Below are 138,211 nucleotides of genomic sequence, written 5' to 3'. Positions count from 1 at the left end.
TTGACTTTTCCATCACTGAAATGATTTTCCCCCAACAGAGGACTACAAAGCTGCTGAGGGGCCTGGAGCAGCTCTGTGGGGAGCTAAGGCTGAGAGCCCCGGGGCTGAGAGCCTGGAGAAGAGCAGCCCCGGAGGGGAGCTGAGCAATGCTCAGCAAGAGCTAAAGGACCTGTGAGAGCAAGAGGCTGGGGCCAGTCTCTTGCAGTGGTGCCCAGGGACAGGGCAAGGGACAATGGGCACAAACTGGAACCCAGGAGGTTCCACCTGAACAGGAGAAACTTCTTTCCACACTACTGCATTTTATGGTTATCTGCTGGACTGATTACTTGGTCTGGTTCACTGGCAGCAGAAAGCTGGACAGCAAGAGCTGTTCTGCAGTACCTGTGCCTAAATATACTTGGGGGCTGTTAAGCCCTGCACGAAGGCCAAACCTGCTCAAGAGATTCCTTGTTCCCTAATGCCTAAGCTGAGAAAACTCCATTTTTTCAAGCACTTAACACTTTGGTTACCCTCAAAGCAGAGCATGCCAGGCCAGGAGAATTTTTGGCTTCTTTTTGATGTCCAAATATCAGATCCTGAGATTTTACTATTTCCCTTTTGCAAAGCCCCAGCCTGGTCTGCTGCCTGTGGAAAGGTGGAAGTTGCCATGGCAATGTGGATCTCCATGGCAATGCACCGCACAGCAAGACATCCCGGTGCCAGCCTGGACACGGAGCGCAACGCAGAGCCCGGGGGATCACTGGGAAATAAGAGGAGCTCTTGTGTTTGTAAACACATCACAGCACTAATTGGGCTCACTCTTAAAGACAGGGTAGGAAGAAGGCACAGTTAAAAAAGCAACTGGAAAACATAGCAAGGAAAGAGCCAAGGGGAAGAAGAAAAGCAGCTGCTGTCTGAGACCCCTTCCAAAGCTAAGCTTGCACTACCTGAGCATGTTTAAAGTACAGTTCCAGCTTGAGGAGTGGATAGCTCTTAATTAACCTTCTCCACATTCCCTCGTGGGGCCTTGCAATGAAGAACCTTTCCCTGCATTGCTGAGAGCAATCACTCCTCACCAGCAGTCACTCTGCAAGCCTTGCCCCGTTCTGGTCTCCATCTCCAGTGGGCTTTGGGTTTTTCTCCCAGTAGAACACTGCCTGCCAGTGACTCATCTTCTTTGTCTTCCTTGGACTCTTCTTCCCTCCTGTAGCTTTTCTCCTCCTCCACAGCAGTCTGGGAAATATCCTCCCAGCTTCTCATTTACATCTGTAGTGCTTTCACCCTACCCCCGATATCCTTTGGCCCACTCTTGCCCCTGCTCCAGCACAGCTGCTTCCCTCCCTTGAAGGTACAGATGTATTTCATCCCCTCAATCAATTAATAATTAAAAAACCTGGCCACACTTGTTTCTGCAGCTAATGCCTCCCCTCCACCTCCTTTCTAAATTCACACAGATTAGTTCATTGTCCCTGCCCTCCCACAGCACTGTCTGCAGGCAGAGGAACTGCTGCTGCTGTCCTCCTCTCTCCTGTACATCCTGTCCCTGGAGAGTCTCTCTCCGAAGCACAGCCCCAGCTCTGCTGACAGCTTGCAGAGCTGCCTCTGCCTTCTGCCTCTTCCCTTAATGAAAACGACACAGGCTCTGAAGATTAAATCACTTTTGGGGAGGGGATTCTCAAAACTGTTAATTCACTTGGAAGCAGATCAGCAGATATTTCCCTGCCCATCACCCATTCCCGTGGATAAATTACTGACACTTATTTAAATAAACGACTGCTAAGTACTTAATATGCAACCTAAAGCCACCTGTGACATGATTCATGACTTATTAATCACCAAGCCCTAGAAATATGGACCAATTATTTTTGCAAAGAGTATTTTGAATATATATTTTTTGTCAAGTCTAAGCCTCCAGACTGCAGAGAATGAAAAAACCCCAAAGCCCCTGAGGATCTCCTATCTATCATCCGCAGATCTGAATAAATCTAAGCTCTTCCCAGTACTATTCCTCTTTCTAGGCAAAGGTGACATTTATTTGCTTAAGTATCCTTTCAGTTACCGGGTACCTGGCCAGTGTTTGAGCACAAATATAAATAAAAGGATATGGAGCACTGCTGGAGAGCATCGATAAATCTGCCACTGCCTTACAACCCGGAGCCACGCAGCAGGAAATTGGGCGCTTTTGTTCCCCCCACCCATGGCAAAGTCTGTTGGAATAAAGCAAGCAGAAACCAAAGGGACTGAGGGAAGTTACCAAACTGAGAAAGAAGGTTTTGTTACGCCAACGGCTTCCCTGGTCACACAAACTCCAGCGGCTTCAGAAGAGAGAGCAAAGCAGCCGCTCCATCAGAGGGAGATGTCCCTCCCCGCCGCCGCGGAGGCTCGGCGTGTGCAGGGCTGTCATTAACGGCAGTGACACTGCCATTTAGCTTCCCAAGCAGGGAAATTACCCAAATTCCTCTTGCTGCTTTCGCTGCACTCCTCAGCCATTCATCTAAGTTTCTCTGCTGAAGGAGTCCCTGCGCCAGCAGAGGTTGACGAGCGTTTGCTCATCGTGAGCTTTGAAGATCTGGGCGGTGGATGGTCGGAAGCTGCGATGACTGCAGCAAGGGCCCCCAGCAGTGCCAGTTGTGGCTTGGTTTTGTAACATGGGCAACCATCCCCTGGGAACTGAGCTTGGTCAAAGCCCCTAAAGGTCAACTAAAAATAATCAGCTCCAAGCACTTGATCAAAGTCTACTCCTTGCATTCAGGCTTAGTTACACTGGCAATGAGCTGCCGAGGCAGGAAGAATTTAAACCTCACTTGGCTACTTCACAAACAGAACAAGGGCAAACACATCTCATTGTGCAGGGACAGAGGCATGCCCAGAATAACCAACCAGCCCTAGGAGCTCCCAGCAAACAGCACTGAGACAGCTGCTCTCCCTACAATGCTCGACTAGCTCCAGCGCTGCCCTGGCACTGTGACCGGCTCCTCAGCCACATCTTCCTCTGACTTATTTTCACTGCTAAGGTAAAGAGAATTTTTTATTATTACTGTGTGAATAATTGACCCAGAAGAGGAGAAGAACTGCACTGCTAAAAGCAAGCAGGCAAAGTGTCCCCACAGACCACTCACAAATGCTCTGTTAGATTTGTGACCCTTCCAGCTGAAGCCCATATGTGGGATTCCTGCCTGCCTTGCATGGATTTTCAGCTGAAACAGGTCCCTAGACACCTGAAACTGCCTCAAAGCAGCTTGTAGGGAGGTGAGTGGTGGTCCCTGCTCTCGAGTAACAAGAGATAGGACAAGAGGAAATGGCCTCAAGTTGCACCAAAGGAGGCTTAGGCTGGATATTAGGAAACATTTCTTTACTGCAAGAGTGCTCAGGGATTGGCACAGGCTGCCCAGGGAGGTGGTGGAGTCCCCATCCCTGGAAGGGTTCAAGGAACCTGTGGCCATGGCACTTGGGGCCATGGTTTGGTGGCCATGGTGGGGTTGGGTTGAAGCCCCAGAGGGCTTTTCCAACATAAAAAATGCTATGATTCTATGAAATGGGATAAACCCCCTGTGCACACATTTGAAACTGTCAGCATTACCTGCACCTTATTGCAACCCCCCCAGATAAAGAGCCCAGGGTGGGCAGCCCAGCTGGTGTTTCACAGCAGCCACAGGCACAAGGAACTACTCAGCTGAAGGGAGCTATGGGAAAAGCAGCATCCAAAATGCATTCAAATGGAGTCAGCATAAAGTGTGACACTGTTGCTCTGTGGCACCTCTTGGCATGCTGATGGCAGACAGACCGATGGAGAATATTGCCTTACAGTTGGAGGGCCCTCCAAAAGCAAACAGGAATTTGTTGCAGATCAACATTTCCACAGCACCAGAACCTGCTGCAGCCTCTGCTCTTCCCCTCACAAGCTGTTTTATCTACAGAGCAGCACATCAATATCTGTGTCTCAGTCCCTGGCTCCAGGGGGGTGTTTATTGTTTCAGCATCAATCAACTTTCTGCTCAAAACAGTTAAAGCAGCTCCTGCCTCCTTATTTCTGTTTTCTCAACCCCCCTGCTGTCCCTGCAAGAGCTTCCCCATAGCATCCCTCTGCTTTGTGAGCTGATCACAGCCTTCTCCAGGAAAGCAGCAGCTGATTAATCCCAGCCAGGCCTACATTCCCTTCCTCTACAGAGCTCTCTTATGACCTCTATCAACCTCAAGGGTGAGGGCTAAGGAACTTTTTCCTGTAGGCAAGTTATTGCAAAATCAGCTCCTGCTGCTTTCTTTGATCACCAGTCAGGTATCAGATTGCACAAATCACTGAGCTCATCCAGCTCTCACCTGTTACAATGCAATAAACCAACATGGACATGAGGAACAATTTCTTCCCTGAAAGGATTGTCAAGCCCTGGAGCAGCCTGCTCAGGGAAGCAGTGGAGTCCCCAGCTCTGGTGTAGATGTGGTGCTGAGGGACGTGGTTTGGTGGTGACCAGGCAGTGCTGGGATAACATTCGGACTTAGAAGCATAAGATCACGGAGTGGTAGGGGTTGGAAGGGACTTCTGGAGATCATCCAGCCCAACCTCCCTGCTAAAGCAGGGCATCAGATCAGGTTGCAAAAGAATGTCCAGGTGGGGCCTGAAAGTCTCCAGAAAAGGAGACTCCATGACCTCCCTGGGCAGCCTGCTGCAGGGCTCCAGCACCCTCACACTGAAGAAGTTTCACTTCTTTCTGGGTGCTTCCCATTTGATTTCTCTCCCCTCCAGTGGCACACCTTGCTCACAGGGCTCCAATGAGACCACAGTTTCACAACTCTCCCTTCCCTTCCCTTCCCTTCCCTTCCCTTCCCTTCCCTTCCCTTCCCTTCCCTTCCCTTCCCTTCCCTTCCCTTCCCTTCCCTTCCCTTCCCTTCCCTTCCCTTCCCTTCCCTTCCCTTCCCTTCCCTTCCCTTCCCTTCCCTTCCCTTCCCTTCCCTTCCCTTCCCTTCCCTTCCCTTCCCTTCCCTTCCCTTCCCTTCCACTGCACAGCTTTCAGCACAAGTTGTAGCTGTGCCAAAAGGCTGGGAAATGATAAAGACTGGGAGACAAAAATCAATCTTTCCCATCTACAGGACTCAGTCCTCTGATGGTTTTTGAAGCCCCCTGCCTGCGATCGTGAATTTAGAGCTCAAGCATCGAGAGCTGAGAGATGCCAATAATAAAGCATCAGGAGCAAATGGGTGAAACTGAAACGGTGCCATTAGACTTTATGATGCCCCAGGGGCTTTGTGACTCAGATGGATTCTGACCAAGTGTCACAGCTTTACAGGACATGTCAAATATTTATTACACTTTGTCACTCAGCTTCTGCCAGGTGTCACTTAGGCACTTGTGTGGATAACACTTTTACTGCCACTTGCTTGGCTTCGTTTCCATGAGGCATCCAGCTCAGCCTCCTGCATGTGGCAGAGAATCTCCAAGACCAATTAGAAAGGATTTCTTTTTTTCCCTTCCTCACTCCTGATGAACCTTTCAGCTTCAGAAGTCTTTCCACACTTCCAATTGCTACCTCTTAAGGCTTGCCCTTTGTCCTGCTGCTACAAGTCCTTGGAAACAGTCCCTGCCCAGCTCTCCTGGAGCCCCTTCAGGTGCTGGAAGGCTGCTCTAAGGTCTCCCTGGAGCCTTCTCTTCTCCAGGCTCAACAGCCCCAACTCTCCCAGCCTGTGCCCACAGGGGAGGTACTGTGGCCTCTGATCACCTTCACGGCATCCTCTGGACCTGCTCCATCAGGTCCATGTCCTTCCTATGTTGAGCACCCCAGAAGTTCCCCACAAGGGAAGAGCACTTCGAGTACCTGGTGAAAGGAAGAGGCTGCAGCAGTCCATATCAGTGGGAATCTGGCAGTTGCTAATTGCCTCCCTGTTCAATGTGCGGCGAGCAGCAGCGCCAGCTGAAGCAGTGCTTGTTCTGATCATCAACTCAGAACAAAGAGGCGACAGGCACTGGTGAAATTTACATTTTTATATCAAAGATGACATTTGATAGTGCCAATCCAAATGCCTTGGAATCTGTCTTTTCAGCACTAATGACTCTTACAGTAATAAACACCTTGTGCTGTGACCCTTGCCAGGCTCATTGTGAAGTCGAGGGGCCGTTTATCGCTGTGTATATTCCCATTCTATTAAAGTTATTGCCTAAAATAACCATATTCCTTCAGTTGCCTGCCTGGATTGATCCAAGTGTTCTCATTTTATACCTTTGTGGTGGAGAGGCTGCAGTGCATGCAAGTTTAGTATGCTGTATAACTCCCCAGGAAAAGAGATCTTGGAACATCTGCAGACACACGACATGGAGCTTATTAATAACCCTCCTGTAGCTAAAGGCTACAGACAAAATTAGAGACCCAACCACCAAGCATTTTGAACATCCATAAGGATGCTAAATAACCATTCCTGGATATTATGGGTTTTGCTAAATTAGTTTATCTGCATCACTGAGCAGTGGCATCAGTATGAGAATAAAGAAACTCTGCACATGCTGTGGAGTCTTCTTCTCTGAGACTTTCAAGACCTGTCTGGATGTGTTCCTGGGTGACTTGCCCTGGGTGACCCTGCTCTGGCAGGGGGGTTGGACTGGATGATCTCCAGAGGTCCCTTCCAGCCCCTAACATTCTGTGATTCTTTACAAACCCTATCTGGAATCTCACCAAGGTGACAAGGTTTGATTTAACGGTAGGAGCAGGTGAGCAAACAGATGGAAGGCAACAGCAGGTCAAGGACAGAGGAGCAGAGCAGGGATGGACATCAGGGCTAATGAAACATCAAGAGAAACTTGTTGAAAATGGAACAAGAACGAGCCTTAAGTCAAGGAACTCAAGAACATGTCAAAACCATCACCCTCAGCCGTGAGATAGACGATGGCAGCAGAAGGCAGGCGAGGCAGCGCTGCTGTGACTGAGCCTTGATTAGTGCCGCCAGGAAAAACAAGAAATTCCACACTGGAGAGCAGCAGAACTTTTACACTGACCTTGATAACTCACACTGAAGCTATCAGCACATCCCATGACAGCAGCCTGATGAGCAGAAGAGGCTGGTGTGAGGAAGCCAGGGCAGCTGGGTGCTGATACACACTTGGAGAAAAGAGTGCTCCTCCCCAGCTCTGTTCCCCACACCCTTCCCTAGCTTTGCTGCCCTTCTCTGCACACACTCCAGCCCCTCAATGGCCTTCTTGGAGTGAGGGCCCAGAACTGACCCCAGTATTTGAGGTGCTGTCTCACCAGGTGAGTGCTTCACCAGAAGCTGAGCTCTCAGCTTCTGTGGCCCTAGGCATAAGTTTATCCTCATAACTCAAGAGCAGTCCTGGGAAACTCAGCAGAGAAACTCCTGGTGGGCAAGTGCAGGGGCACTCCAGACCCCCTTGGGTTTAGGTCCAGTGGTTGGTGTGCCTGAACACACCCAGGATCTTTGGAAGCACTGTGTCTGCCTAGGGAGTAGAGCAGGACAGCACCCCATGGTCTGTTTCTGTTACAGCAGGGAAGAAATCCAGCAGCCAGGGTGCCATCATCTTGTGTTTCAATATCACACTGTCACAGCTCACATCCTCCTGAGCTGAAAACAAATACTCCTGGGCAGGAATCAATAACATCAAGTGCAAACAGCCAGCAAGGCTGATCAACACCTGTACTTCATATGCTCACTGCCTTATTCATTTAGCATTTCTTCATAAAGCCTTTCTTGCAGAGGGGGAAAAAAATCAAATGGGAAAGTATCCCCCAGGGGAGGTGGAGTTTTCCCCCTCTTGCTTATGCAATACCCAGCACTGCTTGCACTGTAAAAGGCAGCATTTGTCAGTGTTACTTTTATTGACACCAATTAGTCCTTTATTACATTCCCTGAGATTCATTATGTGCAGTAATTAATATACCAGGCTACCACTCAAACCCAGCATCTGCTTCTGGAGGAAATGAACTAAAAATGAAGAAAAAAAAGAAAAGGAAAAGGAAAAGGAAAAGGAAAAGGAAAAGGAAAAGGAAAAGGAAAAGGAAAAGGAAAAGGAAAAGGAAAAGGAAAAGGAAAAGGAAAAGGAAAAGGAAAAGGAAAAGGAAAAGGAAAAGGAAAAGGAAAAAGGAAAAAGATCATCCAGTCCAACCATCAGCCCAGCACCACCATGGCTACTAAACCATGGCCCCAGGTGCCATGGCCACAGGTTTCTTGGGCACCTCCAGGGATGGGGACTCCACCACCTCCCTGGGCAGCCTGTGCCAGTCCCTGACCACCCTTGCAGCAAAGACATTTTCCCTCACCTCCAGTCTAACCCTGCCCTGGTGCAACTTGAGACCACAGTTTTGGTGCAGCTTTGACTGGCACAAAGCAAGGGCTGCCACCTGGGTTTTCCTCTGTCCCCCAGCAGACAGCCAGGAGGTCCATTCCAGTGCTCCAGGGCTGCAGGGCCAGGGGCTGTGTGCACAATGAAAGAGGAATGGCTCAGACTGAGCTGAGCTGTGCGTGGTGCTCCTCAGAGCAAAGGGAAGGATGCAAGTCAGAGCACTCCCAAAATGGTTCCTGCTTCTGCTCCTCACACAGCTGCTGCAGCTTTCACAGCAACAGCAGGCTCCTGGCAGCTTGTTTGCTTTGGATGTTTTGCTCTTTCTGGACCAAGCAAGCTGGAAGCAGGGAGCTGCTAAATGTGCTGCTTTGCAGAGCACTGCGTGGGGCTGAGCGCAGCAGCGTGGGGGCGCAGCGGCAGCTCCCTGGCTGCAGCAGCGGCTGGGCTCTGCAAAACAATCTGAGAGAGGAGAGAGGAGGCTGAGAGAGTTGGGGTTGTTCAGCCTGGAGAAGAGAAGGCTCTGAGGACACCTTCTTGTGGCCTTTCAGTGCTCAAAGAGGCTGATTAGAAAGCTGGGGCCAGACTTGAGCAGGGCTGCTGGTGTCCCCTCACACATCAGAAAAAGATGGATGTCAGGCAAATGATTTCTGCTCTGTGTGTCTGTATGCCAGCCCCTGCCTTGCAGGGATCATCAAAAGCAGGAATCTATACCAGCTGAGCTGCCAAAACCTGCACTGGCACCACGTCCAGGAGCCAAACTGTGTGGCTGAAGCCCTGAGATAACATTCAGGAAGGAACTGCTCTGCTGGTTCCAAATGGGATTTGTTTTGAGGGTGTACAGGCAAGGTGAGGATTGGTGAGCGCTGCTTTGATGTTCAGACCATTTGAAGAGAAAACAGAAAACAAGGAGTACAAAGGAAAGCAGCAAGTGAGGTGAGATCAACAAGCAGATGAAGGGGGCTGGGGGCAGAGAGGAAACAATGAAGGAGAACATTATTTGCATTACAGCAGCAGCCCTAAACCTCCAAGGGGAGCAGTAAAGCCCTTGCAAGGCACTGGACAAGTGCACAACCAGCACTCTTTGCCCCCAGAACGAGCAGAGCTCATTCACAAGCTACAATGGAACCGGCCCTGGGCTTTGTGTGACTCTCCTTCTGCCAGCCAGGCCAACCAGCCCCCAGAGCCCTGCTCCACAGCAGCTGGAGAGCAGCCACCCTGCGCAGATGGTGCCTCACCGTGCAAGCACAGCAACAGGTAGCTTCAGCTCAGGCGTGCTGCTGCCTGATATTAAAGTGAGAAGCTCCCCAGTGTGTGGTAATGAAATCAGAACAGGCATAATGACTCTGGGTGAGGAGTTGCAAGTGCCAGCCTCCCTCTCCAAGGGCTGCTCTTTGAGTTCATGTTGCACAGAAATCAAAGTTGGGACAAGGCAGCAGCAAACATCTGTATCACTGGCAACCTGCTTCTCCAAGACATGGGTTTCCTCTTTGCCAACAAGCTGTTCTTACACAAGCCTGCACTTAAAATCCTCCCCCCAGTGCCAATGGGATGCTGTCAGATTGGAGCTTGAAGGCAAATGAAAAAATAATTAATAACTAGGCCTAACTAAACTGAGAGGAGACCTCAGAGCTCTCACAGCTCCTGAAAGGAGGCTGGAGCCAGGTGGGGGTTGCTCTCCCCACAATTTCAGGCCATTTCCTCTTGTCCTTCTGCTAGTTTCTTGGCAGAAGAGACCAACAACCACCTGGCCCCAACCTCCTGTCAGGGAGCTGTGGAGAGCAATGAGTTCTGCCTCAGCCTCCTCTTCCCCAGGCTGAACACCCTCAGCTCCCTCAGCTGTTCCTCCCCAGCCCTGTTCCCCTGACCCTTCCACAGCTTCACTGTCCTTCTCTAGACCTGCTCCAGCTCCTCAATGTCCTTCTAGGGGTGAGGAGCCCAAAACTAAACAGTTTCCTCTCATCTTGTCATGGGTTAGCATCAAATTTGATAGAGTCAGGTCCTGGTTGGACTCGATGCTCCTGGAGGTCTTTCCCAAGCTGTTTCTCTGACAGCAATTTCTGTTGTGTTTTGGGTGCCACCAAAACCTTGCTACATGCAAACTTCTGGGAGCAATTGCTTCCTGTGCTGTAGCTTATCTGAGCAGCCATGGAGTTTATCTGCACTGGCATTGTAGATATAGATGAGGCCATTTGAAAATTACACTGCACTATTTATGGGCTGCTTGGGGTGAATAAAGCTCTCTGCGTTATTGCTTTCAGCAACGCCTGTATAAAACATGCTTTAATGGAAGACCATCACTCAAAGCCTCTACAGACCTCTGGGGGTTATTTTATAGCTGTAGATACAGTAGGGAAGAGATAATGAAAGCTGGGAGAAACCTGTAGCATCCTAGGTGACTTTCCCACCAGAGCAGGGGCACAGAGATGGACCAGCAGCAACCTTTTCAGTACAGATTATTCAAGGAAATGCTCTTTAATGAATGAATATTAACACAGCAGAGACTAACAGACTGTGCAGGGCTTTGGGAATTGAACACCACTTTATTCCAGATTTAAATTCAGCAATTGCCAGTGCAGCCATGGAAAATTGAAATTTAACTTGCTAACACCATCTGTGTGAGGGGTGCTTGTAACCAAGGCCTGACAGAAAGCCAAGGCTCAGAAGCAACAAGAATGTGCAGGTCTCATTTTCCGTCTGAAGGAAAGGAGAGCACTCAAGGGAGTGACACAAAGAAGTAAAGACAGAAATGGCTACAGAATGGAGACCAAGGTTCAGTTTGGGGCCCCTCACTCCAAGAAGGATATTGAGGGGCTGCAGTGAGTCCACAGAGAAGGGCAAGCAAGCTGGGGAAGGGTCTGGAGGACAGGGCTGGGGAGGAGCAGATGAGGGAGCTGGGTTCCTACAAGAAAGCTGGAGAGGGACTATTGACAGTGGCCTGCAGCACTGGGACAAGAGGCAATGGTTTTAACTGTATCAGGGCAGGTTTAGACTGGACACTAGGAGGAAGTTCATAACTAGGAGGGCAGTGAGATACTGGACCAGGTTGCACAGGGAGGTGGTGAAGGCCTCATCCCTGAAGACCTTCAAGGTTAGGAGCAACTTGATCTAGTTGGGGATGTCTCAGCTTACTACAGGGGGCTTGGACCTTTAGAGGTCCCTCCCAACCCAGTGCATTCTGTGACTCAGACAGCAGCCATCAGGAGCAAGAGCAATGAAATTGTCCTTCCTGGACCCTTCCCAAGTCCAAACAGAAAGGACAGAGCCATAAGGGTTCAATTATATGCAGACTTCAAACTGCACCAAGGAAAAGGAAACCCACTGTGATTCATTGAAATCCTTCTGCTCCTTTCTTACCGAGCCTGAAGTGAGCCCAGCTTGCTAAGGCTGGAGATTCACCGTCTTTAATAAACACCAAGCACATTATTAAGTTTGCTAACTGCTGTTGCATAGAAACCACTGGATGCTATTTCTGCTGAGGCACTATGGAAGCAATAGGAACTATTTTTTCTGGGGTTCTGACTAGCCAGGACAGGACTAATCAGGTTTGCAGTTCAGGTGCTTGGTCAATACCAGGCTGCCCTGATTCAGTCATTTTAAATCCAGCAGGGATCAGAGCCTTTCTCTGCACTCCTGCACCAGAGAATTACACTCACTTCTCTGTCTCATATTTTCCTTTCTTCATTCTTTCAAAGCATTGTCTGAGTCTCTCTTCTCCAGAAGCACCTCTGTGGAATGACTTGTCCTGCTGTCTTTCTTCCTGGGCACATCAGGTCACATCCGGCTGTATTAAACACACAGCACTGGAAGGGGCTGGGCAAGGCACCTTGTGTCCCATCCTGACAACAAGTGTGTGACACACATTAGTCATAGGCTGGTGAAGCATTGTACTAACTGCCTCCTCCATTCCAGTCAAGATAACAAAAAGCACCCGGCACCTTGCAGGACAAAGCCTTAATGCAGAAGATAACAACTGCACCCCGGGTGGCCGCTGCAGTCAGCTGAAAAGAATGGTTTGACCTGGACATCTAAATCAACTTGTCACACTGGATGGTGCTGGAAATAGGGCTGTGCATTTGGGCAGCTTCTGTTCATCACAGCCCAGACGCCTGTGACCTGAGTGTTTCTCGTCAGAGAAATGAAAGACAAAGCAGTCCAGCATCAGAAAAACAAGTTCAAGAGGGCAGGGAAATGATGCAGCTCAGCCTTCACACTAAAGTGGTTGTGTCTTCTGAGGACAGTGTTAAACCGGCAGAGGCAGCTTTGGTAAGTGGTCAGCCTCAGATGCCTTGTATGGAGCGGAGGATCTCTAGCTACCAGAAGCAGCTCCAAGGAGCCCATCAGGGTAAGATGCCAATGTCACAAACCTCTGCATCCCCACTGAATTCAGTCTGCAATTAAAGCCAAGCTTGAGCAAACAGTGAGGGGGAAAGCAAATACCCAGCAGCCACATTGGTCACAGCAGAGGCACTTGGCTGCTAAAGCTCTGCTCTCCTAACTGCTCCTGCAAAAGGCATCTCAGCCCCCCCAGCAGCAGTGTCTGCATTGCTACCCTGCTCTCATTCCAAACCTGAACACTCCCTCTGTCACATATTAATGCATTCCCATCTCCAGCCTCTCCATGTTGCAAGGAGCTATTAGCATACACTGCAAATGGAGAGGGGAGGCAAAGAAAATATTTCAATAATGTATCTGCTACATAAAAATATTTGGCAAAGCTGGAAATTGTTTTGAGGCCACCTGTGATTTAGCTCTGTTCCTGCAACAGGAGATTGCTCTTCTCCCATCAAGCAAATGGAGAACACCACACAATCACAGGGTGGTTTTATTCCAGCCTAGCAAGACTCATCCCTCACTGCCACGGCACTTTATTTGTTTTTGCTTCCTCCAAACTTCTTCAAAACACAATAGATTTGGATGGAAAGGGCTAAGCATTGTAAACCACACACAGATAAACCATTCCTTAACCACTTCTCCTGCTCCAGGAGATACAACAGGACAAATGTTAACAAAGCAATATCGCTGCAGCAAGCAGGAGATAAAATGCCAGAGTCTAACACACAACTCTGCCTCCTCCTCTCCTCTTTCAGAAAGCCAGGCTGGAATCAGTCCTGCTCACACCAGGCAGAGCTGTCTCACTGTTTCTCTGGGCTCCCCCTCTGTCTCTATCCTGGACTCTCCTCTTTTGGTTTTTACACTGCCCATAAGCTCTTCAAGGCTAGAAGTTTTCTGCCTGTTTTTCTGTATCTTCTGGGACTAGCCCAGAAACAGAGCAAGTGGCTGGAACCCTTTCTATCTGCCATCCAAATCCAACCATCTGTGCTCTTAGAGGTCTCACAATTCTATGACCTCTAAGATTATCAAGTGCATAATAATAGCACCACCACCACCACCACCAAGCATGGAGCATGCCCTGGTAATGACTGGGAGGCTGCACACAGCCTGCCTGCTCTCTCTGGAGATGTTACACACAACAAAAGCAGAGGCTTTGGAAGGGGCACAGAGGGAGCAGATTTCCTTCTAGGCATCATGTTGTGTTACTGAGGTAAGCCTGGTTGTTAGCATCTTATTTCCTACAGGGTAAGCTTAATTAAAATATAAAATGTCAAAAGCCAGTATGAAATATGCTCTCCCCGTGGGCACTTGGAGTGAATTAAGCATATCAGCAACTGAAGAGCAGGCTGCAATCCTCCATTGGAAGGGAAGATTAAAACTCTTGAGGAGAAAGCAAGCCCTAGCTAGAGGAGGGCTGCTGAGCCTTGTGTTTGACTGCACTCCACAGCCCCTCCTGCTGCATGCAGGATGGAGCAAGCTCCTTCCCTGTGCTTGGAGCACTGTGTACCTGAGTGCAGTAACAGCTGTGAGTGGGACTGTTGCACCCCTGTTAGCAGGTTGGCCTCGAATCCAGCTAAGGATTCTTGTTTGGGAGGTAAAAATATCACTGATTATTGACACTGAAAAGGAAATGGACCTGATGATCAGGTTGGTCTTGACCTTAGAAGTCTTTTCCAACTTTAACCATTCAATGATTTGCCCAGGGAGGTGTTGGAGTCCCCACCCCTGGAGCTGTTCCAAAGATGTATGGCCATGGCCCCAAGTGCCATGGTTGTGTTGGATTGATGGTTGGACTCAACCTTAATGATCCTATGGCTCTCTGACTTTAATGGATTCATTTAACACATTGTTTCTGTAAGCTCTTGATCCTCCTTTTATTTATAACATTATAGACTGGGGGGCTGCCATCAAATCAATCCAGGGACATGGCTGCTGATGGGGAGACAACCAAGCCCTCTGCAATGTCCCATTTCTCCTTCCAAAGCCCTGCAGGGAACAAGCAAGAGGCCCAAACGAGCTGGGCAAATGTGTTGTGCAGGGCATGGCAGTGCTGAAGTGTTCAGTGAAGAGCCTTGCACCGACACCCTGGGCCATGGCTGCCACTTCCAAACAACACATCATTAACATCTGAATACAGCACACAGGGGAAGAGCAAAACGCTGCTCTGCACCTGCACAAACACGGCCACCAGGGCTCTGCTCAGATGTCTTTGCAGCCTGAAAACAGCCAGGGAAATGCTGCTGCAGTTGTGCTTTGGAGAGAGGCAGGCAAAGGACAGACTCCCAAACCTGTCCTGCGCCCACCTGGCACTGCCGAGGGAACTTAAAACACAGAGCAGGTCGGGATGCAGAGGTGGCTCTCAAGAGGGCTTCCAGCCAAGTTTGTTCTCAGATTTTGTAAGATTAACGTCTAAGGGAAGAGCCTTGTGCAGACACAGTCCACTTGGGCTCTCTGCACTGTCATTTGTTCCAGGGTTGCCATGATGCAGCAGCACCTGAGGTCCCAGCACTGCCAACCTGATTGGAATTCAGATTTGGAAGATCCTACCAGCAAGCCACTGGCACTGCTGCAGAGAAGAACTGGCACTGGGGGGGGGGAGGGAGGGGAGGGGGATCAAATGACTGTTTGGTACTGTCTAATTCCATGGGAAAATACATAAAGATGGATCCATCAGACATTCATTTTATTAATCAGCCTATTTTTAGTAGATAAAGCAGTCAGGAAAACAGCAGGAGTTTAATAAAGTACACATTAGTAGAACAATTATGGAGTAGTTGCAGCAGGCTGTTCCCTCAGACAGCAAGCAGTAGGAAACGCTGTTCACTCGGAACACAAAATAGCAGTGCAGTATTTAAGTGAATAATAAATTTCATGCTAAGTTAGCCTCCAGCTTCTGTTCTGCAAAGCAGGTTTTGAAAAAGCTGAGGGATGTCTGATGCATTTCCATTCCCCATCCACCTTTTCAACAGCAGTTACCACGCAAGGATCTCACAATCAGCAACGGGTTTATAATCCTCCTCCTGTCTAAGTATTAATGGCCACACTTGGCAGGCAGGGAGAGAGTTTAGATATGAATTAGTCAAGTGAAGCCAGTCAGGACCTGAGGCTGTGTGTCCAGAGCTCCTCACCTTGGATATGAGCAGCTCCTACTGTACACACTCAGGCTTCAGTGCCTCAGATGAAGGCATTGCAAAAGAATTTCAAAACAAAACAAAACTACATCAAACATTTCTTCAGTTGCAGAGCAGATCATTACACACACAGCTGAAAGTCCATTGCAATGCTGTTATTGTTGTTGTTCTTATTGTTATTATTCCCTCGCTGGTGATAAGAGCTGTGCCTTGTACAGTCAGAGTGAAGTGGGGTTGGTCTCTTCCACCTTGTATCAGGTGACAGAAGGGGAGGAAATGGCCTCAAGCTGTGCCAGGGGAGGGTTAGGTTGGACATGAGGAACGATTTCTGTCCTGCAAGAGTGGTCAGAGATTGGCCCAGGCTGCCCAGAGAGGTGGTGGAGTCCCCATGCCTGGAGGTGTTCAAGGAACATGTGGCCATGGCACCAGGGGCCATGGTTTAGTGGGCTGAAGGTTGGGCTGGATGATCTTAGAGGGCTCTTCCCACCTTAGCAATTCTGTGATTCTCTAACAAATATTCTTTCCTCAGCATCAGCTGGAGCTGGCTCAGTCCCTGTGATCTCAAGTGCTAACAGATGCCTCAGATGACTGCAAGAGACACAACAAAAAGGAGCTGCTCTGGCTGTGACATTTCCCTTTATTTCCTGTTGTCTGTACATTTTGGTAACTGCTCCCTGTAATCATTAAGGCTCATAAAAAAACCAAAATATAAGAAATTTTATACAGTAACATGCTGGCTACTGGGTTTTGTTTCCAAATAATTGATGGGGCCTGTATTTCCCCACTGCAGTTTTAGTCCATTGCAGTAATAAAGTTGTCACACACACTCTGTGATAGACCACTTTGCATTGCTGTAAATGCCTGGCTTTGGTATTAGAAGAGTTTGCAACTTCATGTCATCTTCATAAATGTGATCAATGGCAATAATAAACCTGTGAGACAGCTTAGTTTTTATTCCCCTGCAAGCCCAAGAGTTATCTTGCCTTTGGTGGCAGCTCTACTTCCATCTTTTCCTCCTAGTTTTTCACTATTTATTGAACTTGCCACCAGAACAATCCCACCCCAGTGTTTGCAGGAGCTCTCTGAGGTGGAGAAGATCTAGTTGAGGATGCCTCTGTTTGCCTTTGGAGGTCCCTTCCAACCCAGACCATTCTATGGTTCTGTGACTCTATGAGATGACAACTGGCACATGCCCCCCATGCTGGCAGGGACACCTCCCAGCAGCCCAGCTGGCTCAAGGCCTCATCCAGCCTGGCCTGGAACACCTCCACAACCTGTTCCAGAGTCTCAGCACCCTCAGTGTAAAGGGTGGATGGCTGTGTCTGATAACCCACAGGTGCCCTGCCATAGAATCACAGAATCGTTAAGGTTGGAGAAGCCTTCTAGGCTCATCCAGTCCAACCACCAGCCCAACACCTCCATGGCCGCTCAGCCACAGCCCCAGGTGCCTCAGCCACATCTTCCTTGAATGCTGGCAAACCAGACAGACTTGCACTCACCCACTAAACCTTTTCTTCCCAAACCTATGGAAATTAAATGATTAGCAGCTGTGGATCCCAAGAAATCCCTCAGCTCTGGAGAGGTGACCAAATTACCTCAGGAACAAAAGCAAAGGGCTTGGCAGAAGAAGTTCCATGTAAAAACTCAGGGGAAAAAGAGTAAAAAGCAGCTGTGGCAAAAGGGAGAGAGGTGCAGTGACAGTGTGATGGGTGAGGAAAAACCCCTTGCGGTGATCACTTGGATAATAAGAAGTTTCTGAGTGCTGGGCAGCACCAACAGTAACATTAATTTAAGTGAGAGCAGAATGCAGGCTGCTGGCAGTGGCTGGGATGACAGCTCTGCAGACTGTGGCTGTCAGTGCACTGACACCGTGAGGTACAGATCATGGCAGAGCTCCTGCAGCTGAGGGAGAGCTGCTCCGAGCTCCTGGGCTGAAATTAGACCCCCGAGGAGAGAAAAAATCAAACCCACAAGGCTCACCTGGAGAAAGGCAACTGCTGCTGGGTTTAAAAGGCAGTAATTGGGTTCATGCTGCCTAAACATGCATCAATCCTAACTCCAGGGCTGCATGAGGAGGAGAAGACAGACTACAAGGTGAGGGAATTTAATTAAGCTTCCATGCCTGGTCCCACACTTAGTTTTATCTATCTCCCGAGGGGAGACCTCATTGCTCTCTGCAGCTCCCTGAAAGGAGGTTGCAGTGAGGAGGGGGTTGGTCCTTCCCCCCCCCCCCCCCCAGTCTCAGGTGATAGAAGGAGAGGAAAGGCCTGAAATTGTGCTAGGGGAAGCTTAGGTTGGAGAGGAGGAAAATTTTCTTCGCTGCAAGAGTGGTCAGGGATTGGCACAGGCTGCCCAGGGAGGTGGTGGAGTCCCCATCCCTGGAGGTGTTCAGGAAACCTGTGGCTGTGGCACTTGAGGCCGTGGTTTGGTGACTGTGGTGGTGGTGGGTTGCAAGGGTTAAAGGGCAAAGTAACCCCAGAAGTGCCAAAGGATGAGGGGCAGGAGGGTTACCAAGGTGCATGCAGATGCTGCTGCAGCCTGCACTGCCGGTGCTCAATATCAGCCAGCATCTGTTAGATCTCTATCCACCTGCCAGGGCATCTCACTTCATTCACACTGAAACCCTGCTCACATCAGAGGGAGGAGGGGGGGAGGGAGGGATACGTGGCCAGCAGTACACAGCAGGATGCATTTCTGTGAGATGCTTGGAGGATCCTGCCCAGCTGTAGGTCTGTGTCTGACATCCCAGAGCACAGCAAGAGCTGTTGGTACAACCTGAGCCCCCAGATCTGACGCTCAAGCCTTCCCCCAGTGACCTTCATCCTTAGCTCTGTTTGAACATCCCCTGCACTGGGAGATCAGGCTGGGAACTCATTGATTTTTAAAAGGTACAGCAAAGCCCAGAAATCATTTTTCTGCTCTGTTCAATTCTTCCTTTGGCTGCTTGTTTGCGCTGCTCTGCATATCTAATGAGCTGTCCTCTGCTTAACCCCAGACCTGCACAGTTAGTAATTACTGCAGGTGTCACACTCTGGCTGGGCTGGAAATTTCTTTTCCTGATCACTGTGTGCAAGTTCACCAAGGCAAAAGGGCATTTTGACAGCAGCAAGCCTTGAAATCCAATTTTACTGGCAGGCTGATGCCACAAAAGTTCAGTGTGGAGAAGAGATTGTGTGGGGATAAGGCTGCAGCAAGCAGCTCTACAACCACTGGCTTTTACATTCATAAAAATTACTCTACAAGAAAAAAAAAACCAGCAAAAACCTAACAAATGGACTTTATTTAGTTTTCTTTCATTGAACTCAATAATTGAATTATATCCCTGCTGCAGAAATCAAAGAAATCTTCCTCTTCCCTTTAGGTAGCGCAGCACAAAAGCTCTTCCCCAGCTACCTAATTCTGCCAGCTGGCATTGGAAGAGCAGCAACCAAAGGAAAGAAGTCATTTTTCAGTTGGAGTATTCAAACAAGTCCCTAAACAAACAAACAAAAAAAGCTATTTAGAGGTTAGTTGAAAAATGTTAACTCTGTGCCTGAAGAAAGAAAAGTACAGTAAAAAATAATAATAAATACAAACTCTTGAGCTGTTTGCCACAAGCTTTGCACTCTGAAAAAGGTACAAACCTACTCCATGCAACATGAAGATGCCTCAAGTAGTAACCAGATTATATGAGCTTGTCACAGGGAGTGTGAAAAGTCTGCACTGGAGGTAATTTGGCCAGGTTAGATTGAAATGAATTGGTTATAATCTCCCCAGATGAGGCTTCACCAAGGCAGAGGGGAAGAGGCAGCTCCCTGGACCTGCCCATGGGAATAGGTGGCATTAAAAACTCCACAATGTGCAGGCACAGCACAACTCTCTGAGCAGCAAAACCTCAGTGCCAGAGGAGCCTCAACCTTCCTCCCCCTCCTGTCCATGATTCAGCTATGAAAATGCTGTTGTGCATTATTGCCCTTGGGAAGGTGATGGGTTGAGAAGGCTAAAAGGGATGGAAGCTCTCCAGATCCACCTGGCAGTGCTGGATTGATGCTTGGACTCGGTGATCTTAGAGGTCTCTTCCAACCTTAATGATTCTCTAGAGCTGTCAAAGTACTGCTCCAGCAGTCCCAGAATGAGTGATCTCTGTTGGAACATCCTTGTCTCTTCAAGACTGTTCATGACACTCTGTCAGGTTTGCTTCTGTAGGGAAAGTTTTCATACCATAACCAAGTAATTTTCCTGTTGCTGTGGTAACTGCAGCACCAGTTAAAAAAGGTAGCTGCAGACTAGATCTGATCACTGTGTAAAACTCACAGCCAACTCTTCTTTAGTCTCTAAACAAGGAAAGAATGGTGCTAGAAATATAAATTAATTCAAATTCAACAGCTAGCAGTTGGAAACCCAAAATTAAAGCCCAGCCTTTCAACTCGCTGTCCAGCATCAACTGCCTGCCTTCCACGTGGCTTTTATTACCAGAAGCACAGAATGGGTTGGGCTGGAAGGGACCTTAAAGATCATCCAGTTCCACCCCCTGCCATGGACACCTCTGACTAGCCCAGGCTGCCCAAGGCATTATATTGCCAGCTGCTGTTTGTGGGGTTTAGATCATCGCTTATTTCATGATGCCTCTCTGGACCTCTGCACCTACTCAAGGTGTAGCCTCCCCAGTGCTGAGTCAAGGAGCACACTCTCCTCCCTGGTCCCGCTGCTGTACAGTAATGACAGGAGCTAATTGCACAGCTGCTGAGCTAACGCAGCAGTCTCTGGCAATAAGACCTCAGAAAGGTCACTGTCTCCCTCATTATCTCTTCCTTTCCTTTTCTTTCTGTGCTCTCTCCTTTCTCATCCAGAGAAAAAGCTTCTGAATGCTAATGCCATGGTGCTTGGCACCCTCTTCACCAGCCATGTCAGTGTAATTAGTGAGGATGGTAGAACAAACAGCATCTCGAACAGGTCGGGTGAACCCATTCTGACACCAAAGGAAGAGGAGACACAGCAGAGCAACAGCGAGGACCTTAGCACCTTGCCAGGACTGGTAAATAGCAAAACATAACAGCTGGAAGCAATGTGATGAAACAAGAAATGCAACCTGCCTGTCGCTGGCAATGTCTTGTTCTGTGGAGTCCCCTCCTGGGAAGGATGCTGGAAACCAGAGGAACTGGAGCTTTGAAGCTCTCCATAGGCAGAGCCAGACCTTGCCCTTAGGCGCAGTGGAGCACTGAGTAGTTATGAAAGCATTTGTGGCTCACTTTCTCTTTTCATTTTGTCTTGCTGACTGTCAGCAAGATTGGCATTGAAATATTTTCCTTCTGGTCTGATTGCTCCCAGACTTTACCCATTGCCTACAAACCCTTCCCAGGGCCTCAGGTAACCAGAACAGAAATGTTCATTTATCTCTTCCTGCTCTCACACACCTGCACGTCCCCGTGCTGCAGAAAGGGCTGCAGAAAGGATGTAGCCTTCGATGTTGGACACCTCTCTTCATTTTTTGCATCTCCAGTGAAGCAGTTGTGCTCCCCAAGCCACACCTGACACCCCCCACCACCTCCGTGATGAATGCCGAGCTGCTGAGGTTACAGCCCTGGAGGCAAAACACGAGGTGGTTCCAAGAGAGCAGCCGAGCGCCAGCGCTGCTTACGAGGGCTGAGTCCTGCCGACAGCCTCCCTCCCTGGTCAGCACAGGCACCTACCAGAGCTGCCACTGCTGCACTTCGGGCTTAGGAAGACAGAAGCACAGAACGGTAGGGGTTGGAAGGGACCTCTGTAGATGACCTAGTCACAGCCCCCTGCTAACGCGGTGTCACCCAGAGCAGGTTGCACAGGGATGTTTCTAAGGAGGTTTTGAAGGCCTCCAGAGCAGGAGACTCCACAGCCTCTCTGGGCAGCCTGCCCCAGGCCTCCAGCACCCTCCCAGCAAGGAGTTTTGCCTTTAAGTTCAAGGGGAACCTCCTGAACCACCTTCTAGAGTCTCTGGGTTATCTGATGAGGATGTAGGATGAAGTCGAGCTTATAGCAGCCAGCTCCTGATGAGTTTCATCACTGCCACATTGCAGACTTTAAAAAGCCTTTTAAAAGTCTTTTTAAAATATCTTTTTTCCTCTTTTTCTTTTTATTTTTTTGGTGGAATTAGCAGGAATTTGAGTCTGGGAGTGACTCACAGAAAGCACCTTGCTAATTCCCCTCCCGATTCAGAGTAGCCCTGGGTCAATTTATCGGCTTCCATTTATTGAAGGATATTAAAGTGCACTGAACAAACAGCCTTCATGGGGATTTAACACAGCTCAGTAACTCCAGTTTAGGAGCTGATGCAGATTACTTTCCTTGTGTTCTTTTGTACAGATGAAGATTCTTAAGCGTGGGGGTGGGGGTTTGGGTGTGCATTAAAGGGGTAGTTTACCACCCTAGGAAACAATACCCTCTGCAAACTGCCGGCAGTTAATCTGTCCTTTATTTGTCAGGCAGTCTGGTGAGGCTGAAATATATTCTGCAGAGGATAACTTATTCAACAGAGCTTAATCCTCCCATCTATCACCAGGTGACTTTAGACTTGCAGAAATGTTGCCATTATTTGTCCAGCTTTTACGGTGCTGGGAATGTTCCACTTGGGCTCTTAAGCCTCTTTTCCTCTCTGCTGCTGGAAACTGCCTCTGCTGCTTAAAATATTTTGTGCCAAGTGAGGGGTTTTTTTTCCTAAAGATTTAGCCACTGTTTGCTTCAAAGCACCACCAGCCTGCCTCCTGGATCTGTGGCAGATTTCCTGTGGAGGGTGCAAGAGCATTTGCTCACCTGGAAAGTAACTTTGCTGAACTGGGGAGTTTGGTTCAGAGCAGGAAGCAGAGAAGATGCTTTGCAAATGAAGGTTAAGGGAATGAGAGTTAATCCATGGCTGAGAGAATCGTGGCAGCACAGAATGCACTGGGTGGGAAGGGACCTTCAAAGCTCACCCAGTCCAACCCCCCTGCAGTCAGCAGGGATGTTCCCAGCTAGAGCAGCTGCTCAAAGCCTCACCAAGCCTGACCTTGAATGTCTCCAGGGATGGGGCCTCCGCCACCTCCATGGGCAACTTGTTCCAGTGTTCCAGCACCCTTAAAGAACTTCTTCCTAATGCCCAGCCTAAATCTACCCTGCTCCAGTTTCAAACCATTGCCCCTTGTCTTATTGCTACAAGCCCTTGGAAACAGTTCCTGCTCAGCTGTCCTGTAGCCCTTTCAAGTACTGGAAGGCTGCTCTGAAGTCTCCCTGGAGCCTTCTCTTCTCCAGGCTGAGCTCCAGCTCTCTCAGCTTGCTCTTGTAGGACAGGTGCTCGAGACCTTAGATCATTTTTGTGGCCCTCCTCTGGCCCCCCTCCCTCAGGTCCATGTCCACCTTGTGTCAAGGGCTCCACATGTATTGTTAGAATGAATTCCACACTGCTAGAATAAATGATACCAATAGCAGCAGCATGTTTGTAACTGAAATGAGAAGACAGAAGAGACATCACCCTGCTGCTGCTCCCCAGTCCCATCAGCTGGACCAATTTGCATCTCTTTTCCATCCAGGAAATTCTCTGCATGAAACTAATAGATTCCTTCTGAGCTGAAAGCAAGTATGGAGGGGAGTTGGCTCTTCATCATTTCCTGGTGTCGTTCCGAGGCTCTGCCCAGTACCTCTAATGTGATTCAGTGGAAGGATAAAAGGACACTTACAAATGGAGAGACACACAGTCTTGGTTTTTCCTCTCCACTTCTCTCTTTCATTAAGCTTGGGTAATAGCTCAGGTGAGAGGTGGCTTCTTCCCTAGAGAATTCAAGAATAAAAATGATGCTATCTATCTGTAGAGGTCCACTTTGAAATATTTCATCTGTTAAGTTATTTCCAGCTCCTGGTAATAGAGATCTTTGCTCTCTGAACCAAGAAAGCTTGAGAGCAAGCCAGTAAAGCTTCTGTAGGAGGCAGCTGCTGCCACCTCTTATTGTGTCTCCTTTTGATGGAGTTGCTGTGTGGGGCAAGCAGGCGTCAGAGAAAGGCAGTTCTGATGCACCTGGGAGATACTCAGCTGAGTTTAATGGAGTCACATCAAACTGAGAGGGGAATTGGGCCCACCCAGCTCTTCCCTTAATAATTTCAGTTCAGGCCTCCACATTGACTTTACTGGGAGTTAAGACTCTCTGGTACTGCACGTGGTTTGGAACTGTGTTGAGGTTAATAACATGAACCTACAAGAATGGAAGTTTCCCTGGGGGGGACACCTGGCCACTGTCTGATCTTCTGTCTTGATGGGTAAATGCTCAAAGACTCTTTGCACATCAGACTTCTGATGGCATCTGGCTGCTCCTACACACACACTCCCCCCACCCCCCCTGTGATTCTGTGCAGGGAGAGTCTGTGAAGGCAGACACAAGTTCTTATGCTTGCCAGTGCTTTGGGAACTGAAGTCAGCTTAGGTGCTGCTTCTGTTGTGGGGAAATTAAAGGGCTTTTAACTTAGTGTGAAATGCATTGGAGAGAAAGCAGAGACACCTTCAGAGCTGTGGTCCAGGATCCCAAGGAATGGATGAATTTATGCTGCCGAATCCCTCTTCCAGGAGAGCGCTTCAGGAAGCAAACAGCACCACAGAGCTTTTGTGTTGGTTTGGTGTTTGTTTGGGGGGGATTTTTCCTCAGAAAAGGGGAATTTTGCCTAAGCTGAGATGATTCAGGCTGCTGGATGAGTGCCCTGGATTTTGCAGGGCCATGCAGTATCTTTTGCCATTGTGGAGAAAGCTTCCATGAATTAGAAACCTGCTGCTTCTGTGTTTTAAATTGCTAGGATTAAAGGCTAAGAGTGATTCCTTTGCCTCCTTATCTGGATGTTTTCTATTTGAGTTCACTTCTAATCAGAGCCTGTTCCACCCAGCCCTCCTGCAATAGGAGAAATCACACAGCTGAAGGTCTAATGGCAGCCCTGATGCTCTGCAGAGGCAGCTTGCCAAGGAAGCATCAGTGGGAAAGCAAAGGTAATGGGCAGCAGGAGCAAAGTCACCATTAGTGCCTAGGCTGGCAGAGGGAGGGCTGTTTGGTGTTGTCTTGATGAATGCCACCACTACCAGGACATGATAAAACCCCTACAAAAACAGGCTGTGGGAGACCCTGCCTAATCTCCAGCCTCAGACAACTCTGCTGTGACAAATGGAGGCCTGAGCCTTGATAAGGTTTTAATAAAAATGCAAATAGAGAAATCCTGCACTAGGAACACACAGGTGCTGAGCAGGAGCTGCATGCAGGTTCTTAGGAGTGAAATAACCCACTTGTTCTGGCTGTGGTGGTGATGATGAAGAAGATGCTCTGTTGTGGGGATTTTTATTCCAAATACTGTGCAAAGGTGGTCACAGGGGAACTGCAGTTGGAACTTGAAGGCTGCTCTAGTCCAGAGAAGGAGCAAGTGAAACAAACTGTGCTCAGCACTGCTGAGGCCACACCTCGAGCACTGGGTTTGCTGCCCTCACTCCAGGAAGGACACTGAGGAGCTGCAACAGCCCCAGAGAAGGGAAACAAAGCTGATGAAGGCTTTGGAGAACAGGGCTGGGGAGGCGCAGCTGAGGGACCTGGGGCTGTTCAGACTGGAGAAGAGGAGGGGGAGGGGAGAGCTCATTGCTCTCTACAGCTCCCTGAGAGGAGGCTGCAGTGAGGTGGGGGTTGGGCTCCTTTCCCAGGGACCAAATGATAGGACAAGAGGAAATAATTTCTGTTGGAAAAGGCCTCCAAGATCACTGAATCCAATCAGCAACCCAGCACCACCATGGCTCCAAGTGCCATGGCCACAGGTTTCTTGAACACCTCTAGGGATGGGGACTCCAGCACCTCCCTGGGCAGCCTGTGGCAGTCCCTGACTGCTCTAGCAGGAGAATTTTTCCCCTAATATCTAACCTAAACCTCCCCTGGCACAATTTGAGGCTATTTCCTCTCATCCTGAAGTCATTCTGCCAAGCTGTCAATGGATTAGTGCTTGTGTGACCCAGATGAGAATTTGGCAGGCAGAGAAGTCATTTATTTTGATCAGATGAGGACAACATTTCTGCAGTGATATCAGTTTCTGTGCATGTAATTAATAGGTGATCCCTGCCCTGAATAACTTAGTCCTGCTATTGATGAGGGTGCAGCATCCCATTTCCAGAGCCACAATGCAAGATCTGAGCCCTGTATTAATAGGAAAAATAAACACCTGCTGCTATTGTTTATTTCTCTTTGCCAAGTGTTAGGAAACAGAGCTGGGGAAGAGCCTGCTAAGCTGATCTGAAGTTGTAAATGATCAAGGAGAGTGGTGTAATCAAGGGTCTGGAAGCCAGTCTGCATATTAAACAAAATGAAAGCTTAGGAAGCCAAAGCAGCTACATCAATAAATCATTAAACACTTAAGAGTATTTTGTAGGTGCAAAAAAGCCCATTGTGCAATGCCCTGTGGAGATCATTTTTATTATCCTGCTTTGTGTGATGAAAAGGAATCTTTTTCACTTCACAATACATCCCAAAATAGTGCAGTTCAAAAGGCTGATAATTAGCACAGAGCATATGGAGGAAGGGAAGGCTTCTGTGAGTAAGAAGCCCAAGCCAGTTTTCAAATAGCAGAATTTCACCTGCAGGAGAGGAACACTGAAGAAGTTGAATCAATTTGATGATGCTGAGCTGGGAGTGAGCTGTGTGACACCTTGCTGCTCAAGATGGATTTCTAATTGAGTATGCAGCTCCCAACAGCATCTGTCACCAGGCTTTTTATTTGTACTCACATCAGCAGCTGGGACAGGCCAGGCTGCAGGCTGCAACCTGCTCTGGAATGCCCCGGGATGGTCTCTTTGCATATTCTCTTTAGTTATTAGAAACGATAAGGAGCTGTTAGATGTTTATCTGCCTTTGATTATTAAATCTCTTCCATCACCTTCCCCTGCTTAAGGTTATCCTGATGGTATCAACCCCAAGAACTACAGGATGAAGCAGTTGGTTGCAGTCTCCTGACTCTTCACTCAAGTCATAATGAAAAAAGTCCTTTTGCCTTTGATGTTTGAGGCTTTAGAACCCACCGTGGCCAATCTGCCCTTGCACAGAGACAAAAGCAAACATCTTTGCTTTTGGTTCTCCTTTTCCCAACCCCCTTCTCTGCTGGAGAAGGATCATTGGGTGTGGTTTAGCCCCGGATAAGGGCTAAACAGAGGCAGATGCCCAGCAGGAGGTTACTGGCCAAGCCCATCCTGCCTGAAAGCAGGCACAGGGCTTAGGAAATCCCTTCGCTCTTGCAGCGTCTCGAGGTAGGCACCCAAAGCCACTAAACCTTCCTTAAAACCCATCTGACTTTTATGATATGATACAATCAATCTTTATTGACCTGGGGCTTGAAATGAAAACTGCTGCCAGCATTCACCACACTTTGGAACGAGCAGGGAGGCACTTCAGAGGAGCTGCAGCTATCACACTTTAATATCTGCAATCTTGCTTTGAGACTATTTTAATAAAATTTGAAAATGAATGTTATATTGTTGAGAGGTGAGCAGGGGAAGGAGAGGAGGAGCAAAACCCCCAGTGCCACACCAATCAGCTCTCGGGGGGAGCCCAGGAATGAGTGTGCCCTGCAGTTGCTGCTGTGCAAAGCTAGCACTGCATGTGCACACACAAACAGCTGCCTCCAGTGTCCTCTGAAGCTCGACCCAATTATTGTCTGCTTCTGTGCTCCTGATCTCAGGAGATCTCCAGATAGAGTGAATCACAGAATGGTAGAGGTTGGAAGGGACCTCTGGAGATATCCAACACCCCAGCCAGAGCAGGGTCACCTAGGGCAGGCTGCACGGGATGGTGTCCAGGCAGGCTTGGAATGGCTCCAGAGACAGAGACTCCATCACCTCTCCAGGCAGCCTGCTCCAGGGCTCCATCACCCCTCAGTTAAAGAAGTTCCTCCTCATGTTTAGATGGAACTTCTTGTACTCAGGTTTGTGCCTGTTCTCCCTTGCCCTGCCACTGGGCACCGCTGAACAAAGCCTGGCCCCATCCCCCTGGCACTGAGCAGATTTTGCCCTCAGTCTTCTCCAGGCTAAAAAGCCCCAAGTCCCTCAGCCTTTCTTCCAAGGGAGCTGTTCAGTCCCCTCAGCATCGCCTCAGCTGACGCTTCCCCACGTCTCCATTTCCATATGCTAACTTGATGAAGACTTTTGGGGTTAGGGTTTGGTTTTTTCCTTAGCTTGGCCTGAAAACAAGGATTGCTAACTGTGTGCTTTGGCTTTGTTTTTTATACACTAACAACCAAGATTTTACTCCTGATGTTGACAGAAGAGATTGAGTTATTTTCCTTCGGAATGGATTTTGTTGACAGGATGGATTTAGGCTGTTGACAAAACACATTCTGTGAGCAGGGTGGCCGAAAGCTTTGATGGAATATGTTTTATTGGCAGGATGGATTGAGATTGTGGTGACAAAATGCAAACAGCCTAATCCATTCCCTTGATAAACCACATTTATCTAACTATCAAATCCATCCAGCTGACAAACCCAGTTTTGTCTGAAACTGAAAAGCATCTTTCTGAGAGGAAGAAATAAATTTCCACCCAGCTGTGGGAAGCAGCTCAGCTTATGGAGAAGCTGTGCTAAGAGCTCCTCTTGTGTGCTGTGGAAGAGAGATGTGGACCTTCACAACAACAGGATTAGGCATGGCAGTGGAGACAACAGCAGATGGAAGGATCTCCTGTTTCCAGAGCGCAGCTCAGCCCTGCACTGTGCTGACGCTGCATGGATGCTTTGCAAGTCCTCTACTTTTCATAGCAGCCTAATGGATTTTCAAGGGGGATCAGAAAGCTGTGGTCCAAGCTGAGCCTGGAAATCAAAATTAATCTCTTAATACTCCAAATCCCAGTGTCAATCAATAGCTGTGTGGGCTTCTGGTAGCTACAACCCAGGTGAAGCAGCCGGATGTCGCCAGGGATGTCGATGTGTTGGTGGTCTGCTGCCCTCTGTGCAGAGGCAGTGAAGACTTCAGCTCATCCCTTGCTAACATTTCCATCTACCTGTGAGGACTAACTCTTCCTTTCTCTTTGGTTAACACAGTTTAGCTCCAAGTTTGTCCAGGCTCTATTTCCATCTCAATTTCTTTCTCCTTGAAAGACTTTTTCTTCAGGTTCAGCCTAATCTGTTGAAAGCTGACAGACAGCAAACAAATGACAGCAAAATTCAGAGCTGCCTCTTCAGGCCTTCATGTTTCAGATGTTCCCTTTCAACTTCACGGTCTTAGGGGCAGGCATTGCCCTCCCTTACAGAGCTGCAATCTGTTTCTGAGGCACAGCAAGGGGCTGTCCTGTCTTTCCTTGGTGCAGCATTGTGACCATATTGACATTTAAAGCAATCAGAAATGTGCTTTCCCACTCCATCAACGGAGTCATGCTCCTTGGGCGTGAGAGGACGTGAGAATCAATACATTAATACCACAAAGCAAACATGGTGACATTTGAAGTTGTTTAGTGCACAGTTTCTATTTCAAGATACTCCGTTTGATCAGGCGTGTGAGAGATCCAGGAATTAGCATTCCTCCCCCAGGCCTCAGCTCGTCTAAGGAAGCCTGAAACCCTGCAATTTCTACTGGCACCTTCTTTCTTCCCATCCACTGAGAGCAATTCTTCCTCCCCTCTGCAGGGCGATCAACAGCAAATAACTTATTGTTTGTGCTGGGCAGAAGTTTCTGGTCCCTGGGTTAGCTCTTGAAACCCAGCTGTGTGCAGGGCAGTGGTGAATGGCTTACAGCTCTCCTGGCACCCCAGCTGCACTTGGGCACTGTGGGGTTGGGGCAAAGAGCTTCGGGGCTGCTGCCAGATTAAAAGCATTTTCCATCATTTGTGCTCCAATGTAAAGCACAAAACCAATCTAAACCTGCTTGTCTCTAATTCAAACCATTGTCCCTTGTCCTATCACTGCAGGCCTTGGCAAAGAGTCCCCCTTCTTGGAGGCCCCTTCAGGTACTGGAAAGCTGCTCTAAGGTCTCCCTGGAGCCTCCTCCAGGCTGAACAACCCCAGCCCCCTCAGCCTGCTCTGGTAGCAGAGGTGTTCCAGCCCCACAATCATCTTTGTTGCCTCCTCTTGACCCACTCCATCAGGTCCAGGTCCTTCCTGTGTTCACAGAATCACAGAACATTTCTGGTTGGAGGAGCCCTCCACAATCATCCAGTTTACACTAAATGTTCACTGACAGATATTAAGCCCACACTGGTAGGTAACTTCATCACCAGTCAGGTCTCCAGCAGGCTGTAATACAAATTGCAGTTGGCATTTAATGGAACTGCAAAGCAGAAATAGCTCCGAGACGCCAGTCGGTATTTTAAGCGACATCATCAATTCACTGCCACCCAGTTATGAGTCAATTAATAGCACTAAACATCTTCAATGTATTAGCAGAGATGTCATCCTGGGCTTAAAACTCAGGATAATTAAAATAGCAACGAGGGTTTAAATGTCCACTCCTCTTAACATTCACCTCATCCTCCTGAGTCATTGCAAAAGGTCCTTTGCCAGCACACAACCACCTCACTGAACTGAAACTGCAGCAGCGATTCAAAATGCTCTTTGCAAGTATTGCTCCAGCACCTTTCACCCCAGGTCAGCACACAACACGACAGCCAAAGTCAGCAATGGCCCAAAAGCAGCTGAATTAACCCCAGATCTGCTTTAGATACTGTGACAGTGCGTGGCAGGATCTGGACTTGAAGCAATGCCCTGGACAAATGGGCAGCAAGGTAGCTGTTCAGTGTCTCAGCTGCTCTGCCTGGCAGGGATGGATGCCAGCCTGGAGCCACACCCTGGGTCACACAATCACAAAGGTTGGAAAAGCCCTCCAAGGCCAGTGACTCCAACTAGCAACCTCACACCACCATGGCCACCTTTGGAAAGCAGGTTCTAAGGCATCTCCAGGGATGGGGATTTGACCACCTCCCTGGGCAGCCTGTGCCAGTCTTTGAGAACCCTTTCAGTGAAGAATTTTCTTCTAATGTCCAACCTAAACCCCCCCCTGGTGCAATTGAGGTCATTTCCTCTCGTCCTCTCACTTGACTAATTCCTTCTCACTGCATCAGCTGGCCAGAGAAGCAGGCAGAAAACAACCAGAGAGACTCCAAACCACAATTCCTGCCTGTTTGCTGCTTTTAGTCATCCTGTTACAGGTCACTCTCCCTGCAGCAGTTGTTTGTCATGGGCATGAGCACAGAGGCATTGCAGGGAGCCAACAAATGCTGTCAGCCAGATGGAATCACATTTATGACCCAGCAGTAAAGATCTGTTGCAGAATGAAGGAGATCTATGGGTTCAGTTCTGTAAGACACCAAGTGACTAATGCGAGCTGACTGCTTGCACACCAGCAGCTAACCACACTCTTGAGCACCGGAGGAGCCAGGCAGGCTCAGGATGTTCTTCCTTTCCCCACAATGAGAATCACTGTGAGGCTTAGACACCAAACTGATCTTCATTAACAACCACCACAGGGACAGCACAAACCTAATCTGGGGGGGGTGATATTTTCTCAGACAGTCTCTAACAAATCTGCTTTCACAGCCTCACCTCAGAGCTGCCAAACTGATGCTAATGCTGGAGGCTTCAGCACTGGGCATTCAGATTAGCTTTTAATTCTTCATGGGAAAGCTTGAGGAGAGTCAGTTTGGAGGGAGCTATTCTTCAGGCTGCAATGCTGAGAATCATTTCTGGGGATTAGTGTGAGGAAAATGCAGTAACCTCTGAGTCTCCAGAAGAAGGGTTAGGAAACCAGCACTGTGTGACACCACCAGCAGCCCTTCAGCTCCCCTTGCCTTCACTGGTGGTGATAACATCATCCAGTGCGTAAGAGGAGGCTCTTGAAAAGGTCCCAGTCCCTATTCTCACTCTGTTTCTGAGCTGCTCTCCCTTTCTCATTTATCTGTTAAGAATGAAACTGTTGCAGGACAGCATAGCCTGCTTCTGGAAAAGAGGTTCTGGACAGTGAGTGAGCGTGGGGAGATGCTGGAACAGGCTGCCCAGGGAGCTTGTGAATGCCTCCTCTGTGGAGGTGCTCAAGGCCAGGTTGGATGAGGTCTTGAGCGCAGCCTGGGCTGGTGTGAGGGCACTTGGGGTACTGTCCGTCCAAACAGCTCCTTCAGCCACCTCGCACACCCCGGCAGGCAAAGCAGATGTTGGCAGGCTCAAAGCAAAGATGGGTAACAAGGCGCAGAAGGTGTTTACACAACGTGAAGCAGGTCAGCAGCTGGAGAAGAAACAGAAGGGCAGCTCCCAGCACAGCAAGGTACCAAATCTCTGCACTATTCTGAGATGTTCTCCACAAAACAAGGTACTGAGTCCAGAGGGATATGTTAAAAAGTTTACTACTGCAATTATCACTTTCAGAGGATGCTAAGCACCCTGTAGCTCAATTAAAAATAAATAGGTCAGCTGGATTGAATGAAAAGGCACTAATTAAGGCATTTTTCTTTTTAATTTTGCCCACAAGACAGAAGTACTCAGGTAGTGCTTCCACTGAAGCCACCTGACTTCCAGAATGCTGGATTAATTAATTCTGAATCACTATTTGATCTTCCGGGATGGAGCTTCCCTTTCTTCCCCCTGCTTCCAAGGAACGATTAGGCAGTGCCACTAATGAGAAACACTCAGTTAATAGTTTTTAAACACATCATTAAGCTCATTTCTCACACACATTAATATTTCTGATTTATTCTGAATTCAAATACCAGCTTTCCTCCTTCAAGCAATGAAAACTTTGCTCTCCATTCCTTATGTCATCAGCTGATGGAGGACTGGGGGAATCACACTGCTGAGCCTTGCTTCTCTTTCTCAAGGCTTGCCCAGCTTCCTTGCCCTTCTCTGGACATGGTCCAGCTCCTCGAGGTCCTTCTTGGAGTCAGGGGCCCAAAACTGACCCAGGACTCAAGGTGTGACCTTACCAATGCTGAGTAGAAGGGGACAGTCACCTCCCTAGACCTGCTGGCCACACTGTTCCAGACACAGGCCAGGATGTTGTTGGCTTTCTTGTCCAGGGTGAGCCAGTCTCCCACTGAAGGTCCTGGGCTTTGGAATCACAGAATTGTTTTGGTTGCAGAAGACCTCAAAGCTCACCGAGTGCAGCTGGAGGTGGATGCTGTATCAGTTGCTTTGCACAGTTAATTGCCTTCGCTTTAGATTTTGTTTGACTGGATCTGGAATTTATTTGGTGATGGATTGCATTGAGAAATGCAAGGAGGCATTTAATAGCCATCCCCTTCGATTGTGCAGTCAGACAGAAACACTGCTCTGTACCAGGGCAGTGCAGTAATGGAGTCAGGCAACAGGGCAGAGGCACGGCTCTGTGTGTGACAGCAGCCAATATCTCTGAGCTGCCTCCTGCTTCTCCTATTTATTTACCTTAAAACAAAGAACCAGAGCCCAAGCAGATGTGTATGGGTCAGGCAAAGGCTGCTGAGAACAGGCAATGAAAAAATGCAGCAGCTGGTTAGGCAAGGCAGGGAGAAAAATGAGCTGCCAGCACGCTGCAGCTGAAGGTGGCTTTTGCTGTGGGCCAGCACAAAGCAGGTGGAGCACAAGAGCTGCTCAGGGAGGAGTTAGCAGAAGTCTGATCTAACTGCACTCATCTGACAAAATACCTGCCAGTTATGGCCAGTTTACACAGCTGCATGGTGCCACTTTGGAGGCACACTTAAACCAGGGGAGCCTGCCACTGAACATCCAAAGAGGTGGAACATGTTCAGTGCAAGTTCCAGTCCTCCACTGCACAAAGTGCAGGCTCCAGTGACTGCTGATCATACCCAGAGCCTCACCACCCTCCTACTGAAGAACTTCTTCCTCAGCTCCAGTCTAACTCTGCTCTCCCTCAGCTTCATTCCCCCTTGTCCTGGCTCTAGACACCCTCAGGAAAAGTCTCTCTGCAGCCTTCCTGCAGGATCCCTTCAGCTATTGGCAGGCAGCTCTAAGGTCCCCCTGGAGTCTTCTCCTCTCCAGGCTAAACACCCCTAGCTCCCTCAGCCTCTCCTCAATATCAGTAAGTCTTGTGCCATGTTTTCTCTCCTCTGCTGCAATAGGTAGGTGAAACTATTAGTATAAACCCCTTTCTAGCATCACCTGAGGCTGGCTGTGATTCCAGCGTGCTGATTCCTGTCTGGTTTTGAGCAGCCTTAACTCTCTGAGAGATGTGAGAGAGAAAAGGGACATCACGTTTGGGTGCTGGACTTGGTGAGATCCAGAGGAAGGATTTACACTTTGATAGAGACTGACTGGTTGAGAACCAGTTGATCTTTGAGTTCTTTGCCAAGCTTTGTCCTTTTCAAAGGAAACTGCCCTGTCTCTTCTCTCCTCCCCCCAGCTATTTAAAACCCTTTCAGGCACGGAAGATCACCTTCCACACGCACATCCAGCTCGTACCTGTGACGTCTTGGTCTCCCAGCAGCAAAATTTCTTTGCAAGATGAAGCCCAGGCAGGGTGGATTGGGGTTTTTTTAATGCAGATCTAATTTATTGGTGAACAATAAGGGCTATAAAAGCAGACACTTCAAGGTTAACGTGCTGCTCAAGTATCCACCAGTCAAGCCGAGTGAATAATCCATAACTAATTGCTTATCTAATTGCATGTCTCTGAACAGGAGGCAATTGTAATATTCCTGAAGGCTTTGGGTTCCCCCCTCCCTTTTAAGTGAGCTATAAAACTTCTCTCTCTCTTCTTGAACATGTGCACTCTGTTGCCTCGCTAGATCAAGTGATATGATTCCTGTTCCCCAATTAGATTGCTTCTGTAGCCATTAATTAGTGGGAGCAGCTCATGAAAATCCAATCCTGTGAAGAAGCTGCTCAGGCCAGCTTTAGAGACTGGATTGATTTGCTTCATGGTTTGGGGGTTTTATTTTCTGAAATAATGAAAGCCAGCCTCAGAAAAAGGCTCCTGGAAAGGTAGAAAGTAAAAGAGCCACAAGGAGGATCTCCACTGAAGGAAACGGAGGCTCTTCAGCCTGGAGAAGAGAAGACTGAGAGGAGATCTTCTCAGTGCTCAGCAAGAGCTAAAGGGTGGAGATCACAAGGACGGGGCTGGGCTCTCTTCAGTGGTGCCCAGGGATAGGACAAGGGGCAGTGGGCACAAACAGGGGTATTGCCTGGTTCCAGTCATTGCTTTTTCCTAATGAAAACACAACACTTTGCTTCATTACATTCCAAACAGGTTGGAATTTAGCAACTTAATCCATTTCCTTATTAACTTACCTTGTAGGGAAATCAACATTTAACAGCATCATTTTAATTTTCCTGGAAAACTTGCACAGAATATCCAATCAGACCTGGCACTTAATAGAGACTCAAATCCATCTTGCACGCCAGAATTTCCTTGCCACGCATGCACCATTACGCTGAAGATGTTCTTTATGAAGGCGAGGCAAAATATAACAGGACAAGAGGAAATGGCCTCAAGTTGTACCAGAGGAGGTTTGGGTTGCACCTGTGGAACAATTTCTTCCCCTTGAGGTTGAGGCTGCCCAGGGCAGTGGTAGAGTCCCCATCCCTGGAGGGGTTTCAGGGCTGTGGAGATGTGGTGCTGAGGGCCATGGTTTGGTAGTGCCCTGGCAGTGCCGGGTTAAGGGTTGGACTGGGTGATCTGAAAGGTCTTTCCTACCCCAAACCATTCTAGTCTAACACAGAACAGAGTCCTAAGCATCATTTGTGCAGGGCCTGCCCTAAACCTCACTAAACTGCATTAGCCAGTGACATAATCTTGTATTATTATGTATAGATTTTTATCTGACTGGAGGGTAAAAGCTTGTTCTACTCGTTCAGATTAGCTCCTGACATCGTGTGAGTTTCTCCATTTCACCAGGAGTGTCTCTTTGAATCAATACCTGGAACACAATTTTTTCCTTATCAGGCTATCCCAATTAAGAGCAAGAGCCCCTCAGCCCTGCTGACATCCTTCAAGTGCAGTGGTTACAGGAGAATTCAATTTAAACTTTATTAACTTGGTAAAAACTTTCCTGCCCTTTGATGCAATCATCCAAAATTAAACAGTTCACAACAAAAACCCCACAACCAAACCCCAGCCCATATCAATTTATTCTGCTCACATTTCCATGCAATAAAAAAATGACTTGAATGTTAAACTTGAAAATCCCTGAAGTATAGCACAGCATCCCAGAGAAAATGTCAGGAATAATTAAGATGGAAACCTAATTCTTAACAGTGAGGGTGGGGAGACTCTGGAACAGGCTGCCCAGAGAGGTGGTGGAGTCTCCTCCTCCAAAGCCTGCCTGGGCACATTCCTGTGAATCCTGATCTAGGTGAACCTGTGCTAGCAGCAGGACTTGGGCAGGACGATCTCCAGAGGCCCCTTCCAACCTCCATCGTTCTCTGATCCGGTGATTCCTTTTCCTATCACAACAACTGAATTTGTTACCAAATCATAAGATTTGGCTGTGTCAGGGGTACCAAGAGATAATGGAACTCTGGAGGATATTGTGACCTGCCACCTTGCTTTAGCAGGGGGTTTGGGCTTGATGATGTCTGGAGCTCCCTTCCACCCCCACCGCTGTGAGCCCAGGAGTGGTTCTGCTGTCACTGAGTCCTTGCCCTTGCTGTCACCCCAGTGCTCCTGCACAGCTACATTAACCTTATTAATCTTTAGCTGTACAAACAGGGCTTCCACACCCTTGCACCTCAGCTCATGAAGATACTTTCTACCAAGGCAGCAGCTCCTGTTCCCACAGCAACACCTACCAGTGCAGAGAAAAACAAAACCCAAACCTTTCTACACCAATTTATCTAAATCTGAAGTGGAAAGAAGCTGTTCAGTGACACCAGCCTCACTTAAACGCTGGTTTTCCAGTGCAAACAAACCTCCTATCATCATTTCCAGCACACAGGATGCCCTTTCCCTTCCTCTTCTTTCTCCATGCCCTTTTCTAAATTAACCTCTAGCAGACAAAATATCAGCCCCACATCTGGATTATACCCACCAGTGCTTACAGCAGAGCAATGACATTTTACCAGCAGCCAGCACATGTATTTTTGCTGCCTACCTGCAGCAGAAGAGAGGGGTGGTGATATATAAAAATTCTAATTCTATTCATACTGACATTTACTGTGGAATTCCAGCAATGGAGGAAACCTCTCATTTTCTAGCCCTGCTCTCAGGCAAACGTCCTGGAAAATGAGGTGGAAGTTTCTGACCCCCTTGCAGGGCCAAGCCCCTGCAGAACCAACTACCCCAACTCAGCTCCTTCATGAAAAACACCAAAATGCAAGGAAAACATTTGAGCTGGAAGAGGGCAGATTAGGAAGGGGGGGTGGAACTGGATGATCTTGAAGGTCCCTTCCAACCCATTCTGTGATCGGTAAGCTTCCCAGGAACACCTCCCACCAGCCCAGGTTGCTCAAGGCCTCATCCAACCTGGCCTCCAACACCTCCAGGGAGGGGACAGCCACAGCCTCCCAGGGCAACCTGTTCCAGTGTCTCCCCACCCTCACTGTACAGCATTTCTTCTTCATCTCCAGTCTCAAACTCCTCTTTCCCAGCCCAGGCCCACTCCCTCTCATCCTATCACAACAAGGGAAGGAGTCAACGAATCCATAGCACCAATAAGAGAGATTTCCAGTCCATCCTGTGAATGAGTTGTAGGGCTTGTGAGCACCCAAATAAACTGGTCCCCAAATCCCACCACCCACACCCTGAAGAACATCCTGAGATCCAGTCTGAACCTACTCTCCCTCATCTTCAAACCATTCCCCATCTTGTCCTATTGGTAGACACTTAGGAAGAGTCCCTCTCCAGCCAAGACCAAGCAGTGTACTTTAGACCATCAACTCAACCTTTCTTAGAGAATCCATCCTCATGGGCTTTGCTGGGTAGGGGCTGTTTGGGAGCTGGGTGTGTGCTGCAGCCCTGCTCCCTCTCCTGCCTGTCGGCACCTTCCCAAGGAAAACTTGGCAAGAGCCAAGCCGAATCCCATCAAATCCCCGTGTGGAGCGGGTGGCAGCTGGGTGCACACATAAAGCTGCCTGCACACGTCTGCATTGATATTTCTATGTGCAAATGCTCATTCTAAGTTAATTAAAAATGCTGTCCAAAAATAGAGTTAAGAAACCTTACCCTGGGACATGTAAGCCATTCAGATCTGATATTAATTGTTCTCTTTCCAAAGGAGGGTGATTGAGCAGTTCATTGTGGGAAGCTGATGCAGCTCAGCTCTCATTCACTCAACTTACACAAATTGCCCTGGAATTTAGCACCGAATTTAGCAGTTTATGATGGAGATAAAAAAGGGAATGAGTGAAGAGAAACTCGCTGTGAGGTTCCAGGGTTCACATCAGGCAGAGCTTCTCTTAGGTCTCCTGCTGTCCAGAGTCATTAAGAGCCGACAGGAGAGCCTGGAGCCCCACCACCAGATCTTTGCATTCGAGGTGCTCAAGCAAGGTGTGGCCATGGCACCTGGGGCCATGCTTTGGTTTGGGGGCCATGGTGGGGCTGGGTTGCTGGTTGGACTGGATGACCTTAGAGGGTTTTTCCAAGCCAAACAACTCCACGAGCCTGTGATTTCTTACACTAGAGAGCTGCAGGGGGGTGGGGGAGGGAGCTGCTGACCATGCTTTTCCAGCTGGATCGTTTGCAGACCTGCCCATATTTATTTAAACATTTCCAAATGCATTTAACATTTACCTAGATCTAAACAGATTACAGTAAGTAAATGAACTGGGTGCTGTTATTGCTAAATGTTGGCCCTGTTCTTTCATCTTTAAATTCTCTTCTCTCCTATTTCCACCACATGTAATTTTAATCATTTCCAGTTGAAGCCCTCTGGATTTCTGTGCTGAACTGCGCCGGCATTCCTTCGCGGCTCCCGGCTCCCACCGCACCACATACATCAAACCACTCCTCCAACTCCCTGCACCTCCAAACATTTTAAACACCTTAATGGCTTTTCTCACTGAACCATAAAAATTATTTATAAATTCATTTTAAGACATTCATACAACGAGGAGCTCATAACGTGTCGTGAAGTACAAATTATGTTTGCTGGGCTAGGAAGGAGTCTGTGGGCCTCTGTGTGTGTAATGAAGAAAAGAAAGCCAACTGCTGCTCAAAGTGGACTCTTATTCTAAGCAATCAGCACATGCAAGGTGAGAAGGCAATGAATTATTTGCTCCAAAGTACCTTTTTAAAATAAACAACTTGACAGGAAAAAGCAGAACCTCCGAAGGCTTAATTTGGATGAAGCAGGTCTGGTGCAGGTGCAAAGAATAATCACAGAGCTTCACCCAGCATTGCTCACAGCTAAGTAGCTGCAGCATCTGCTCTCCTCCGTGCTTAATACCAACACCAAGGGCTATTAATCTTTGTTACCTCTGCAATGGAGCAAAGGAAATCACCCCACCAGTGGCATGCCAGGGGACAGCCTCTTAATCAAGATTCATGCATTATTAGGGCTCCTGCAGAAGCAGAGGTTAGTTTTTAAACAGCTAATGACATGTGAAACATGGGCAGCTGGTAGTCATCTTGGAAACCTCTAGCCACTGGAGGTATCAATACAGTCCCAGAATCATTTTGGTTGGAAAAGACCTCTAGGATCATCCAGCTCAACCATCAACCCAGCACCACCATGGCCACTAAACCATGACCCCAAGTGCCATGGCCACAGGTTTCCTGAACACCTCCAGGGATGGGGACTCCACCACCTCCCTGGGCAGCCTGTGCCAGTCCCTGACCACTCCTGCAGCAAGAAATTTTCTCCTAATATCCAACCTAAACCTCCTCACATGCAACTGGAGGCTTTTTCCTCTTATCCTATCACTTCTTCCATGTGAGAAAAGATGGACCCCACCTCACTCCAACCTCCTTTTGAGGAGCTGTAGGAGCAATGAGGTCTCCTCTCAGCCTCCTCTTCTCCAGACTAAATGACCACAGTTCCCTCAGCCTCTCCTCCCCAACCCTGTTCTCCAGACCCTTCATTGCCCTTCCCTGGACACACTCCAGCCCCTCTCGGAGCCCTTCTGCTTGGAGTGAGAGGCCCAAAACTGAAGTCAGCACTCCAGGTGAATGTTGTTAGAAGACTGTAAGACAAAGTGCAGTTACAGCCAAGAGTTAACTCTCAGATATACTTTAATGCCCACCTGGTGACCTTTAGGGCATCACCTCAGCCCATTTTGTCATTTCAGATCTTTTTCTCTCTCTCTCTGTGAGGCACTGTCCCCATGCAGCACACATTTTCTGATCCTTCAGTCAATACAGAGTAAAAGCTCATCATCACCAGCAGAGCACCATTAAAGTACAGGCACTTGGAGAGAGGGGCCTGTATTTCCAGCACTGATGGACTGGGATTCTCTCCTCTCTGGCAAATGGGTCATAACAACTCTTTCCTAGTTTACAGCAGAGGATTCCAAAGCAAGGCTTAATCTGCCAGCTCCATAATGTAGATTTTTTTAGTAAGATCCTTTGTGCAAGCAAAAAGACATAAACCAGCTGCCTTTGAATTCAGATGGAAACACTGATCATCTAAATCATCCAAGCCTGGTATATAAATGAAAAGCAACCACCAGACCAGGGATTGATCCCTGGAGAGCTCACTTATGATTCACTGTGGAAGACGAAAAGCTGTCTATGTAAACAAATTGTTTATGGTCTGTTAAGCAAAAGTAAAACCAATGGAGTGCAGCAGATGCAATTCCAGCTGAGGATTCAACCCTAGCCAAGTGCAGGGGCCTGACCCTGCAGCCCCTTTGCTCAGCACTGGTTTCCCTGCAGACACTGGGACAAGGAGGAACTCTGGTGCTTGCCATCTGTGTCCCATCAGTCTCTGATGAAAAGAGTCAAAGCCTGAAGAAGTGCTTTGTGCTGCTGTTTCAATGAACACAGAGATGCTGCAGCCAGAGGCAAGCTCTGGGACTACAACAGCATCCTTCAATTCTTGACTCCTGATCGTCTGACAGACCTGGAGCAGCTCTGTTTGTTTGGGTTCCAGCCTTGACTCAGTTCAGAGCACTCTCTTCAGCAATTTGATGGAGACTGGAGCAGGTCCACAAAGACAGCAGGGACTGAGGCTGTAAATCCTGTGAGTAACTTCACATCCTCCTTGTTCCACCTTATCCACACCACAGCACTTAAATCCTCAGGGAAGGATATGGGAAGCATGCAAGTGGGCACACAATCAAAGTATGGTAGGGTTTGGAAGGGACCTCTGGAGACCACCCAGTCCAAGCCCCCTGCTAGAGCAGGATCACCCAGAGTAAATCACCCAGGAACATGTCCAGGTGGTTCTGGAATCTCTTCAGGGCTGGAGACTCCACAGCCACTCCAGGCAGCCTGGTCCAGGGCTCTGCCACCCTCCAAGTGATGAATTTTTGGCTGGGTTTCAAATGATCTGAGGCTGGCAGGTGGAGCTCACCACTGCTAGGACATCCCTGTGTTCTTTGTCATCAACCCTGCCTGCTATTTCTGGTGTGTTTTCAGACATCATTACCTTCAACCTTGGATTTCATTGTTCATCTCAGGAGCTGATATTTCCAAGCCTTGAACAGCAGCTGCACCACACTGAGTGAAGGCAGTAGAACATCTGCTGGCAGAGTACCCATGTGGGCAGATTGGAGTTCTGGGGATTCAGCTAATAACCCCTGCTGTGCTTTCACGCTCACCTGGCCACCCTTATGGCATCCTTCAAAGAATCAGCTCAGCCCAGGCTTTCACTTTGGTTTGAAAACCAGTGAACCTTTGGCATTTCTTGTTTAAAGGTTCATGGTAACTGTCAGTGCTATTAGACACCAGAAAAGGATAAACACACTGCCTGTCATAGCTTTAGAGATGCAGAGAATGGGTTGGGTTGGAAGGGACCTTAAAGATCATCCAGTTCCAACCCACTGTCATGGGCAGGGACACCTCCACCAGCCCAGGTTGCTCAAGGCCTCATCCAACCTGGCCTTGAACACCTCCAGGGAGGGGACATCCACAGCCTCCCTGGGCAACCTGTTCCAGTGTCTCCCCACCCTCACTGTACAGAATTTCTTCCTCATCTCCAGTGTCAAACTCCTCTTTCCCAGCCCAGACCCACTCCCTCTCATCCTATCACAACAAGGGAAGGAGTCAACAAATCCATAGCAGCAATAAGAGAGATTTCCAGTCCATCCTGTGAATGAGTTGTAGGGCTTGTGAGCACCCAAATAAACTGGTCTCTGCAGACTGACACCACCATACCAGCTCTGCTAACTGCAGTGGTATAAATAGGGGTCTGGAAACAGGAATATTCACACAAAAATCCAATCAAGTGTGAAAAATAGGCCACTGCAAACAGAAAGACGTCAGTGGTGTGCAGCAGTAAATAAGAAACAGAAGCAGGCAGGCATTGTTGAGAGGTCTGGCTGCTGAGACAGGAGGAGTTTGCTTAACCCAGATAATTGTCTTTAGGAAGAAAAAAAAAAAGAAAGGTAAAAATGGCAAAGATGATGAAATCTGCAGCATTTTCCCACTTGTCTGAGATGCACACACACAGAAAACAGTTGTCCTAATTACTTCGGAAGGGGATAACATTTATCTCATTACTAAAGCAGTGCCAAGAGCAGACAGGGAAGACACTGTGCCAAAGCAGCTCTTAATAATTCTCAGATGCATCTTTAAGAGCATTGTCTAAACATCCACATCTCCAGGAGGCAAAAAAAATCCCAACCACCAAAACTCATAATCACAGGACAAATCTGATCTTAATAAGCAGGAAATCAGAGGAGCTTCCCACATCTGTTTTCCTCTTATTAGATTAGCAGCGGTGTCACATCTGATGTCATGCTGGAGCACACTGACCTTCAGCAACTTGGTGCTTAAAAGGGAAAAGAAAGGAAAGCTGCTAAGCAAGGCTTTGGGAGCTGCTGTTCTTGGTGAGGAACATAAGCATGCAGGCCCTGTAAGGATGGATTGATCCAGGAAGTGACAGAACAGCATCACTGGGGGTTTGGGGAGCCCAGCTGCAAACACCTGCACAGATTCAATGGTCAGGACTCCAGAAGTTCTCAGAAGGCCTTGGAAAAGAGCCTGGCACCTTGGTCCTGACCCCCACCCCTCAGATCTGTATGGACATGGTTTGATGGCCACAATGCTCTCAGGGTGAAGGTTGAGCTCCATGATCTCCAAGGTCTTTTCCAACAGCAATTCTGTGATTCTATACAAAAGCCCTTCCAGACTCCTACCTCCAGACACTACTCTTTTTTCCCTCTTAAAGCCCTTTTATTCCATTCTGGAAGAGAAGGTGCAGAAGGAGCCCTCTCCAATTGCTTTTAGCATGGCTTTTGAACATGACTCTCTGACACGGTTCTGAACCAGCCCTTGCTGTGTTTATCTATGCTGATGAGCATTACGTTCTGCCTCGAAAACAGCTATTGCTGCACTTGGCTTCTTTTATTTCCCTATTGTTAAAATGAAAGATTGGCTAAACCATTTCAGCAGTGCCTGTCAAGTGCTTCCTTTCTCCTGCAAATCCTAAAGCTCTGATTCTCATCATTAAGTCACTGACAATATAAAGACAGACCTCTTCAAATAAACCATCATCAACAAAGATAAATGCACAGAAATGATACAGAAATTGCCCTGCAGCATCATTGCAGCATAAATAGAACTTGCTGAAGAGGAAACACAGCCACGTTCGCTACCCAGAGCTCCACACAGAACAATGATGACCTGCATTTTAAAAGCCCTCTTGTACCAAATGCTGTGCAAGGATTCAAAAGCTTTTCAAACTTCAGGAGAGAAAGCTCCTCCATTCCACACAGATAGAGCCATCAGCTCCACGAGACAACAAGAACAATAGAGCTGTCAACAGCTTCTGCCCGTGAAAGCACAAGTCCAGCTGAAGGTCAATCCAATAGTCCACCTAAGCCAGTTTATCTGGTTGTGGGTGCTCAAACAACAGCCTGAGCAAAGACAAGCACAGGAGGATTTGCTGCCCAGCCTCCCAACAATAACAGAGGGGTGGTGGAACTCTGGAACAAGTTTCCCAGGGAGGAAATAGAGGCCCTACCCCTGGAGACATTCATGGTCAAGCTTGATGGGGTTCTGAGCAACCTGACCCCAGAGCCAAAGGAGCAAAGCCATCCTCTTTCATTTTGTGGGGCCACTGCCCCCCTGCTCCAAGGTCCCCTCTGCCCTTCCCTCAGTGTCTGCAGCGGTGGCAGCTGTGCCCAGGGAGATCTCCTGGAGCGAGAAGTGCTTCGTAAACAAATAGCCACCTCCTGAAGTACAACCCAAGCAGAGAGGATCTGAGGCGTTTGGCAGGGTGCAGGTACATCCTGACAGCCTGTTCCATGCATTATTCAGCACACTACAAAGTGGAAGATGTCGAAGTGACAATTTACACTGCGCTCGCCTGCTCGCACCAGAGGTATTAGCACGGAGCGGCCGGGGCTTGAGCCACACCGCCGGCACGGTGCTGCAGCAGCTCAGGAGCACTGAATGGCAGGGGCTGGACCTCTGGAGGTTGAGTCCAACCCCCTCTGTCGGGGCAGGGTCACCCAGAGCAGGTTGCACAGGACGGAATCTGGGGAGGGGGGGGTTGGAATGACTCCAGAGACTGAGCCCCACCACCTCTCTGGGCAGCCTGCTCCAGTGCTCTGCTACCCTCAAAGGAAAGAAGTTCCTCTTATGTTTAGACAGAACTTCCTGGGTTCAAATTTGTGCCTGCTGCCTCCTGTCCTGTCACTGGGTACTAATGAAAAGAGCCAGGGCAACCCTCCTGACAACCACCCTGGAAGTTTTTGTAAGCATTGATGAGATCCCCCAAGCTCCTCAGCCTTTCTTCATTCCAGTCCCCTCATCATCTTCATAGCCTCTTGCTGTACTCTCTCTCTGCTGTCTTTCTTGAACTGAAGGGCCCAGAACTGGACACAATACTCCAGATGAGGCCTCAGCAAGGCAGAACAGAAGGGGAGAAGAACCTCTCCCAACTTGCTGGCCACATTCTTCCTCATGCAGCCACCACTGGCCATGAGGGCACAATGCTGCTGTCCAGCAGCATCCCAGGCCCTTCTCTGCAGAGCTGCTTCCCAGGAGGGAGATTTCAGTGAGCAAATCCACTGTGTTTAATGTGCTGACATTGTCTCCTGTAAAAAAAAAATCCACAAACAGCTGTCTAATGTCCCTGGAGCTTCAGATAAAAGAGGGCTCCCACATTATATCATCTCCCAGTTCCCTTGTGTTCTTGATGATCCAAATGACCCAAGGGGATTCTGCACCAAACTCCACTCAGGTACAGACGTTACAGAGGTTGACTGAGTTCCTTTTGCTGAGGTTTCTGTGATTTCAGCCACAAGCAACCAAAATGTTCTGAAAAAGAACCACAGACTCCTGGAAAGGCTCAGGCTGGAAAGGGACCTCAGAGCTCATCTACTGCAACCTCCCCACATGGGCAGGGACACTTCTTAGCTACACTTGGCTGCTCAAGGCCTCAAAGGAAAAAGAAACTGATTTAAGCTTCCAGGCTTAAACTGATAACCAAAGCCCCTTGGCTGCCTGACTCAGGCCCAGGAGCATCAGGCAGGGCCTGCCTGGAGAGCTCAGGGCAGTGTTCATGGCTCAGCAGCTGCAGCAGGGGAGGGTGGCTGCCGGTGCTGGGTGCAGCCCAGCCCTGCAGGGGCTGCTCCCTGATGCTCAGAGGGTGTTGGGTGTCAGGGTGCAATCAAAACTTAATTTGCTGTTCACAAAGCTCCTCACCGAGTGACATCAGCTGTGTTTCAGCTGTGTTATCTGTATGTTCCCAACGTATTTACTGCCTGTGTTTCTGCAGAGCTGGCCCAAGCCTAAGCTTTCTTTTTGTGTTATTAATTTAATGGCATTTCCCTGTGTTCCGGGGAGTAGCCCACGGGGTGGCAACGATACGGCCACATTGCCATCTCCAGGCAAGCCGGAGAACTGTAAGGGAAGCTCTCTCAGAACTGCATCTGTGCATCCCTTAGAATCAAAAGTTCCTCCTCACCTTGAGATGGAATTTCTTTTGCTCAGGTTTGTGTCTGTCCCCCCTTGTCCTGTCACTGGGCACCACTGAACGAAGCCTGGTCCCATCCTCCTGACACACACCTTTGACTATTGATGAGATCCCCCTCAGGCTGCTCTTCTCCAGACTAAGCAGCCCCAGTCCTCTCAGCCTTTCTTCCTCAGTCCCCTCAGCATCTTTGCAGCCCCTTGCAAGCCCCTGTCTCTCTCGCAGTGGGGAGCACTGCACTCAGTATTCCAGAGGTGGCCTCACCAGGGCAGGGCAGAGGCATCACAGAATCCTGCTGGTCTGAAGAGCTGACAAACACTGAGACCACAAGTCCACATCCTCCCATCAAGCTGCTTCCAAGAGCTGGGAGTGACAAGGACAAAGAGTCTGTCACTTCACAGCTACAACTTCCCCTTGATTTTAACATCTCCTGGCGCTTCAAGGCCTTCAGCACCGTTCTAAGGAGCACCACCAAGGATGTGCCCAGCCTGAAATTTTGGCTAGGAAGGGCCAACAAGCATTGCCCTAAGGAATTCTCAACCTCCCTCATGCTGTGACCGAGATGTGGAGGCAGACAATAGCTGTGGTGCCCTGCTTTCAAGATAATTAAGCTGTTCTAAGTAATTACTGTCCCCTTCAAGCACCATCATGAGAAATGACGTATGGAAAACATCTTGGAAGCCTTGCTCACTTTGCAGCCTTCCCTGCCTTGAAAGGAGGGCAGCAAAACTGATTGGTAAACCTCTGCCATCTAACAAAGCCTAAGCCCATACCTAGTCAGATCTGCTCCCAGCAGAGTGAGGGACAGGTTTGCAGTGGGATAAATGGGTGTGTAATAGAGTCCAGGGGAGATGCAAAAAGAGAGGAGATTCCACAACCTCTCTGGGCAGCCTGCTCCAGGACTCCAGCACCCTCACACCAAAGAAGTTTTTCCCCATTTTGAGGTGGAAGCTCTTGGGTTCCAGTTTGTACCTCCTGCCCCTTGTCCTGTCTCTGGGCACCACTGAAAAGAGCCCATGGCCCTCCTGCCTTCCCATTCTGTGATTCTTCACCACATGCTTCTTGTCAAGGAGGGTAAGCAGGGACCACTGAGAAGCTCAAGGCTGTCAGGAGAGGAACTCCAATTCATCAGATTTTAGGTTTCTAAGTTTCATCTTCCTTTAGAAGGAAGATTCATCCTGATGTGCATCATCTGATCCAAGACATCTGTAAAAACCTTGCTTAGCCCCAATAACCAAAGAGCATGAGGCTGGAAGAAAAAGCATTCATTGCCAACAAATAAAGCTGTGCACTGAAGGGCAGAAAAGGAATTAAAGCTGTACTCTCTGACTGTGCTTGCTTTGTTCTCAACTTCTTGTGGGTAGAGGTGAAATAAACCAGTATTGCTGGATTCCTTTTCCTTTCAGCAGCTACAGTGACATATGTCAGCATCCCATGGTAGCAACACTTACAAGTATAGCTGCGGCTCAGTCCTCTGGAGGAGCCTAACCCTCCCTGTTCCACTCAGCAAAGACACCAGAAGATATTTTCCTGCTGATAGCAAGCACCTTGTATACATATGGCTTCCCTCAGCAAGAGCTTGACATGCTAAGCTGGCTCTGTTCCCACACAGGATGGAGAATGAGCTCTACCACCAACATCCACCTTCAGAGTACAACCTGTTTCTCAGCAAGGCTCCTTATCTTGGTCTGCTTGGTGGTGACACTGCTTCTACATCTGTGCCAACAGCAGAACAATGAGTTCCACTCCAAAAGAGCAAAACATTCATCAGGCTGGAGAGAAATGCAACAAAAGCAAGTGCAGGGTCCTGCATCTGGGGAAGAACAACCCCCATGGATCAGTGCAAGTGAGGAAAGAGCTCAGCCCCATCCTCTTGCCCCCCACCTTTGGCTCTTGCTGAGCACTGAACAGTTCCCCTCTGGGGCTGCTCTTCTCCAAGCTCTCAACCCCAGGGCTCTCAGACTTTGCTCCTCGCAGAGCTGCTCCAGGCCCCTCAGCAGCTTCCCAGCCTCCACTGGATTCTTTCCAGCAGTTCCCTGTCTTCTTGAATTGAGAAGCCCAGAACTGCACCCAAGACTCCAGATGTGGCCTCACTAGGGCAGAGAAGTGAGGAAGGAGAACCTCTCCCAACCTGCTGTTCACACTCTTCTTCATGCAGCCCAGGAGACCATTGCCCTTCTTGGCCACAAGGGCACATTGCTGGCTGAAGGTGAACTTGTCCACCTGCACTGCCAGGTTCCTTCTCCCCAGAGCTACTTTCCAGCAGATCAAGCCCTAACCTGTATCAAGGCACCTGCATGGGTTTGGAAGCCCTGGGTTTCAACACAACTTTGGGTTTCTATTCTAAGAAGAAACAACAACAAAAAAGTCGACTTTGGTAGAGGAGTTAAAATTCTCACTGGGGAGGAATCAGGCTGAGAAGCTGAGGGATGCATATGTCTACCTACACATGAAGAAGCATCACTGCACTATCTCTGGACTTACATTCCCTAAGGCATGTCTAAATTAAATTTCCAAATTAAACCTCTCTTGATTTACTACAGCAAAATCTAACAGAATTAGACCACAGCAGCTCAGCTCTGTGATCTATCACGAGCTGCACAGCTTAGCCAGGGAGCTTGGGCTGGCAGAGGAGAACACAGCCAAGAAGTAACTGAACTTCACGTGTAGGAACCAGAGGAGGATGTTTGAAAGGTTTGGGTTCAGTCTGAAGAGTCTTTTCTCTCTCTCCTGGGTTAGGCCTTAACTCTTCTGCCAAAGCAAACAGCTGCAAGTATCTCCAACCCAGAAACTGATCACCATGAAATGTGAGTGCAAAGCGAGTGCAAAGTGGTGGCCAATGCCATCAAGGTCAAAGCAGGGCAGGATTTGATCCATTCAAGGCTTTCAAGTCCTTCAGCAAACCTTAGACCTCCAGCCCTCCATAGCCTCTCTACAAGTGACAGATTTCTGCCATTTGGGGTTTTGGAAACCTTTTTACCATAGTGCAGTGGCACAGATCACAAACAGGACCTAGCTAAAGGGTGAGTGTCAGGAGGATGGAGCCAGCCCCTTCTCCTGGGGTCTGGTGACAGGGCAAGGGGCAGTGGACACAGCTGGAACCCAGGAAGTTATGCATAAAACATAAGGAAAAAATTCTTCACCTGGAGTGTAGCAGAGCCCTGGACCATGTTGCCCAGAGAGGTGGCAGAGTCTCCTTCTCTGCAGGCATTCCAAACCCATCCAGATGTCTTCCTGTGTGATTTATTCTGGGTGCTCCTGGCCTGGCAGGGGAGGTGGAGTGGAGAATCCTCAGAGGTCCCATCCAACCCCAACCCTTCTGGCATCACTGATGAGGGCCTCTTTGAAGCAGAGCAGCAGCATGGTGTGGTCTGCCTCACCACTGCTGTTTGCACTGGACACCAAGACCCTAGAGGAAATCACAAATTAATTCAGGTATCATTTTCAAGCTCATTCCTCAGCTTGTGGAAAAAGGCATGTGGCAGAGAAACAAACAGTTACAGGCTGCAGAGCATATTCAATGAGGTCAGTTGACACAACAGTGCTGCTGAAGCCATCCAGACCTATTTATTCTGACTAATTTCCATAATCTATTGTGCTGGCATCTGCAGGCATTTGCCTCAATTGCTTTCAGAGGCAGCTCAGTTTTCCAGACCTCTTATTTTCCACTCTGCTTCAATAAATGCCTTTTTTCCTTCATCTCCCCTATTTTAACTCAATTTTATTACATCTTCATGTGAAGAATTCCCTTTGCATCACTTGGGAGAGAATACAACAGTCCAGAGAGATCCTAGAGGAGCAATTTTCATGGAGCTGCTCCTGAGGAAGGCAGCTAACCTGGCCACAAATAGCCATCCCTGCACCACCGAAGGAATAAGTCAAGGTAAGGGAGGTCTTCCTACAGCATTTTAAGCAGTCTCACACTGCTCACCTGCACTGACACAACACATTGCTCATCTCCTTTTGCCAGAACCACTGAAGATGCTGCTTCCTTGTCTCTTTTCCCAAGTAACTAGCAATAGGATGAGAGGAAATGGCCTCAAGCTGCACCAGGGGAGGGTTAGGTTGGATATTGGAAGAAGCTTCTTCACTGAAAGGGTTCTCAAACCAGGCTGCCCAGGGGGGTGGCTGAATCCCCATCCCTGGAGGGGTTTGAAAGCTGCAGAGCTGCGGTGCTGAGGGCCACGGTTTGGCACCAGACATGGTAGAGTTGGAGTATGGTTGGACTCTATGGTCTTGAAGGGCTTTTCCAACCAAAAGATTTTAGCATTCCAGGACTCAGTGCTGGGCTAACAGGCTCAGGCATTTACACTGCCACCTATAACGCATGGCTGAGGAGCCTCGGAGCCTTGCAGCCCCACAGGCACCTGGAGAGCTCCCACTCTGCTGAGGAGCACACAAAGGAGCCTGCAGCTAACCTGCCAGGCATTGGAATGTGCTGGGGGGGAACCCCTCCTGTTTCAAGCTGTAACTCTGCTTCCTGCAGTGTTATTTATTTTAATTTCAACTTCTCTGCCCTCCTGCGAGCAGCTGACAACCCCTACAACAATTCTAGCACCTTGGAAAAGCAAGAATCCAATAAAAATACCAAAGAAAATCAAACACCTTTGAAGCTGTAGCAGGAAACATGAGCAAGGAGACAGATTGCTCTTGTCTCCCTCGCTTTAGATCCAGGAGCAAATTGCACAGCGATGTCAGCACCGCGTCTCCCTGCAGCTAATAACCTGTGATGCTCTGCTGCTCTCAGGCCTGAGAAACAGCTCCCTGCCTGGTGCCACCCTGAGCTCTCTGCATGTACAAGCAGTGGCAAGGGGAAGGCCAGGCTGCTGTCTTCTGCTGCACACCAAGAGTGTGTCCACAGCACGAGCCAGGCTGGATGAGGCCTCGAGTCTAGTTGAGAGGTGTCCCTGTCCATGGCAGGGAGGATGGAGGAGGTGATCTCCAAGGTCCTTTCCAACCTGAGCCATTCTAGGATTCTGCATGTCAAGGCTGGCTGGCTGATCCAGCACCCACCAGCCTCCAGACCAAGCCCTTTGCAGACAGCGGTGGTGAGATCAGGGAGCAGCTCAGTCACTGCCTCTGCTGGTACCGAAACCAAGTGCCCGTGCCAGAGGCACGAAGCACAGGAGCAGCGGCACAGAAATGAAGACCTCACCTCCTGCACAGTGACATTCAGGTGGAGTTCCACACCAGAACCAGCAGCTCACCACGAGCAGCACCAGGGCAGGGACCACAGCAGGGCCCAGCCTCCGGCTCCTGCACAAGCCCTGCCTGAAGGCAGCAGGTCCCATCACAGGATGCATCGGCTTGGAAGGGACCTCCAGCCCAACCCCCGTGCAGCAAGCAGGGACATCCCAACTACAGCAGGTTGCTCAGAACCCCATCAAGCCTGACCTTGAATGTCTGCAGGGTTGGGGCCTCCAGCACCTCCCTGGGCAACCAGGTCCATTGTCTCACCACCCTCACAGTAAAGAACTTCTTCCTAATCTCCAGTCAAACCTACCCTGCTCTAGCTTCAAACCAGTGCCCCTTGTCCTAGTGCTACAAGTCCTTGCTGACAGCCCCTGCCTAGCTCTCCTGTAGCCCCTTTCAGCTGCTGGAAGGCTGCTCTAAGGTCTCCTTGGAGCCTTCTCCAGGCTGAGCAGCCCTAGTTCTCTCAGCCTGTCCCCACAGGGGAGGTGCTCCAGCCCTTGGATCATTTTTGTGGTCCTCCTCTTGCCCCTCCCAAGCAGCTCAATGTCTCACTTGTGTTGAGGGCCCCAGAGCTGGACACACTACTCCAGATGGGGTCTCACCAGAAGAGTGTGGCCAAATCACCTCTCTCCCTCTGCTGGCCTCACTGCTTTAGATGCAGCCCATGAGGCATCACTCCAATGGGAAGCAGCTCCAAGGCACAGCATCTACCCCAGTCCCAGTCGTGCTGACAACTCCTTGGATGACCCTGGGGGGAACTGCCTCTTAATCCAGCAGTGGTCATATTGCATCACCTATTTCAAAGCCAGGCCTACCTTCTTCTTGTTTAATTTAGCCCAAAGTTGGACATTTTCCACATCTCAATGCTCAGCCTGCAAACCCTCTATGGAATCCTGGCATTCATTTCCAGCTGCATTTTCCCCCAAACCATACAAAAGCAGAGGAACACCAAACAGCAGCAGCTGGAAGAATAATAGACAGACCCTGGCACACAGATTAATAGATGAGTTGAGGCAGCCTCCCTGCAGATAAAGGTGGATTAGTGATAACTGATAAGTCCTTATCACACATCTCCAGGTATCAAAAAAGGGAAAGACAAATAAAAGGGTCAAAAGAAAAGGCTCTGTAATGGATGAATGGAGGGATAGGAAGAGGAAAGATAAGTTTCTGGGCCACAGAAATAGAAAAAGTCTCTGTAAAAGAGTTTTAATCACATATCTGTTCCACATACTGCATCCAAAAAAGCTCAGAGAGCAGAGGAGGAGTGCAGGAGCAGGACCTAAGCCGTGACAGACACTTGGCATGGGGTCTGCCTGCAGAAATGAGATTTAAGGAGCAACTTAACTGGTCCAGGGGAGGTTTAGGTTGGAGATCAGGAAAATTTCTTTCCCAAAAAAGTGGTCAGGGATTGGCCCAGGCTGCCCAGGGAGGTGGTGGAGTCCCCATCCTTGGAGGTGTTGAAGAAAGGTGTGGCCATGGCACTTCAGGATAACAATAAGTGGATGTGGTGGTTGACAGCTGGACTGGGTGATCTTAGAGGTCTGCTCAAACCAAAACATTTCTATGGTTCTGTGGCTCACCACAGCCAGGAACTTCTGGGAGCTGCAGGGAGAAAGCCATGGAGATGGGTCTGGTTCTCACCAAGGATTGCAGTCTTGTGGTCATGCCTGAGATCCAGTATCTTTGAGGCTGGGAGAAAGCAGCCAGCCCCTCAGAGAGCACCATGACAAGAAGCTCCATCGTTATTCTGCTGTAGCTGGGCTCTGAAAAGGAATAAAACACAAGGCCCTGAGCCCTGCTTTCCCATGAATGGCAGCTTCTGTCGATTCCCAGAGGGAGAAGGAAAGGAAAGAAAGGAAGAAAGCTGTCTCAAAGTGATTCTACAAGAGCCCTGGGTGGCTGGAGGGGAGCGCTGGAAGCGACACTGAGGCCATGCCCCCAGACCCTGCACACTCTTCATTCCAACTCTGTCTCAGGTTTTAATCAAACCAGCTCTGTGCTATTTCTGTCCAAGGCATTTGCATTCTGGCTCTGTCATGGGGGCAGTTATGAGTCAGCTAAGCTCTCTAATATAATAACTATCAGAAAATTGTCTTGCATTATTCATGTTAATTATGCTGAACCAAACACTGCAGACAGCAAAATGTATTTTCCACTGCAACATTTTCTTGCCTCCCAGAGATTTGGAGAGTTGATTGGAGCAAGTTTCTGCCTCCAGATGAAACCTTCTGACAAAGAGGATGTCGAGCATGCACGTGCCTTGGCCAGCAACAGGAGTTCTGCCTCTGGATTTCTGCTACCTTTGGCTGGTGCAGCTGCAGTGTGGAGACTTGGAGCCCTTGTGAGACTCCACCTCCAATCCTGCCTCCAGTGATGGTGTCCCCAGCGTAGGAAGGACACAGAGCTGCTGGAGCGAGGCCAGAGGAGGCCACAAAGATGATCTCCAGAGGTCACTTCCACCCCCTAGCATTCTGTGATTCTGTGAGCTGCTCCTCTGTGAGGTGACATTTGTGTTCTTCTTGCCAAAGCCTGATGAGAGCAACTCTCTGGAAGTGCAAGAGAATTGCTGGGCCAGTGAGGATGTGGGAGGAGAAGGGAAGAAAGACAGAGAAGGATTTAAGTCCCTACTTTGTTTTTCACTACTGTGCCAAAGCTCAGTGAAGGCCTCAGCTAAGCAACAGGAAGGTGCAGGGGCTGGGCTGGAGGAGCTGCTTTGAATTCCAGCAAGCTGTGGGGATTATTTACCTTTTTCACCCCAATCCATCAGCAGGCAGTAACATAACCAAAGGAAATCTATCAACATAAAGCCAGCCAGTTCCCATCCATTTTGCTCCTCAACAGCTCTCTGGAACCCCATTATCACTGTATCCTTGAGGATGTGGAACATAAAAGGCTATTAACTCCCCTTGTAGGTGGAGACCTGAACATAACCACTGGCAGATTTATGCTACTGCAAATGCAGATCCTTGATCAGGTTAGGGCCTGTGATCAGCAAAGCAGATTGATAGTCTGAGCACACTTAACCCTAAAGAGCAGAGTGGCAACACTCAGCCTTTATTACAGTAACTCCAAAGGTATGCTGCAGGTAATTATTGGAGGCTCTGCATAACCATAATGCAACTTTCTGGTGACTTTATATCTGAAGGTAAACCTGGAGAACAAATCTTGTGTGGAGCAGCTGAGGGACCTGGAGATGCTCAGCCTGGAGTAAAAGGAGGCTGAAGGAGACCTCCTTGCTCTCTACAGCTCCCTGAGAGGAGGATGGAGCCAGGTGGGGATTGGTATCTTCTCCCAAGGAACAAAAGACAGGATGAGAGGAAATGGCTTCAGGTTGCACCAGGGGAGGTTTAGGTTGGACATTAGTAGAAACCTCTTCACTGAAAGGGTTCTCAACCACTGGCCCAGGCTGCCCAGGGAGGTGGCTGAATCTCTATGTCTGGAGGGGTTTCAAAGCTGCAGAGATGTGGTGCTGAGGGCCATGGTTAGCCCCAGCCTTGGCAGAGTCAGAGAATGGTTGGACTGGAGGATCTGAAAGGGCTTTTCCAACCAAAACAGTTCTGTGGATCAGCATGGATCCAGCAAGACAACACACAGGCAAGCTGCAGAACGTGTGCTAATGGCTGGTACCTAGAACAGTCAGGAAGGTTTTTGAACAAAACGAAGCAGTAAGATACCTCCATGATGCAAAAGACACTGAAGAGAACTGTGGTTCAGACCTTGCCTGAAGAAGCCTTTCAAGCCTGTGCTTTCCCAGGGCTTTGGAGAGGGAAGCTTGCAGAACGCCAGCTCAGCACACGGACTGGTCTGGGAACCAACTTTTAATGACTGTCTCTTATTCTCATTTCTCAGAGCAGGCTGTGCCAGGCACTGGGGACAGCAGGCAATTCCAAGTGCAGCAAACAGCAGCATTTGTTTTTCAGAGATGCAAACTGAAGATAATAAAAGAGCAAACCTGAGCCATAAGAATGAGCACAGGCGATGAAAGCGGCGCAGGTACAGCACACCGCTGTCTGCTGCTGTCTGTTAGCTGCTGCACAGGCTGCTGGGTTTACCTCGATGGGAAATAATTGCAGCCAAAGCAGAGCCATTTTTTAGGTCAGCCTCACTGGTGTTTCCCCCATTAATCCCTGCAATTACTCAGCCAGGCAGCAGCAGGTGGAACCCCAAGCATTCACTCTCCTACGTCCCTAATTGCAGGCAGAAGGAGCACTGGAACGTTTGCTGGGAAAGGTACAAGGAGATGCTTTTGATAGAGTCAATCTCTCTCCTAAGAACCCACCAGCTGCTAAGTGGTTTGTCACTGCTTTTATTATTCCTTAACTACATGTCTTGACCCTTGTAGAGAGCATTACCAGTTTATTCCTGCTGTCTTCTCTGTGACCTGTATGCACACAGCTTTCCTCAGCCCCAGCCAGCACAATTACCCCCAGCAACAATGCACCAATTATCAGGTCAATGGTAGATGTAGCAATTCTTCTTAAGGACTTAAATAACCTTTTTACCAACTAAATAATAATAATAATAATAATAAAAGGTCAGCCAATGCTAATTAAACATAATGCTGCTTTGTACAGCAAAGGCAAGAGACAAAGCAAGCCCACAATGAGCTAGCAAAATCAAAATGAATGGCTGTACAGAGCAGACTCCAGCAATTATTTAACAGTAACCATGTCAGGCAGCACTCAGGCAGCTCCACAGCCTCCACATCTTGCTGTCAGTGTGACCTGAGAAGCCACCCAGCAAGAGGGGCATTAAAGAAAGAATAGAGTCCTGCCTGGGGCTTTGTCACCGGGCAATTCAGAGAACTGCTTCATCTCTTGCTGCTGGGTCACAGCTCACCTCCAGTTCAGTTGGCAGAGCTGTGCTCCACACATCCATAACTTGAGCTGGGGGTCCAAGCTCTGCTGAGAGATGCTGTGCAGAAGGGCATCTGCACCAGCTGACCAAGGAGTATATTCCAGACCCCATGACCTCATGGAGGAGTTGGCCAGGGCCAGGGCTTGGGGACTGGCTGGGCACTGGTCAGCAGGTAGTGAGCAGCTGTACTGTGCATCACTTGTGTATATTCCACCGGGTGCTGTTGTTGTTACTGTTGTTGTTATGTCCCCTATTGAAGTGTCTCCCTGGGAACCCATGAGTTTTACCTTTTCCCCCCCAGTTCTCTCCCCCGTCCCACTGGGAGTGAGGGGAGTGAGGGCACAGCTGTGTGGGGCTCAATTGCTGTCTGGGGTTAAGGCACAGCAATGGGCTTTCCTTGTCTGTTTGGGTTATTTACTAGACAACAATTCTGAGCCCCAGAGGTTGCTTCATTTTTCCAGTGAGAACCAACCCTCTTCCAAAAAAATCAAATAAAAAATCTCCTCTAAATGATGATGAATTTGCTCTGGGAAACTATAAATCAATCTCTGGTACAAACTGCAAAACCCCAAACTTATAAATCAGTCTTAGTTCCCAAAGACTAAGTTCCCTGCATCTATCTCCACTCATTGTTCTCTCTATAAATCTCTTTGGCTAAAAGCAATATCAGGTTTCCCGGAGGCATCATTTGCTGTTACAAGCTCCATCCTTCAGCTGATTTTGAGCACAAAATTATTCCAATTTAGGAAGTCATCTCTTAAAAGTTTGCAGCTCACTATTTCCAAATAAATAAACCAAAGCTTGAAATAAATTGGACTTGGGCCTCCAGCCCCAGCAGCCCATCGGTGTTCCTGAAAACCCTCAGACTTCCTTTGCGAGGCAGGAGGCTGAAACCCCAGCCCGAGGGGGAACAACAGAGCCAAGTGGTAGCTGCTGCTGCAGGCCTGCAGTCTGGGAAGGCCAGCAGCGTTTTCAGAAAAAGCAAAGCTGATTGCAGGAGACAAAGATGAGATGTGACAATTACTGCAGAGCCATCCATCGCAGGGAATGCTCCACAACCTCCAAGCGTCAGCTCCTGTCATGCTCCCGACACCGCGGCTGACTTTAATTGCCTCTCGTCCTTCTCAAGTGAGCGACAGAAAGGACAGGTGGAATATTAGATTTTAAGCCTCTGGAAGTTTAGGCCAACAAACATAAACCAAATGGAAAATCCTTGCTGTGTCCTCTGCAGCGCAGTGAGGCTGCTGAAGAGCGACTTCACAAGCAGGAGGCCAAGAGAAAAGCCTCCTAATGGGCCAGCCCATGGCACCTGCAGCACAGCCAGGTCTGCTCTGCTTCCCAGGCCATCACCACCTGCACTGCTGTAAAGCACGAGCCAAAGAAATGCTCTAAAAGCCTTATTTGTGTAGCTTAGCACATCCATCACAAAATGCCACAGCACAAGACAGGGAATGGCAGATATTGCTGTGGGACAGGACAACAACGTTCCCCACCAAGACCCAAGAGGAAGCAGAGAGCTGGAGGTGGAACAAAGGCACAGACTGCATCAGGCATCTTATTAGATCGTTAAGGACAAGATGGAAGAGCAATCAGAATGTGACAGGTCCCTGCCTTAAAACTCTGCAAAACCCCTTCTGGCCAAGGAGAGAGGTGCTGCTTCCCTCACCCTATTCCACAGAGCAAAGGAAAAGCCTTTTCCCTGGCGCCTCTTCTCACACTGACTTCACTTCACGCCTTTGATGGCAGTCGGAGGGAGAAGCACAGAACCATTAACGTTGGAAAAGCCCTCGAAGATCATCCAGTCCAAGCACCAGCCCTCATTGCCATTAAACCACCTCAGAGTTGTTTTCCAACCAGAACAATTCCATGATTCTTACTGGAAATGCTCTGCAGTACACTCAGCACCAAGGCTTCTCCACCCACTCAATCAAACTCATTAACAAATGAGCTTTCAGAGTGTTTGCATCTACCAAACAAGGCTATGGAAGCTCTGACTGCTCCAGTTATAAAAAAGGAGGAGCACTTCCCCACAGAAGCAGTCAAGCAGATCCTGCTCCTGAAGAGTCCTGCTGCTGAGCCAAGTGATGATTAACCATTGCTTCAGAAGAACCCCTCTGGCCCTGAGACCTCAGCCTGTGCTGGGGCCCAGAGAATATGACAGATCACAGCTTTTAAGAGAATTGGACTTCAAGGGGCTTTAAATCCAGGCTTTGCCTGCAGCACCCACCCAGAGTGTGCTGCATGAAAGGCAGAGCTGTAGCAGGAGTTACTGCAGCTCTGCAGCCTGCCCAAGGTGCTGCCAGCGGATGGCTTCTGTCCCCTGAGGGATCCAGAGGGACACCTGACACCCTCTGTGCAACAGGTGCCAGGGAGCTTTGGGATGAATGTCTCATTTCCTTGATGTTTGTGATGAAAACCTGGACCAACAACTTGATTTCTTTTCCCTGCTTGTCTCCCACACACATGCTGAGAACTTCTCCAAAGTTACTCATGCAATATATTTGGGGAGGTTAATTCAGGACACAAATCCCAGGAAGCAAATAGCACAGAAACTACCAACATATTCTCTTTTTTATTGTTTCTGACAATCAGTAGTAAAAAGTGTTGCTGCTACCAAGGGAGCCAGTTCTAGCATTACTCATTTTACATTAGGGTCCAGAGGAATAAATCCTTCCAGAGCTCTTGCTGGCATTAAGCTAAAACATAAGTCTAGATTTGTAAAGGAAATGTATTAAACAGATGAGACAGCAGTGGAATACAGATTTAAAGAAGAAGAAAGACCTTGGATCTTCCTTCCCTATATACTATTAAAGAACAAACAGGAGGCAACCACGTGGAAGCAGCTGAGCTGCAAATAACTTCATCACCCAACACACAGAGGTGTGATCTTAGCTGCAGGAAACAAATCACTGCATCCCATTGGGTTCTGCCTTGGTTCCGGAGGTTTCTGCCCCAGCAGGGGAAGTGACCTCTAGGAGAGGACCCACCCCAGATATCCCTCCCCATGTGCTCCACAAAACAAGGAAATATTTCCCTTGAACATCTACTCTTAGCTTGAGAGCCTGCAGGACCATCCCACAGCAGGTTTTAGCTCCTCTTCTTTCTTGTCCTATGAAATCACAAACCCGGCCACTACACTGGCAACAACATTTGCTCAGAGAATCACAACACAGCAAGAGAGGCCTGGAATGTCCCAGGAATGCCATGGAAGCACACCATGTGTTTGTAATTCACTTATCCTGAGCAATTTTACGAGCAGAGCAGAGATCAAGCACGCTGCACTCCCTGGGTTCTCAGGGAGCAAGCAGGAAGGTTTCATGGAAACATCTCCTGGGTTTTTTTGTTGTCACTACACAAAGCTTGAAAGTCTTTCATTAGTATAAGCTCCAGCAGAGCCTGTTTAAAATGCTGAAACAGGACCGTCGTGTGCCTACAGCATCAGAACTGACTGAAAGGCTTCAATACACCCAAGGGCAGGTATTTAGCAGCACAAAGCAACTCCAAACTGCTGCCTGCAGTGTTCAGGAGCTCGCTTGTCACATGAGCCTCTCGAAGTGTTCAGGTCTTGTTAACAACTACCTTGTCTGCAGCTATCACCTTGAAGTTCTTCTAACAGCTGCTGTGAGCATTCATGGGCAAAATACTTCTACACATCCAGAGGTAAAACAACAGCAAGGCAGGGCTGCAGGATCTAAGTGTCCAAAGTGCCCAGGTTAGAACACTGGGAAATAAATAACAGTAACCAGAGGTCTCAGAGGGATTTTACTTCTTTGTCTCCAGTTGTTTGTTACAAAGTATTTGCCGGTTTCCAGTGGAGCTGGAGTCATCAGAGGTCCTTCTCTTCCACACAGGGCATCCTGAGGCTCATCTTGTTTGCTTTGATGAGTACTTGGAACTATGAAGTCACAGAGTCACAGAACGGGGGAGTTGGAAGGGATCTCCCAGGCCAACCCTCTCCTAAAGCAGGCCACCCACAGCAGTTTGCCCAGGATTACAATGTCCAGGTGGGCTTGAAAGTCTCCAGAGCAGGAGACACCACAACCTCTCTGGGCAGCCTGATGCAGGCCTCCAGCACCCTCACACCAAAGAAGTTTCTCCTTAAGTTCAAGTGAAACCTCCTGGGTTCCATTTGTGTCCACTGCCCCTGCCCTGTCACAGGGCACCACTGAGAAGAGCCCAGCCCCATCCTCAGGACCTCCACCCTTCAGCTTCTGATCAGCACTGAGAAGATTCCCTCTCTGTCTGCTCCTCTGCAGGCTGAACAGCTCCATCTCTCTTGAATGCTGTACTGAATTTAATCAGAATTACCCAGGTTGAGCAGGGGACACTTTGAACACTTTGGAGAATACAGGGAAACCAAAAAGGAAAAAACCCCAAACAATAAAACCTAAATGGTGCCACTTAAGTCTTTCAGGAAAAAAATATTCTACTCAAGAGGGAAATAAAGCCAAGCACTGCAGTTATTGTTAGCAGAAACTCTCATATTTTAGTCAAAACTTAGTTTATTCCCAGCTGCTGAGCTGTGCTGTACACAATGCCAGGGCAGAGATTCCAGCAGGCTGTAGCTGCTCAGCTCCATCCTGTCTAGCATCAGCGTGGCCCAGCATACAGCAGAGTGCTGTCAGGAGAGCAGGGATTAGGAGTCCCCAGCTCCAGCAGTGGATTCCCAGGACTCTGAGGGAATAGCAGCCCTGGGTGATCATAAAGAAGATCTGCAGCTATAAGTAGGCAACCATTCCAACCCCAGGTAGGTATGGAAGGGATGGGGGGGGTTGGGTTCTCCACCAGGAATAATCCTTTGCAGCCTAATAGAAAACATTCTTCATGCCAAATGTCACAGAATCATAGAGGTTGGAAAAGGCCTCTAAGAGCATCCAGTCCAATATCAACCCAAGCCCACCATGGCCCCAAGTGCCATGGCCACAGGGTTCTGGAACACCTCCAGGCATGGGGAGACCACCAACTCCCTGGGCAGCCTGTACCAATCCCTGACCACTCTGCTTTTCCAACCCAGACAATTCCATGATTCTATATAGGACCTACTGGGTTTGTCTGGTCTGCAACACCAAGAGCCTGGAGAATGCCATAAAGCAGAGACAGAATCCCAGCAGCAGAAGATAACCAGCCCTGGTTTGTGTCTAAGCCTGCTGGAACAAGAGCCAGTGATGCAGCTCTAAGTAGGCTCCACATTACCCAACTCCCTCATTATTCAAACAAATGCTTCCCCTGTACTCTTCAGATGCCAGCATTCATACCTCACTTGCTTTTCTAATCAAACCTTCTTCCAAGTCTTGACACCACAGATTATTCTCTGATGAGACAGATTAAGGTCTGTCCAGACTTCTGAAGCATCACAGCAGTGACTCAGTTTACTCTTTGAGCCACCTCTATAAATTGTGATGTTTTAGAGCTGACAGAGTCATGCTGCTAGAGGACACAGAAATCTTCTCCCTAATAGCCCAGCAGCATCTCTCTGACCCTGCTTGATTCCAGTATTGATGCAGGGCCCCTGCTTGCCTCACGGCCCTGCGGAAGGAATTGAATTGCTGCTCGGGAGAAAGAGGACACAGCTGTGAGCTGCAGCCCTCAGGTACCTAGGAACAGAGCCTGACTTCAACTTCATTTATTTCTGATGGAAGCTGCTGACATCCTGTTTGTGACAGACACCTGTGTGCCGTGTCCCTGCTCGAAGAGCTCCAGCAGACCTTGAAAGCAGCTCGCTCCCAACAGCAGCCCCAACAGCCCTGCAGAGCTCACTGTGCCCTCTGCAGCTCAGCTGCAGGGGAAACTTCAGGGCCTGCCCCACCAAAATCACTCAGGGGGAGGCTGCAGCCATTCTCCTAGGCTGGCATTTGCAGAGTTTATCTGCAGCTGGAGTTGTTTGCATTGCAATGTCTACAGTTTAAGTGTCTGCACAGAGCTTTAGACAGCAAGAACAAACATCATGCAGGTGCCTTATCTCCTGTCCTCTCCCCAGCTACCTGACAGCGTTGCCAAGGATAAAGGATCGATGCACAACTGCCTCTGACAGAGACAGAGGAAGGTTCAGACCCTCTCCTTGCAGGGAGCAACACCCAGTTTGAGGCCCACTGAAGATACCACAAGCCTTCCTCTGCTGGCTGCAGAGGGGTTGGACAAGATGACCTTCAAGGGTCCCTTCCAACCCAATGCCTTCTGTGATTAGCTGGGCAAGGTACTAAATGTCTCCATCCCCTGATCAATGCCCACAAGCCCACATGCAAGACAGCCAGACCTAACCATGCTGGGCTTGCTGCCCAGGGTAAAGCCAAACCCAGTGCAGAATCCAGGCTGCAGTGCCAAAGGACACACAGATCCTTATCTGTGCAGCACCACGATAGCAGGTGGAGCATTTTACAGCCTGCTAACAGATCTGAGAAGCAGGAAGAGCTTGGCAGTTCTTCTCCTTGACTCAGTCTCCTATGAATTAATACAATTTAATGAAGCCAGAGATGTGCTGTAGCAGATGGTTCGATGGGGTGTATTTAAAGTTCAGCTCTCTGTAGCCCTTGGCTCAGCTTTGTCCAGGGGAGCACAGCAAACACAAAGCAGCCTGAAGCTTCCCACGGAGCTGTGCCTTCCCAATTCACCTTTCTCAAGCAAAGGAAGTATTGAATTCATCCCCAGCCTTGACAAGATGTAGTGAAAGAGGTGATAAATGTTAATGGAAGTAGCTCTGCTTCTTACAATGGTTTCATTATTAGCATCAAACAATGCATTAACATTTGTTTTATTAATGGGAAAATCTACTTTAATAACCTAATCCATGGCTAGCAGATCAGTGCAGAGCTTAATCAAAATTGTGCTCTTTCAGATAGGGCTTTTTTTTCCCTTTAATCAGCAAAGCAAACCCTGCTAAGCTTGGGCTAAACAACTGTATCTGTAATCACCCCAATTTACTATATCCCCTTCATTACTTGCTCCCCCTGCAAAGCAGCACCTCTGCAATGGTTAATTATGCAGCACGTTACAGATCCATCAACTGTACAGCAGCAGCAAGGAAATATGAAGAAATCTTTGTTGTGAGCAGGAGTTTGATTGCATACACCCTAAATAATGGCCCATGGTCTGTGGTGAGCTACCCAGCAAGACCCACATTTCAAGACTCATTTCTCTTAGAAAGGCTCTTTCAAAATTGGGCTTGCAGTAAAGAGTCACAAATCATGGAATGGCTTAGGTTGGATCAGCTACTCCAACCCCCCTGCCATGGACAGTGAGGGTGGGGAGGCACTGGAACAGCTTGCCCAGGGAGGTGGTGGCTACCCCCTCCCTGGTGGTGCTCCAGGCCAAGCTGGATGAGGCCTTGAGCAACCTGGGCTGGGGGGAGGTGTCCCTGCCCATGGCAGGGGGTTGGAGCTGGATGAGCTTTGAGATCCTTTCCAACCTAACCCATTCTGTGATTTGTAGAGCAAGTCTTTCCTTGCTGCCCACAGCTCTGCTTGTTGCCCATGTCTCACAGTGCTCTTTCCCCTTGAACCTTTTCCCAACCTGCAGGCTTGAAAGGGTTTCTAGATTTCTCTGGTGCTTCTCTCCAACCCCCTCATTCCTTCACCCCATGCTAGTATTTGATACTTAAAGCATTTGTGCCATAAACAAGCAAGCAACAAACAGGAACTCCTGCTGCTACAAGACTTAAAATAGAAGAAGTGATAGAAGCAGAGCAGACAATCTCTCACCAGGTACATTAGGCATTTCAAATTAAATTGTTTGGGTGTGTTTTCTCCTGTTTACATCCTCAAGCAATTTGAGAACAGCCCAGGACTGATGGCAGAAAACATCCTTTGCCTCATACAAATCCTTAAACCCTCAGCAGTTTCATTCAGGGTTTGTGGAGCAAATGAGACAACAGCTGGCTGCCGTTTCATAGACTCTCAGAATTTCTTTGCTCTCACACACTGACAGGCATGGGCAAAGGCTGCTCAGACAGCAGATCTTTACAGCAGGACTGATAAGGGCAGGTAAGATCCTGAACTCTGACACAAGGGATGCTGTGTTTCAGAATAAATTATGCTCTTTCCTCTGGAGACCAAGTGCAGCCCCCCTGGCAAGGCAGGGTCACCAGAGAAGGTCGCACAGGAACACAACCAGGCAGGTTTGGAATGTCTCCAGAGATGGAGATTCCACCACCTCCCTGGGCAGCCTGCTCCAGGGCTCTGTCAGCCTTAAATTCAAGAAGCTCCTCCTCATGTTTAGATGGAACTTCCTATGCTCAAGTTTGTGCCTGTTGCTCCTTGTCCTGTCACTGGACACCACTGAATGAAGCCTGGTCCCATCCTTCTGACACCCACCCTGGAAGTATTGATCAGCACTGATGAGATCCCCCCCTCAGGCTGCTCTTCTCCAGACTAAACAGCTCAAATTCTCTCAGCCTTTCCTCATCAGAGATGTTCCAGCCCCCTCAGCATCTTTTCTGTCCCCTCTCCAGCAAGTCCCTGTCCTTCTTGAACCAGGGAGCCCAGCACTGGGTACCCAGCTGTGGCCTCACATCCCTTCACAGCACACAGGGAGAGGCCCAGCTGAGAGAGCTGTTTGCAGGCAAGTTCTGTGTCCGAGTGCTGCTGCCAGCCCTGTCCCCTTCACAGCTCACACCTCAGAGCACGTCCCTGGCCTTCCGGAAGAGCTGACACACCAATATCTCACCAGTCAGATTCTGCGCTCTCTTTTCTTCCATCACAAAGCCAAGTGAGTGAAGGGATTTCAATAGCATCGATTGCCTCTGCAAGCCTCTCCCTCTGCTCCTGCTGGGGCATTGCGGGAGGGTTTGCGCAGCGCTGGGCTCAGGCATTGCTTTTCGCTGCTTCTTCAGTCCCTTAGCCCCACCTAGTGCCTAAGCAAAGAGCCTTTTTCCTCCTCCAGCCTCAAACCAGTCCCGAAAGCCCAAACCAGAGCACGGCTCCAGCGCAGTGTGGTGTTGCTGCAGTACCTGTCTGTGCCTCTGCAGTTCTGTTCAGACAGCTCCCAGGACAAACAAAAACCAAAAGGCTTTGCAGAGGACTGTGCCAGGGGCAGCAGGGTCAGGAGGTGTGCCCAGGGCACCCTGAGAGCAGGAAGGTTTAGGAAGGTTTAGAAAGCCAGCCTGGGAATATCTCCCACAATGTGGGAGGATAAACTGTTAGAAGGAGGAAATATTTCCCCTGGTGAAAGCCTGATTCCTGTAGCTTGCCTTCTCCTGCTGTGCTCTGTCTCCAGTGGGATAAGGGGAGGTGCTGCCTGGTGCTTGCTAAGCCATTAGACAAAGACAGGATCAAAACTCCTGATTCCCTTTTGACAGCCATTTCAAAATGTTTTTGTTTCACAGCTTCCCTGGAGACTTTCCCCTGAAGCAGAGGATTTTTAATGTAGTATTTGAAATGATACTTCACAAACAATGAAGCTTTGGATGGAGCTTCCTGAGAGGTTTTCTGGTGACAAACACTGAGTGACAATCCTATACACACAGTCTTTGTCTCAGGGAAAACGTATGACATATGAAATGGTCTTAAACACAAATGACTTGGAAATTTGTGGGTTTCAATTCTCTACAGCTAATTATGGAGCAGCAATCCTGTGCTCCCCCTCTACTGAAAGGATCTTTTGGTAGAAATGTTATGGCAGGCAGCAATGTTTGGTAGAAGTGTTATGAAATGGTGTTGGGAGAAATGGTGCCCCCAGCACGGGGACCTGGAACTGCTGGAGAGCATCCAGAGGAGGCCACCAAGATGATCACAGGGCTGGAGAACCTCCCCTGTGGGTACAGGCTGAGAGAGTTGGGGCTGTTCAGCCTGGAGAAGAGAAGGCTCCAGGGACTTTGGACAAGGGCTGGGAGTGCCAGGCCGAGGGACAATGGCTTTGAGACTGCAGAGGAGGAAGAAATTCTTGCCAGTGAGGGAGGGAGACTCTGGCACAGGCTGCCCAGGGAGGCTGTGGCTGCCCCCTCCCTGGAGGTGTTCAGGGCCAGGCTGGATGAGGCCTTGAGCAGCCTGGGCTGGGGGGAGGTGTCCCTGCCCATGGCAGGGGGTTGGAGCTGGATGATCTCGAAGGCCTCTTCCAACCCAACCCCTCCTGTGCTGTGATTCTGTTTTCTTGATGGAAAATTTGAAAAGCAATGCATTTTAGAAGTCAGAGCTGCTGCTCCCTCTCTCATCACTTGTCCCTAAACATGACTAAAGCAAGCTCAGGAGGATGGATAGATTGGGCTTGAATTCCATTAAACTGGGATCAAAATCTAAATGTATTTTGTCCCATTGGCTAAGCTGTTTCTGAGCCATGACTAACGGGAGGGCAGGAGGGCTGCCTGTGACCTTACTACAGCCCTGAGTTTTATTTTCCTGCCATGAAGGCTGGATAAGATCATCTATTATCAGCCTCTGTGGCTGCACACATTTGTCAAGGCTCCCACAGCAAACACCCACTGCAGCAAAGCAAACAAGGGGACTCAGGGAAAAGTCTTCTGTGCTTTACATTCCCAGCACATTAATTTGGACTTTTGTGTGGGAGAGTCATAGAATTCTACAATCATTAAGGTTGGAAAAGGCCTCTAAGATCATCCAGTCCAGACATCAACAGCACCATGGCCCCCAAACCATGGCCCCAAGTGCCACGGCCACAGCCTTCTTGAACACCCCCAGGGATGGGGATTCCTCCCTGGGCATCCTGTGCCAATCCCTGACCACTCTTGCAGCAAAGAAATGTTTCCTCATCTCCAACCTAACCCTCCCCTGGTACAACTTGGGGCCACTTCCTCTCATCCTATTGATCAGGTGATCCTAGAGAGGAGACCAATCCCCACCTCACTGCAGCCTCCTCTCAGTTCAGGGGCATGATCCCTGCCCTGCTCCTGCTGGCCACACCATTGCTGATGCAGGCCAGGACGCTGGTGGCCTTCATGGCCACCTGGGCACACACTGGCTCATGCTGAGCCACTCTCCACCAGCACCCCCAGGTCCTTTTCCACCAGGCAGTTTCCAGCCACTGCCCCCAGCCTGGAGCATTCATGGAGTTGTTGGGACTCAGGTGCAGGACCCAGCAGTTGGCTTTGCTGAACCTCATCCTATTGACCTCAGCCCATGGATCCAGGCTGGCCAGATGATTGTTTCTGGCCCATTAGCTACCTAAACACACACAGGCATGTCCCATATCTTAACTGGGTTAAAGACCTGAAGCAAAACAAGGCCACTAAGGCTGAATAAAAGAACAAGGGTGAAAATCTCAGCTGGGAATCATTTCTATTGTAAAAGCACAGCCAAAAGCCCCAGATTGTCCCCTGCAGTGCTGACTGCTGGATAAAAGCCTGTGCAGGTGCCTCTTCTCATGTATGGAAAAATGTAAAGGGAACAGAAGGGCTCAGGGTTGTGCTGGACACTTCTGAGTCGGGCACAGGGAAATAGAGACAATAAAATACAGTGAAAAAGAGAAATTGTTTGACTTTGGGGACATTCAATGAATCAATCAGTGCTTAAACCCCAGGCTTTAAAAGGACTGAAGGGCAAGGAATTGATATATGCCACTGACTGCTCAGAAACATCTTGAAAGGGTAATGCCAGATGACAGGATAAAATGGGCTTATAAAGTGAACAATGCTGTGATTTGGAGTGACCTTCAGCCCCCCTAATCTTTAACAGCAGAACCCTTTTGACACCAAGGAAAGCATGATGGATCTTCCACGGCGTTCAGCGGCTGCTTGAAAGACGTCAAAGGCTACCTGAGAGAGTTTATCTAACTCTGGTCCGGAGTGATCAGAGAGGCTGAGGGGATTAAGGAGTGAATTTGATGCAGTCAGGGGTGCTGCATTTTGGGAAGATAAACTGGACATCAAAAGCAGTGATTTAAAATCATTAAAGGGAATGAGGGCAACCATTAAAGCAGTCTGGGAGGGACTCAGAGGAAGAGGCTTGTGCAGAGTCACAGCAGACAGTGGAGCACATAAAGAAAAATCCCCCTGGCTAAGGTGACAGCTAAGGACTATACTGCAAGTACCAAACACTGTCTGACCTTCCAGGGATGGAATCTCAGTCCCATGGATATAACACTGAGATAATTTATCAAAGCTGCTTATTACATAAAGCTTCTCAAATGGATGTCTGGAAGGATCTTACAGAGGAGATAAGCCTCATTACCCAGCTGGACAGATGAAGTGGGGCCTGGCGACCAGCAGTTATTTGTTCTTTGTCCAGCAATGCCCAGATGTAGTCACAGGGTGCAGGTTCTTAAATCAAGACCCTAAATTCACCCAAGCTCCCAGGAATCACTGCAGGCAGAGCAATGGCCTCATTACTCTGTCCTCTCGTCCCCACCACACTGCTGGTGGTTTATTTACTCACCCTCAGAAGCAATTACAGCTGGGACCATATTTAGTGCTGGTGCCTGGAGACAGAAAGTCAGCTTCAGAGGTGGGAGGAGAAGCAAAAGAGATGAAATGGTAACAAAAACCTACACAAGCTTACACCAGGCATGCTCCCAGTCAGAGCAACAGGGATGTAGCCTGAGCAGGGTCTGCCCCATTTGGCCCTGCACCTGCTCCTCCCTGAAGTGCCACCCTGGCTTTCCCAAACAGAACAGCATCCACCTCAGGCACAACAGGCTTCAAGAGTCATGGGGTTCTACCTGCTTTTAATCATTATGGGGTTTTTTTGTTTGCCTAAAGTGTTTGTTCCAAGTGTTCCAAGGCCTGCTCCAAGTGTCCCCTGTCCAACCTGGGTAATTCTGAATCAATTCACTACAACATTAGAGAGACCTGAGGCTGTTTAGCCTGGAAAAGAGAAGGCTGAGAGGGTACCTGATCGGTGCCGATCAAGAGCTAAAGGGTGGATGGGGCTGGGCTCTTCTCAGTGGTGCCCAGTGACAGGGCAAGGGACAATGGGCACAAACTGGAAGCCAGGACCTTTTGAACCTAAAGAGAAACTGCTTTGGTGTGAGGATGCTGGAGCCCTGCATCAGGCTGCCCAGAGAGGTTGTGGAGTCTCCTTCCCCAGAGAGCTTCCAAAACCCACTGGGTCACGTCCCTGTGACCCTACTTTGGCAGGGAGCTTGGACTGGATGATCTCCAGAAGTCCCTTCCAACACCTCCACTCTGTGACTCTGTGATTCTGTGACTTCCTATTTCCAAGTGCTAATTACAAGCACGTGATGGATGTGCTGCCTGAATTAAATTTACAGAACAAGACAGTATGGAAGGAAAACAAACAGAAAGCAGGAGGAGGAATTAACGATGCATTTAATGAAGAGAAATCAAAACTCATTTGTTGTTTTGGGATGGGAAGGCAACTTTTAATGCCACTGCAGTACTAGCTGAACATCAGACTGATGTCTAGCCTGCCTGAGCAGGAGTCATAAATTATCATTTTCCATGATGTAATTTTCCCTTTTAAAGCAATTTGGTTATTCTGTTCAGCTTTAAAGAGAAAGCCACATTATTTTAAATGACTTTAAAATATCAGCCTAATGAGCTCTAACACAGGCATTTATGGAGTGCAATGTGTCTTTGTGATGAGCTGCTCAGCTTCTTACAGGGAGCAAGCAGCAAGGCTGTTCACTGAGAGGTGTATTTCCTGAGCAATTAGGCACAGGAGCCCGATTCAAAATGAAGTCAATGTCGAAATAGGCAGAATAGAGGAGTGTCTGTAACCTGTGGAAGCACAGGAACGGCTGGCATGCTGCTGGGGTTTAGTGCTCCCTTGAAGGAGGAGGGGGATTCCAGGAGCACATTCCAGAAGGTTAAAGGTCACCTGCAGAAAGAAAATGTTGCTTCAAAAAGTGATGGTAAAAGGCTTTAGGCCTGAGGCACCGCTCCCAGCCTGGCGTCACCAGCAGACCTGCCGGCAGCGCCCTCTGTGCCCTCACCCGGGCCGCTGATGAAGATACAGAACAGCTCTGGTCCCAGAACTGACCCTGAGGGACTCCACTAGAGGCCTCCACCAGAGGCCTCCACCAGGCTCTGCTCCACCGACCACGGCTCTCTGACTCCTTCCCTCCAGACAGTTCCCATCCCCCTCACTCCCCGACCGTCCGCACTGCCTCGCTTCAGCGGCGAGGATGCTGCGGGTGCCAAACGCCTTCCTGAGGCCCACAGAAACCACATCCTGGCCCCGGCCCCGGCCCTGGGGCTGGGGCTGGGGCTGGCGCTGGGGCTGGCCCTGGCGCTGGGGCTGGGGCTGGGGCTGGCCCCGGCCCTGGCGCTGGCTCCGGCCCCGGCCCTGGCGCTGGCTCCGGCCCCGGCCCCGCGAGCCCCCTAGCGAGCGGCCCCGCGAGCCCCGCCGCGAGCCGGCCGCCCTTGTGACGTCACGCGCGGCGCGCCGGAAGCGGGTCCGGAAGCGGCGGCCTGGCAGTTCCGGCTGCTGCTCCATCGGGTGCCCGGTACCGCGGTCCCGCGCGCCGCTGCCAGCCATGAGCAAGCGCAAGGCTCCCCAGGAGGGTCCCAACGAGGGCATCACCGATTTCCTCACGGGTAGGTGTAGGCGAGCGGGAGGGAGGGCGAGCGGGCCCGCGGAGCCGCGGCCCTCACGGTGCTCTCCCCCGCAGAGCTGGCCAATTACGAGCGCAACGTGAACCGAGCCGTCCACAAGTACAACGCCTACAGGTATCGCCTTCCCTTCCCCGCCCGTGCCCTAGTCCCGGGGCTTGGTCCGCCGCCGGGCTGGCCGCGCCTCCCGTGTTCCGGTGCTGACCGGCGGTGTCCCTCAGGAAAGCAGCCTCGGTGATTTCCCGGTATCCAAGCAAGATCCAGAGCGGGGCCGAAGCCAAAAAGCTGGTGAGTGCTGGTGTCCAGTTTGCTGGCGGGAGGTCCCTGGGGCGGCGGGAGTGGTTTCACGGGACCAGCTGCTCCCAGGAAGCATGGAGCTGACCCCAGCTGTGCCTGCTCCAATCCCGGTGCCGGGGCTCGGGGACGGCGATGCGGTGTGGCTGCTGTGGGGGTTTCACACCTGGACCTGGGGGCTTCAGCTGGTTCTTTGCCTGTAGAAGTATTCTGCCGGGGGAGGTTTCCTTTTGACAACCCCGTGCACCCAAACAGGTTGGACCTGATGATCTCCAGAGGTCCCTTCCAACCCCTACCATGCAGGGATTCTGTGAGTCTTTTCTGGCTCTTAATTGGTTTAAGTGGTTTTGAAGTTAACTTGTCTCCCCTTATCCCCAATATTTAGGATGGAGTAGGAGCTAAAATAGCTGAGAAGATAGATGAGTTCTTGTCCACTGGGAAGCTGCGCAAGCTGGAAAAGGTTTGTTGCTTTTCTTTCTCACCTGCAGAGTGGCCCTGCTTGCTCAGTGGAATTTCTGCTACTGTCCTTGGAGGGACTGATGTCAGTCTTAAGAATGATGGACATGGAGTCTAGGGCAAGTAGAGAGCAGGGAATGAGAAGCTCAGCCAAAGCCTCACATCTCATTTCTGGAAGTGTTTTAGGTTCTGTGTGAGTGAAGTCAGATACTTTGCACTTGTTTATTCTAAGCCTCCAAAGGAGAGTCTGGCCAAGCTGGTTTATCTTGTCAAGGTTTCTCTGCTGCTTGCCCCTGGGAGGATTTGCTTTGTGCTGTTGTGTTTCTGTAGATCCGACAGGACGACACCAGTGCATCTATCAACCTCCTGACGCGGGTCACTGGCATTGGGTAAGCTCTGCTTGCTTGGGTGGGGTTTTCCCTTCTGTTTATTTGGAGGAGCTTTGAGCAGACTTGGAGTGGTTGCAAATAGTGAAAAGCATGGGTCTGAGCTGATGCTGCAGTGCTCACACTGAGGGCTGGCTGAGGAGAAACTGACAATTGTCAATGGCAGACTTTGTGGCAGAGGAGTGAGAAATCTCTTTGGCACTTTTGTTGGGCAGCTGGGCACAGAGACAGTGCTGCTTTGTCAGTGGCACCGGCTGGACCAGAGCAGTGATTGTGCTCCTGGACGGGGCACTGGTGAGGCCAAACCTCGAATTTTGGGTTCAGTTTTGGGCCCCTCACTCCAAGAAGGACACTGAGAGGCTGGAGCAGGTCCAGAGAAGGGCAAGGAAGCTGGGGAAGGGTCTGGAGAACAGGGCTGGGGAGGAGCAGCTGAGGGAGCTGGGGGTGTTCAGCCTGGAAGAGGCTGAGGAGAGACCTCATTGCTCTCTACAACTCCCTGAAAGGAGGCTGCAGTGAGGAGGGGGTTGGTCTCTTCTTCCTAGTTTCAGGTGATAGAAGGAGAGTCAATGGCCTGAAATTGGGCCAGGGGAGGCTTAGGTTATAGTTCTAGGAATGCTACACAATGTGAACCTGGTTGATTCTGCGATTCTGAGCCAGCTCTGCTGATTGACAGTAAGCATCAGAAGCAACTTCTTGAAGTTGCTTGAAGAACCCAGAGAGCTGCAGTGAATTCTGATGATCAGTGCTCTAAGAGTCCTGCTGATCTGATGGCAGATTGCTTTGTCTCTTTGCAGTCCTGCTGCTGCTAGAAAGTTTGTTGAAGAAGGAATTAAGACTTTAGAAGGTAAGTGTTAAATCTGGCTCCAGCATGTCAAGCTGCCAGTTCTGCAGTGGTTCCAATGACAGCAGATACGCTCTGGGCTTCGAGGAGAGTGTGTGAGATGCTGAAGGGCACAGGCTAAAGGCATTACATAGATACCCAGAGTGAAATATGTAGGGATTGCATGGAGAATACTAAGGAGTTTGGCTTTGATGTGAGTGATCTTTTGCAGTCTTTCCTGGGAAGTGCTCTGTGCATTCCTGTTCATCCCACCTGGGCTCTCTGCAAACCTCTTCCTTTGTTTGCAGTTGCAGTTTTCTTCTTACAGCATCCTAGAATGGCTCAGGTTGGAAGGGACCTTGGAGATACTTGCTCCAGCCTCCCTGCCAGGGCCTGTGTGTCTTTGCAAATGGGGGTAAGATCTTTAGTCCTTGAGTAACTTTTGGGTTTTTTTCCTTAATTCTTCCAGATCTCAGAAAAATTGAGCACAAGCTGACACATCACCAGCAGATTGGGCTGAAGTAAGCTTGCTTGGCTTTCCTAATGAGTCCTTCAGGCACCAGGGTGCCATGTAAGGGTGCACAGGAATATTGCTGTCACCTTAGAGCAGCTCTTTGTGCACAGAGGAAATAAAGTGCAGCAAAACCATCTGCTGAGCATTGTCCAGCTGCAGCAGTGAGCTCTCACCATGGCTTGGCAAGGACTTTTCTAAGATGCTTGGTGAGAGCAGGGAGGGTTTTGTGCTGTGGAAGCGAGAGAAGTCACATTCCTTCCTCTGACACACTTGAAGCTGACTGACATGTGAGGATGCTGCTCTTGGCACTCCTTCAACACTTCTGTTTTTCATACCTGCAGGTATTTTGAAGATTTTGAGAAAAGAATCCCAAGGGAAGAAATGTTGCAAATGCAGGTAAGGGTTACTGAGGGTGTGAGGCACTGCTGGGCAGTCAGTGGCTGTCACCTCTTAAACACAACTTTCCTTCTGCACAGGAAATTGTGCTGGAAGAGGTAAAGAAGCTGGACCCCAGCTACATTGCTACAGTCTGTGGCAGTTTTAGGCGAGGTTGGTGCCCTGTGATCTGTGTTTGTTTTGTGCTGATAAGTAAGGCTCAGTACATAGATGTGGTGCTGAGGGTCGTGGTTCAGTGGCTCAGCAGCAGTGGTGGCATTGTGAGCTCTGGGCTCTAGACTTGCTGATCTCAAAGGTCTCTTCCAACCTCAACAGTTCTGTGTTTCTATGATTTTTCTTTGCTTCTTGCTTGCCTAGGTGCAGAGTCAAGTGGTGATATGGATGTTCTCCTAACCCATCCCAGTTTCACATCTGAATCATCCAAACAGGTGAGTTTCTCTGCTGCATTGCTCCAGGGAGTGTTCAGATTCACAGGATCTGTAGCTTCAGAGCTGTGCTGCATTTCACTTCCACTGCACAAGTGGAATGTCACAGCCTCTTCTCAGAATTGTCATTACCTTCTTTATGCCTTCTGGGTCAAATTTCAGATGCAGTAATAGGTGCAGTGATGTCCTGTAAGCCACTGTCTGTTCTCATTTCTTCTCCTGTGCTGTCACTGTTCCTTCCCAGCCAAAGCTTCTGCGTCAAGTTGTGGAACAGCTGGAAAAAGTCCACTTTGTCACAGATGTGCTGTCTAAAGGTGAAACTAAATTCATGGTAAGGCCACTGAAGAACTTCTTCTTCAGCTCCAGCTAACCCTGCTCTCCCTCAGCTTCAAACATTCCCCCTTGGCCTGTCCCTAGACACGCTCATGAAAGGTCCCTCTGCAGGAACCCCTCAGCTCTTGGAACAGCTTGAGAAGCAGTGATCTGCTGCTCTGGACTGCAGCCTGAGCAGTGTGAGATGGGTGCTGGCCATGCTGTGACATCCAGCTCTCCTAGGAACACTTTTAGTCAGCTCAGTGAGAGTTCACTTTGCTCTCCAGGATGACTTGAAGATTGCTTAGAGGCTGTCCAGGGGTGGGGAAGTGAAGATTGATCTCAGATCTGTTTAATTTCATTCTGCATTTCCTGCTTTTCTTACTTGCCCACAGGGTGTCTGTCAGCTGCCCACTAAAGAAGATGGAACAGCCTTTCCACACAGGAGGATTGACATCAGGTATGGACACCAAACAACCCCAACCCCTCTGCTTTAGCTGCCTGCTGCATAGCAGGGATTGAAATCTCTGCTTCAGTGTTCAGAAGGTGGCACTCACAGGGTGCCTGGAGGCCTGCACAGTGCCAGTATCTACAACAGGTTATCAGCAAGGTTGCTTTGTTTTGCCTGGAACATCTCTGATGAGGAAAGGCTGAGAGCTGGGGCTGGAAAAGAAGGCTGAGAGGAGATCTTATTTATAGATACCTGAAGGGTGGGTGTCAAGAAGAAGGGGCCAGGCTCTTTGCAGTGGTGTCCAGTGACAGGACAAGGAGCCACAAGCACAAACCTGGAACCCAGAAGGTTCCATGGAACATGAGGAGAACCTTCTTTATTGTGAGTCACAGAGCCCTGGGGCAGGCTGCCCACAGAGGTTGTGGAACTCCTGTTCTGGAGACTTTCCAAACCCAACTGGATGTATTCCTGGGTGCCTTGCCCTGGGTGCCCCTGCTGCAGCAGGGGGGGACTGGATGATGTCCAGAGGGCCCTTCCAACCCCTAACACTCTGTGATTCTACAATCATGTAGTGGCTGAACACCAGTAACTAACTTCTGGGCCGGGGTAGATGTGCTGAACCTTTCTTGAGCATGCAATTCCTTTCATTCTTGGGTGAGCAGAGTACCTGAAGTAACTCTAGCACGGTGCCAGTGGCTGCACTGCCGATGCCTGGTACCTCGTTGTTATGTATTTGTTCTAAACCTGTCCTTTTCTTTCCCTTCCTCCTAGGCTTATCCCCAAAGACCAGTATTACTGTGGGGTGCTGTATTTCACAGGAAGTGACATCTTCAACAAGAACATGAGGGCTCATGCCCTGGAAATGGGCTTCACCATCAATGAGTACACGATCCGTGCCCTGGGGGTCACCGGTCAGTACGGGCTCTGCACAGGGCGTCCCTTCTGCTTCCAGGCTCTGTGGGAAACTCATCCAAGGGGTTTCTCAGTGTGCTAGAAAACCTCCCAGCTGCCAAATGGCATCTGTCATTTGTTTGCAGGAGTTGCTGGGGAGCCCCTACCCGTGGAATGCGAGAAGGACATCTTTGACTACATCCAGTGGCAGTACCGAGAGCCAAAGGACCGCAGCGAATGACTCCTTGCCCAGGAACCTCGGGAGATGTTTCTGGGGTCTCTTGTGAACATGCAAAGTGCACTGGGATGCTCTTGACAAGTGGCACATTGCTGATGTGTAAAGAAGTCCATGGCACGAGCACAGAATGTGTCCTGAAGGTTTAATCCTGTGAGATCTCACTTTGATCTCTCCCTCCTTACGTCCCTCCCTCTTGCACCTCCTTACCCTCAGAGCTCTCAAAGCCAGAGCAAACCCTTCCTGTGCTTAACTGAGCTGGCTGCAACCCTAGAACACCCCGTGGGGAAGGTGCTGTGGCAGTCAGACCCCTTGGACAATGCCTACTGCCTTTTGCTGTGAGATTTGGAAGGTAAGTGCTGGGTTTCTGATTGAGCCCTGAGGAGCAGAAAGTTCGAATGCAAAGGCAAAATGTTTCCCCTTCCTCGGTGCCAGCAGCTGAAGATGGTGGCTGCCAGCCCAAGCTGCTGCTGCTTCTTGCTGCCAGGTCTTACAAACCAAACTGGGTGCTGTATTTATTGAACACGTTGTAGAAATGTGAATGTGTCCTTCAGTAATCATTGGGAATAAACAAAGTGAGATTTCTGCCATCCTCTCGGAGTCTGTATTGTTTTATTCCTTTTTAGCAGTAATGTTCGGAGCATAAACCAGCCCTGGCACAAGCTTGCCATGGTGCCACAGGTGCCAGCCTGGGCCCGCCCCAGGGCTCCCGCAGCAGCCGCCGGGTCCGGGCGCAGCGCTGGGCTCGTTCAGGTCGCTGTTTCCATGAGCGCTGGGCGCGTCCCGAGCCCGCTGGGCTCTGCCTTTCTTCCCTTCTCTCCCCGGGTAAGGCAGGGGCGCGGCCGGCGCTGCCCCCGGCTCTGCGGCGGCGGCCACAAGGCTCTGCGGCGGCGGCCGGGGCGCGGCGCCGCGGGGGTCCCGCCGGGGGGTGCGGAGCTGCCCGCCCCCGGCCCGCCTCAGTCGCGCGCAGGGCGGTGCCCGGGTAACGGCGGGCGCCCGGCGCGCGTGCGCGGCGCATGCGGGCTCGCGGGCGCCGAGACCTCTACCGGAGGCAGCGCGGGCGGCAGGTAGCGGCGGGGCCCGGGCCGCGGCGGGGCGGAGCGGGGCGGGCTGGGCCGGGACGCGCGGCTGGCCCCGCGGCTGGGTCTCACGGCGCTCCTGTGCGGGCGGAGCCCGCTGCCGGGCCCCGCTGCCGGCCCCGCTGCGAGGCTGTCCCTCGGGTCACCTTGCCGCGGCCCCGGCCCCGGCCCCGGGGGCACGCCGGGCGCTCGCCGCTGTGCGCTTCCTCGGGCCCGGTGAGGCGGCCGCGGGCTGCCGGCCGCGCTGGCTGCGAGGCGCGGGCCGGCGGCGGGCGGGGGTTTGCCAACGCCCTCCTTCCCCGGCCGGGAGGCACCGGCGGGCGGCAGCGGCCGAGCCGCGCCGCCGCTCCGCTGGGAAGGGGCGGAGGCGGCCGCGGGGTCCGGCGGGGTCCGGCGGGCCGCGCTCCGCTATCCGTTGCGTAACGCGCGGCGCTAACGGGGGAGGAGAGGCCGGGGCCGGGCCGCGCTCGGGGCTGCGCGGCCGGCACCGCTGCTCCCGGGCCCTCCGCCCCGACCTGCGCGGCCGCGGTAGCCGCCGGTGAAGAGGAAGCTCGGTTTGGTGTGGGAGGGATGGAGTTAAAAAGCTCCCGGTTAGATGAGCGCGCAGGGAGCTGCTCTCGGAGCCGGGCAAGGGTAGGAGGCCCTTAAGGACGGAGTGACCTCCAGGTTCAAGCGGTCAGAAACCAGCCCCAGAAACTGAGCAGCATCAGGAGACAGCAGAACTGTTGGCTCTCGCAGGTAGAGCTGAGTCCTTTCTGCTTCACATCGACCAGAGATGGATGCGGACAAAAATCAAAACACCAAAACGGCCAAACCCAACCAACTGACAGCAAAAAAAAGTCCCAGATGCAACCACCCCAAATTTAAAATGAGTTGAAACTTAAACTTGAGAGATTTGCATGAAAACCCCAATCAGGGTTGTAAAAGACAAGCTCTGCTCCACCCCTGTGCTGCTGGAGCTGTTGCAATAATTTAAACTCTGCTGTCACCCAAGTGCTTTCTCTGTGTCTCTGGAGGCAGTTTATGATTCACTGATTGCAGTTCCCCCCCCCCCCCCCCCCGGTGGTTTTTACACCTTGAAAACCGCCTCTTTGATTTACTAATCTGCCAAGGAACCTGCAGTCACACCCAGCTCAGGTCCTGTAATCCCACAGGAGTCACAGAGTCCTGGAATCTCTCCAGTTGGAAGGAGCACGCAGGGATCACTGAATCCCTGCACTGACAGGTTTTATGCTGTTGCACCTAAGATTCCAACAGCTCCTGATGTTTTCCAGATCCAATGGCTGTCCCACCAGCGTACAGTGACTTGGGAAAGGCTGCCAGGGATGTGTTCAACAAGGGCTATGGTGAGTAAGGAGGCTGTGGGTTGAGAACCTTGTATCTTTTTTTATTTGGAGGTCTTGGAAATGGCAATAAAAGGATTTGTGTCCTGGAGATTCCCAAAGTGTCTTGTGGTAGGAATTGAGCAGCAGTGGTGGGATTGTGAGCTCTGGGTGAGTGGTTGGACTTGATGCTCTCAAAGGCTTCTTCCAGCCCCAACAGTTCTGTGGTTCTATGGCCAAGCCCCTTCTGCCATTGAGCTTTAGCTGCAGAAGGTGGAGATAATTGTTGATGGGTGACCGAGGCCTGTAAACTGAGGCCACCCACTTTGAGCTGTCTGAATTCCTTCAGTCATTGCTCAGTTAAGACCTACAGCTGTTGAAACATGGAATGAGGCTGCTTCAGGTCAGTGTCCCCTACCTGCTGGGGCTGTGCTGGAAACAGATCTTGCTTGGACACCGCAGTGAGGCTGGTGCTGTGCTCTTCTCTTCCCAGGATTTGGACTGGTTAAGTTGGAGCTGAAGACCAAGTCTTCGAGTGGGGTGGTGAGTACTGAGGCTTTGCAGTGGCAGGACACGTGCCAGGGCTGGCTGCTGGCAACCACTTGCCAGGAGGTTTTGCTTCTCCCCTGCACTCCTCCTTTCAAAGCTGTAGCTGACTGGACTGTGGCTGCCCTGCTGTGGAGCTGATGCAGCAGGGCTGCTTCCCTGCAGCCTGCAGTCAGTCTCATGCATTTTGTGGTGGACTTGATGCTTTCCTCCCCATTCCCAGTGCCACATCACAAGCAGAAGAGTTTCTTCACCCCAGCTTGCTCTCGGTTCTGCTTCAGAACGCAGCTGAGTTTCTCAGCTCTTGTTTTTGACAAGACTTTGAGCCCTGACACTTTTATTCAAAAGGGGCAAATAAGAGGCACAGCTGCACTCAGCTTCATTTTCCCTCATCTGCACTGTGCTTGCAGTGCAAGACTTCATTAAAACTAACCAGCCCCCCTGCACTACCCTTTGTGTAGACTCTCAGAGCCTTTCAGAGACATGAATGAAGCTTTAGCAGTTCAGGCAACTACAAAACACTGATCCCCACTTCAGTGATGGAGCAGAGCAGCTTCTTCAGCACTTCACAGGAGGGCTGGCAAACCCAGGAATGGATTTCAGAGCTCCCCTGGTTAGCCACAGGCGTATCCTGGGCACTGGAGAAGCCTCTCCTTGCCCTGAGTCTCAGTTGTGATGCTTTTCTGCTTGGTGAGCTCTGCTGCTTTTCAGCCTGCTTCAGGACCTCACTTGCCTTAGCTCCACCTTCACTTGCACCCTGGCCCTGCAGATGGTGGTCACTCCTTTAGTAGTGCTGCATTCTGGCTCACTTGAGGTTTTGATTATTGCTTGCACTGTGCCCCAGGAGCTGTGTAGTTTGTACACTGTCACTGTTGCTGGTTACTGACTGCTCATGATCTGCTTTCCTGGCTGGAAGCTTTGATTCTGCACTAACTTGCTAATGGTTAATGATGTTGGCTTCTAAACAACAGAAAATGAACAACCTAATTAAGTTCTAAAATGAGCTTTTCCTTTTCCATGCAACCACCCTGCTGGATGCTGATCTAGCTGGTAAGGAGAGTGACCTTTGCAGTGTTGTTTCTGTCTTGCTGTGCCTGGTGAGGTTTTCTGTGGTGCACACTTGTCCTTCATGAACTGTGCCATTGTTTGTGTCCTGTTACTATCCACGGTGTGGAGCCTGACTGTGTCCACAGCTCTTGATCAGCTGTGTGACCTCTCTGTCTGAGAGACCTTCAGTCAAAGAAAGAACAGAGATGCCAAAGGAGTAGCCAAGTTGTGGTGCAGAAATCAAGATCTTTGGTAGGGCTAGGGAAGAGAAGGAAGATCTTGAGGGCTCTGGCAAAAGGCCTAAGTTGTGAGTGCTGGCACTTGACAAGTGAAAGATGTGAATGTACTTCAATATCAGAGTGGTGAAACTCTTACTCTGCTCTTGGCAGGAATTCACTACAACTGGTTCTTCCAACACAGACACAGGCAAGGCTTCAGGCAGTCTAGAGACCAAATACAAGGTCAAAGAGTATGGACTCACATTGACCCAGAAATGGAACACAGACAACATGTTGGGGACAGAAGTTTCCATAGAGGATCAGGTAAGAGGAAGGAGACACTCTCCAGATATTTCTGCAGCTGACAGGAGAAGCTGTGGAGTTGAGTGGGAAACACTGGAGAGTGAAAGCTGCACCAGAGTGTCTGGAGTGCTGGACAGGAGTTCTGTGTGTTTGCAGAGCCTGCAGGCTGAGAGACACCATCCTGAGTGCTGGGGTGGGGGATGGGGAGATGTTTTGCTCAGGTTTTCAGTCCTTAGACTGGAAGTGGAGCTGCAGCAGTGGAATGTAAGAGCTCGCCTCAGCAGAGTCCTGAGCAGGTGTCTCTCTTTCTCTTTGCAGCTGGCTGAAGGTTTGAAGGTGGCTCTTGACACTACATTTGTACCAAACACAGGGTAAATATTTCATGATAGCTTTATCTAAGGCCAGCAGTGGGTGCAGGGTGTCATGGATGCTCCTGGGAGAAACTGATGATGCCACAGTGCGCTGCACTGACTTGGGGAGAACGAAATGTGAGTCTGAAGGGTTTAGAGCATTCAGCAGAGCTGCTTTTGGCTCCCTGAGGATTTAAAGAGTTTGAGTCGTGGAGGAAAAAGTAGCAGCACAAAAATCTGCTACCCCATGGCCTCCTCAGCAGCTGCTAATCTTTTTGAGTAGGCATTAGAGTCATTTCATGAAGTGGTCTGAGGGAGCATAGATCCATCAATAAACTTCCATAGAGCACAGCCTTGGCCCCCACCCAGGGACTGACTTGGCCTCTTTCCCTCTGCAGGAAGAAGAGTGGAAAGTTGAAGACCTCCTACAAGAGAGACTATGTGAACCTAGGCTGCAACATAGACATCGACATCTCTGGACCAACCATCTATGGCTGGGCAGTGCTGGGCTATGAAGGGTGGCTGGCTGGGTACCAGATGGCTTTTGACACAGCCAAGTCCAAGCTTTCCCAAAATAACTTTGCCTTTGGATACAAGGCAGGAGACTTCCAGCTGCACACCAATGTGTGAGTAGCATCTGAGCCTGGAGGAGCCAAGCTGGCTGTGGGCAGTGAGGTGGAAGGTGGGAGGCAGAAGGAGCTGCTGATTCCTTTTGCAATGATTTACATTCAGTGTCTTCACCTTTGGTACAGCTAAAGCAGAGGCAGCTTCCCAACCCTGGGCTGGCTTTTGAGACCTTGTTTGAGGGCAGTCTTGGGGTTTGTGAACAGAGAGTGGTGTAACACTTTAAAATGTTCATCTGCACCTCACAGCCTGCAAACTGTCCCTCCTGTGAGAGTTCTGAGGAAAAAGCTTTCATTAAACTCCTGCAGCTTCCCCCTGCTCCCCACCAGGCAAAGCTTCTGGCTCACAAATGTCAGAGGTGGAGGAGAGAGCTGCCTGCTGCACTGTGCTTGAGTGCTTCTATTTTCATCCCAATGAGAGCCTCTGAAGATGGTGGAATTAAACAACTGCAGTGCAGAACACTTTGCAGCTTCAGCATTCCCACAGCTGACTTAAATCTCCTTCTGGATTTCACAGATTCATGGAATGGGTTGGGTTGGAAGAGACCTTAGAGATCATCCAGTTCCAACCCCCTGCCATGGGCAGGGACATCTCCCACCAGCCCAGGTTGCTCAAGGCCTCATCCAGCCTGGCCTTGGACAGCCACAACCTCCCTGGGCAGCCTGTGCCAGAGTCTCCCCACCCTCACTGCAAAGAATTTCTTCCTAATCTCCAGTCTCAATCTCTCCTCTCCCAGCTCAAAGCCATTACCCCTTGTCCTGTCACTCCCAGCCCTTGTCAGAATGTGTCCCTTCCTGTGCAGCTGCAGCCTGGCTCTTGGGCCTGCAGGTTGTCTGGGGCTCTTTAGTTACAACTTCAAATCACAGGTCCCAGCTGTTGGAAGGTCAGTTTGGGTAACAAAAAGGTGTGCAGGCATCAGTCAACTCCAGCCAGAAAGCAGAGGAACATGGAGCCAAGGAAGTGTTGGAGCATTGCAAGAGACAATGGCCAATGAGTGTGGGGCAGGGTTAATCTAAAAGGTTCCTGTGTCCTATCCAAGGCAGGGCTTGACACTCTTGCCTCTGTGCCCAACAGGAATGATGGCACTGAGTTTGGTGGCTCCATTTATCAGAAGGTTAACAACAAGGTTGAGACTTCAGTCAATCTTGCATGGACTGCTGGCAGCAACAACACACGTTTTGGGATTGCTACCAAGTACCAGATGGATGAGAAGACCTCCATTGTGGTAAGGATCTTGTTACAAGCACTTCAGGCTCCCTTAAACACTGAGTATTTGTGGTGTAGGTAGTTGCTTTAAGTAGTTGCTGAGAGAGGAGGGTAGATGGCACACTGGCTTCTGGCCCAGATTCACACTGGGGTCTCACAGCTCAGACTTGGGAAATGCTGGGGAAAATTGTAAGTGCCTGAAGCATTGCTTGGCTGTGGTGAGAGAGTCAGCAGTCTGTGCTGGGAGCCTCTGCTCAGTGTGTCTCCAAGAGTTATGCTCTGTCCTCTTTCATTCTTACTTAATGAGTTTCTAACCTGAGCTCCCAGCAGGACACTTGCACATTCTTGCAGGAATGTCAGTGGAGGGGGGGAAAACCAAACAACAAAGTTGACTTGATGAACAAGAGCAGACTTCACTGGCTGCTGCCACTGTAGTAGCCAACCCTGCAAAGGCTGTGAAGGGGCTGTGAAGGGCAGGGTGGCAGCTGCTGCTGGGTCACAATTTGTGGCAGAGTTTGGAGCTGTTCCTTTAACTGGAAACCCTTGTGGAGAAAAGACTGGAGTGCACCTCTGCTAGAGGTTAGTCTGCAGGGGACTGAGGTAATGCCACCTTCTCTGGGCACTGCCTGCACCTTTACAGAGTGTAGCACTGCTGTGGTTTCTCTTCCCTGCAGGCCAAAGTGAACAATGCCAGCCTGATTGGAATCGGCTACACTCACGCCCTCCGACCCGGTAGGTATCCAGCAAGCAGCTTTAGAACTGCACCAGAGGTTATTGTACTGTCCAAAAATGGGCTGCAAACCTTACCTAGGGATGTGGATGGACAGAAGTTGCTGTAGCAGCTAAGACACAGTAGTGAGGCTGAGAGTGCTTGAGGGTCTGAAGGGTCTCTGTTGCTTTCCCAGGGGTGAAGCTGACCCTCTCGGGCTTGATTGACGGCAAGAACTTCAGTGCTGGAGGGCACAAAGTGGGGCTGGGATTTGAGCTGGAAGCTTAATGCAGCTTGAAGTGAGACAGCAGGTGAGCTCTGGAAGATAAAGGGGAAGTGAACCCAGTGTGTTTCGGCCTTAATATTACTCTGAAATTCCCAGAAGTGTGAACTTTCTCTTCCAAAGAAGCTTTAGCCCAGCACCGAGGGCCGGGGAGGGCCAGCGCCCGAGGGAGCCACGCCACGAGGTGCATGGCAGTTGTGATGGTTGTGCCACATTTCACTCCGGTTGCTCCTATTTTAGTCTGTTCCTACCAAGAGAAGAGAGTTCCCACCTCCCCCATGATTGTATTGCATCCTGCATGTCCTCCACAACCTGTTATCAAAGGTGGTCTCTGTGCTGTAGTGCAAACTTTGGTTTACATCAGAATGAAATAAATTGGTCACAGTTGGAACATGATTTTGGTTTGTGTTGTCTCTCGGGGTCAGAAAATGCTGAGCTCCAGAGGAGGCCACCAAGATGGTCAGAGGGCTGGAGCACCTCCAAGGGGACAGGCTGGGAGAGCTGGGGCTGTTCAGCCCAGAGAAGGCTCCAGGGAGATCTTAGAGCAGCCTTTCAGTGTCTGGAGGGGACCCACACGAAGCCTTGGGAGGGACTGTTTGGAAGAGCCTGCAGGCATACAACAAGGGGCAGTGGTTTGGAACTGGAGCAGGGGAGGTTTAGGTTGGGCAGCAGGAAGAAGTCCTGCACAGTGAGGGGGGTGAGACACTGAAACAGGCTGCCCAAGGATGTGATGAGGATCCACCCCCAGAGACATTCAAGGTCAGGCTTGATGAGGCCTGAGCAACCTGCTCCAGGTGGAGGGGTCCCTGCTGAGTGCAGGGGGCTTGGACAAGATGCCCTTGCAGGCTCCCTTCCAATTGTTTTTTTTTCCCCTGGTGCAACTTCAAGCACAGGTAAAAGTCTGCAGTGCCCCTGCTGAACGCCAGATGTGCAGTGACCACTTCCCTCCATGGTCTCCAGGATCCCCTCCCTCTGCCTCTCACCTTTTACAGAGCTGCACAGTGCAAGAGGCCTTTTCCATTCAACTGTTATTGAGAGTATCAAAAAGCAAACTCAAAGTTTACATGTGTGAGGTTCGTTCCCATACAGGAAACAAGTATCAGGGAGGCACAACCATTACACTTGGGGGGAAAGTGCAAATCAGCAAAGTTAAGAAACCAAGTTCACAGTTCAAGTCTCTTAGGAAGGTGACATCTACCACTGACTGTGCAAGCTGATTGCAGGTGTTGCCTTTCTTCTTCAGAAAGCTTAAAAGGCAGCAAAACAAACCACAGGTGATGCCCAAGGGAAGATGCAGCAGGACAGAGTCTGCTGTCTTAAGGCACGATCCAGCCCTTCTCCCAAGCAGCTGCAGCAGGCATCTCCTCCTCTGGCTTCGTGGAAAATGCGTCCCAGAGGTGGGTACTAAAAGCTAGGCCACGTGGGTCAGAGAAGCAGCAGGTGGCAAGAGAAGGAGGCACTTGAACTTCCCTTCTCAGAGGCAGCAGCTTTTCACAGTTGGCTTCCTGAAGCAGCACATCTTCAGAGGCAACCAAAGTGATTTTACATCTGGGTTTGTTCTGGACTGTTTGTTTCTTCTACCTGGAGTTGCAGCCAGCTCCAGTCTAAGGCCTAAGGAATAAATGGTTAGAACTCCATAGGTCACCAGTAGCTTGCACTGCAGATTGCTCCAAAGAGAGGAAGCAAGATTTAAAAGCATGATGGCCCACAGGCCTGCTGCAAAGGAAACCCTTAAGCTACTTACTTTGTCCAGTACTTTCCCCACGCTACTCTGCTCCATTAATGTCCCAGCCCCCCCTGCCATGCCAGCCCAGTTTGAAGAGTGCTCTTTCACAGTGTTTTTGTACAGCAGCCCAGCACCTCTTCCCCTCCTTCATTGTCTGCCACAGCTTCAGCCCCCAGCACGCTGGGAATGTGTCAGTCAGCAGTTCAGAGGAGGGGGGGCACTGAGTGCTTCCTCTCTCCCACAGCTCCCAGCCTCTCCTTGTCCAAAAGAGGAATATGCAGACTCCTATCACCCCTAGTAAGTAGTGGTGGCAAAGCTACAGAAGCAGAAGCTGTAAGCCCTGAGCTTCCCCAGAGCATTTCTAGGAGAGTATCAAACATTACCATGAAGCTCTGCTCCTGATCCTTCATTGTGTCGTGCATCACATTTTCAAGTTGGCTACAGAGTTTCTGTGATTCCAGCAGCAGCTCCTCACTGAAAGGGACAAGGAATTATCACACAACTGTTTTCCATGGCAGCTTGGTTTAGAGTGATGCTGCCTCTAAGAGACACTTCTGGCAGGTGTGCTGCAGAGGATTGAAAACAGTGCTCCAACAGTTCCTGTTGGCAGTGCACTTCAGGTGAGCTCAACCATTCCAGGTAAACCAAATCCTCAATTAAGAGGCAGGGGAAGTGAAGCTCTACCTGATTCCCCTTCTCCCAGGCCCCAGGGAGCCCAGCTGCTAGGTAGAAAAAAAAACTGCTGGAAGCTGAACACAACCTGTGAACACAGCCTGGGGGTCATTACCTTACAAAGCAGGAGCCTCAGCCTTGTAGTGCTGGAATTAGCAGCTACAGAATTGCAGACTTTGCCTCACCTTTTCCTGACAGATTCTGACAAGTTGTAGGTTCCTGAAGGGAGCTGCAGCAGCAGCTGGCCAGGGCCAGCAAGACGTGAGGTGCTCATGCTCTCCGGACTGCCAGTCACAGGACCACGAACTTTGCTCTGGGGACAAGAGAGAGGACTCAGCTTGCAACCATTTCCACTGACTCCCAGCAGCCAGGAGCATGAAGCAGCCTGGAACTTGACTTGAGTCCCAATTACCAGAGGAAAGCCCCAAGGACAAACCCAACTCACTACTCATGACTGCAGCAACCTGTGCCACAACCTCTTTTCCTTGGACTCACACAAGCAATTTTCAGCAAGTTCCACAGCTCCTTCTGTCGCTTCTCCTGAAGCCTAACAACTGTTTCCTCATCTTCATTCATCAGATTCATCACTTTCTCCACTCTGGGGAACAATTCCAGTGCCTTCTGCTTGCAAACTACAGTTTTACTATTAAAAAACAGATCAGTTAGAGCAGAGGTGGGCAGCTGCAGTGGGGGAGAAATACTTCTGTAGCTTATTTCCTATGACACACTGAACTCTCACCAGCTGTGTGCTGGTTTGCAAAGCTCCAGAACAAACCCTCTTGCTCAAAATGCTTCCTCTCAAGCCTCAGTAACAGCTGACTCCACAGAGCTCACCTGAGCTGAGCATAAATGACTCTGACTTTCTTTTCAAAGGTCTGGATTGCCTGCAGCAGCAGTCGGACTATTTCCTGGCTGTCACCACTGGTCCTCTGGTCTGGAAGGAGAGTCAGAGTGTTACAAAGAGGGGCAGGCTTGTAGGACGAAGTCAGAAGGTTCTTAGTGGCTGCTTTACACAACAGCCCAAGTTCAGGGCATGCAAGTTTGAGTGGGATGAACTGCATTGGACTTCAGCCACCTTCAACATGAGACCTGCAAAGCAGAGCTGGTCGGGTAGGTCTGTGGCTGCTCAAAAGGAGCAGCTGTGCCTTTCACTCTTCCCCCCCACCAAGAGGCAGCAGCCTATGCTGGCAGCAACAGCTTGCTGAAGAGAGCTCCAGAGGAATTTTAAGCAGAGCTCAGAAGGCAGAGAGGCCTAGTTTAAAACTGACACCCTGACTCCCCTCTCCAAACCCAGGGAGCCCAGTGGAGTCCCTGTGCAGCGAGCAAACAGGCAGGCCTAGAATGCAGGAAGCTTCCTCGCAGCTCACCACTGCCTCTCCACAGTTACAGCCACACACAGCTGACCTTGGGCTAAACAAATGTCTTTTACCTCTTGGCTTCTCTCTCAGCCTCCGGTACAGCTCCCTGGCTTGCTCCTCTCTGCAAGAAAAAGGCACAGGACACACAAAGGACTTCTCTAGCACAACTCGGCCAAGAACTCCAATCTTTTCTAGACCAGTCTGCCATTTCAGACTGGGGACATGGAATGAGTTAAGCACTGCCTTCTAGTGTCAAAGAGCTCTCAGATCCCTGTAGCTTGGGCTGCAGAGGCCACACCTCCATTGTCCTGCAGTGAGTGAGCTCAGCCAGCACCACTCCTGCCTCTGCAGTACAAGGCAGCACAACTCACAAGTCCTCCAGGGTTCCTCCTTGTTTACGACCTAGTGGGCTTCTCTGCAGGTCCACAATGTCTGTCTGCAGGGCCATCATCTTCTTCACTAGCTGATCCACATCATCCTCCTGAAAGCAGGGTAGAACACAAGCAATGGGACAGCCTCTGGCACTGCCCCTTCCTGTCCCATTCACATTTCTAAATGGCTTTAGGACAAGCAGTTCTCCAGACACATACTCGCCCACACAGCTCCACAGCTTGCTCCATCTCTTTCCAGGCAAACAGCAGCTTCTCAGAAGCTACAGGAATGAAAGAAGAGTGACTGCTCCTCAAGTTCAGAGAGTGAAAGGCAGATGCTTTCAGGGCATAAGAGGCACAAAACAGACCTCTATTTGCCAGCTACTATACTCACTAATTCCAAATTCAATCTGCTCTTTATACTTCTCCAGATCAATTTGGATGCTTGTTTTAAAGAAGTCCAGCTTTGCTTTCAGCTGCTGGGAAAGGGAGGCCATGGAGTTCTTCATCTTGGAGAGGGTGCTGTTGTAACGCAGGAGATTCATCCTGCAGGGACCAGAAGAGAGCTCTCTTACCCTCCCCAGCTGAAGACCGCCTCCTGCCTCCAAAGCAGATACCCCAGGGTGTAACTGGGCACACAGCAGCTGTGTCAGAGCACAGAACTCCCATTAACAGCTCCATTCCTCAGCTCCCCCACGCCAGCAGAGTCCCACACTGCTGCCCTTCCCCTCCCCCAAGGAGCCCAGGCAGAGGGGAGCGTGCCAGGGGCAGCAGCACCGTACATGGCCGCTCGCTGCCCCTGCTGCAGCCGGTTGCAGTCCTCCTTCAGCGTCCGGATCGTGTGCCAGATCTGCCCCCACACCTTCCGCAGCTGGAAGAAGTGCAGAGTCCTCTTTGGGTCCTGGACTGCAAACAGAAGGGCAGAGGGAGATGAACACATGGAGACGAAGCCCAGAAGCAGGGCAGCTCCCCAACACAGCCCCGCTGGGGAAGGTCCTTACGGATGCAGTCCACACTCTCGGGATGAGGACGCAAAGCGACCTGAGCCTCGTAGGCAACCTTCTGCGTGTCGAAGAGGAAGAGGAGGTTTGTGTCTGCAGCTGCAGCATCATTCACCTGCAGAATGCAAAAGGCTCAGCTAGGAAAAGCAAACTCAGTAACACCATAAGGAGGATTCTCCTCCCCAGCCAGAATGGACACCAAAAGCTGGAGGGAGCCTGCTCCGCAAGGGCTGCCGGCGCTGTCCTCACCAGCACAAAAGGTGCCAGAAGGGCAGGGAGTGCTGCTGCCCAGGGGAGAGCAGCGGGGCAGGAGCCAGACTCACTTTGCTGTCAGCTATGTGTTTAGTGTCCAGCTTCTGGGAAAACAATGCAAGTCCAGCTTCCTGCAGTAGCTCCTGGTCCTGCTCTGGGATCCCAGTGTCTGCCTGGATCCTGGCCTTCACAGTCTGCAGAGTGTCCTCCTCCGTCACAGGGTAGGTGTGCACAGTGCCCGTAACCATGTTCAAAACATGAAGCAGCTACAAGAAGAGCAGGGTGGCATGAGAGGGGCATTGGTCACCTCTGGGCAGAGATCCCAGCACCCAGACACCAAGAATGCATTCAGAGCACTCCCAGGGCTCAGGGAGTCACTTCACAGCTACTCCACAGCACTAAGCCAAAGTCCTTGTCCTCAATCAACTGAAAGAGGCCACGTGGCAATTAAACAGCTCCAGCCACAGAATCCTCTGCCAGAACACAGAACCAAGCACACACAGAAGCTGTTTGCTCCTCACAGAGGCAAGAGGAAAGCACCTGTCACTAAGTGTCAGGAGACAGCTGAATGGGATTCTGTGCTGCTCCTCCCAGGTCTGAAACTCAAGCCTCTTCTCTCATGTACCACAGGCAGCTGCTCTCTGGAAAGCTCTTCAGGGTAACCAAGCCCCACTGCTCACCTTCAAGTTCAAAATGTCATCCAAAGCTTTGAAGCACCCATTGGGTCCATAGGTAGGATCTGTGCCTCTCTGCCGTGGGTGCCACATCAACATCATCTGCAGCCATTTCTCCAGCCTCCCAGCCAAAACGCTGCAGGACCAGAAGAGGAGGATCAGAAGAGGCTAAAGAGCATCTGCAGTCCCCACATGGTCTGCTCTCTGCAGGTGTTTGACTGCTGGGAAACCTCCCCACCCCGCCTGGTCGTGGTTTAGACGGCAGACTCACAGCCACCCTGGTCTGACAGGGCAGCCAGGCATGGTTTGTGCCACGCACTCCCTCTGTTCCCAGTTACCACAGCAAGGCAGCCAACAGCAACTCAGTCACTTTGCAGAAGAGATGGTGTAGCCCAGCGTGGCACAACAGCTTCCCACTCCTCACCTGTTCAGGTTGTTTGGGCAGGGTAGACTGCTAGAAAATTTGACTTCTCCAGATAAGTCTTCTGAAACTACAATATCCAGCTCGCTCTTCTGGCGCACTTTGGTGTGCCTAAGGGATTCAAGCAAGCACAGTGGTGAAATAAGTACCTGCCTCCCCCAGCCTGCGTGGTAGTTGGCTCCTAAAGCTAGTCCTGATGGATCTAATATAGATATTGCTTTGGTTTCTGCTGCATGCCTTGGAGGAGTCAGTCCTGATCCTAGAAAGCCAGCATCAGGAATGCTTGAGAGGAGTCAGTCTCCACAAGGGCAAGGAGCACAGGGACACGATACCAGCAACCAAGGGCCCACACTCCTGTGCACAGGACAGCCCCAGTGTGCACTCTGGTCAGCAGGCCCCTGCTCACTCACCACTGCACTGGCTGCCAGTTGGGTAGGAAGGGTCGGAACCCAGTGATGCACTCAAAGGCCAGCGTGCCGAAGCTCCAGTAATCCACTGTCACCGTGTACTTCCGCTGCTCCAGCAGCTCTGGAGCCTGGGAGGTTACACACACAGGAGATGCAGCCACCCATCTCTTGGCTCTCTCTCTTCCTTACCAACAGCTCATTAACATTTGTACAACAGACTGAAGATGCTGCTGGGTGCTCTGCCTCTCTGAATGAGCAGCAGAGGTTCCTGGCACCCCTGCTTCTGGCTGGTAACAGATGCATCAAGCAAGCATGGGGAAATCCAGTGCCAATAAAACCCAGACCCCTTGCCAGCTGCAGCACCAGGACAAGTGTGCTCCAGCCCAGCCCAACAGGGAACTCTCTCCCACTGCAAAGTGGCAGCTGCTCTTCTGGCTGAGCTCCTTCCTTACCAAGTACTGCAGAGTGCCAACAAAGGACGTGCACAGGCTGCCCTGATCCAGCTCCTTGGCGTACCCGAGGTCAATGATTTTGTGTATCAGCTGAAACATAAACCAGAGCAAGAGCATCAGAGAGAAGTCCTGTGAAAAGCACACAACCCAGCAGGGAAAGAAAAGGTTCAGCTCTTCCAGGCTATGCAGGGAAGGTGCCACTGAAAAGATGGAAGCAGATATAAGCTCCTGTAGACTCCTAAAATGACAAAATATGTAAGGTTGGCACTGTCTGACACACACTGACCTGGAGACGTTGCTGCTGACTGGGATCTTGGGTTAAAAGGTACAGCCTGGTTCTATCCTTAAGAGCTAAACATCAAAATCTTAGGTGCTACCATACCAGACATCTAATAGGAGCTTTCATCTCAGCTGCACACAGAATACTGCCCAGCTGACACAAGAGGTGAGTGGGTGCTCTTGCAGAGGGACCTCTATAGCTGCATGAAGCACATCTGGTTCCTGCTTACCCTTTGCTCTCCTTGCTGCAGCACAATGTTCTCTGGTTTCAAGTCCCTGTGGATGATCCTGTTCTCATGAAGGTACCTGAGAGCAGAAGCTGAGACACAGAAACAGCCACTTGTAAGAGTGTCACCAACAGAACACATCAGATCAGCAGTCAAAACCATCTCTTATCAGCTACAGCTCAGCTCACACGATTGAAACAAGCATGCTCTTCAAAGGGCAGTCCAAGGTGGAGTCATTAAGGTCACTGCTGAGGTCCTCAGAGTGGATTCAGCACTGAAAGGGCTTCCATAGCTGAGAAAGTGAAGGCACTGCTGCCACTCACCAATATCAGAGAGCAGGATGAGGATAGCTTCTTCCCGCAAGCCGCAGCAGTTCTCCAGCTGGTTCAGGTACTGCAAGAAAACCACACAGAACAGTCTCTTCCTCTGTATCCTGAGTGAGGATCAGCCCTACAAACTCTCATGGTTGCAAGAAGCTCCAATAACAGCAATGACATTCTCTAGAAGCACAAAAGACTATGAGACTGTGATCTCTGGTGGCAGCAATTACAGCTTCATGCCTTGGTCTAACTGCATGGGAGGAAAGCGTGGCTGAAAGAAGCCAGCATCATCCCCATTCCCTTCCTTCCACTTGCTCCATCCCTAACGGGCAGTTCTTAGACTCACAGAATGGTTTGGGTTGGAAAGGACCTTAAAGATTACCTAGTTCCAAGCCCCTGCCCTAAGCAGGGATACCTTCCACCAGACCAGGTTGCTCAAGACCTCATTTTTTCCTAATACCCAATGTGAACCTCCCTTGGCACAGCTGGAGCCCAGAAAACATCAACAGAAACCTGATCTGCAGCCCTTGGTCACCACCCCAGTGACCTCACCTTGCGGAGGTCTCCGCCTTGGCAGTACTCCATGGCCAGCAGGGGTAAGTCATTGGGTGCAAGCTTCTGCATCCCTTCAGGGACGTCACGGGCAGCCACCACGTTGGGATGGTTCAGCCTAAGGAGAGGAAATGAGACAAGCACACAAGATGAGTGGAACCAGAGCGACGCCCTAAGGACGACTGCTCTGTGATGGCTGTGCACATCCATGTGCTCTTGGCTGTCACATGAAGTCCTACAAGGGCTCCAAACCTCTTATAAACTGAACTGGTGAACGTGGCAGCCTTCCAGTACGCGCAGGGGGCAAGGGCTTGCAGCGATAGGACAAGAGGATTGAAACTTGAGGCAGGGGATTGGGACTAGAAGATCTTTAAGGCCCCTTCCAAGCCAACCTCTTCTATGATTCTTTATATTCTAAAGGTCCTCCACGGGCCCAGACTCAAGCCCAGCTCCGTGCATTCCACGTGCAGTCTGTGCGTTCCTTCAAGGCACACACAGAGATCTGCCTGGGAGCTCCAGGGAGGTGCCTGGCAAAGGAACGTGGCACAGTCTGGTACCACTCTCCAGCAAAGCCTCGCACCGCATCCAGCGCATGGCATCCCACAAACCCCTCCCAGAGCTCCCCAGGACAGCCCTGCACTGACCGGGGGAAGGAAGCCCGAGAGCCGAGAGTGTCACGAAACAAGAGGTGAGGCCTCTGCAGCGCGCAGCGGGCCGGGCACCGTCCCGCAGGAAGCGGCCAGGGGCCGGCAGCCTCTGCCAACACCTCCCCCGGCGCCGCCGTTAGCTCCGCGCCCGGAGGCCGCCCCCGTGACGCAGCGCCGCCTGGCGGCCACTCAACGCCGGCCGGCGCAGGCCGCGGCCCGGCCTCACCTCTTCATGATCTGGATCTCCAGCGCCCAGCGGTCTCGGTTGCGCGGACTCAGCTCCTGCCGGCACTGCTTGATGGCCACCTGCTCGCCGGTCTCCTGCGGACACAGCAGGGCCCGGGCTGAGCGCGGGGGCCGAGCGGCGCCGAGCCGGGCCGGGCCGGGCCGGGCCGGGCGGGGGGGGGTTGCGCCCGGCGCCTACCTTGTTGTGCCAGCGGATGACGTTGCCGAAGCCGCCGGTGCCCAGGCGCTCCTTCATCTCCCAGGGACCGCAGGTCTGCACCTGCAGGGCCGGCGGCCGGCTCATGGCGGGGCCGCAGCGCTCCGGCACCACCGGGCCTGGCCGCGTCCGCCGCCGCTTCCGGCTCCGGCGCCGCCCGCCCTTAAAGGAGCCGCAGCCGTGCACGGGGCCGCCGCTCCCGGCGCTCAGCCGAGCCTGCTCCGCCGGGGCCGGGCGTGACGGCTGCCACCTTCCCTAGAGGCAGGGAGCTGAGGTGGACGGAGAGTAGAGGAGCTCCGGGGCTGGCTCAGTGCAGCAGCCGCCTTAAAAATCTTCGAAACGCTCTGAAATGTGCTGCTCGGCTCCGCTCCCCGCCGCGCCGCTGCCGCCTTACCGGTAAGAGCTCGCTGCTCGCCCGTTTCAGAGCCCCTGAAGCTGTTGAGCAAAGTCAGCTTCTTGTCTGATGCAGAGCCCTCGGGCCTTTCGCTGAGGCTGCTGAGCAAAGTGAACATTCTGCCTGTTTCAGAGCCCCAAGAAGGACTTTCATTGAGACAGTCTCGCAGAGTTCACAAGTACGTGGCTCTGATTTATTAAAGCAACAGCTACAGCGCATTGGGGATTGCCAGGGATAAGGGCACAAACTGCAAAACTCCAGCTGCAGTTAGTGATTGCAGTTAGGGTGGGCGGTGCAGGGCTTTGCAGCAGTGTTGATGCCTTGCAGAAATGCAGCAAAAGGCACAATTCTTATCGAAGAAGCTGCCCCTGGCGTGGGTGAAGGAAGAGGAGCAGAGCCTGTTGACCTCTGCTTCTAGATCTGGAGTCTTCCCTCCTCCTCAGAGGTGTTTTCCTAATCCCAGCTGTCTGTGATGTTTAGGGTGGAGAGTTGAGCAACATGCTTGTGTGTTCAGCATGCACTTTGTTAGGCTTTATCTTCTTTGGCAGTATGTACCTTAAGAGTTGCTTGCAGGTAGTTAGGGGAAAGCCTTTGCTCAGACCCTATAACCTTCAAGATCTGTGTCAAAGCTGCTTGCTTCTGTTGTTTTAGCCTTTCTGCATGAGTTTTAGCCATCTTATCTTCACAAGGATCCCTGTGAGAGGGGCTCAGGAACCTGGGATTGTTCCCTCTAGAGAAGAGGAGGCTCAGAGGAGACCTCATTACCCTCTACAACTCCAACTTCACCTCCAAAATCATGGGTTCATAAAATGGTTTGGGTTGGAAGGGACCTTGGAGTTCATTCAGTTCCAACCTCTTGCCATGGGCAGGGACACCTTCCACCAGCCCAGGTTGCTGAAGACCTCATCCAGCCTGCCCTTAACACCTCCAGGGAGGGGACATCCACAACCCTACTCCAGTGTCTCCCCACCCTCATCGTCAAGAATTTCTTCCTTGTTTCCAATCTAAATCTCTCCTCTTCCAGCTTAACCTCAGTGTCACTGAAACTTAAGATTTTTAGTGGGGAAAAGCTTCTGAAGACCAAATCTGCTCCCTGACTGGAAGAGAGAAAGAACAAAAGTGGCTGCAAAATCCAGCATGCCTCCCTCGCTGCAGCAAACAAGCTTTGCTCCTGCCCTGCACAGCCCTCTCTCACGGTCTGGATGCAAGCCACCCTGTCCTGGATCGCTCCCAGAGCCTCTGGAAGCCGGGGGGGAAGCCGCCCTGCTGCCCTCGGCAGTGAGTCTCCACCCCCTGGAGCTGAGCCTTAAGTAGGACAGGAGCTGTGCAGGGAGAGCAGAGACGCAGAAAACAAACCCAGGCTGGTCTGGAAGGGAAAGCTGAGCAGAATACAGAAGAGAAAAAGCACAAAGGTAGGTACTGCTCTGCACCTGTCCAAAAAGTGCAGTTCCCCTTTGCAGCATCAGTGGCATTGGCATTAACTGCTGTTATTTATTACATCTCACCAAAGCACCATGGTAATGAACTAAGCAGAGCTATTGTCTCTCAGCTTTTGAAGGCGTTCAGAATGCTGGGTCAAGCTCCTGGGCTTTCAGCTCTCTCAAGAAAGCTTCAGTTAGTTCAGAGAAAAAGGGCTGCCAGGCTCAGGTCTGAGCAGTGAGCAGGCAGAGGGCTCCTGCACAAAGAACATTAGCAGAAGAGCTTAAGAATTACAGACAAATATACTGAGGGTAAAGAGAGAGAGCCCCAGAGAGCTGGCAGTAAAAGGTTAATGACCTTCCTGAGAGGAGATCAGACTCTGCCTCTCACCCCAGGCTGCCCAGCAGGACAATGCAGGGACAAAGAGGAGGGCTGCTCTTCAGTTATCTCTAAACAAGATTTCTTTCAAATGCAGCCAAAAGCACAGGAAATATTGAGAATGATTCCCCAAACCAAGCCAGTGTTTGACATCTCCATTTCCTCTGGTGCCTTTGAAGACTACAGAATCTTGCTTTTGGGGGTTTTGTTCTGTCTTGTTTGATTTGGTTTTCATTTGCTTGTGTTGCTGTGTTAATTGCTTTCCCCAAAAGCAGAGGTCTGCCTGCTGTTGCATTTTAAATAGCAGTAGCCTGAGTGTGATTTTCCTCTGCTCTGTTTAGAAGAGCAATACAGAAGCACTTTCTCCACAAGGCAGCAAAAAACTGCAAGGATCTGCAGTCTTTTGCTTGAACTGTCTGAACACAGCTGCTCAGCAGCAAGCTCTTACTGCTAGAGAAGCAGAATCAGAAGCATGCTGCAGTGGACAGAAGAGGTTATTGGGAGGCATAAAGTCAGGGGAAGAACTACTTTTAATGTCTATTAATGATTTTTTGTTCAACTTTGGTAAGACAGATCCCATTTAGACCTTGTTCCTCCTCAGTAAGGTAATGCACTCGTGCTGCTCATGCTGCTGTTAGTAGCAAATCCATCTGGGATTTATTCCTGCTGCTGCTTCAAAAGACAGAGGTACATTTAGGGTATTGTATACCTTCATGTCCTGAAGTACTTGAAAGCATAGAAGCAAAATGTTAGAACACCACATCCAGGGCTGATGGCTTACTGCTGGACTGGCTTGGATCAGAGAGAGAGCCAAGGGTGAGGGAGGGCAGAAGGCACAAAGTGTTTAAGGCAGCACACAACCGGGAGGGTTCTGTAAACAGCCAGAGGAGTTGGGTTTGATAGGGCTTATCTGCAACATTCCAATGGAGTGGCCTAAGTTTGTGACCTTTCCTGAAACTGAAAACAAACATCTGGCAACAGCTGTTACCAATTTTCTATGCACAGTGGGAGAGCAAGCACCAAGGGATCGCCAGGCATCCTCCCATGGAGAGGGGGAGGAGGGGATTGTACAGCAGGGTACAAGGGATAAACCTGCTCAAAGCATGCAGGTGCTTTGAAAACAGAGATCTCATCCTCAGGACATGACTTGGACTATCTGAGATCTCAAGAAGCCATTCCTGTGAATCTTTTCAGCCTGACTGGCAACTTGAAACTCCTCTTTGTGCTGTCTAGTGATGAGAAACCATAGCCTAACCTATCCTGCCTTACTTCAGCCACTGGAGTATTTGTGCCTTCTGCTTAGAACAAATCTGAATTTGTGTATTCTTTAAAGCAAAAGCCTACAAACCCACAAAGTCTCTGCCTTTTATAGCCCTGGATCCCAATTTATGACTCACTCATCTGTCATACTCCAATCTCACCAGCTATTATCCAGCTGCCTTCTCTGACTACACAGAAAGAGAGTTTGAGCCCCTAATTTCTGGAAGCAGCAAGAATTGTGGTGGCTTTCTGCTTGTTTAGGGATCATATAATGCAGACAATGAAAAGCTGCTGGTGTGGGAGACAATGCCTGAAGGTTATCTCAGTTGTGAAACTGCAGAGCAATCCTAGAGACTGGGGATGAAATTCTATCTTGCCTTTTACTCCAGCTCACCCCCAGCTCTTGGGTCTGTAGAGAAGCCATTATATTTTTTTTTTATAGGAAGGGAGAAAACAGATCTCTGGTGCTGGATTTCTCCAAAGCATCTACATCACACACTCATGATCTAAATCACGCTCTCATGATTCATCAGCACAGCCCTCTGAAGAGCTACTATTACTACATGCAGGAGTAACTACTTCTTTTAGGAAGCAAATGATAGCTTTAAATCAGAAAACCTGATTTGTTCCACATCTTGTTTTTCCTCCTGTCTCTAGAGATAACCTGCAATTTGAAGGTGATGTGGAAAGCACTCAGGATGGAAGGCAGACTCCCATGCCTGCTCTTGCTGGTGGGAGCAGTCGTGACTGCTCAATGCCAGGTAAGAAGCTACTCCATCAAACAGTGCTCTGCCAGCCTCCTGCATTTTCAACAGCACTGCCTTGCCATCAAACTCCAGCTGTCTGCATCAGAATCTGCTTATTAAGAAGAAACTCTTTCCAATGAGGGAGGGGAGACACTGGCACAGGCTGCCCAGAGACACTGTGGCTGCCTCCTCCCTGGAGGTGTTCAAGGCCAGGTTTGGTGAGGCCTTGAGCAACCTGGGCTGGTGGGAGGTGTCTCTACCCATGGCAGGGGGCTGGAACTGCATGGTCTTTAAGGTCTCTTCCAACCCAAACCATTCTATGATCAGCTCACCCAGATGACAAGCAGTCACGGGGCAGCCTGTGGCAGCTCCATGATTTCCATGCTGAGGCACTCAGGGCACTTTTCACTCTGCTGCCTGACAAGGAGGGCAGACAGCTGCTCAGAGCTCCCCTGCTTTACCAGACCTCACCAACAGGACTGGCTCTCTGGAGGCCTTTGTTCTCTGCTCTTCAGAGAGCAGTAACTCACAGAACTCATCTTCTCTGCTTGCAGGGCTTGCACCTGCGCTTCAAACGGGGAGCCAGATCTAGAGGTAAGCCAGGACCATGTTCCCTGGAGCTTTCTGATCACAGGAGGGGAAGGCAGATGATGCTGAGGGCACAGAGCCTGAAAGCTGTTTGCCATAGTTCTCTGGATGAGAGAGTCAGAAGGCAAACTACCAGACCCTTAATACCATCCACAACTCAAAGAGCAAAGTTCTCCCCTCTTGCTCCTCTTCAGAGAACAAGAGGCTGTTCAGCACCAGCACACCCAGCAATGCACCAGGGAGAGCTGTGGGGCAGCTGTGGTCCAAGAAGGAGAAAGGGCAGCCCATAAGATGCTCCCACTGCAGATACTCTCCTCCTGGAAAGAGAAGGGAGTAGTTCTGCTCAGCCAGGTCTTTTCCCTGAATCTCTGAAAGAGGCTTTCTTTTCTCCAATTACAGCCATTTGCACAGACAAATCATCTGGAGAAATTTACCAGCACAGGGGGACCTGGCTGAGGCTCTCAGGGAGCAGAATAGAATACTGTAGGTGTGACAGTGGCTGGAGTCGCTGCCACACTGTGCCTATCAGAGGTGAGTATGAAGAAGAACAAGAGAAAGGAAGTGGTGGAGGATGAGAGACTGACCATCTAATCATCCTCCACAAACACTCCACTGTCAGGGAAGGAGTTACCACACAGAAAATCTGGCATGAAATATGACAGGATAGAAATGAAAACACTAACATGGGTAACTCAGGCAGGACTAAATGGGCAAGAGGCTGAGGAAGGCTCCTGGTGGTGCATGTGGGGCTGGTGGAGCAAAGGAGGAATGTAAGCACTGCATGTGAGCACATGAGAGTACCAGAGAGGTGGGGCAGAAGAGGCTAAAGGAGACTGACAGGAGAGGGCAGATGGGCAGCCACTGCCAGGCTCTTACCTGTGGAACCTAACAGCATTTCCTGCCTTGTGCTTCTGTCCACAGCCTGCACCAGAAACAAATGCTACAACGGGGGCCAGTGCTCACAGGCATATTATTCCCCACAGCTCTTCCTCTGCCAGTGCCACCAGGGCTTCTCTGGGAAGCAGTGTGAAATAGGTGAGTGCCCCATGCCAGGAGCTGGCAGCAGTGCTGCTGGGCTTCATTGTGCAGTGCAGGAGCTGCATGCAGGGCTCTCGGTTAAGTTGATTCTCTATTCTAAAGCTACTGCTACAAACAACTTTGAAGAAGGACACCTAGGCTGTTCCCAGTGCTCTGAGACCAAAACTCTGAATTTTGGAGCTGAAGGCCTCTGTGTGTGCTTACAGCCTGCTTGGCAAGGCTTCTGCACTGCCTTACTGGACAGGACACCTGGGAGCCAAGCTTCAACAGAGCAGAAACTGTGGAAGCAGAGCTTGGGCTGCTGTCCTTGCAGTAACATTTCGTTCCCCTTTGTTCAGATACTGAAGCCAAGTGCTACAAAGATGCTGGAGGAGCATACAGGGGTACCTGGAGCACCACAGAGAGCGGAACTGAGTGCTTGCCCTGGAACAGCAATGGCTTGATGGAGCAGAGGTACAGCGCACGAAGAGAGGATGCTGCCGAGCTAGGGCTGGGCAACCACAACTACTGCAGGTGAGGAGCTGAAGGCAGACACTTTCCTACTCCTGCTGGCCACACTGTTCCTGATCCAAGCCAGGGTGCTGGTTACCACCTTGGCCCCTTCAACACACTTCTGACTCATGTTCAGATGGCTGAACTTCTGATGGTTCAGCCCACAGAGCAGCATTGTTACCAAACTAGATGGCAGACATGGGACTACTACCAGTAGCTTTATAATGATGCATAGTATCATAACCCTTCCAGAAACCCAGATGAGGATTCCAGACCTTGGTGCTACATCTATAAAGGAGGGAAGTACAGCTGGGAACACTGCAGTGTGCCCTCCTGTTCCAAAGGTATGTGCTGGGGGGACAGGGAGTGGACTTAAGAGCTTGCATGTATAAGGATCTCTGTGGATCTGTGCTCTTTCTGTAGCCTGCAAAGCTGGGACTCTCACATTAAATCATAATTAAGCTTTATAACACCAAGAGACTGAGGTAAGCAGAGCTGATACAGAGATGCCTGAAGAGAAATCAGTTAGGAACAGCTGAGGGGTTCACATCCTTCAGTTAATGTGCAGCTTTCTCACTGCAGCTGGGAGCATCAGCTGCAAATCTGGAAGAGGGACAGATTACAGAGGCACCCAGAGCGTCAGCAGGTCTGGAGTTACCTGTTTGAAGTGGAATTCCAGAATCCTTGCCAACAGGGTATACACTGCCTGGAGGAAAGATGCTTCCCAGCTGGGCCTCGGCGCTCACAACTTCTGCCGGTAAGGACTCACTGAGAGAGCTAAAGAGGAAATCCCAGCAAGCTTCCTCGTGGTGCTCTTGGGACAGGGCTCTGCTCCTTCACAGGGGTTATTAAAGCCCAGGAGATAGATTGCTGCTAGCAAAGGAATTCACTGGTAATAGGAATTTGATTCCACCTGACCTGTCCACACCTCCAACATCAGACTCCACAAAGGCAAACTCCACAGGCCCCTAGGGCCAGTTCCAAAGGAGGACACTGGGGTCACAGGCTGCCACCTTTAGGTCTCCCCAAACTCCCTGCAGATCTGCTAATACAAACAGCTCTTCTTTTTTCTGTGCTGCAGGAACCCTGACAATGACAGCAAGCCCTGGTGTCATGTCCTGAAGGGAAATCAGCTCACCTGGGAGTACTGCAACGTGCCTACTTGCTGTAAGGATCCTAACACTCCTAACTCTTTCTTTGAGGCATTACTTTTCTGCATGCCATTTGTGTTGAATTTAAGCTTCTTAGCAGTAAAATAAGAGGGGGGGCAGGGGGAACCACACAAAAGCCTTTGGTGTAGAAAAGGACTCCGTGGCTCCACTCTCACAGAAGTGCCAGGAGGGAAGGCTGCAGAAATGGAGCACAGCAAAGGCAGAGAGCTCTCCTCACTGTATTTTTCAAACCAGGATGCAGGTTTCCTAGGAAACAGGGATGAGTCAGATACCGAACAGTTCACGCCAGGCTGCCTTAACCCTGCACTCTACTCTTAAGCCACACTCCCAGCAAGAATTCCTGAAGGAAAGGCTGACGCCTGGGTTTGTCCTCCACAGCCAGCTGCGGGCTGCGGCGGCGCAGGGCCCCGCAGTACCGGATCAAGGGAGGCTCCCGCGCAGACATCGCCGCGCACCCCTGGCAAGCTGCCATCTTCGTGCAGTATCGCAGAGCTCCTGGAGAGCACTTCCTCTGTGGAGGAATTCTCATCAGCTCCTGCTGGGTTTTGTCAGCTGCTCACTGTTTTGAGGAAGGGTAAGTTGGAGGTTCAGTGTTGGCTGGGGAAAAAGGATCTGGAAAATGGAAGCGTCCAAATGGAAGCTCCAGTAGAGCCCTACTGGAAGGGTAAAAGCTCTTCCTCCCAGTCACTCAGCTTACACTGAAAAGGAAGGGGTTAATGTGCTGAGCATTGCAGGCAGGCATTTGTGAGGCCAGCCAGCAGCATGGCATGAAGGTGGCACAGCAGAATATCAAATATCTGAGGAACAAAGTTGTCAGCAGAGATGCAGAGCCCTCTGAAACTTGAGGAGAGCAAGGGGCTGGGAGAGCAGCTTTGCCATGGTGGTTGTAAGCAGTTTGTGCAAACATGAAGGCAAACAGGGACTCCTGAGGTCAAACTGCCTGGGGAATGAAGCAGTAAGAGTGCTAAAACAGAGAAGCAGAAGCTCCAACAGCACACCTTCAAGGGAGGGGTCAACTCCAGTTAAGATGGGAAGAAATTGAGACTCTTGCTCTTCAGCTTTAGTAAGAGCCAGCTGAAGATTGTGCTGGGCAGGACCTCCCGAGCCACCCCGGAGGAGAACGAGCAGAAGTTCCAAGTGAAGAACTACATTGTGCACCAGCAGTTTGACTCAGAGAACTTCAACAATGACATTGGTAAGAACTTTTCTGATCCATGCCTGGAAAGGTCACAGCTGGCTCAAGCTGTAATTGCTGAATGAGTTTTCTTTTTCACTCTTCAGCTCTGCTGCAGCTGAACTCAAACACAGAGGACTGTGCTGTTGAGACAGACACTGTTCGTGCTGCCTGCCTCCCCACACCACAGCTGCAGCTGCCTGACTGGACTGAATGTGAGATCTCTGGCTATGGCAGAGATGAAGAATGTAAGTAGGAGATACTCTGAGCGAAGTTTGGGGCCCTGAGCTCAAAGCATTCCAGCCTTTGGTGGCATTTGGTGTGTCACTCCCTGTGTTATATAGGCTTACATCAGCATCCATCATAACAAGGCCTAAGCATGATTTGAACTCGGGGGTTTGGAACAGGCTTGAAGGTTGAACATCTAACTGTGGCATAAAGTGTTTTGAAGTGCTCTCAGGGCCTATGCTCAGCATTGCTTACAGAGAGTACAGGATAAACTCTTCAAGAGGGGAAGGATGCTGCAACTAACTCAAAACTAGACTGAAAAAACAACAATCTTGCCAACTTTCAGCTTTCTGCAGTGGCAGCTCTGCAGGAGAGTAAAACCAGAGCCCAAAATAAACAGACAAATCCCTTCCATTCCACTCTAACACAAGTGTACATTCCTATCCACTTACTCAGTATTGCATCTCACTTTTTTCTGTCCAAGTCTAGTATTAAATAGGTCAGAATCCTGTTTCATACAGCTAGGGATTTTCATAGGCACTTGCTGTGACTTCACTTTTGATTGATGTAACTGTGCAAAGGCAGTTTACCCATCCCAGAAAATAAGCAGCCTTTAATTTGGAGCCCACAAAAGCCTCTTCAGCCTTTAAGCTTGCTAAAGAAACACTATTCTGTCTCCAACAGATAGAAGTTGTTGTGCCTAGCAAAGCAGATCCTCCAAGAACTAAAGAAAGCCTCTGGCAAGGAAACATTTGCTTAGCCACCCCCTCCCCACTCCAAGTACTTCTGTTTACTTTTCCCTAACCTACAGCAACTGAACTGCAATTAAGAAATAAAATACAAATATGTGTAGGTAGATCCAGGGAGAGAGGAAGGTACTGATGGAGGCACTTTCTTTCCAGTCTCTCCATTCTACTCCGAGCAGCTGAAGGAAGGCCACGTCAGGCTGTTCCCAGCCAGCCGGTGCACAGCGCAGCACCTCGACAACAGGACAGTTACAGACAACATGCTGTGTGCAGGGGACACAAGGAACCTGGATGATGCCTGCAAGGTAAACCCAATTCTGCTCCTCTCTGCTTTCATAGAATCAGAGAGTGGTTTGGGTTGGAAGGGACCTTGAGGATCCTCCAGTTCCAACCCCCTGCCATGGGCAGGAACTGCTTCCACTAGACCTCATCCAACTTGGCACTGAACAGCTCCAGGGAAGAGGCATCCACAGCCTCCCTGGCACACCTGTTCCAGTGTCTCACCATGCTCAGCATTTAGAGTTTCTTCCTCCTCTCCAGTCTCCATCTCCCCTCTTCCACCTTAAATCCGTTCCCCCTCAGCCTGTCACTCCCTCCCAGCCCTTGTCCAGACTCCCTCCTCTGCTCTCTTCAGGTATTGGAAGGCTGCTCTAAGGTCTCCTTTTATGCTACTGTGTGTGACAGTAAATGGAGAGAGAAGGCTCCAAACAGCCCTTAGAGCAGCCTTCCAGCACCTGAAGAGGGCTACAGGAGAGCTGGGGAGGGACTTTGAACAAGGGGCAATGGCTTTGAGCCATGTTAAAAGGTCCTTTCCAAGCTAACCAATTCTGTGATTCTATGAGAATCTGCATTTGGCTCCATGAAGTTCCAGTAGGCTTTGGTTAAACACAACTGCAGGCTTCTGCTTTTTTTCTCCTTTCCCCTCCTAGCTGGGAAAGTAAAGCCACACACTTAACCAAGCAAACCAGAACAATACAGCCTGAAAATCCCAAATAAGAGGAAATGCCACAAAACTGAGCAGGAAACTCCACCTCAGCAGCATTTCCTAATATTTTCTGTTATGCAAACAGGGAAAAGGCTCTGCAGGAGGTTCTGTAAGAGGAATGGGGTGCTGCTCTGCTGAAAGGTGGAGGAAAGAATGAAGGCCAAAAGGTGGAGAATCAGCAGGTGTAACAGAGAGAAAAAGGAGTGCACACATTCAGCCCACAGCTTTTCCATTTAAACAGCTCTGTAGTAATTTTGCTTTACTGATGCACAGAGAAGTGTCCAGGGAGACCTTCGAGCAGCCTTCCAGTACCGGAAGGGGGCTACAAGAACACTGGAGGGACTTTTGACAAGGGCTGAGAGTGACAGGACGAGAGGCAATGGTTTTGAGCTGGAAAAGGGGAGACTGAGACTGGAGATTAGGAAGAAATTCTTGACAGTGAGGGTGTTGAGACACTGGAGCAGGTTGCCCAGGGAGGCTGTGGATGCCCCCTGCCTGAAGGTGTTCAAGGCCAGGCTGGATGAGGCCTTCAGCAACCTGGGCTGGTGGGAGGAATGCAGAAGTGCCTTGTGTGGAAGTGCTGTTTCCTGTTTCTATGCATACTACATAGGGTATCTGTAGACCTGGTACACTGCAGGAGCCAGTGAGAGGACACAAAACCAAAGCTAAAAGAGGAAGTTTGTTACTGACCTGCTGCTTCCCTGCAGGGTGACTCTGGAGGGCCTCTGGTCTGCATGAGGGAGGAGAGGATGTTCCTGATTGGAATCATCAGCTGGGGCATCGGCTGCGGCCGCAAGGACAAGCCTGGGGTCTACACCAACGTCAGTCGGTACCTTGACTGGATCCAGGACAACATGACACCCTGAGAAAGGAGAAGGAACCACCCACAAGCTTGTGGCCAGGCCCTTGCAGCCACCTTCTGGGTGCTTTAAGGGTGCTGACAGGACTTCCTCTTCATCCAGAGGACTTTCAGAACAAGAGGAAGACAACCTGCAGGTGGGAAGGGTACATTCTCTGCTCACTCTCCTTTCCTTATCACAGGTTTGGAGCTAACACTTCTCTCCCTCCACATCCCCAAGCTTTCTCCTTGCATCTAATCACATGGAAGCAGCAGCTCTCTTTAGCACAGCAGGGAAGAGCGAAGGACAAGTGTAATGGTAGCAATTTTAGGTGCCTACTAGATTTATATCCACAGGCAAAGGTTAGTTCAAATGTCCCAAGGCTGCACTTGTCCTCTTACAGAAGACAGGGCAGGAATCTCCAAGTCACTGTGAACTAGAAGCTCAGTAATCAGCTTTACTGACTGGCACTGTGGTTGCCATGTGACACTAAGTGGTGTCTGTGCACATCCCAGCAGTTAAGCCTCTTTTGAGAGATTCTCTCTGTCCAGCTGCTTTATAAAGAGAAGGTGTGAAATGAGAACGTTGTACTGGGGGTCCAGAAGGTTAGCTTTAGTGTCTGTCACAGGGGCATTGTAGCTACAGAACCAGACTGCTGTCTTGGGGAAACTCTAATCATTTTAACTCAAAATGTTTACTCACAGAGTTTCTGATAATCTGGGGAACACTAAGAGAACTGACCAAGGAATTAATGTTAGCTTTACACTCACAGCTGCATGAAGACATGTATCTCCCTAAGGCACCTGCTATCCACAATCCAAGTGGCATAATCTTCCCTCTTCCCCAAATGCCAACTGTATTTCTTGCAAAGACCACAGAAACCACTCTGCAGTGACACAGGCACATGTAAAAATGACCTTTATTGATGCCTTTGCTGAAGGTTTTATTTGCACTGAACATGCTCAGCAGCGAGGTCGCCTGCTATGGCTTCAGCTGCACTGGAGCTTGCCATTCCACAAGCAAGATACCACTCATCCACTGCAAGGATCCACCACATGCAAACCAGAATGGATACTACCCTTTGTTTAGGGTCACCTTGTTCTGCTCACAAGCATCTGGACTCCACAGCCAGAAGCTGTAGCCCCATGTACAGCAGCAGAGGAACAAGCTGTGCTAGCACAGAGATCACACCTTGGCATCTAGTGGCCAGAGAACACATCACAGACAATGTGGAACAGTGCAGATGCTTCCAGTTTCATATTGATGCTATACAGAGATGCAACACAGACTGGAATGGGCAGGTGCAGCTAGAGCTCCTGCACAAGAAATGGTCCCAGGGAAAATCCAGTATAGGCTTGAAGCCACCTGCACAGCAGCTGACTGATACAGGAACTACAGTGAGGTAGGACAGCCAGAAAAACTACCAAGGTACCAGCACACAACTATGCCAAAGACAGCCAGCAGTGAGCAGGAGAACAGTGGCATCACCTTCATGTGCAATGGGCAGAGACAAACAGAAGTTCCCACAAGTTACTATCTTCCTTCAGCCACAGCTTTGTTGTCCAGAGTGCTGTCTCCACAAAAATTCTCCTGCCTGTCTTTTCCCTGACCCTCTAAAGAAGCTGCCTCCAAATACTGACAGAGAAGCAGATGTACATTCAGATGTCTCCACCCATCAGTACCACACCACACGTGCTACCATCAGCCCTTCTAGGATACCTTATGAAGATTTGAGTGGGTTTCCAGTCTGTCTTCAGAGATTCAAGATACCTGATGACCAAGATGGCTTATGAAATACCCACAAAAAGCTTCCACTTCTTCCCTTTCCCCCTCTGTGGCACCATCCCCCATCTCAGGCTCCTTAACATCTGACAACCTGCCTTCCCGCTTCTTCCAGTCCTGAGGCAGAGGCTACATGATCTCTCTGCTGCCAAGAACTATACAGCTCTCCACCTTAATGCCCAGTGATGGAGAAGGGCAGATCCTGGACTGTCACAGTGGAGTTGAAGTTTGTGGGAATTCAACTTTGTATCACTCTACAAGGGTATAAAAGCCAGCAGGGATATAAAGGAGGTTCAAAAGGCAATAAATCCCCTAGAATGTACTTGAAGACAGCAAAATGAAGATGATACAAGCTTGCATCCATGACTCACTAATCCCAAGGGATCTGAACACCTCTCCCATCTGCCATTGTTCCAAATACTTCAGACTCAGCTAGAGATGAGATGGTTTCAGGTCAGCATTGCTTTTCCCTGCTCCCCAGCACCCTATACACTGGCTCTCCTGCTCATGCTGCTAGAGGCAAGGGAGCAACCCTAAACAGATGGATGGGATAAGAGGCTGCATCCAGCAGTCAGGGACAGAAGAAACAGAACAGTGCTGCTCCTCACTAGCAGGATGCTCTAGGTTCGGACTTGGAACTTGCCAGCCTTAGTCATGTACTTTATCCCCTTGAAGGGTTTGTACTTCTCCCCATACATGTCCAAGCGGTTCACCTTCAGTCCTACAAGCAAACAAACACAGGGTAAGACTGGCTGCTGCCAGGGACTGAGCAGAGCAGCCCTGAGGCTTAACAAATGGACCATACCAGAGGTGCAGAAAACACAGAAAGCTTTAGCAAGCACTAAGCAGAAAAGCTGACAGATACCTACTGTCAGAATCCTTCCTTACAGACACATCCACACCCTTGAGTTCTTTGTATGTGAGCACAGAAGGCAAGGAAATGCAGACAGGCAGTTTCACAGAGAGAACAAATCCACCATCTGTAGCCCAAGCACACATGGAGAATAGTTTCCAGAGGGAATGGACTTCAGGAGGCCTGCAGAGCTACTTCAGCTACATGCAAAGTGAGCACTGACACAGCAGCCAACATTCAGCTTCTCTGCCTGACAGTCACTTACCAGATATAGCCAGCTGCTGAATTTTGAACTGCAGGTTAATGGTGGGGTTCTCATCTGGTTTTGAAGTCCCAGCTTGCAGGCTCACACTCCCCTTCAGGCTTGGCAGCTTCTGGGGGTTTATTTTCCCCACATCCCACGACAGCAACTTCAAGGAACAGAAAATGCAGCCGTGAAACAGAAATGCTCTAACACCCTCTAAAGAACACTCCCCTTCCATGGACAGCTTTTAATGGATTTTATGGAGAACATGCAGAATACCAGCTCTTGGATCTTCTGCACACCCCAAGCAAGCAGAACTACAACCACTCAGACACTCAGCTGTTTATTAAGGGACCAACTTCTAGTATAGCAACCATGCAGAAAGAGTTCTCACCCCAAGGACAGAGACTGCCTTCAGGAAAGCAGTGTGCAGAAGTGTTTAGGTAAGCAGGAACAACTCAGCTTCATTGGCTGAAAGGTCAAAATGATGTAAATAAAGGATTCATCTCTCTTTCCTCTCACCTTTGTAACTGGGTCGAAGACATGTGTTCCCTGAGAGGGGGTGAGGGTCATGTTTAAGACACCTTTGGGCATCTGGCTAGTTACCATCACTCCCTCTATGGTCTTCCCCATGGTCTGCTTCGGCCCCACTGTGATCTCAAAGCGTCCCAGGGAGCTGCTGTCACGGAAGCTGATGTTGTGTTTGACATAGACAGGAATTGCCACCAGACTGCAAGAAAGAACAGAGCAGAAAGTCCTCGCCAACCTCTTGCCTTTACCTTTGGTTTGCGCCATGGATGCTCCTGCCTGGAGATGTTCAAGACCAGGCTGGACAAGGCCTTGAGCAACCTGGGCTGGTGGGAGGTGTCCTTGCCCATGGCAGTGGGGCTGCTACTGGATGAACTTTAAAGTCCCTTCCAACCCAACCCCTTCTGTGAATCCATGTTCATCACCTACTTCTGAGCACTGACGTGGTAGGAGAGCAAGCGAAAGTTCCCATCAGGTGGGATGAAGGACAGAATTCTCTCCGACTCCCAGCGCTTGAAGCGCACACAGGGGTGGAAGCTGACATCGTCCAGCAGCCGAGGGTTCTGAAACCAAAGCAAGCCACAAGGGTGGTGAAGGCAGTGCTGCTGGACCTCCTCTTCTTCTCAAAGTCCTAAAGTAAAGACACATCCTTCAGCTTTACCATAAAGGAGAGGGTAAGGTCTGGCATCCCAGTTAGCTTGACACAGGCATCAATCACCCCTTGGATTTCAGCAGTAATTGTGGAACCTGCAACAATAAAGTAAATTCTGTCTTAGAGGTCTTGTCAAACCTTAATGATGCTATGTTTCTGTGATAAGTTGCCCTCACCTTATCCAGAAGCAACTCCCCTACCTGATTTGTCAATGATTGCATCTATCTCCTCAACCACATCAAAGTAAGCTTCATTGTTGGTGTATTTTACACCAGTACGTCTCCAGGGCACCACTGATAACTGTCCTGTAGGAAGCTGGTCACCCACATTAGTGCTTCCTGCAAAAACACAAAGACAAAACCAACAGCCACAGAAGTTAGGCAGTGCTCCAGAACAAGCCCTTGGCCTCAATGATGATTAATCCCTGAGAGCCTTTGTCTCTGCAGAGCTAGGCTGCTCCTCTTCCAGACTCAGTTTATATTGTGCAACTTACACCTCTCTCAAATGCAACTCAAAAACAAGAAGTGTAACTAAAACCAAACCACAAAGCCATCCCACACTGAAGTCACTCATCCAGGAAGACATGGCATGGCTGCAACTGCAGCTGCAGTCTGTTTTGGTTGAAAAAGATAAATCAAATGCAGCTGGTGCTGCTCAAAGCAAAGCACTAACCCAGGTCTCCCTAAACACACCTGTGCTGGGCTTTCAAATGGTGTGGGGCAGCATAAATGTTCTTCACTCACATCCTAATTGACTTCAGCAGGAATCCTGCCACACAGCCTCCCCATTTCATCTGCCTCTTGTTTCCCTGTACCTGTGATGGTGTTGACCACTGTGCGCAGGATGGTCGGAGGTTTAATCAGCTCCTTCAGAATGTTGGACTCCGTTGCCAATGGAAAGCCATTGTCCAGCATCTCCTCCAGCACCTCATAAACTACCACAACATTGTCCTTGATCATCACCTCTGAACAGACACCAAAATAATCCTGTGCAAAAGAAACAATTACTCAACAGTCTCACAAAGAGTCTTAGTTATCCTTCAGTTCAGTGTCTTGCCACACAGAAATCAATCTTGCACCTCTGAGGTGCAAGAACACTGAAACTCCAGGCATGAGTGCAAGCATATCAGGCTGCTCCCAACAGACACACACAGCTCTCAGCACACCTGAGTGGTCAGGGATTGGAACAGGATGCCCAGGGAAGTGGTGGAGTCACTGTCTCTGGAGGCAAGCAAGGTGTGGCCATGGCACTTGGGACCATGGTTTAGTGGCCACGGTGGTGCTGGGTTGATGGTTGGACTGGATGACCTTAGAGGTCTTTTCCAACCCAAAGAACTCTATGATTCTGGCACTGCCCCAGCAGGCTGCCAAATCACCACATCACCATCTGCTCTTATTTCTTTTCTGTAAAAGCAAAAGCTCACATGATACTCATTTGACCAAGCAACCCCATTTCCTGTGTTCTGCTAGATGCTGGTCATCACAAAGCATAATCCTTGTTGATGAACATCCTCAGAACATCCTCACTGTCACCCTAAACTAGCACGGGTCATGTCAGCCACAATACCAAGGGAACATTATTGCTCTGGGGCTACTCCTGTGGTTAGCTTCTTCAGGAAGCAAAGACTGCCAAGAAATATCACTGCATGTAAGCACACAGGTAGGGCAACCTGCTGCGGGTGCCTCTGCTTTAGCAGGGGGGGTCAGGCTGGATGATCCCCAGAGGTCCCTTCCAAACCCTACCGTTCCATGATTCTGTCAAAATGACAAAATTAATCGGTGCCCACCTCAAGGGCTCCCTGTCCCCAGCGTTCTCCCTCAGAACCGGGCAGTGACCCGGCCCCACCAGCCCTACCTGGAAGGTATCGACGACGCGATGCAGGAACTCGATGACGAAGAGAGGCGGCACCTCGCTCTGGATAACGGCCACGAAGAAGATCTTGTGGCGGTAGACACTGAGGAGGTAGTGGTGCGGCGTGGGGATCACCGGCGGCACGTTCTCTGCCTCCGAGGCCCTCTCCTGCGCCTCGAAGAAGTAGTCGCAGACGGAGCGGCTGACAACGCTCTTCCAGTGCTTCTCCAGGAAAATGTCCCCCGAGGCATTGATCAGGAACAGGCTGTGGATCATGTCTGCGGCGGACGGAGCCCACGATAGAGCCGTGCAGCGGTAGCGGCGGCAGCCGGAGCAGAGCCTCCCTCCCTCCCCACCCGCACTGCCGCACAGCATCCACCCCCGCCTCGCGCCCACAAGTTCCACCCCCTGGTGCGCTGATTGGCAGCAAGGAAAACGCCCCCTTGACCCATCCGGGCACGGTGATTGGGTGACCCACTAACAGCCACGCCCGATAGGCCGAGGGCAGGCGTGCCGGCGATGACGCAAGGGACGCCGCGCAGAGCTCAGCTCCGATTGGTGCCGCCAGCCTCCTGCCCCGGCCCCCAGACACTATCGGGAACGCGACTGGCAACGCCCCACCCGGGGAGGCCGAAGGAATGGGCGGGACGGGCCCGAGCGCGCACAGGCAGCAACACGTCACCTGCCGCGGGCCGCCAGGGAGCGCTGTGGGGCATGACCGCGCGGCACGGCACGGCACGGCACTGCACAGCTCGACTCGGTTTGGGACAGCACGGCTTGGCAGACGCCGCTCCTCGCACACCAACCCCTGCCGCACCGGAGAGTTAACCGTCCAGGCTCCTCAGCCCTGGAGCTGCTGCATATCCTGCTCCTCCCTGAGGGCTGCTGCTTGCCCACATTGGGGTGGTCAGAGCTGCCGTCCCCATCGCATATAACGACGCCTGCGGCCTGACAAAAAGGTGCCTACCTCGAATGGTTTTCTTAAGGGGCCCCTTTTTTAGCGTAGAAAACCTAGTGCAGTCTATGACATGTATTAAGTAACCCAGTTTCTACAGCAAGGAGCAGCTAGTCAAATGTTTCCCACTGTATTCTTTTGCACTGGTTTGCTCAGCACTGCAAACAATTCAGCTGGCCTGAAAACGATAACTAATGCAAAATGCATCTGAACTCCATGCCAAGTGTTCCTTTGCATCATGACAACAGGTGCTTCAGGTCCACAGAGCAGAGCTCTGGACTTGTGCATCTGGCAGATGCCACCACAAATAATTTTGAGGAGAGGCTGAGACCCGGGGCTGTTTGGCCTGGAGAAGAGAAGATTGAGAGGAGATCTTCTCAATGCTTGTCAATTATTAAAGGGCAGAGGTCAAAAGGATGGGACCACTCTCTTTTCAGTGGTGTTCCCTGACAAGAGGCAACAGGCACAGGTGAGAATATGAAGACTTCATCTAAACATAAGGAAAAGCTTCTTCCCTTGGAGGGTGATGGAGCACCAAGCCATCCAGAGAGGGGGTGCAGTGTCCCTCTCTTTTAAAGCCATGACTTGCATCAAATGCATTTTTTAAATGTAAAATTTTTTAATGCCCAATGAAAGTTGTTGTAATGAACTGCACATTTGAGAGCAACAAAAGAGTAATGAGTTGTAATTTAACCACAGCACCTCTACTTGTGAAATTATTATTTATTGTTTTAATATAAACACTTCACTTTTAACACACAACTGGGAAACTGAGCCAGGGGTTAGAAAAGGCTAGAGAGCTGCATGCAGCACGTAACTATTCAGCACGGGTAACAAAAGGGGATTCTGTCCATCAAATAAAACCTTGGAGAAAAATGCTGTAAGATGGGAATCCGCTCTGCTTATTTCTGACAACTTTCAGCACATGCTAGTGCAGTGCTACAGCATAAGAGGCTCTTGCTGCTCTGTCCATGAGCCCAGAGCAGACCTCCGTTCTTGGACACAACCCTTTTGATTTCAGGTGCTCCGTGGAGCCACAAAAGCACCTAGACAGCTCCCGAGCTCTTTCAGTTTCAGCGGCATGTTTTGACTCTGCAAACCGAAATGTATCAAAGATGTCATCGAGTGACAGAAATTACCTCACAACGATGCCGAAGGACCGAGCAGTCTTGCAGAGGCAAAGGCAGACCCACTCCCTGAGCTCAATGGCATCCTCACTTCAGAACTCTGCATCACTCCGGTACCTTTAAGTCAGAAAAGCTTCACTGCCACTGTACCCAGGGCAAGCTTCATTAAGCCTAAGAGATGGATTTACCTTACAGGTGATAACCATCTATTACCAGAGCACGACCGTTAGCCCTCCCGCCTGCTCCTCGGCGGTGGGAGCAGCCGGTAGCCATACCCTCGGTCGCAGCCCCGCGGTCTCGGAGCGCAGAGGGCTGCCCGCAGCCGCAACGAGACGTCTCCCGCCCAAGCGTTGTTCTCAGCCAGTCTTCACCGAGCGCCGCCGCTTTCCCGCCCCGGCCCCGCACGCTTTACCTCCGTATGGCGCCGCGGGCCCGGCCCTCGGCAGCTCGGCCCCAGGGCGGCGGCCTGGCCGCCCCTCCCCACCGCGGGCCTGGCCTGCCGCAGCCCCCGGCTCCGAGGCTCTTCCCGCCGCCGGCGGCGACCGCTCCCGCCCCACCGCGCTGTTCCCCGTGCGCGCCCCCGCCCGCCGCGGGCTGTTCCCCTCCCACGCCCCCTCCCCCCGCCGCAGAGCTCCGGACCCAAGATGGCCGCCGTGTCAGTTTCGGGCTTCGCCGCCGTCCGGCCTTTGCCTCTCGGTTCCCGTCTCTCGCAGGCCTCGGTAAGTAGCGCTGACGGGACTACCCCGTCTTGGGTACCTGGTGCCGGGGAACTCGGGGGCAGGCGGCTGGCGAGCTCCGTGGCCGGGGAACGGTGAAGGCCCGCTGGGCGCTCCAGGCTCGCGGCCTGTTCCGGCCCCGCCGCCGCTCTGCGCCAGGCCCGGGCCCGGCCGTCCGCTCCCCTGGGGCCCGCCGGGCCTACGCTCTGGGGAGGCGGCGGCCGCGGCGCGGATGTGGCGAGCGGTGCAGGCCGGGGCCGCGGGCTGAGCTCGCTCTGTCCCCGGCGCGAGGGAGCGCGGCTGAGGCGGGCGCGGGCCCGGCCGAACCGGTACGCGGAGCCTGGCTGCACGCCCCGGGCCCGCGGGGATGAAGAGCGGCACGGGGCCCGGCTGGCTGCCGGGGCTGCGGCCTGCGCCCCGTTCCTCCCGATTGCTCTGGTGTAAGTCCCTCCACTGAGGCAGTGCGCCCCTCGGGGCGCCGTGTGCGGGGCCTATCCGGGATAGGGATGGGGACGAGCGGTAGCAGGTGCAGGGGCCGCTTGTCACGCAGATAGCGAGCGAGGGATCCTGGCTTTGGGACCGTCCCGGTATCGCCCCGGTCTGGCCAGGCGGTTACGTAACGTCCTGCGCACGGAGCTGTGCTGGGGACAGAGCGCTGCGTCCTTCTCGGCCCCGGAATCCCAGCCTGCTGGAGCAGCCCGGGAGCGCGGCTGCCTTTGCCGGGCAGGAAGGGCTCAGGGACCATCTTTCCTTTTCCATTTGTTGTTTGCGGGGTAAAGAAAACTCTAGACAAGCACTTCATCCTTTTTGGGCTGAAGAGTAGTTTAGAATCTTTCCAGTACTGGCTGTGTGGAGCTGTGCAATTGAGTCTGATGTCTGTCTGTATGCAAATGTGCTCCGTGTGTTGATAAATTCTTCAGTACTTTACTAGAAAGCAGAATGGGAGAGCTGTGTTGACTACTGGCTCATGACTAGAATTTCCCTTGCAGAAAATCGTTATTCCCTGTGATAAACAGTTTATAAATCATTCCCAGTCAGCATACTTTTGCAGTAGAACTCCAGTACAACACGCTGTTAGCAAGCTTGGACAAAAATCTTTGTTGAAGACAAGTAAAGGCTGTGAAGTCAAGCCTCATCTCCTCCCATCTGTATCTTTAATTAGCAGTGTCATAAGCATTCCCTTTTCATTGTGTATGGTCACCTGTTACTTAGTCCTCAAGTGTTTGCAGTGTGCCTCATCTCTCCTGAAGATGATAATGTCGTGGTGTTCTTTGCTGTGGTCTCTGAGAGTGGAACATTTAATTACAATCTCCAGCTGTGTTTCTTTTCTTTAAATTTTTTTTCCTTGATGGAACAACTGTCAAAGCTCTTCATAGCAGGAGGGAATCAGACCTGTGATTACACTCTGAAAGTTTCTTGCTGTTTGCTCAAGATTCTTGGCTGTTCCCACTGCTTTCTATTGAAGTTTCAGGCAGTGTCTTCCATGTGCAAAAATAGAGAGCTGCTGCTCTCACAAGATTTTTCTTGTAGTGGGGTTGTCTTTTTTTTTCCTCAAATACTAATTTAGGCTGTGCTCAGCACTGATATAAACTTGGTATCAAATTTATACCGATGTAAGGACTGAAAGAAAAAGGGCACACCTGTTTTCTTTAGGTTCTAAAGAGCTATTTCAGTAATAGAGGCATGTTTTAGCAGTAGCAAAGATAAAACCTTAAGTACTGCTTCACCATTTCAGAGCTGTAATAGTGGATTAAAACTCTGCTGTGTGTTTAATGCATTAATGTTGGCTGCTATTTTCATTGTTTATCCCTAACTGTTCTCTGGAACCCTCTCTTCTTCTTGTCTTCCAGGCCTAATGTTACCTTTCTTCTGGCTGTGAGCGTACAGAGCAGAAGCTGAGGTGAGATACGCTGAAATCTCTCTGCCTTTGTGGGAATCATTCCTCTGAAGCTTGGAGGATTTGTTGGAAAGAATGAGGAAATCTCTAAATTGTTTTGCTCTCCTCTTTTCAGTGTGAAGACAAATAATGTTTGAGCAAGGAGGAGTAATTCAGAACAGAAAACGTGTATGCTATGGTTAGCTGGTTCCCATCAGTCGAGAATCTGCTTTCTCATCGTGTGAAGCTCGTTCAGCACCGGGATAAGGGATAACGACTCTATGGATATACAGAGTTCTTCACCATGGTAAAACTCGCCAACCCCCTGTACACAGAGTGGATTTTGGAGGCAATCAAAAAGGTCAAGAAGCAAAAACAGCGTCCTTCAGAGGAGAGGATATGCAATGCGGTGTCATCTTCACACGGCTTGGACCGCAAAACTGTTCTGGAACAGTTGGAGCTGAGTGTTAAAGATGGAACTATTTTAAAAGTCTCCAACAAGGGTCTCAACTCCTACAAGGATCCTGATAACCCTGGGAGAATAGCACTTCCGAAGCCTCGGAACCATGGCAAGTTGGATGGTAAACCAAACGTGGACTGGAATAAACTTATCAAACGGGCGATCGAGGGTTTGGCTGAGTCTAGTGGCTCATCCTTGAAGAACATTGAGCGCTTTCTGAAGGGTCAGAAAGATGTCTCTGCGTTATTTGGAGGGAGCAACGCCTCCATTTTTCACCAGCAATTGCGATTAGCTGTCAAACGTGCTGTTGGCCATGGCAGGCTTCTTAAAGATGGACCTCTGTACCAACTCAACACTAAAGCAACCACTAACGCTGATGGGAAGGAGAGTTTTGAGTCTCTTTCCTGTCTCCCTCCAGTGTGTCTCCTTCCCCATGAAAAGGATAAGGTAAGACCCAGTTTGCATGGACATTTTCTTGTCATTGATTAAGTGGCGAGTCACAAGCTGAGGTCAATGGTTTGTTTAACTTGCATCCTGTAAGTTAGGAATGACTGATGTGCATTTAGGATCCTACTGTGCCCAAATTTCTAAGTGTAATCAGAGGAAGACTAATAGGTTGTAATTGGTGCTTAGGGCTGGAAAAGTGCAAGTGAACTGTGGGGAATTTACCTCTCCGTGCTCCTGTGCAATGGAATTGAATGTATGATGACAGGCTTACTACAGCTATGGTAGCAAAACATGAGAAGTAAGCCTCCTCACTTTAAGCTGAGGTAGATTTGCAAAGGAAACTGGAGATCATCTCTTATTCTGATGTTATTGTTTGACTGCCAGATTGACTCCTTCCTTGAACACAGAATGAAGCACTGATTAGCAGTTGCTACCTAATGCTGTCACAGAGGCTTTCCTTCTTCACAATGAAAAAAACAACCCACTTTCTGTCCCAGAAGAGCTTTGTTATCAAATAGGAAGAAAAGAGACATGGGATATAGCAGATGAACAGAAGAGTGAGATCAGGGGATGCAAAGAGCCTGGAAATGCTGGAATTACAAATTGATTTTCCTGTTTGTGTGCCTCCCTCACCTGTCTTAAATACATCTGTTGCATAAACCAAAGGGTTTTTCCTATTGTTTTCTGTTAGTTTTGTGCTTTTATCCTCTCTTTCTTCCATCCTTTTCCATGCTTGGGTCCTTGACCCTCCACTCTAACCTCAATGTGAAGCTGTCGGAATGAAATTCACACCCAGTCAGTATCTTTCCTGTCCTTGCGCTACCCTGGAAGTAGAGTGAAATGGAAATCTGTCTTTATTGAAGATGGGGCTGGCAGTGAGTCCTGTCTTTGCACTGCTAGGCTCCAGGACTTACAGAAAGTGTAAATAACTTTTTTTGGTTATCCATAACTTCATCAGTGTTAGGAAGTTGTGGTGTTGTAAATAGTCCTCTTCAGGGCTGAGTTCTTAGAGTGTGTGCTGCTCATGTTTCTTTCAAGTCAGTTTCACTCTCTGGTGAGAGAGCTGCTTTATGATCTGTGAAGGTTTGAAGACTTCACTGGAGGAGCAGGCACCCTGAAAGCAAAGCTGCACAGCTGCTTTATCCCCAGTGGAGTTTCTCTGAAGTTCTGGTTTAGCTGTGGGAGCTGTGCTGTGGCCACAGTACATAACTAGTCAGGACATTGTGTTGTGGGCTGGTGGAATGTAGGAAGTATTCCGATGCTGAAAATTCCAGCAGCTTCCTCTAGCCGCCTCTTTTTTTGTAAGTATTCTGTCAACAAATGTTTCCTATGTACTTCTCCAACTGTATCTTACTAAAATAACTATGGCTGTAAAATGGTATGAAAACTGGAAGTAAACAAGCCTGGCACAGAAGGCAGCTGGATTGAGAGTGGTAATAACAGTGGAAAATATTAGCTGTGCATATTATTGTTGACACAGTGTGTTTTGCAGCCTAGGCAGCCTTCTCGTCGTATGCCAAAACTCAGGAACCACTTCATCTGCGAGAGTCTCAAGCTGGTCCTGGGGTTCTCTTAAAATGGGATGTAGCAGTGGTGAATAGCTACTGTAAATACTGCACTTGGCCTGGGCTTTGGGGTTTGTGTCCCCTGATAGGTTATGCATGTCAGGTTCTTGTGTGTGCATGAATATGAACACATGCAGTGGAAGTGTGTGTGTGTGTGGTTTGGGCTGTTGGATGTGCTCATAATTCTTTCCACCTGCCCAGGTCTGAGCAGCTTGAACGCTGAAAGGATTGTTGGTAATGTTACAAAGCACAGGAGACAGAGTAGCAAATTTTTAAGGGAGTTCCTCAGTAAATTCTTCTGATTTCATTTTTGTGTTTGAAACTTAATATCCAAGATTTCTGCTGTTGAGGTACTCACTCTGTGCTGTGTAACCCCTGCTGAGTCTCATACCGATTTCTTCAGCAATTTTGAAGCTATCACAACATCTGTGGAGGTTCTGCCAGCTCTGACTGGCAAGTCAGTGGAAGCCAAAAGATCAGTTCCTATCTTACAGCATTTTTAAGATGGTTTTGGGTGGTTTTCTTTGGGGTTTTTTGTTTGGTTTTGTTTGGTTTGTTGTTTGTGTGTTGGTTTTGGTTGTGTTTTAATGAAGGCACTGTGAGAATTTTCCTTCACTGTACTGTTTAGTGTTTTGTCTTAACCAGGTGCAAAAATCTTGCTGTTCTTCACTGATTTTCTTGACTTGCTGGATGCTTGAGAGTGGGGCAGGATTTTGGGGGGGATTGGTTAGGTTTGGGTTTGTTTCTTTTTTGTTCTTTCTTCAATGGAATTATTCAGTGTAGATTCATTGTGGCAATGTTTCTCTTGGCTCTTTGAAGAGTTTTGGCAACAAGGTGAACAACTTCCCGAACCAGAAATCCTAATGATCTGTCTCTTATTCTCTGTTAATCTTTTCTCCTTGTGCTATTTAGTCTTAAACATCCATCTAAGAGCTCTTAATATATCCCATAATCCAGATTTACAGATCTTAAACCTGCAGTGTTTCTTCCTTTCATTTGTTCAGATGTAGGTTGTCACTGAGCTGCAAATGCTTACTGTTTGCTGGGAGTGTCACTTTGTTTAGGTGCCTACAAGTGAACGTTCAGTTCTGCCTATTTTCCTGTGTATTATGAAGCTGAGTATCTTGCAGGAGGTCTCTGAAGGTTGAGGCTTAATTTTTTTTTTTAAGCAAAATAATTGTAAAGCAGCACTGCAGAAGCTTTGTTTAGTAAATATTATTTGCTTTCTTTCCAGTCTTTTTTTTCTCCCCTCTCAGTGTTTTGTGAACACCAAGGGCAAGAAAACCCTGTCAAGGTATCCTGGTTTACCAGGTAGTAACAACGTGCTGCTGACATGCTGGGTTTAAATCCCTGGCCTAAAAACACTGTTTGGATGAAAACAAGCCAAAAAAAAGAAAACCACAAATGAAGTTTGCTTATCTGTTAGTGACAATGGCTGAGGAGCTGTCTTTAATTTCAGTTTCAAGTCTCTGGCCTAGGCTTTAGGGAAGCGACCAGGCAACCATTTCTTTCTTTGCAGTTTCCTGTAGTTCTGAAGCTGAAATGGAAATTGCAGGGTTTGGGGTTTTTTTGGCATTCCTTGTGATATTTTGGACTAAATGCTGGACTTGACTTTGGTGTTGCTTCTGTGTTAGGTGACATGCTGGTGAGACTGACAATACCTACCCCTGTTGTGGGAAGAGAGCAGGGGGGCTGATGGCAAATTGTTCCAATGTTCCTTGTTCCAAGGTTGTTCATACTGGAAGTGCAATGAAAGAGAACATAGTTCAGTTGCCTCCTGAGTCAGTATCAGGCAAGTGCTATCCCTTCAGCATAGCTGGAAGTGAGAAGGTGTAGATGTCAGACCTCCCACATTAGGTCAGCCACAGAGGTGATAAGCGTGGAGGAAAGACCATTTGGCATGGAGTCCACCATCCATCAGTGACATCTGTAGGGAATGAGGAATCCTGTGCAAGCCAGACTGAAAGAAGTCATCCCACTGTTACTGTGCAATTCCTGCAGTAAAGCCTTGGTTCAATATGCATGAAAGATTAATGTATAATTGTCACTTCTGTTTCATGTGTAATTAGTGTACTTGCAGACTTGAATAGGATTTGTACTTCTGAAAGTTGTTTGTTTTTCCATTTCCTGAAGGAAAAGTTCCTATATGCTGGCACTTGTGCAGTGGATCAACTCCCACCTGGCTCCAACCTCCTTTCAGGCAGGTGTAGAGAGTAATGAGATCTCCCCTCAGCTTCCTCTTCTCTGGACTAAACAACCCCAGTTTCCTGAGCCTCTCCTCATAAGAATTGTACTTGGGACCCTTCAGCAGCTTGGTTGCCCCTCTTGAATCTTTTCAGAGAGCTCACATGCTTTGAGGTCATCACAGTTGTTTTGAAGGTCTTTATGTCTGGCAGGTAGTGCTGTGCTGTGCCTGGTTTAGGTCAGTAACTGTTAATTCATCTCTCAAAGCAAAGGGCTGTCCCGTTGCTGGTAAGGAAGTTGACTGCTTTGTTTTGGGTGGAGTACATAAATGAGCTGCAACCAGAGCATTGCAATTACATTTTGAGAGCTCACCCTTGCTCTCCAAGGACACTTTTCAAGCTTTGGCTTCCAGCTGGAGGAGGATTAGGATTCACTCTCTTCCAGCTGGTTGTGTGGAAGGCTGTAGTTCTGTCTGAAAAAAAAAAAGAAGTTGTGGTTGATAACAGATGGCCTCCATCTGCACTCTCTCCAACTCTGGAAACTCAAGTGCTAAAAAATTACTTTGAACTTGATTCACTCAATTAGTGAACAGATGAAGTAGCTCTCAGTAATAGGGCAAATGTAAGGATGTCAGAGGTGTTGCTGTCGTGGGCAGCTATGAGACAGTGCACTTAGGGTGATGTGGGATGATGCCAAGAGGGGCTTTGGCAGTTTTTGGAGTAATGGTTACTTAGAGGCAAAGTTTGAGTGCAGGAAGATGTCAGATGTTGTGCTGAGTACCTGCAGTGGGAGGGTGTTGCTGTGGGGGAGTTGATGTCGTTCTCTGACAGAGTTTTCAGCAGAAGCTGGCTATAGGACAGCTGGTTAGAAAGCAGGAGGCTAGTCCAGTCTGTTGGCTGGGTCCCTCTTGTTGGGCTTTTCTGCCCTGGAAGTTGCTGGCAGATACAGGGTGATCCATCTCTGAACTTTATTTACTACAGAGCTTTAAAGTACAGTCAGACAGGGAGAACACTGCCAAGTAAACAACAACTTGATTCCAGTGGTAGCTTTGTTATGCGGCAAGGGAGGAAACAGCAGAAGGAATGAGGGCAGATAATTCTGTCCCTACCCTTCTAGTTTCCCAGCAATTTAATCTCAAGTCAATGAGGTGGTCAGAAAAGGTATTGGGTTTCTTCTCAGTCTCTGAGACTTGGTGGTGGATCTGTAGTAATGAGGTGTTTTGGTTGGAGTGCTGAATCTCAGAGTGAATTCATTCATAGATTCGTGGAATGGTTTAGGTTGGAAGGGACCTTAAAGATCTTCTCTTTCCAACCCCCTGTTTTGTCAGGGACAGCTTCCACTAAACCAGGTTGCTCACTGCCCACTTTCTCCGTTGGCACTTGTCCATAGTCGCCTTCAGAAGGGGCTGCAGTCTCAATCTATAGAGTGCGTTTGGCTTCTAGACATCCTTTGTATAGTAACAACATGTGCTGAGAGGCTGGCAGGCTGGAAGACACTGTCAGTCCAATTTGTGCTGGCTCCCTCCCTCGCTGAATCTGGTGACATCACACAGATAGATGTGCTTGCAAGAAAAACAGCAGAAGGAGTTGACTGTCTGCCAAAAATTTGCAGTATGAAACTGAGCTGGCTGCTTCCAGTCTTGTTTTCACCAATCTTTCATTGTGTGCTTGCGTTTTGCACTTGCCAGGATGTTCTTTGCTGAGCAAACACAGCAGCACTGAAATCTCTCTATACTTAGCAGAACACGTTCTCACACAGGAGCTGGGGAGGAGTAGCTTGATTTCCACATTCCAAGTTATTTAATTCTTCTAAACCAGTTTGAATTCTGGTACAGTCTTATTCCTTATTCCCCCAAACTGCAGCTCATTTGTTTTTAAGATGTGGGATTGTGTCTCTTGGTTTTGGAGTTCCAGCTTGTATTCAGGTTACAGTTGATGCAGTAACAGTGGTGAGACCCAACTAAAATCTGAGAGGCAGGGTGCACATTGCATGCTATACATGTCTGTGTGGTTTGCTGTAGTATGGTATGCTCCCTTGATCTCCTCAGTGCTTCTGTTGTCTCCCCTACAGCCGGTTGCTGAACCAATCCCAATCTGCAGTTTCTGCCTTGGTACAAAAGAGCAAAATCGGGAGAAGAAACCTGAAGAGCTCATCTCCTGTGCTGACTGTGGCAACAGTGGTAGGTGACCATTTAGTGCTGCTGGTGGTGACCCTGCACTTGAGACAGAAGCCTATTGGAATGGTAGGGGTGAGAAGGGACCTGCTGCCAAACTCCACCTAGGGCAGATCACTCATGAACTCATCCAGATGGGGCTTGAAAGTTTCCAGAGGAGGAGACTCCGCAACCTCTCTGAGCAGCCTGCTCCAGGGCTCATCCCTGGAAGTGTTCAAGACCAGGTGGATGAGGCTCTAGGCAGCCTGGCCTAGGAGAAGGTTTAATGTGAGAGTGGCTGGGGAGTTGGAACTAGATGAACTTGAAGGTCTCTTGCAGCTCAAGCCATAGCGTCTATGACTTTCTCTTTGTCTCCAGGTCATCCGTCCTGCTTGAAGTTCTCTCCAGAGTTGACAGTTCGAGTGAAGGCCTTGCGGTGGCAGTGCATTGAGTGCAAAACGTGCAGCTCCTGTCGAGATCAGGGCAAAAATGCTGTGAGTACAGTGAAGTGTGGGCTGAGGGAAGAGATCTCAGTCTTGTGAACAGTCTGTCTGGCTAAAATCAGGCTAGAGTCAAAGATTTGCAGCTTTTGTTTGAGTCTGATGGTGTTGCTGAGGCCTGGGAAATCCCATGGGCTGTCTGTAGCTGGAAATGGTGTGCATGTTCTCTGAGGGCATGACAAATGAACAGAGGGCTTGGTACTGCCTAGAGAGAGCTGAATTTCTGTGTCTTCCACAGGACAACATGCTGTTCTGTGACTCGTGTGACCGTGGATTCCACATGGAGTGCTGCGACCCCCCTCTTACGCGGATGCCAAAAGGTGAGGACCTTTCCTACACGTGTCTGATAATTTGGGACCTTTGGCACTGTTCTGCCCTTTCTGTGGGAAGGTCTGGGGCCTGGAATTCTCTCTCTTTTGTCCTATGTAAATGTCCCTTGCATTTAGTGTTGGGGATTTGTCTTGCAGGTATGTGGATATGTCAGATATGTCGGCCCCGGAAGAAAGGGAGAAAGCTGTTACAGAAGAAGGCAGCCCAGATCAAGCGGCGCTACGCAAACCCCATAGGACGGCCCAAAAACAGGTTAAAGAACCAAAACACAACGTAAGTCTCTGGAAGGAGCAGTTTTGAACTAATCCTTTGAGATGACTTTTGCTTTACCAAACCTTCTGACCATACCTTTCCCCTCCTTATTCTTCAGATCAAAAGGCCCTTTCAGCAAAGTTCGAACTGGCCCGGGTCGGGGTCGGAAGCGTAAGATCACTCTGTCCAGCCAGTCGGCGTCGTCAGAAGGAGGATACCTGGAGCAGACAGATGGCTTGGACTTCTGCAGAGATGGCAGTGCCACCTTGAAGTTTAACAAGAAAACCAAAGGGCTCATAGATGGCCTTACTAAATTCTTCACCCCGTCCCCTGATGGACGAAAAGCTCGAGGGGAAGTGGTAGACTATTCTCAGCAGTATAGGATCAGGAAAAAGGGTACCAGGAAATCTAGCACTTCAGAATGGCCCACAGGTAAAGATTTTTCACCCTGCCAATGTAAGTATCTGGTACACTAAGAAAATGTTCAAAGGCCAGGATGTGCAAGTGACTAAAATTGTTTGAGGCTGCAAACTTTGAGCTGAAAGTTAACACCCAAATGCAGCTGTCTGTGGCATTGCAGGAGAGTAGGAGCTGGAAAGAGGGAGCAGTCCTAGAGACCTTTGCCTCTGTGTGTGTGGTGATGAGCTTGTGTGATTCTGCGATGAGGTGGGATGAGGGATTAAAGGTTTACTGCGAGATGCAGTGGCCTTGCAGATAGCCCTGAAAATGTGCTAAATAATGTGACATTTGAAGAAGTAATGCAGGCAGTGGTTAATGAAAATAAGAATGGTGAGGTGGAAGTATGGAATGGGAATCAGTCAGTGAAAAGCAGCTGACAGAGCCATGAGTTTCCAATCTATGTTACAGGCTTGTATGCAAATGCTTCTGAATTTCCTCACCATGGAGGAGCCTGCTTTGTGCCATTTGGCACCTTCTTGCCAGAGAGCATCCCTTCCTTTGAACACACCACTGCTTTCCTTGGGTTTCTTTTCTCACCTGAGACATTAATCTGTGACTGGATCTTGATTTAATCTCTATATTCAGATCTTTGCAGTCTTGTTGAATAGTTTCATAGCTTGAATTGTTCCTAAGTAAGCACTGGAAAATCCTCTCCAGTAACCTGCGAGGTTTAGAATAGTTACATGCTTTAGCCTGGCTGCTGCTGGAAGGATAGTCCTGTGTCTTAACACTTTGGGGGTGAGTTGAAGTGCCCTGTGGGGTGTGTTTGCTCTTTTTTTGTTGTGTGGAAGGAATGATTCTTGGGTGGTGAAGATAAGTGTCCTGGTTTAGACTGTGGTCCTTGTTTGTGAGAGGCAGGCATAGTGGTAAACCATTTATCCCACACAGTCTCAGTGTTAGATATTTACAGTATGATGAAGGCATTTGTAAGTGGTGAGTTTGGGAGCTGGTTAAATGCATGACAATACTTCTTCCATGGTCACAAATCCAGAACTGGTTCTTCCTTTGTAGTCCCAAATCTGAATAGGAAATCCCATTTTAAAAAACACCTTGGTGCAGTGTCTGAATGCAGCCAGATGTTTGTTGCTGCACTAAAAAGCAGCTGCTCCTTTGGACATGTAGGTGAAGACAATTTTCTCTCTTCTTTACAGACAATCAGGATGGCTGGGATGGAAAACAGGAAAATGAGGAGCGTTTCTTTGGGAGCCAGGATGTCTTAACTGAAAAAGACATGGAGCTGTTCAGAGATATTCAGGAACAAGCACTGCAGGTAAAGTTCAAGTTTCAGTGTCTGGCAACAATTACCAAATTCATATGAGAGATCTAAACAAACCCAAACCCATCAGCAAGAAATGCAAGCTCCAGGTGAGTCACTGTCATAGAAGCTGATGTGCTTGGTTTCTGCTGCTTGAGAGTGGTGTGGAACTGACTCAAGGGAGCTGAAAAGCAGAGGAGGTAAGATAGGCATCCAGAAAGCCTTGAGGGTTTTCCACTGTAGTGGAGTAACCTAAGATGAAAGAAGTGTAAGGAATAAATCTATACATTGATGTGGGGTGTAAAACAATGAAGTAGTTGTGGATCATGTGCAGGTAGTAAGCTGTGAGACTTCATTTGGCTAATCCTTCCCTTCTGTGACTCACCTGCTTGCTCAAGGGTGACTGGAACTGGTTTTTAGTGTCCGAAAACAACATCTGCATCTTCCTCATTCTCCCTGAGCTGGAGTAGGATGCATTGTCTAGATAAGAATGTTGATAAGAATGTTCTAGTTTATTTTAATCTAGAAGTCCTTCACTTGGAAATCCATGACAAGTTTGTTTTTCCCCTTGCATAGAAAGTAGGAGTGACTGGGCCTCCTGATCCACAAGTCCGCTGCCCTTCCGTCATCGAATTTGGCAAGTATGAAATCCAGACCTGGTACTCCTCCCCGTATCCACAGGAATACTCAAGGTATGACCACGTTCTCCTTTGCTTCACTGGCTATGGCAAAGCTCTACTCCAGCAGGCATAGAAGTCTTAAGAAGATTCTGAGTGTAGGACAGAAGCAAAGTATACAGAATCTCCCCAGGAGTAGCTTATGCCCTTCAGGGTGCTGGGGACAAGTTACTGCTGGGGAGATTCCCATTGGGCTCCAGAAGAAAATGTTTCCCATGAGTACAGTCAGACACTGGAGTCACCTCCCAAGGGAAGCAATGGAGTCCCCTTCACTGGGCACTTTGAAGCTTCAGCTTGCCAAGGTACTGGGCCCAGCTCATTGCAACTCTGCTGTGACCTAGAAAGGTTGGATTTGATTATCCTTGGGGTCCCATCCAACCTGGCAGTCTGGGAATTCTGTGTGCTAATGCCTGACAAGCACATAAACAAAGCCAGTATCTGCTTGGTTTGTTTTCATCAAGGTCTGTCTGCAGGAGTGAGGAATTCTGTACAAAAGTTTGTCTTCAGTCTGTGATCTTATTTTACCTTTGCTTATAGGCTACCCAAGTTGTACCTTTGTGAATTCTGTCTCAAGTATATGAAGAGCAGAACTATTCTCCAACAGCATATGAAAAAATGTGGCTGGTTTCATCCTCCAGCCAATGAAATTTACAGGAAAAACAATATTTCAGTCTTTGAGGTAAGTTAGAGAAGTAAACCTCTCACTCTCATCTATACAACAGGGAAGTTAGCACTGAATAATGTGGTAACTGTTCCATAGCCCTGAAAATCTTCATTCTGGAAACATTCAGTTGCCAAGAGTGAGGAATTAGAAGCAAGTGAACTGACCTCCTGTATAGATCATTCAGCAGTGAAATGTATGGGGGGGCTCACTCTGCCAAGTGAGGGGCTTGGACTCGATGACCTTGAAAGGTCCCTTCCAAGCCAAAGCATTCCATGGAGTGACAGAAGTTCCTTTTCTGTAAGGTTGATGGCAATGTGAGCACTATCTACTGCCAGAATCTGTGCTTGTTAGCCAAGCTCTTCCTGGACCATAAGACTCTCTACTACGACGTGGAGCCGTTTCTCTTCTATGTGCTGACACAGAACGATGTCAAGGGCTGTCACCTTGTTGGCTACTTTTCCAAGGTAGGTGTTTGAGTACTTCAGACTTGGAGCTGCATTTGCTGTAGTGACAAATGCTGCTGCAGAGGCTTTAAACTGTTCTACTTTAAGCCCCTACATTCTATATCATATGTGATGCATCTGTTGCTAGCAGATTTTATTGGTGTTGCATTTGAAGACCCCCAGTTTTCCTCATGATGTTGAAGAGCTTGGATCCTCCAAGGAACTGGGTCTGCAGCTAGTAGCTGAACAATCCCAGCTCTTCAAATGACTCTTCAGGGGCAACAGTTATAAACTGGAACCCAGGAAGTTCCACCTCAACATGAGGAGAAGCCAAATGGGAGGCACCCAGAAAGAAGTGAAACTTTTTGCTGTGAGGGTGCTGGAGCCCTGGAGCAGGCTGCACAGAGAGGTTGTGGAGTCTCCTTCTCTGGAGACTTTCAAGCCCCACCTGGATGTGTTCAGATATCTGCTTTGAGCTTTCTCTGCTCTGCAGCCTGTGGTCTCTGCAGTATTGTATCTAAGAGGTGGTAGCTAGGACAAGATTTCATTCTTCTTGTTTTTCTGAACTGAAATGATGTTAAGAAGAGTTTTATTCTCCTCCTAAAGCCTTTCCTTGGCTCCTGTGCACTGTTCCTTAGAGACTTTGTGGTTTTCTGTATCAGCTTTTGCTACAGAGCAACTTCTGGTCTCTTTTTCTTTTCTTTTAATGTGCTGTTTTGGGTTTTTTCCCAACAGGAAAAACACTGCCAGCAGAAGTACAATGTCTCCTGTATAATGATTCTTCCACAATACCAGCGTAAGGGCTATGGCAGGTTCCTAATTGACTTCAGTAAGGAACTTTTTCTTCACTATTTCTTTATGTAGTCTTTGTCTTTTTGTATTTTAAAGAAAGGCTTTAATGTGAGAGGATGCTCCCTTGCTGGGAGTGTGCAAGGCCAGGTTGGGTGAGACCTTGAGCAGCTGAGTCTAGTTGCGAGGTGTCTCTGGTCACGGTGGGGAGGTTGTAGTAGATGAGCTCTAAGTTCCTTTCCAACCCAAGCCATTCTGTTTGTGCAACACAGCCTCAGTGCAGTTTTCTAGACACCCAACTGCTGCCATCTCGTGGCATTGCCCACACCCAGAGCCTGAGGACAATGGAGGTTACACATCTCATGCTCTGGCACTGAATAACAGGAGTTTGAACCCCAAAAAATAATTGGCCAGGCTACTGAGTAGACCCTTCAAAACAGTCAGCTCTGTCTTGTAGGCAGCATTCAGCTACTTTCTGGAAAAATGCCTTTGTAAAAGCTCATTTTCTCTCTCTCATTTCTTGTCTCTCCTCAGGCTATTTGCTCTCAAAGCGTGAGGGTCAGGCAGGGTCCCCAGAGAAGCCCCTGTCGGACCTGGGGCGCCTCTCGTACATGGCCTACTGGAAAAGTGTCATATTGGAGTGCCTTTACCATCAGCGTGACAAGCAGCTGAGCATCAAGAAGCTGAGCAAGCTGACTGGAATCTGCCCTCAAGACATCACCTCCACTCTGCACCACCTACGGATGCTCGACTTCCGCAGTGATCAGTGAGTGGAGCAGCCCTGTTGTGCTTCCAAAGAGGTTCAGATGTATTTGAAAGAGATTGAGTGGTGCTGGAGACAAGTCACATCTAATAAGCTGGAGCTGGACACAAGTGTCCCAATACTGGCTGTAGTGATTTATGATGCTCCTGTGTGATGCAAGAGTTGTTCAGTGCTAAAGCTGCATAGGATTTCCACCTGTGTTTCGTGTCCTGTTTTACACATACATATTTATTTTAACAGTGATATTACTGCCAATCCCCTAAATAAAATCCTCTGTGGCAGTGGGACTGTAAGTTCTAAAGCAGTCCTTTTATTGCCATTCAGTATCTCTCACCTTATGTTGCCTCTTCTCCAAGTGACATAGCTGCTGTGCATTTAACACCTAGTAAAAGGGACACTCTGCAGCTGGGTGTTACCCATGGAAGAGTAATTGCTTCCTCATTAAGAAGAAGTGGAAAGTTTCAAGGTGCTTTCTCTGGTAGTCTGACAGCACAGTCCAATTTTAATGAGTTTTCTGTGCTCTCTGAAGTCACTCATGGCAGCACACAGATTGTTCTGCAGTCTTTACTCTGTTTCATGTGGCAGACTGTCCAGTTTGTGGTCTGTTGTTGATCAGAGTCCTGTTGCTGTTCAGATTTGTGATCATCCGCCGGGAGAAGCTGATCCAGGAGCACATGGCAAAGCTCCGAGCCAACGTCAGGCACATAGACGTGGATGCGGAGTGCCTGCGTTGGACACCTGTCATAGTCTCCAACTCGGTGGTCTCTGAGGATGAGGAAGAGGAAACAGAGGATGGGGAAAATGAAGAACAGCAGCAGCAAAAGGAAAAGGATCCAGAGACCAGTGTAAGAATGAATCTGTTACTTCTGTGTGGTGTGTAGTGCACACTTGGTGCTGGTGCTGGCAGTGCTGATCGGATTTCAGATGCAAGCTGGAGTTCAGCATGATCCTAGAAAGCAGCACAGTTGTGGGTAGTTTGTGTCTTAAACCATAAACAGGGAAGCACAGTCAAGAGAAATGGTAAAGACTACCTTGAAAAGGAGTAAAAAGGCTCTTTGAATCTGTAGAGTGACAGGACAAGGGGTTATGGCTTCAGACTGGAAGAAACTGGGTTTAGATGAGACATGAAGAAGAGATTCTTCTGCAGGAGGGTGGTGAGGCACTGGAACAGGTTGCCCAGAGAAGCTGTGGAGGCTCCAAGCCTGGAATTATTCAAAACCAGGTTGGATGGGGCCCTGAGCAACCTGAACTAGTTGAGGGTCTCCCTGCTGACTGCAGGGGGATTGGACAAGATGACCTTCGAGGTTCCCCTCCAACCCAGTGCATTCTGTGAAGTGTGAAACCTGCTTTTGTTTCCATCAGGTGGTAAAATCTGTCTCATGGGATAAGAAGGAGCAAGAGCCTTACTCACCCCCAGAGAGTGAAAAAAAGCCAGAGATCGTTGCTCCAGCCAACTCTGCACGGCCCAACAAGCACACTTTCCCCCTGGACAGTCTTCCTGCAAACAGTCAGCCCTCACGGAGAGGTCGATGGAACCGCAAAGGCAAAAAGCTCCGGGAAGCCTTCTGTGAGCAGGAGCAGCTCCTGCCCGAGGAGGACAAAGCTGCGGTGCCCAGCGGCCGCTGCAGCGAATGCGAGGAGAAGTCGGCAGCCTCCCGAGGCCGCTGCAGCGACTGCGAGGAGAAGTCAGCAGCCTTGCAGGGAAGGTGTGGTGAGTGTGAGGAGAAGTCCCCAGCCTTGAGAAGCCGCTACGCCGAAGATGAGGAACAACCTGCAGCCCCCCAGGGACAGTGCAGCAAAGGGGAAAACTCAGCGGTTCCCCGGCGGCGCTACAGCGAAGGCATGGAGAGGTGGAGGGGACAGCTGAAGAAGGACACAGAGCCACTCAAGTGCAGGTTCCCAGAGGACTGTGACAGACTGCCCCGGCGCTACAGTGACAGTGACAGGGCCCTTCTGAGGTGTTTCAGTGAGAGCAGTGAGGAGGAGGAGGATGAGCCTGTGAGTCCTCGGTCAAGCTCTCCACCTGTTCTCACCAAGCCAACGCTAAAACGGAAGGTGGGAGCCTAGTGTCCTGTGTGATTCAGATTGGTCATTCCTGAGGGGTGCATGAAGCATACAGGTGGCATCTGTAGAGATTAGGAAGAAATTCTTCACAGGGAGGGTGGGGAGACTCTGGAAGAGGTTGCCCAGGGAGGTTGTGGCTGCCCCCTCCCTGGAGGTGTTCAAGGCCAGGTTGGATGAGGCCATGAGCAGCCTGGGCTGGTGGGAGGTGTTCCTGCCCATGGCAGGGGGTAAGGACTGCATGACGTACCGGTCAGTATTTCCAGGGTAGGGAGATTCCAGAAGGGAGCCCTCTGGTCCTGCTTAGACTCTTGAACTCTTCTGTTCATGGTTTCTCTGCTGCATGTGACAAGGTGTCTTCTGCCTCCTCCCAATTCCAGAAGCCAATTCTCCACCGCAAGAGGCGAGTGCGCAAGCGCAAGCACCACAACAGCAGCGTCGTCACCGAGACCATCTCGGAGACCACGGAGGTGCTGGATGAGCCCTTTGAGGACTCCGACTCTGAGCGACCGATGCCCCGATTAGAGCCCACCTTCGAGATCGAGGAGGAGGAAGAGGAGGAGGAGGACGAAGAAGAGGAGAATGAACTTTTGCCCAGTGGATATTTTCGGCACTTAGCCCCGGCAGACGCACTCAGGCACAGGCCCTCTTCTAAGAGGAAGTCCAAAGACGGGGAGGAGGAGTCTGATGACACTAACGGTATGTTTGGTGCTGTGCTCTTGGAGGTTTGCTAGAGGTGGTGTGGCAGCAAGGGTTGGATGATGCTAGCTCAGGATGGAACAAGCTGCTTATCTTCTCCTGTAACTTCAAGCCAAAACGTAGGGTAAGGCATAAATTGCCAGGCAAAGCAGCCTCAAACGTTCCCAAGTCTTGAGAAAATGTGGGGCATGCTTTTAACTGTCTTATTAGCAGTGACCTGCTGGCAGGGTATCCTTTTGATTCAGCTTTCCTAGTGGGATTGGTGTCTGTGATTGTGGAAGAACCTATGCGGCAGGGTCACTTCCAGAAATTAATTGGAGAGCCCTTAGGTTTGCATAACAAAGAGAAATAATTAATTGTCTCTTTTGAGATGCTGTTCTTCAGCACATGGCACATCCTGCCTCTCGGCTTCCCAGATCTCCTTCAAGTTCTCTGAGCCTTCAATTCATAAAACAAAATTACTGGCTTGGAGCTGGTTACTTGGAGGGCACTGACAGTCCAGAAGCAACATCTGTCGCTGAGATGCTCCATCAGTAATCTCTGTGGTAGCTCTGGTCTGTTCTGCCCTTTTGATGGGCTAGAGAGTGCAGGGCAGTCAGCCAGACACAGATGAAGTGTGTGAAAGAAGCATGGTGCCATTATCCCACAATAAAAACAATCATTAGTGGAACAAACTGATTGATTGATGGCTTTATTCACATTTCAGTGTTTGTTTTACAGGTAACTTCAAGGAGCTGTTGCATTTTGAATTGAGTATTTGCTCCCTTCCACCAGAACATTTTCATTTCTGAGCATTATAGATAACCAAAACTTGCCACAGGAGCTGAGTCTTCCCAGGACCTCATGGTGAAGCCCAGTGTTTAATTTGCCTGGTGCATGACAGGCTCAGATCCCTGACCATGCCAAATCTTGAAAGCATCGATGCTCTTTGAAAATGTAATGTGCAGTGTGATTGCTAATGAGCAGCCCTTGATCCTTCTTGTTACCCCTCACAATAAATCTCTGAGCTGGTGTTGATGGGTAAAGGAGGTGAACGTGAGGGGAATGCCGGGGGAAGCTTCCCTGATGGCTCAGCTCAAACGCAGGCATTTGAACAGTGTCTTCTGGTTTGTGTTTTCAGGTAACCCAACTCTCAAACCATTATCTATGCTGAGGAAAGGTGAAGCAAAGGATTCTTCACTCGAGCCAGATACTTCTACACCCATGAAAAAGAAGAAGGGATGGCCAAAAGGGAAAAGCCGGAAGCCAGTCCACTGGAAGAAGAGACCTGGCCGGAAACCAGGCTTCAAACTGAACCGGGAGAAGGTGCCACCAGCAGCTGAGGATGAGGAGGGAATTGAGGCAGTGGTGGCCAGTTCAAAACTAGGTCGTAAGCCCAAACTTTCAGATCAAGAAGAAAGTGTTGAGCAGAAGGAGGAGCTGCCTCTTCCTGAGGAAAGGAAAGAGGAAGATGCAACTATGGAAGCAGAAGAGGTAGGCGAGGGAGAAGAAGAAGATACAGCCAGCAGCGAAGTAAGAGCAGTCTCCCCTGTGGACAGCAACAGCAGTCCAGTGCCAGAAGCAAAGGAGCCTGAGATAGAAGAGGAGGTAGAGGAGAAGCCACGGGTTTTGGAGGAGCAGAGGCAGTCAGAAGAGGAGCAGCAAGAGCTGGAGGAGCCTGAGCACGATCACGAGGAGGAAGAGGAGGTTGCAGTAGTGACAAATCAAAACGAAGATCATGATGCTGACGATGAAGATGACGGTCATCTGGAGTCTGTGAAGAAGAAAGAACTGGAGGAACAGCCTGTCAGAGAAGGGGTGAAGGAGGAGCCTCAGGTGCAAGAGTGTTTTTTAGAAACAAGCATACCAAGCAGCAGGGAAAATGCAAAAGAGAAAGATGAAGCTGAGGCGGACTCTGAGGAAGAGCAGGCTTCCAACGAGACATCGGTGGGCTCAGACCACATCCCTGGCTCTGAGGACGATCATGAAGAAGAGCAAAGTAATAAAGAAGGGTTAATTGAGTTAAAGGAAGAGGAGGAGATTCCTCATAGCGAACTAGATCTGGAGACTGTTCAAGCAGTCCAGTCCTTGACGCAGGAGGAAAGCAACGAGCACGATGTAGCTTACCAGGACTGTGAGGAGACTCTTGCAGCTTGTCACACGTTGCAGAGTTACACCCAGACCGAGGAGGATCCTCAGATCTCGATGGTTGAAGATTGCCAGGCCTCGGAACACAACAGCCCCATCTCCTCTGTCCAGTCCCACCCCAGCCAGTCTGTACGGTCTGTCAGCAGCCCCAACGTGCCTGCTCTGGAGAGCAGCTACACCCAGATCAGCCCTGAGCAGGGATCCCTGTCCGCACCCTCTATGCAGAACATGGAGACCAGCCCCATGATGGATGTGCCTTCAGTATCGGACCACTCCCAGCAGGTGGTGGATAGTGGCTTCAGTGACCTTGGCAGCATTGAGAGCACTACAGAGAACTACGAGAACCCCAGCAGCTACGACTCCACCATGGGAGGCAGCATCTGTGGAAATAACTCTTCCCAGAGCAGCTGTTCCTACGGAGGACTCTCCTCTTCCAGCAGCCTCACCCAGAACAGTTGTGTTGTCACTCAGCAAATGGCAAACATTGGCAGCAGTTGCAGCATGATGCAGCAGAACGCTGTCCAGCCTGCAGCAAACTGCAACATCAAGTCCCCTCAGAGCTGCGTAGTGGAGAGGCCTCCAAGCAACCAGCAACCAACAACACAGCCACAACAGCAGCAGCCTCAGTCCCAGCAGCCACAGCCCCCACCCCCACCCCAGCAGCAGCCTCCTCTGTCGCAGTGTAGCATGAACAACAGCTTCACCCCAGCCCCCATGATCATGGAGATCCCAGAGTCGGGCAGCACTGGCAACATCAGCATCTACGAGAGGATCCCAGGGGATTTTGGTGCCGGGAGCTACTCCCAGCCGTCAGCCACGTTCAGTTTAGCCAAGTTGCAGCAGCTCACCAACACCATTATGGACCCTCATGCCATGCCTTATAGCCATTCTCCTGCTGTGACCTCCTATGCAACCAGCGTTTCCCTGTCCAACACGGGCCTGGCCCAGCTCGCTCCCTCGCACCCCCTGGCAGGCACACCACAAGCACAAGCCACCATGACGCCTCCGCCCAACCTGGCCTCCACCACCATGAACCTCACCTCCCCTCTGCTGCAGTGCAACATGTCTGCCACCAACATCGGCATCCCGCACACGCAGCGGCTGCAGGGGCAGATGCCAGTCAAGGGGCACATCTCCATCCGCTCCAAGTCGGCGCCGCTGCCCTCCGCCACCGCGCACCAGCAGCAGCTCTACGGCCGCAGCCCTCCCGCCGTGGCCATGCAGGCCGGGCCCCGCACCCTGGCTGTCCAGAGGGGCATGAACATGGGGGTCAACCTCATGCCCACCACCCCTTACAACGTCAACTCCATGAATATGAACACCCTGAACGCCATGAACAGCTACCGCATGACGCAGCCCATGATGAACAGCAGTTACCACAGTAACCCTGCCTACATGAACCAGACAGCACAGTATCCTATGCAGATGCAGATGGGAATGATGGGCAGCCAGGCCTACCCCCAGCAGCCTATGCAGCCAAATCCTCATGGGAACATGATGTACACTGGCCCTTCCCATCACAGCTACATGAACGCTGCTGGGGTGCCCAAGCAGTCTCTCAATGGACCATACATGAGAAGATGAGCAAGATAGGAAGCTTGCCTCTCAGAAACTGAAATATATATAAATAAAGGAACCTTTTATACTGACAAACCAGAGAAAATGGACCTTTTTTCCAGCTAAAATATTGCTGTAGATTTTAGAGGGATTTTTCTTTGGTTTATTTTATTTTTTAGGAAGCCTGGTCTCTTTTTATGTTCCAGATTTTGTTTTGCTTTTGGTTTTGTTTTTGGTTTGTTTGGTCTTTGTTTTCTTCACAATCCTGAAAACATTTTACAGCTAAAAAAATAAATAAATGATCATTTACAGAAGTTTTTTAGAGGGGAAAAACATGCACAAAAAGAAAAAAATAAGTCTTTTAATAATGTTCAAAGAGCCTTACTTTGACAATGTGGACAGAATCTGTGTAACAGTGAAATCATCTTCCTCAATTTCAGGTTTTGTTTTCAGCTGTATGTCCTTCTCCCTCCCCTGTGCCCCCTCTGTATGCAGTTTCTAGTGCTGCACTCATGTGAAATGTTTGACATCTCGAAAGAAAACAGCAACCACCACCCTTCCTTCTGACCCCCACCTGGCATTTCCTACTTCCAGCAGGAGGCACTTACTGGGAGACTTGGAAGGGGACACAGGATAAATGAAGCTCTTTTATTTCTACAAGTCAGGGGGGAAAAAGGCTTTCCCCTGACTCCCTCAGCCTCAGTACAATTTGGAGTTAATGTGTAAACAAGACGGTGTTCACCTTGGTGTTTTTGTAGCTGAGTTGACTGCAGTTGTTTGTTTCATGCTGAAAATGTACCTGTCAAGTGAGCCCCTTCCCTCCCCAGCCATGCAGGTGCCATGCAGGTGCCATGCAGGCACACCTGTGCTGTCACTGAGCTGCTGCAAGCATCTCCAGAGAGAGCTCTTGGTGTCCTGGTGTGGTCAGGAGGAGGAGGATGGGGTGGTGAAAGGGCTGTGAGGACAAGAAAGTGTTTACAGGCTCTTCTGGTGAAGTCAGTCCCACCTCTGCCATCCCAAGCTCTGCTTTAGGATGTACTTCCAAATGCTGAAGGTCTTGGTTCTGAGCCTTGGAGTGAGGCTGAGCTTCCAAAGCTGTTTCCAGTGGTCTGCTGCTTCACCTCTTTGCTTAGGGCCATCTCAGAAGGGCCAACTGCAGTTGGCTCGCTGAGAGCACTGTGACGTCCTTGTCTCTCCTCCAGTCCTGCTCTGGGGTAGGAAGTTCCTCCCAGGGAGAGCCAGTGATGTTCTCCCTGATTCCCCACTCTGTTTCCTAGGAATCTCCCCACGTGTGATCTGCTGTGGGAAAAGAAGGGAAGTGGCCTGGTGGGCAGGAGTGAGGCAGCCCAGACGCCGCGGTGGGGTGCGGGCAGCAGGGCTCTGCTCGTCGTTGCTGCATCCCATTTGCACTCTCTGGCTCCACTGCTGGCACGTCACCCAGTGCAAAAAGGGACACCCTGGAATGTAAAGTGGGGTTTTTGTTGTTGTTTTGGGTTTGTTGGGCTGTTGTTTTTTACTGTATATGAAGTAGAGATACACATTAATAAGACTAATTTCTTTGTTGTTTTAACCAAAAGAGTCTAAAAGACAAAGCTGGGGTTTCTGCAGGTGCACTAAATGGACTTTTCCTCCGATCACTGCTAACCAGAAGAGGCAGAATTCAAAGGACTTCCATTCTTTTTTTTGTTTTGTTTCCTTTTCTCTTTGTTTTGAGCATGTACAAGGCTGTGTAGGACCCCACCTCTCTGTATATAACTACTCCAGCTCCAAATAACCCCTGTAGAAAGCGCACTGTGCTGCCCTCTCCTTCCTAGATCTTCAGCTGTGTCACTGCTTCCTGAACGCTGGGCTTGGGGGGGGGGGGGGGTTAGGAGGGGTGGGGGTGGGGAGCCTGAGACGGGAGGAGGAGGAGGAGAAGCTGCTGAAGGGAGGGCAGTGAGTTGAGTTTGTTTGCTGTTCTGTTTGGTTTGAGGGGGGTGGGGGAGGGGAGGGGGGGGGGGTGTTGGGTTGTATGGTTTTTTTTTCGGTTGGGTTCGGTTCGGTTTTGTTTCGTTTCGATCAGTCGGGCAGCTCCCCTTTTCCACAACCCTTTGTGACTGTAGAACTATTGTAGAGAAGAAGAAGAAGAAAAAAAATACAAAACAAAAAAAAAAAAAGTTCTTTTTCTATATATTAAAAAAAAAAAAAAGGAGAGAAAAAAAAAAATAAAGGGAAAAAGAAACACCCCCTCCCCCCCCCTTCCAAAAGAAAATGATCCAAGGCAGTAAGATTGGGTACCTACCATTTTTGTTTTTCACTTCTGTTTAAAGAAAAGAAAAAAAAATAATTAATAATAATAAATAAATGTATTTTTAGCAAGATAACTTGGGTAATCTTCTAAAAAAAAAAAGGAAAAAAAAAAACTGAAATCTCACTGTTAGTGACTTTGATGCCTTTAAAAAAAACACAAAAAAAAAACAAAGAAAAAGACAAAAAAAAAAAACCTTTTTGGGTTGGGTTTTTTTTGTTTTTTTTTTTGGGGGGGTTGGTTTTGGGTTTGGTTTTTTTTTTTTTTTTTGGCATTTCATTCCATCTTTAAAATTTTTTATCTTTGTTGTAGAAATATTAAAAAAAAAAAACTATTTTAAGAAAGATTAAAAAAAAAAAACAAAAAAAAAAAGAGGAAGAAAAAAAACAAACCACACAAAACCCCCCAACCCCCCCCCTCTCCCTTCCCCCATCCCCCCCAAACCCCCAACCCCCAGTTTCTCTTGAAAGAGATCTCTAGAGTGTGTGAATAGGAGCTCCAGATGCCTCTAAAAGCCGCATGTACAAACGAAGCTGAGTCTATCCTGTCTGTTTATATTTGCTTTTCCTGTTTTGTAACCTCTTTGTACTTTGTTCATGGTGACTTGTAAGCTACAGGGGGAAGGGGTGCCCGGATGCCTTTGTAATTCTCCATGTCATACGCTCCTGGCTGGATGGTCTCTCCCTTCCTCTCTCTCCTTGTATGTAATATCACTTTTTTTTCCCCTTTCTAGCAAGTACTTTCAAAAGAACTCTGTACATTTTAACATAAAAAAAATAAATTATGTTGAGCCATTTTGGATGCCAGTTGTGCAGGTGCAGGTTTTTTTTTATCGGTGGGCTTGGGTGGGGTTTCTTCTTCCCTCGGAGCCGTTCCCAGCAGAGGGTTGCAAGGCCCAGCTTGCCAGGCTCCTGGAGCAGCTCCTTTGGAGGGTTGGATTGGGGTGACCCTGGAGGGCCCTTCCAACCTGGCCGCCTATGAATGATTCCCCTTGGCCCACCGGAGAAAATGTTTCTCCATGAGCACAGTCAGACACTGGAATCACCTCCCAGGGAAGCAGTGGAGTCCCCTCCCCTGGGCCGTTTGGAGCTGCAGCTTGCCAGGGAGCCGGGCCAGAAATCTTTGGACACTGAGGAGGGTGAGACCCTGGCCCAGGTTGCCCAGGGAGGGGGTAGAGGCTTCAGCCCTGGAGCCATTCCAGGTCAAATGTGATGGGGCCCTGAGCTCTCTGCTCTAGTTGAAGGCGTCCCTGCTGCGTGCAGGGGCGTTGGACAAAATGCTCTGAGGGTCCCTTCCAACCCGCTGCATTCTAAGCTTCACCTGCTCTCATCTTGCTAGTATCATTAGCTCTTGGGCCAGGAGAAGCAGAAGCGAGCCGCAGGCAAGCTGCCTGCACAGCCGCTCCCGCAACGCTAGAGGGCAGCCGAGCTCCAGGCGAGCGCCCGCTTCCCCCCGCAGCTCCCGGCAGGCGCCACCGGCTGCCCCCGGCCGCTGCTGTGCCGCTGCTGTGCCGCTGCCTCCAGCGCCGGAGGGCAAAGCGAGGACGGGCGGGGCTGAGGGGCCACAGGAACCTTCCAGAGGCTTCTCCGCAGATGTGCTGCCAGGGGCATGTCTTCAAGTGAGCAAACTGTGCTTGCGTGCCGTGGTAAACAAAGCACAGGGACCTCGAGGTCCTTCTGCAGGACCAGCGCTG

General features: G+C 49.8%; 6 protein-coding genes across 8 annotated transcripts; 4 read left to right on the top strand and 2 right to left on the bottom strand.

Annotated features, from left to right (window-relative positions):
• Positions 1-69,987: 69,987 nt before the first annotated feature.
• POLB (DNA polymerase beta) lies at positions 69,988-75,898 on the top strand. The gene is made up of 14 exons (XM_009901628.2): positions 69,988-70,121; positions 70,196-70,253; positions 70,358-70,424; positions 70,816-70,890; positions 71,217-71,275; positions 72,067-72,116; positions 72,562-72,613; positions 72,948-73,002; positions 73,083-73,155; positions 73,360-73,430; positions 73,672-73,758; positions 74,135-74,199; positions 74,962-75,101; positions 75,228-75,898. Exons 1-14 carry the CDS (start codon positions 70,061-70,063, stop codon positions 75,320-75,322), a joined length of 1,008 nt encoding a protein of 335 aa, XP_009899930.2. The 5' UTR covers positions 69,988-70,060; the 3' UTR covers positions 75,323-75,898.
• A 402-nt stretch (positions 75,899-76,300) lies between these two features.
• Positions 76,301-83,399, top strand: VDAC3 (voltage dependent anion channel 3). 2 transcript variants are annotated; one of them, XM_054175151.1, is made up of 10 exons: positions 76,301-76,383; positions 77,670-77,741; positions 78,211-78,260; positions 79,700-79,852; positions 80,150-80,202; positions 80,580-80,807; positions 81,880-82,030; positions 82,686-82,743; positions 82,917-83,031; positions 83,103-83,399. In XM_054175151.1, exons 2-9 carry the CDS (start codon positions 77,675-77,677, stop codon positions 83,006-83,008), a joined length of 852 nt encoding a protein of 283 aa, XP_054031126.1. In that variant the 5' UTR covers positions 76,301-76,383; positions 77,670-77,674; the 3' UTR covers positions 83,009-83,031; positions 83,103-83,399. The 2 variants fall into 2 exon arrangements, with proteins under 2 accessions (XP_054031126.1, XP_054031124.1); XM_054175149.1 differs by having other exon boundaries at positions 82,917-83,399.
• A 628-nt stretch (positions 83,400-84,027) lies between these two features.
• Positions 84,028-92,955, bottom strand: IKBKB (inhibitor of nuclear factor kappa B kinase subunit beta). The gene is made up of 21 exons (XM_054174986.1): positions 92,787-92,955; positions 92,589-92,683; positions 91,716-91,833; positions 91,167-91,236; positions 90,847-90,935; positions 90,338-90,427; positions 89,889-90,013; positions 89,482-89,589; positions 89,064-89,193; positions 88,455-88,649; positions 88,132-88,246; positions 87,913-88,036; positions 87,525-87,676; positions 87,350-87,411; positions 87,131-87,240; positions 86,831-86,880; positions 86,236-86,335; positions 85,897-86,044; positions 85,587-85,714; positions 85,113-85,203; positions 84,028-84,614 (listed from the first exon to the last, which is right to left on the bottom strand). Exons 1-21 carry the CDS (start codon positions 92,889-92,891, stop codon positions 84,546-84,548), a joined length of 2,274 nt encoding a protein of 757 aa, XP_054030961.1. The 5' UTR covers positions 92,892-92,955; the 3' UTR covers positions 84,028-84,545.
• A 91-nt stretch (positions 92,956-93,046) lies between these two features.
• PLAT (plasminogen activator, tissue type) lies at positions 93,047-105,054 on the top strand. 2 transcript variants are annotated; one of them, XM_009901630.2, is made up of 14 exons: positions 94,504-94,610; positions 96,913-97,016; positions 97,556-97,595; positions 97,989-98,120; positions 98,511-98,624; positions 98,966-99,140; positions 99,372-99,463; positions 99,702-99,876; positions 100,201-100,286; positions 100,670-100,865; positions 101,350-101,486; positions 101,573-101,713; positions 102,596-102,744; positions 104,132-105,054. In XM_009901630.2, the coding sequence occupies exons 2-14, from the start codon at positions 96,936-96,938 to the stop codon at positions 104,288-104,290; spliced, it is 1,677 nt and encodes a 558-aa protein (XP_009899932.2). In that variant the 5' UTR covers positions 94,504-94,610; positions 96,913-96,935; the 3' UTR covers positions 104,291-105,054. The 2 variants fall into 2 exon arrangements, with proteins under 2 accessions (XP_054031470.1, XP_009899932.2); XM_054175495.1 differs by lacking the exons at positions 102,596-102,744; positions 104,132-105,054 and adding an exon at positions 93,047-93,200 and having other exon boundaries at positions 94,223-94,610; positions 101,573-102,346.
• A 111-nt stretch (positions 105,055-105,165) lies between these two features.
• Positions 105,166-110,841, bottom strand: AP3M2 (adaptor related protein complex 3 subunit mu 2). The gene is made up of 8 exons (XM_009901631.2): positions 110,177-110,841; positions 109,137-109,308; positions 108,523-108,660; positions 108,332-108,417; positions 108,100-108,233; positions 107,665-107,872; positions 107,164-107,308; positions 105,166-106,766 (listed from the first exon to the last, which is right to left on the bottom strand). The coding sequence occupies exons 1-8, from the start codon at positions 110,546-110,548 to the stop codon at positions 106,666-106,668; spliced, it is 1,356 nt and encodes a 451-aa protein (XP_009899933.2). The 5' UTR covers positions 110,549-110,841; the 3' UTR covers positions 105,166-106,665.
• Positions 110,842-112,838: 1,997 nt separating this feature from the next.
• KAT6A (lysine acetyltransferase 6A) lies at positions 112,839-134,511 on the top strand. Its single transcript, XM_054175450.1, has 18 exons — positions 112,839-112,974; positions 114,822-114,871; positions 114,984-115,754; positions 121,574-121,682; positions 122,034-122,149; positions 122,394-122,475; positions 122,623-122,758; positions 122,856-123,169; positions 124,348-124,466; positions 125,028-125,143; positions 125,666-125,807; positions 126,095-126,256; positions 126,971-127,064; positions 127,559-127,790; positions 128,422-128,632; positions 129,150-129,842; positions 130,229-130,547; positions 131,668-134,511. Exons 3-18 carry the CDS (start codon positions 115,152-115,154, stop codon positions 134,256-134,258), a joined length of 6,039 nt encoding a protein of 2,012 aa, XP_054031425.1. The 5' UTR covers positions 112,839-112,974; positions 114,822-114,871; positions 114,984-115,151; the 3' UTR covers positions 134,259-134,511.
• Positions 134,512-138,211: the final 3,700 nt, after the last annotated feature.

The sequence above is a fragment of the Dryobates pubescens genome, chromosome 31 (assembly GCF_014839835.1).
Source record: "Dryobates pubescens isolate bDryPub1 chromosome 31, bDryPub1.pri, whole genome shotgun sequence".
In the NCBI taxonomy this organism is placed as follows: domain Eukaryota; kingdom Metazoa; phylum Chordata; class Aves; order Piciformes; family Picidae; genus Dryobates; species Dryobates pubescens.
Note: the sequence above shows the minus strand (reverse complement) of the source record. Positions and strands in the feature narration are given on the sequence as shown.

Excerpts from the sequence above, each read along its gene's own strand:
- POLB (XM_009901628.2), top strand. The coding sequence starts at position 70,061 with ATGAGCAAGCGCAAGGCTCCCCAGGAGGGTCCCAACGAGGGCATCACC. Across the intron at positions 73,003-73,082 it reads AAGAAATGTTGCAAATGCAG|GAAATTGTGCTGGAAGAGGT; the intron begins GTAAGGGTTACT and ends CCTTCTGCACAG. Across the intron at positions 75,102-75,227 it reads CCGTGCCCTGGGGGTCACCG|GAGTTGCTGGGGAGCCCCTA; the intron begins GTCAGTACGGGC and ends ATTTGTTTGCAG.
- VDAC3 (XM_054175151.1), top strand. The coding sequence starts at position 77,675 with ATGGCTGTCCCACCAGCGTACAGTGACTTGGGAAAGGCTGCCAGGGAT. Across the intron at positions 77,742-78,210 it reads TGTGTTCAACAAGGGCTATG|GATTTGGACTGGTTAAGTTG; the intron begins GTGAGTAAGGAG and ends TTCTCTTCCCAG. Across the intron at positions 80,203-80,579 it reads ACATTTGTACCAAACACAGG|GAAGAAGAGTGGAAAGTTGA; the intron begins GTAAATATTTCA and ends TTCCCTCTGCAG.
- IKBKB (XM_054174986.1), bottom strand. The coding sequence starts at position 92,891 with ATGAGCCGGCCGCCGGCCCTGCAGGTGCAGACCTGCGGTCCCTGGGAG. Across the intron at positions 91,834-92,588 it reads GAGATCCAGATCATGAAGAG|GCTGAACCATCCCAACGTGG; the intron begins GTGAGGCCGGGC and ends TCCTCTCCTTAG. Across the intron at positions 88,247-88,454 it reads AACACATAGCTGACAGCAAA|GTGAATGATGCTGCAGCTGC; the intron begins GTGAGTCTGGCT and ends TGCATTCTGCAG.
- PLAT (XM_009901630.2), top strand. The coding sequence starts at position 96,936 with ATGTGGAAAGCACTCAGGATGGAAGGCAGACTCCCATGCCTGCTCTTG. Across the intron at positions 99,141-99,371 it reads GGCAACCACAACTACTGCAG|AAACCCAGATGAGGATTCCA; the intron begins GTGAGGAGCTGA and ends TAACCCTTCCAG. Across the intron at positions 99,464-99,701 it reads TGTGCCCTCCTGTTCCAAAG|CTGGGAGCATCAGCTGCAAA; the intron begins GTATGTGCTGGG and ends TTCTCACTGCAG.
- AP3M2 (XM_009901631.2), bottom strand. The coding sequence starts at position 110,548 with ATGCTGTGCGGCAGTGCGGGTGGGGAGGGAGGGAGGCTCTGCTCCGGC. Across the intron at positions 107,873-108,099 it reads TACCACGTCAGTGCTCAGAA|TCTGGTGGCAATTCCTGTCT; the intron begins GTAGGTGATGAA and ends TCTTTCTTGCAG. Across the intron at positions 106,767-107,163 it reads TCAGCAGCTGGCTATATCTG|GACTGAAGGTGAACCGCTTG; the intron begins GTAAGTGACTGT and ends GTTTGCTTGTAG.
- KAT6A (XM_054175450.1), top strand. The coding sequence starts at position 115,152 with ATGGTAAAACTCGCCAACCCCCTGTACACAGAGTGGATTTTGGAGGCA. Across the intron at positions 122,476-122,622 it reads TCTTACGCGGATGCCAAAAG|GTATGTGGATATGTCAGATA; the intron begins GTGAGGACCTTT and ends TTTGTCTTGCAG. Across the intron at positions 130,548-131,667 it reads GGAGTCTGATGACACTAACG|GTAACCCAACTCTCAAACCA; the intron begins GTATGTTTGGTG and ends TTGTGTTTTCAG.